Source organism: Ambystoma mexicanum, chromosome 6p, assembly GCF_040938575.1.
Source record: "Ambystoma mexicanum isolate Mex_15411 chromosome 6p, UKY_AmexF1_1, whole genome shotgun sequence".
In the NCBI taxonomy this organism is placed as follows: Eukaryota; Metazoa; Chordata; class Amphibia; order Caudata; family Ambystomatidae; genus Ambystoma; species Ambystoma mexicanum.
In genome coordinates, this window is record NC_090935.1 from 518,118,367 (window position 1) to 518,262,545 (window position 144,179).

Consider the following 144,179-nt stretch of genomic DNA (forward strand, 5'->3'; position numbering starts at 1 on the left):
ATTTAAGCTTCTTATATTCAACATTGCCCTTTCAATTTAGGTTCATGATGTTCCTTGATCATGGCATTTCGTCTCTTTATGTCATTCTCTGGTCGTCATTTCTTCTATACGTGAGTCAGTCCAGGTTCATGTGATATCACCATTCGTCTTCCATTAAGACCTTTTTGGTTTCTTCAGAGACTGTACTTAGACGATCTTCATTTTGTTTTATTTGTTGATATTGTTTTCACAATGGGTACCTTACTGTCCATGGTTTCCTTGGAATTGGTACTTCAATAGGCATTGTTCTTCTGATGGGTACTGGACAGAGCCCTACTGCGGCTCTCTGCTGGTTTATTTGCTCATCATACATTACATATTTTGGCGTGAATGTTCCTGGTACTTCAAAATGGATGGTTGGAGAGCAGGCTGTACTTGGGACCTCCTCTACACTCCCCCCTCTGGGGGCGATTTATTCACCACTTTCACCTCTTCCTATGGATCCATCTTCTTTGGTTCTTCTGTATTCACCTTCACTTCATCGCCTTGGTCCATTCTTTCTTCATCTTCTGGGTCTATACATGATGGTCTGAAGAAATATCCTTTTGGGGGCCATATCTTTATGACTCCTTTTAAACTTCCTGCTGTTCTCACGTGCTCGTCCTTGTTCCACGTCATCAGTTGACACTGTCCATTTGGGCTGCAGTAGACCCATCTTCCCACATCATTTCTATGCTTCCTTGGATATAGAAATGTTGTTGCTTCTGGTGAATGAATGCTGGCCTTTACAAAGTCTCTTATTTCCTCATCAGTCAGGTCTTTGGGTTTCCATCCTGGTTTGACATCAATTATGATCTTCATCCCTATGGCTTTTTTTTTGTAGTTTTCTGGCACTGAGAGATTATTATCTTGATAACACAGAATCATAGCAATACCATCACTAACAGGGTTCCCAGGAACTTGAATGCATCTGTCATCCATTGTGGAACCCATGAGAATAGTGATCCAAACCAACTGTCATCTTCAACTTCGTCAGTTTCATCAATCATCTGATTCTGTAGTTTCGTCAGCATACCTATCGCCTCCGTTAGAGTTCAGTTTTCTTCATTGTGAGATGGTGTAAATGTGCAACATGATTCTCCAATTTTTGCACAAACACCTCCATCCATAGCTGTGATCATGTCTAGTACATATCTGTTCTGGAGAGTCATCAGTCGGATTGCCCTTAACTCCTCCTTGGTTGCGTTGAATCCCTTTATGGTTGTGTCGATGGTCTGCAGTAACTCCCATCTGGTTATCTGCAACCATTTAGTATTTGCTCCAACTTGAAATCTTGGCATGAAGATTGTCGTGAACACTGATGAGGTGAGGCTGAGTCTGTGTTCATATGGGATTGTGTGAAAAGGTTCTTTTGATTTGGCATTCAATTCGGAAGTTCTACAGATCTCTTCTTCCTCAGGAGAGCATCTGCTTTCGGGAAACTGTCAATGTTCAGGTCACTCTTCGGGATCACCAACGCTGGAACGTGGACATTCACTATTGTGACACAGTTCTGATTCTCTCCCATCTTCCTTGTGCCATTATTCCTAAAGCACAATTTCGAGCTTTCCAGTGGTACTATCTGCAAGGACCCTCCTCTGTCTTTGACCCATTTCAGCAGCTTTGCAAGCCTTTGCCACAATGGCTGGCATATCCTTTGTGCTTTCTCAATTGCTTCTTTGCAGGCTCCAAGGACCATCCATGCCATGCAAATCACTACTCCTTTCTCCCATTCGTCTGGTGAAAGCACTGTTCCCCAAATCTGCATTTGGTCTCTGTTTTTCCAATTTCAAGCATCTTATGGAGTTTGTCCTTGGACATTTAGCTTCTGGTTTGCTTCTCTTCTGATTTCTGCTCCTTTAACTCCAGGTTTCTAAAATCTGATCACAATGTGTTTAATTTTTCAATTGTTTCTTGCCTTTATGTCCTGGACATAATCGTCTTCATTTGGATCGGTTGCTTCAGTTGCCCATTTCAGTGAGGCATCATTACCTATGAACTGGCCTCTGGTCTTGCACATTACTACATGTGAAAGACAGTGTGCTGTCTGGACATCAATTTCTACAGCTACAAAATTCTTTGATTTCCCCATGCTGTTAGGTAGGAGTGCACAAACAAAGCATTCCCCTTCTGAATTTCGTCTTCCAACTTCTTTCATGTGCTGTTACCAGATGTTGTTTCCCAAATGTGCTGTGATGTCCAAGTAATCATTTAATTCGCTGTTATACCCATGTATGCTTATCTTGATTCTTTAGGTTTTCATGTAATTTGCTATAACTACATCCCTGAATGCATCTGTATGGCTTCTTCTTGCTGGAGGATTCTCAGGTACCCTGATCCATGATGTAGGATATCTTCATCTGTGCCAGTTTAGTGGAGGAAAGTCTGGCAATTCTTTCTATTTCCTCTTGCCTCTGGCTAATGGTGGCCATATGGATTTGTCTTCATCTCCATCAGTGTCGTCTAAGGGGTGTTTATTAATGTCACTTCTGTAAGTTTCTTTTCCAACTCCTCTTGCGTTCTTTTTCTCTTGGTCAAAAATGTCCATATCCACTCTGTCATTGGTCCAATGTATGGCTGTATTGTAGAACTCGTACTTGTCCCCTTCATTGGGTCATGTGTGCTCATTAATGCTATCTCAATTATTTAATTCTTTAACTCCTTTTGTCTTGTTGCAGGTTAATTTTTTCCCACTTGTCTTGTCACTGCATTTGTAGGGTCTCATTGCTAGCTGTCCAACAGTCTTTTCTTCTTTGGTCTGTGGTTCTGTAGTTATTGACACTAGGCCTGGCGTGTGTGCATTCAATGTTTGCATGCGTGTGGTTGTCAGTAACCTTTTTGCAGTCATACTCTGCCGACCCTGTCTCCAGATTTTCAATTTGCTTGTTACCATAAGTGTGTGTGTGTCATTGCTAACCACATACATCTCGAGTTCATTCATTCCACCATCGGATCTCTTAGGGACTGGAATTACTATATAAGGTCTGGGTGCCTTTGTGGGCTTCATGTGTGCATCATTAGGTGGGTGCAATGGAATTGGAACGCTTTGTGCACCAATAGAAAATGCAATTCTGATCGTCAGTGACAGTAAAACAATGATGAATATAATGCATAAATACATAATACCCCCGTATGTCAGTCTACAGCATTTACTTCCAGAAAAGTACGGATGTCTCTCCTCCTGAGGGAGGACAAGATTGCTGCTCTGGATCCCCAGCTCGATCATCCGTTGAAAGATGCTAACTTTTAATACACTTTTAAACAATATTATTTCTGGATTCTGCTGGTTCTGGTTGTGAGTTGTAGGTACTAAAACAATTGTCCCCCTTTGTCTGAACAATGGATTGTCTATTATCTCTGGATACAGTCCCCTTACTAGGCTATGGGAAGTGTCAAAATCTATTAATAATTCAGCAAGTCTCTTCACTGTGCATGCTCATAATATACTAGTTCCCAGTCTGTGCCTCTGATTTGCTTCATTCCCCAAGACATGCTGTGCTCTTGTCAGTGCAACAAGGATCAAATCTCTTGCACGACTCTCTCGCTCTGTCCCTCAGCGGAAAGTTTAAAATCTCCTCAGATAGTTCTGCTGATGGTTAGAAAGCTCGATTTGCATCACAATACCATGCAAGAGCATGCTCATCTGCATAGAGTTAGCTGGGCCTCTGATGAATGTGAGGACGTCAACACCAACAGGTCTCCCCACAAGTTCTGGGAAATCCTTGATTAGGTGAAAGAAAACATTGCTTGCCAACCTGCTGTCTTCTGGTGACAGGGACATTTGTCCTGCCTTTGTTGAAATTTGGGACTGTTTGGCCCTCACTCACTGTGAACAGTTTCTGCAATTTCGGTGTGCGTGAAGAGCAACTTGAATAACAATACCATTTAGGATTATGCTTAAACGTTCTGTATTTGCTGGGTCTCGAAGGAATGTTAATACGTTTGTAGTTCTTCCAACAAGAACTGGTCAGTCTTCAATTAGGCTAAAGAACAGTACATCAATAAGCGTATTTGCTTCTTCCTCCGCTTGGGACATTTGGTTTTTCCTCACTGTATTCCGGAAGCAGGAGGAACTGCTCGGCAATTACAGTAAGCAGTCTCCTTATTGTTTTTTCGTTTTCTGGATCTTGAAGAAAGTCAGTGATACTGCTGAGCCTTCCTACCAGTGATGGGTACGATCTGAACACTAGACCAAAATATGTCAATACATCTTTGGTGATGTCGCTACTGTGGGACACCATAAGTGATTCCGAACAAAGTCTCTGTGTGGAAAGAGTCTGGGTACTGTATTTTCTTCCAATGTATGTGTCCTCAATCAAAATTTTGAATATTTTTTTCTAATCAAGGCTTCAGCGTTCGTCAGTCCAAAGTTCAAAGTCACCAGACTATGTTGTGGCTTACACGTGTAATTTTCTTCTTCACCCTGCAACTAGGATGCACAGAGTGTCCATTTTGTATGTCCCTATCCCCATTTTTGCTCAGAGGAATGTCCAAAATGAAACCACAACTTTTACACAAAAGTTGTTTGTCTTTTCTTTGCTGTTGATCATGCGTCCTCCTTCCTCATCATAGATCTCATCTGCACGTGCTGTGTTTCTTCCTCGTCGTCTGTAGTCTCTTTGTGGTGGGGTGCAGGCAGGGGGCCTTCTCTGATGTATGGTTTGATGTCACCCAAAAAGATCCAATCTCTTCTTCCTTGTAGCTTAACTACAGAGGGAATGCAGTCTTCCACTGTAAAGGGACCGTTAAACTTTGGCTCATCCCACTTCTCTCTCTCATGTGGTTCTTTACCAGGATGGTGTCTCCAGGGAAGATTTATGGTACACGTAATCTTTGAACTTGGTCTGCAGTAACAGCTCCTTCTGTGTTCCGTGCTGCCCTGCACCCTTTTCATTGTCGCTGCAGCTGGCCTGAAATGTCAGTAAGACAAGATGTTATGCAGTTCAAGTAATTTTCATTTCAGACCCTAAGATTTCTCTTGTTGGCTGGGCATCACATCTAGCTCAGTCTAGAGGTGTCAGGGAGTGCGCATTCTTCTTCCTGTGGCTATTTTGTACGGTGTAAGATGATGGTCAGAACCGGGTTGGTTCCTGAGTGCATACAGTGCCAAAGGAAGGCAATGTAACCATCCCTTTCTTAGAGTAAGCTTCAACTAGGCTATCCTCTCCTTTAATAAGCTGTTGAGCTTCTCACATGTTCCGTTACCTTGCGGGTGATACGCCGATGAAAACCTGTGCTTTATACCAAGCAACAAGCTAATCTGTTCGAAAACTTCATTTACAAAGTGAGTGCCATTATCTGATCTCATGACTTCACATACTCCCCACCTGGGAAATACCTCTCTCACTAGAAATTTGGCCGCACAGGTAGAGTTTGATTGTGTACATGGACCTGCTTCTATCCATCTAGAGAATGGACACACCACAACAATTAAATACCTGTACCCATTACATACTTGAATCATGTCGACGTAATCGACATGCAAGTGCTGAAAAGGTCCATTGGGCCTTGGGATGGCTCCTCTAATTACTTTTAGTGTGTGCCCAGCCATGAACTGTTGGCAGATTATACAGTTCACCATAAAAAATGCAATATGCTCGGTTAAGTTCGGTATGAACCAGTCTTCAGCAAGTGTTGCTGCTAGATTCTCTTTTGTCATATGTGCTGGATAGTGCAGCTGCTCCAATGCTATCTTTAACAGGGCTATAGGCATTACTGGTTTACCAGTGCTGTCCTGTCACCACAAGCTTTCCGAGGGGTTTAAAGAACAACCTCGCCCCTTCCAAAGGTTCTTTCTTCTCCTCCTATGGTGCCTCCCCTTGGAGTTCCATTAACTGGCTATGTGCCATAATTTTTCATGTACATTTGTGACTTCCACATCCATGATCGTCTTGCTCTTGGATGCCATACGCTTGGCTTCTGTGTCTGCTGCTTGATTTCCATGTGAGATAAAATCTGTCCCCTTCGAGTGGGCGTGGCATTTCAAAACCGCTATTGCCCACTGGGGGCTATAGTGCCTTCATCACTCTGCCCAATAAGTCTGCGTGCTGTACTGGCATGCCATCCGCTCAGAGGTAGCCCCTCCTTTTCCAGCATGCTAAGCCTGAGTGCACTGTTGATGTCACATCAGCAGAGTCACTGTACACCATCACTTCCTGGTCTGCGTGATTCTCAATTGCGAGTATCAACGCTAATAATTCTGCAGCCTGTGCTGAATAATGAGATGGTAATCGTGCACTAAGAAGCATTCAAAACTCTCCATTTGCTGTGTGCTTCATCACAGTGGCGCCTGTATATCTTTGTCCATCATTTTGATTGATTCTCGAGGAACCGTCAACGAAGACAATTTCTCCTTCTGGCAATGCATTTTCTTTTACTCTGGGAATTTCATCATAGAACTCTTCATAATTGGCACAGTCATGTATTGGTTCTCCTTCAGTACAAACACAGCTGGGTTCACTATCTTGCATCTGACTATTTTAATCACTGGATTCGATATGATCACTTCATAAGCAGAAGCTCTCTGAGATGTCAATGTGCCCTTGGGTTTCTCTAGAATAGCAAATAGTGCGTGCTCGACTTACGTCATTGAGCATCCCATTACAATGGTTGTAGCCTTCTCGATGGCGAACTCTGCGGGGGCTAAACTTTGTTCCCAAGGGAAATGACCTCTCATCACTGGGTCCAAATTTCCACTATAATATGCCAGCGGCTTGTACCCCAATGTGGTTCTCTGTGTGAGCACTGCCGTCATAACGCTGCAATTCATGTGTGAAAACAGGTAAACTTCTGCTGCATAATTGTGAATCCCTAAAACTGGTGCCGTGCAAATGGCTCTCTTGAGTTCAGCAAATCCTTCCTCCATGGTCTCAGACCATTCAATCTTTTCTTTCGTCACCTGTGCCTTCTTTAGGGCCTGTAGCAAAGGCCTGGTATATGAGCTGTAGTCGAAGACCCATGCCCTGACATAATTGCAAAGGCCTAAAAAGCTCTGCATCTGTTTTATCGTGTGTGGTTTAGCCGTGTTCAGTATGGCTTCAGCCCTTTCTGGGGTAACCCTCATGTGAGATCAACTGACCTATGTATAGCACTTCTTGTTGACAATATTGTAACTTCTCCTTGTCAACCTTATATCCTTTTTCAGCCAATATGGTTAATAGCTGAACAGAATCGTGTCTGCATCTTTCCTCTGTAGTGCTGCAAATTAAGATGTCATCCACATATTGTAAGACAATACTGTCTGATAAAATATTGCTTAGGTCCATCTGCAGGACTCTGTTAAAAATAGAAGGAGACTCACAGTACCCCTGGGGTAGCCTCGTGCTTTTCAGACGCATTTGCCTGAATGTAAATGACATCAGATATTACGAGTCTCTGTGCAATGGGATTGAGAAAAAGGCATTTTTCAAGTCAATCACTGTGAACTATTTTGCCTCAACAGGTATGTTACATAGAATTGTAGCAGGGGTAGGGACTAAAGGGAACTCGGCCTCAACAATATCATTTATTGGCCGTAAATCCTGAATTAAATGCCACGACCCTCCCACTGATTTTTTGATAGGGTAAACTGCAGTATTACATGACGACTTTGACATCACTAAGATGCTGTGTTCCATCACGATATTGTCTTAAAAATTCCTTCATCTGCCTCCATGGACATGGGATATTGTTGTGCTTTTGGAAGAATTGCTCCTGGCATCAGTTTAATTTTCACTTCTCCGACTCCTTTCAATAAGCCTCCGTCATAGGAGCCTGTGGTCCATACTGAGACAGGCCCCTGGGCCATGTCGTCTTCAAAATATTCAGGACGGTTCTGTGCCAACCTCATTCTCTGAGGTACTTCTCTTTTGATCATTTTCACCCAAAAAGTGAGGTTTACCTCAACTGCTGTTTCTCCCTATCTCTTTGCACGTCAAACAGATTGTCATCAGTGACATCAGTCAATCTGTACCCTTCTTCAATGGCAATTACTGTGCACCATTGTCAGCCTTCATCATCACAACCATCAATCAAAGCCATTTTCCCTCGTATCGCAGCTGTGTGTATCACCAAGGGAAATACTTGTCCCCTTTCCTCGTGCATAGGTATTCTTGGCCTAGACAGAAATTCATCTGGGGTCCTCATTGTTTTCTCAGCAAGACCTGGCAGCCCTGCCATTAGCATACGCATTCCATATGTGAATATTTCGGGCTCTAATGGTACAGCCCTCATAGCTGTGTGTTCTGCGTATGCTCTAATCATTTTGTACACGTTCACATATTGCATTCCTGGAGTTGAGCACACTATGCCCTCTTTCGTGAACGAGATTGTCATATTTGACTTCGTCATTAGATCTCTACCTAAGATGTTTACTGGGGTTTGTCGCGAATATAGTAGTAGTACAGTCATATCACATTCTCGTATAGAAACTGGAAGTGCATCTGTAAATAGAACACGACTTGTAGAGTATTTATAGCATATCCGGACAAGGAAAACTTGCCTTCACGTATACACGAACGTGTTGCACCCGTGTCAACTAAGAAGGAATATTCTTTATCCCCTATAATGACATCCACCCTTGGTTCCTGGTGAGGGTCTGGTGTCACTGATAGGATAGAACACACCTGGGTTCCCAGTGAGCTGTCCTAGTCCATATATAAATTTGTCCCACCTTGTGCGAATGGACTTCCCCCATCACCAGTGTTACTCCTCATTCCAGGGTTTGCAGCCTGTCCTGCACTTACTGTCTGTGACAGTTGCATTGGCAACTGTTGAGACTGTCCATGTGAAAAACTCATCAAATTCTGAGGTTGCAAGCTTTGATGTGCTCCTGGTCGTTTGTTGTTGCACCGTGTGATTCTGTGCAACTCCATTTCCTCCCTGCTGTAAAGACACAGGTGGATTCACCATACCTGTTCATGTTCCTGGGTCACTTCCCATCATCCCTTGACTTATGCATGTGTGTGCTAGATGCCCTGACATCCCACACAGCCAAAATTGGCGGGGGTCTAATTATTTGTCCATTTGACATATCTTGATTTCCATTTTGCATGTTTTGAAAGCTTCCTTGATTATTCTGAAAACCTCCCTGATTACTCTGCCAGCCTCTTCCCCTCGGGTAAAACCCAATATTACCCTGATTATTCTGCTGTGGATTATTGGTCTGCTGCATGCTCGACCCATCTATGCTAGTTATCATTGCCCCTTTAAGGGCATATTTTGACATTTTCTTTTGCACTAATTTTGCCTCTTCGCCCTTTCGTGAAGCTTCTTTTTTGTGATTCTTTTCTTGCACTAACCTGCAATAGTGTGCTATGGTCAACTGTATCTCAGACCACGGTTTGGCCTCGATCCCTACCAATTTCTTGAGCTGCTTCTATACCGGATATGGCAGCCCTTGGCATAATATATGGTAGGGCACGGGTATAGATTTCCCCCAAGATTCTCGAGTATTTGTATTTGTATTTATTTATTTACAAAGTGCAGCCTTGCCCTGAGGCATCTGGGTGCGTGGTTACAAGAAAGTGGTTACAAGAAGGCATAGTAAGTTACAACATTGGCGTAGTCATAATAATACAAGAGGCATAAAGCATAGTTACAAAAAAACCACAGTACAGGATACAAGAAATGGAGCTGAAGCTGGAGTAGGAAAGAAATGAAAGGGTGTGCGATGCTGAGTTGGTTAGGGTTCAAGTAGTTGGGGTTCAGTGCCCAAGTAGAAGGTGTAGTGGGCTCATCAAGCTTGTGGAGCCAGAGTTTGGTCTTGTTTTTGAAGGAGACAAGCATAGCTTCTGCTCTGAGTGTGACGGGGGTAGTGTTCCAGAGTTTAGATGCAAGAACTGGAAAACATGCACACCCAGCAGACTGCAGCTTAAATCTGGGTATAGTGAGAGTGTTAACATAGGCTGATCTCAGCGGTCTGCTTGAGACATGCTGCGAGAAGTGGCAGTCATGTAAGCTGTCACCAAGTTGTTCTGAGCCTTGTAAGTTAAGGCTAAGGTTTTGAGGGAAATTTGCTTTCCGATTGGGAGCCAGTGGATGCTACGTCTGATGTCTGAGATGTGAGATCTTCTAGGGATGTTGAGGGCTGCCCTTATGGCGTTGTTTTGTGCAACTTGTAACTTGTCAATGTTTTTTTACTGGTCCCTAGGTAGAGAGCATTGCAGTAGTATATTGTAGCCAATATTAATGTTCTAGCTAGGATTAAGCAGTTTTCTGAATTCAAGAAGGGTCTGCAAGCTGTGATAAGTTTGCCGGTATATGCATATGCCGACACTACAGCGTTGGTTTGTCTAGTTAGGGAGAGAGTTGCATCCAAATAGATGCCTAAGGTTTTTGCTGTGTTCGACACGTTGATGATGTTACCATCTACGGTGAAAGCTTTGTAAGCAGGATTTCGTTTGGCCAATTTGGAGTGCCAACCGAGGATAAGTAACTCTGTTTTCTCATCATTAAGGCAGAGCCCATGATGAGCCATCCAAGCTTGGATGATAGAGTATACGTCATTAAGAGCCTTAGCATCAAGAGCAAAGTCACCAGAGATGGGGATGCGTATCTTGGTCTCGTCAGCGTAGTTGGTGTATGAGACACCCAGATAGTCAAGTATGTCGAAGAGAGGCTTGGTAAACACATTGTATAATATGGGAGATACGCAAGGTCCTTGAGGGGATCTGCAGAGGCTAGTGGAGAGAAGGCCCTCATGGTCCTATTTGCTAAAAATGAGCTGATCCAAGATGACGCAGAGTCAGAGAAGTGCGCAGCAGTTTTGAGATGGTGGCAGAGAATTTTATGATCCACCAGGTCGAATGCTGCTGAAAGATCGAGCAGAAGGAGGAGTGCCATCTTGCCCTTATCTTTTAGGTTCTCAATTTGGGTTTTTAAATCTATCAAGGCGGTTTCTGTGCCATGTTTAGGACGGAAGCCCGATTGATGGAGACGCAGTAATTGGTTTGATTCAAGATATGCCTGAACTTGCAGGTATGCTGCGCGGTCCAGGATTGTTAGAAGGTATGGTACCGTAGTACCCATGCGTCTTGGAAATTCTGGAATAAAGCAAAGGGTCTCCGATTTTTTTTTCTGAGTCATGATAGCTCCCATGTCGGAAGTATCTGGATACAGCAATCGTAAGGCTTTCCATACCGCGGCTCTGCAATTTTTAAATGGAGCTCCTTCATGCGTGGTATTAACTGTGGTCACACCAGGGTAACCTGCCCGTGTCCACACATCATCTGGTCTATCACCAAGTATGGCGATTAAGAGACCTTTGATATCCCCAATAGTTAACGTATTCCCTCCCGTGATTTTTTTCTAGCTCGTGTATCCATTTTCCGGCTCCCGATGTCAACATTGGAAGCTTATTTTTCAGGTTTTCCTGATCCATGGAATATACTGTGGTCTCGTTCCACCTTTCTTGAGCAACGGAAATTGGGGCGCATAGCTCTCTCTCTCTTCTCTCATTGTTCTTCTGTCTATTGCAGGAGTAATGTTCCCACATAGCTGCCTACCTGGCAATGTCCTTAGTCGGCTCACATAGGGTGGTGGAGACACCCCCCTCTGACTGTGAGATACTTCTTTGCGTCGGTCTGACTGTGGGCTGATTCTGATGCCCTCTGTGCAGACCCACTAGAATCTGACCATCTTACCCCTTTTCCTCCTGAGAATCGCTTTTCACGTCTTCTCTCTTCCTCTTTTTCCTCATGCTCCTCTCTTTCGGTGTCAGACATTGTCTGTGGCCAACTCATGCAACTTCTTGTATCCTCTTTGTTTCTACTTATTTCAAACTATCTAGGGACAGTTCTCTATTTCCACTACTTCAGGAGACATCCTCAGTCTCGTAAAGCTGAGTGCTTTCCAGGTGCTTGTTTTCCCCCTCCCCTTGGGGTGCTTGTTCTAGCCCCATTTCATCATATATTTCTATTGATCGTCTCTCCGATGCTTCTTATTCAAAGTCATCTTCAATATTTGCCCTCAACATGCCTGGTACTGAATCGTACTCAGGAAATAATTCTTCTATATCTTCCCAATCTACTACTGGCTCAGGTTTTTTAACCTCCCTTTCCAGATATTCAAGATCGCGGGCTCTTTGCCTTCGCTTAGGTTCTACATCGTCATCAAATTCTCTGCTCTTCCTCGCTTTTTCTCTGATCCTATCTTCTTCCTCTTTCTTTGCATCTCTACGCTCATTTGCCCTTCAAATTTCCTCATCCCTTCGCCTCTTTATTCTTTTCTGCCGTATCCTTTGTTCTTCCTCTATCCTTCGCTGCTCCTGTCTGTCCTGATCATTTGCTGCTCTCTGTTTATGATCACGTTGCCTTTCTTGCTCTTCGTGATATAACTGCTCTCGTCTCTGCCTATCTTTTTTCCTTATTCTTTCATCTCTTAATCCATTTTCTTTTTCCTTCTCTTTTCTCTGTAAGTCATCTAGCTTCTCCTCTTGCTTCACATCATCTATGCCTTTACCATTGAGTTTCAATAAAATCTGACCTCCCATACATTTGTTATGTGTGAATGCTATCTCATCAGTTATATCCTCACTTCCCTTAAATCTTTTACCCTCTCTCTCTGTGTCGAGAGATGTACTTGCTTGTGCCTGGTCTTTTGTCTCATTCTCGTGTCTCTCCTTGTCCCTCGGGACTTTGGAGGTGATATCTCTATCTTTATCCTTGTCTAGATTTTCATCACTACTTTGCTTAGGTGACTCATATGTCAGGTTGCTATACCCTGTAGCTGCTTTAAGTTCTCTTAGCGGGTATAACCCTTCGTCCTTACTGCCTTCAATTTTTGTTTCAGATGGGGTGGGTGGCGCTGTGAGTGTCTCACCCCCCTCTGTGCATACATTAAGTATCCAATCTACTGGCGGTTCCTCCTCCTTATCCTGTTGGTACATTGTCCACAACTCTAGACTAGCTAGACATTTGTATAACTTTTTGCCCATGTATGTGGCGTGCAAATATGTCGTCATGTGCTGTAGGACCGTTTTAGATAACGATCCACCCTGGGGCCATGGCATAAACATTTTGTTCACGGTTCCTTTCTGCACTGTACTTTTTCAGCTTAGTTGCATGTTTTGACAACTGTTTGCACAGGTGTTCTAATGGAGTCATGTCTTCCATGCTTAAATCTGTTCACTTTCTCCTTGTATAACACTTTAAACCGTATGAGCGAGCACCAATCGTCGCAAGCTCCAATACCATTTTTTTTCCCACTAAATTTTATATCTTCTATTTTAATCAATAAACATCAGGTTGTATTCTACAATATTTCAAGTATCCAATTGCGTAATTTTTATGCAAGTTCCTCGAAGGAAAAATGTCATCCTTTGACATCACAACAAATAACACGGAAGACAGACATTCACAGACTAGACAAACTCCAGCTGGTTACACAGACCTCTGTCTCTAATATTACCCCGACATGGAGTTTAAACTCATCCCTTTCACGGGCGTCTTTGACTGCTGTGGTGACCTATTTGTTCCTCTTTTATTCAGGACTATGGATGCAAGTTTCTTAGCCTCTATATTAAAGCGTAGGAATAAGGTGAATCCTCTCATTTCTCGGTTGTCCTCCCCTGTATCCTCTCTCTTCTTGGGAGTCCTCCCCGGTATCCTCTGCTCTACTTTAGTCACCCTTTGAGTCACTATTCCCTTGCCCATATATATATATTACATGGCCACGTTAGTGGCCATGTAGTTATGGTTAAGTTGCTGTTTCCATAGGAAGAGCACTTTTTGGGCGGCATATAACTTTGCTCTCCCTGGACAAATCCTCACCAAACTTTGCAAAAAAAGTATTTGGGTCACTCTGAATTTTTCTGCAAAGGTTGGTGAAGATTCGTCCAGGGGGGGCAAAGTTATAGGGGGGGTCCCAAAACTTTTTTTTTTTCCCATAGGCTGAATGGGAAAAATGTTTTGCTCGCGTCTACAGCCCAAACCACTGGACGGATTTTCACCAAATTTGGAGCAGGAGCAGCGGCTTGGTCCCGAAAGTGTGCTTTTGCAAATTTGGTGAAAATCCGTCCAGTAGTTTTTTTTTAAATGACCAGAAAGTAGGTAAAAAAACAAAAATTAGTGATATCTGTGTTCGCTTTGCGGACACACTTCCCTGTTCGCTCCGCGGACAGGACGGTGATTGGGCCAGCAGCTTGCGTGCTGTCAGCGGACATCTGACGTGCTCTCTCATTGGATGCGGTGAAAGCGTGCAGTGCGTCTGGCTTCAGAGACGACCGCCATCTTTCTTTGCCGCATGAGAGGCTTTGTCAGGTCAGCAGGAGCATGTCTGTCTCTTGTTCCTCCCACCCCCACTCATGCCCAAGTCTGCCCCACCCCCCGCTCATGCCCCGTGTGTCCTTTCTGACCCCCCCACCCCGCTCATGCCCCGTGTGTCCTTACTGTCCCCCCCACCCCCAGTTATGCACCGTGTGTCCCCTGTTCCTCCAGCCCCCCGCTCATGCCATTGCACACGGTGGCCAGCGGAGGGCCGAAGAGTGGGATCTGCCGCACGAACTCATGTCCGTGCGGCATGTCCGTGTTTTTGTTTGTCCCCCCACGCCCCGCTCATGCCCCGTGTGTCTCTCTCCCTCCCCCCACCCCCGCTCATGCCCCGTGTGTCTCTCTACCTCCCCCCCGCCCCCGCTCATGCCCCATGTCGGTGGCCAGTGGAGGGCCGAGGAGTGGGATCTGCCGCACGAACTCATGTCCGTGTGGCATGTCCGTGTTTTTGTTTGTCCCCCCACGCCCCGCTCATGCCCCGTGCGTCTCTATCCCTCCCGCCCACCCCCTGCTCATGCCCCGTGTGTCTCTCCCTCTGCCCCACCCCCGCTCATGCCCGTGTGTCTTCTCCCTCCCCCCACCCCCACTCATGCCCCGTGTGTCTCTCTCCCTCTCCCCCCACCCCCGCTCATGCCCCATGTCGGTGGACAGCGGAGGGCCGAGGAGCGGGATGTGCCGCACGAACTCATGTCCGTGCGGCATGTCTGTGTTTTTGTTTGTCCCTCCCCGCTCATGCCCCATGTGTCTCTCTCCCTCCCCCCCACCCCCGCTCATGGCCCGTGTGTCTGTATCCCTCCCGCCCACTCCCCGCTCATGCCCCGTGAGTCTCTCTCCCTCGCCCCCACCCCCGCTCATGCCCCGTGTGTCTCTATCCCTCCCGCCCACCCCCGCTCATGCCCCGTGTGTCTCTTTCCCTCCCGCCCACCCCCCGCCTCATGCCCCGTGTCTCTCTATCCCTCCCGCCCACCCCCGCTCATGCCCCGTGTGTGTCTATCCCTCCCGCCCACCCCCCGCTCATGCCCCGTGTGTCTCTATCCCTCCCGCTCACCCCCTGCTCATGCCCCGTGTGTCTCTATCCCTCCCCCCAACCCCTGCTCATGCCCCATGTGTCTCTCCACTCACCCCCTACTCATGCCCCATGTGTCTCTCTCCCTCCCCCCCACCCCTGCTCATGCCCCGTGTGTCTCTCTCCCTCCCCCCACCCCCGCTCATGCCCCGTGTGTCTCTAGCCCTCCCACCCACCCCCCGCTCATGCCCCGTGTGTCTCTAGCCCTCCCACCCACCCCCCGCTCATGCCCCGTGTGTCTCTAGCCCTCCCAACCCCGCTCATGCCCCGTGTGTCTCTAGCCCTCCCACCCCCCGCTCATGCCCCGTGTGTCTCTAGCCCTCCCACCCGCCCCCCGCTCATGCCCCGTGTGTCTCTCCCCCCACCCCCTGCTCATGCCCCGTGTGTCTCTCCCCTACCCCCTACTCATGCCCCGTGTGTCTCTAGACCCGCTCATGCCCCTAGCCCTCCCACCCATCCCCCGCTCATGCCCCGTGTGTCTTTATCCCTCCCGCCCGCTCATGCCCCGTGTGTCTCTATCCCTCCCACCCACCCCCCGCTCATGCCCCATGTGTCTCTATCCCTCCCACCCACCCCCCGCTCATGCCCCATGTGTCTCTATCCCTCCCACCCACCCCCTCTCATGCCCCGTGTGTCTCTATCCCTCCTACCCAGCCCCTCTCATGCCCCGTGTGTCTCTATCCCTCCCACCCACCCCCCGCTCATGCCCCGTGTCTCTCTCCCTCCCCCCCACCCCCGCTCATGCCCTGTGTGTCTCTATCCCTCCCGCTCACCCCCCGCTCATGCCCCGTGTGTCTTTATCCCACCCGCCCACCCCCCCGCCTCATGCCCTGTGTGTCTCTATCCCTCCCGCCCACCCCCGCTCATGCCCCGTGAGTCTCTATCCCTCCCACCCACCCCCCGCTCATGCCCCGTGTGTCTCTATCCCTCCCACCCACCCCCCGCTCATGCCCCGTGTGTCTCTCCCCTCACCCCCTACTCATGCCCCGTGTGTCTCCAGCCCTCCCACCCACCCGCCGCTCATGCCCCGTGTGTCTCTCCCCTCACCCCCTACTCATGCCCCGTGTGTCTCTAGCCCTCCCACCCACCCCCCGCTCATGCCCCTAGCCCTCCCACCCAGCCCCCGCTCATGCCCCGTTTGTCTCTCCCCTCCCACCCACCCCCCGCTCATGCCCTGTGTGTCTCTATCCCTCCCACCCACCCCCCGCTCATGCCCCGTGTGTCTCTATCCCTCCCACCCACCCCCCGCTCATGCCCCGTGTGTCTCTCTCCCTCCCCCCCACCCCCGCTCATGCCCTGTGTGTCTCTCTCCCTCCCGCCCACCCCCGCTCATGCCCCTTGTGTCTCTATCCCTCCCACCCACCCCCCGCTCATGCCCCGTGTGTCTCTATCCCTCCCACCCACCCCCCGCTCATGCCCCGTGTGTCTCTCCCCTCACCCCTACTCATGGCCCGTGTGTCTCTAGCCCTCCCACCCACCCACCCCCCGCTCATGCCCCTAGCCCTCCCACCCACCCCCCGCTCATGCCCCGTGTGTCTCTATCCCTCCCACTCACCCCCCACTCATGCCCTGTGTGTCTCTATCCCTCCCACCCACCCCCCGCTCATGACCCGTGTGTCTCTATCCCTCCCACCCACCCCCCGCTCATGCCCCGTGTGTCTCTCAACCCTCCCGCCCACCCCCGCTCATGCCCCGTATGTCTCTCTCCCTCCCCCCACCCCCGCTCATGCCCCGTGTGTCTCTCTCCCTCCCCCCCACCTCCGCTCATGCCCCGTGTGTCTATAGCCCTCCCACCCACCCACTGCTCATGCCCCGTGTGTCTCTAGCCCTCCCACCCCCCGCTCATGCCCCGTGTGTCTCTAGCCCTCCCACCCCCCGCTCATGACCCGTGTGTCTCTAGTCCTCCCACCCACCCCCCGCTCATGCCCCGTGTGTGTGTCTCCCTCCCCCCCACACCCTGCTCACGCCCCGTGTGTCTCTCCCCTCACCCCCTACTCATGCCCCGTGTGTCTCTATCCCTCCCACCCACCCCCCGCTCATGCCCTGTGTGTCTCTATCCCTCCCACCCACCCCCTGCTCATGCCCCGTGTGTCTCTATTCCTCCCACCCACCCCCTGCTCATGCCCCGTGTGTCTATCCCCTCCCGCCCACCCCCCGCTCATGCCCCTAGCCCTCCCACCCAACCCCCACTCATGCCCCGTTTGTCTCTCCCCTCCCACCCACCCCCAGCTCATGCCCCGTGTGTCTCTATCCATCCCACCCACCCCCCGCTCATTCCCCGTGTGTCTCTATCCCTCCCACCCACCCCCGCTCATGCCCCGTGTGTCTCTATCCCTCCCACCCACCCCCGCTCATGCTCCGTGTGTCTCTATCCCTCCCATCCACCCCCCGTTCATGCCCTATGTGTCTCTATCCCTCCCACCCACCTCCCGCTCATGCACCGTGTGTCTCTATCCCTCTCACCCACCCCCCGCTCATGCCCTGTGTGTCTCTATCCCTCCCACCCACCCCCCGCTCATGCCCCGTGTGTCTCTATCACTCCCGCCCGCTCATGCCCCGTGTGTCTCTCCCCTTCCTCCACCCCCTGCTCATGCCCCGTGTCTCTGCCCTCCCCCATCCCCTGCTCATGCCCCATGTCTCTCCCCTCCCCCCACCCCCTGCTCATGACCCGTGTGTCTCTCCCCTCCCACCCACCCCCCGCTCATGCCCCGTGTGTCTCTATCCCTCCCCCCACCCCCCGCTCATGCCCCGTGTGTCTCTATCCCTCCCCCCACCCCCGCTCATGCCCCATGTGTCTCTCTAACCCCCCCACCCCTGCTCATGGCCCGTGTGTGTCTATCCCTCCCCCACCCCCTGCTCATGCCCCGTGTGTCTCTCCCCTCCCCCCCACCCCCTGCTCATGCCCCGTGTGTCTCTATCCCTCCCACCCACCCCCGCTCATGCCCCATGTGTCTCTCTCCCTCCCCCCCACCCCCGCTCATGGCCCGTGTGTCTGTATCCCTCCCGCCCACTCCCCGCTCATGCCCCGTGAGTCTCTCTCCCTCGCCCCCACCCCCGCTCATGCCCCGTGTGTCTCTATCCCTCCCGCCCACCCCCGCTCATGCCCCGTGTGTCTCTTTCCCTCCCGCCCACCCCCCGCCTCATGCCCCGTGTCTCTCTATCCCTCCCGCCCACCCCCGCTCATGCCCCGTGTGTGTCTATCCCTCCCGCCCACCCCCCGCACATGGCCCGTGTGTCTCTATCCCTCCCGCTCACCCCCTGCTCATGCCCCGTGTGTCTCTATCCCTCCCCCCAACCCCTGCTCATGCCCCATGTGTCTCTCCCCTCACCCCATACTCATGCCCCGTGTGTCTCTCTCCCTCCCCCCACCCCTGCTCATGCCCCGTGTGTCTCTCTCCCTCCCCCCACCCCCGCTCATGCCCCGTGTGTCTCTAGCCCTCCCACCCACCCCCCGCTCATGCCCCGTGTGTCTCTAGCCCTCACACCCACCCCCCGCTCATGCCCCGTGTGTCTCTAGCCCTCCCACCCCCGCTCATGCCCCGTGTGTCTCTAGCCCTCCCACCCCCCGCTCATGCCCCGTGTGTCTCTAGCCCTCCCACCCACCCCCCGCTCATGCCCCGTGTGTCTCTCCCCCCAACCCCCTGCTCATGCCCCGTGTGTCTCTCCCCTACCCCCTACTCATGCCCCGTGTGTCTCTAGACCCGCTCATGCCCCTAGCCCTCCCACCCATCCCCCGCTCATGGCCCGTGTGTCTTTATCCCCCCCGCCCACTCATGCCCCGTGTGTCTCTATCCCTCCCACCCACCCCCCGCGCATGCCCCATGTGTCTCTATCCCTCCCACCGACACCCAGCTCATGCCCCATGTGTCTCTATCCATCCCACCCACCCCCTCTCATGCCCCGTGTGTCTCTATCCCTCCTACCCAGCCCCTCTCATGCCCCGTGTGTCTCTATCCCTCCCACCCAGCCCCGCTCATGCCCCGTGTGTCTCTCTCCCTCCCCCCCACCCCCGCTCATGCCCTGTGTGTCTCTATCCCTCCCGCTCACCCCCCGCTCATGCCCCGTGTGTCTTTATACCACCCGCCCACCCCCCCGCCTCATGCCCTGTGTGTCTCTATCCCTCCCGCCCACCCCCGCTGATGCCCCGTGTGTCTCTATCCCTCCCACCCACCCCCCGCTCATGCCCCGTGTGTCTCTATCCCTCCCACCCACCCCCCGCTCATGCCCCGTGTGTCTCTATCCCTCCCACCCACCCCCCGCCGCTCATGCCCCGTGTGTCTCTCCCCTCACCCCCTACTCATGCCCCGTGTGTCTCTAGCCCTCCCACCCACCCCCCGCTCATGCCCCTAGCCCTCCCACCCAGCCCCCGCTCATGCCCCGTTTGTCTCTCCCCTCCCACCCACCCCCCGCTCATGCCCTGTGTGTCTCTATCCCTCCCACCCACCCCCCGCTCATGCCCCGTGTGTCTCTATCCCTCCCACCCACCCCCCGCTCATGCCCCGTGTGTCTCTATCCCTCCCACCCACCCCCCGCTCATGCCCCGTGTGTCTCTCTCCCTCCCCCCCACCCCCGCTCATGCCCTGTGTCTCTCTCCCTCCCGCCCACCCCCGCTCATGCCCCGTGTGTCTCTATCCCTCCCACCCACCCCCCGCTCATGCCCCGTGTGTCTCTATCCCTCCCACCCACCCCCCGCTCATGACCCGTGTGTCTCTCCCCTCACCCCTTACTCATGGCCCGTGTGTCTCTAGAGGTCCCACCCACCCCCCGCTCATGCCCCTAGCCCTCCCACCCACCCCCGCTCATGCCCCGTGTGTCTCTATAACCCCCACCCACCCCCCACTCATGCCCCGTGTGTCTCTATCCCTCCCACCCACCCCGCTCATGACCCGTGTGTCTCTATCCCTCCCACCCACCCCCCGCTCATGCCCCGTGTGTCTCTCAACCCTCCCGCCCACCCCCGCTCATGCCCCGTGTGTCTCTCTCCCTCCCCCCACCCCCGCTCATGCCCCGTGTGTCTCTCTCCCTCCCCCCCACCTCCGCTCATGCCCCGTGTGTCTATAGACCTGCTCATGCCCCGTGTGTCTCTAGCCCTCCCACCCCCCGCTCATGCCCCGTGTGTCTCTAGCCCTCCCACCCCCCGCTCATGACCCGTGTGTCTCTAGTCCTCCCACCCACCCCCCGCTCATGCCCCGTGTGTGTGTCTCCCTCCCCCTCACCCCCTGCTCACGCCCCGTGTGTCTCTCCCCTCACCCCCTACTCATGCCCCGTGTGTCTCTATCCCTCCCACCCACCCCCCGCTCATGCCCTGTGTGTCTCTATCCCTCCCACCCACCCCCTGCTCATGCCCCGTGTGTCTCTATCCCTCCCACCCACCCCTGCTCATGCCCCGTGTGTCTATCCCCTCCCGCCCACCCCCCGCTCATGCCCCTAGCCCTCCCACCCAACCCCCACTCATGCCCCGTTTGTCTCTCCCCTCCCACCCACCCCCGCTCATGCCCCGTGTGTCTCTATCCATCCCACCCACCCCCTGCTCATGCCCCGTGTCTCTATCCCTCCCACCCACCCCCCCGCTCATGCCCCGTGTGTCTCTATCCCTCCCACCCACCCCCCGCTCATGCCCTATGTGTCTCTATCCCTCCCACCCACCTCCCACTCATGCACCGTGTGTCTCTATCCCTCTCACCCACCCCCCGCTCATGCCCTGTGTGTCTCTATCCCTCCCACCCACCCCCGCTCATGCCCCGTGTGTCTCTATCACTCCCGCCCGCTCATGCCCCGTGTGTCTCTCCCCTTCCTCCACCCCCTGCTCATGCCCCGTGTGTCTCTGCCCTCCCCCCATCCCCTGCTCATGCCCCATGTGTCTCTCCCCTCCCCCCACCCCCTGCTCATGACCCGTGTGTCTCTCCCCTCTCCCACCCACCCCCCGCTCATGCCCCGTGTGTCTCTATCCCTCCCACCCACCCCCTACTCATGCCCCGTGTGTCTCTATCCCTCCCACCTACCCCCCGCTCATGCCCCGTGCATCTCTATCCCTCCCACCCACCCCCGCTCATCCCCCGTGTGTCTCTATCCCTCCCACCCCACCCCACTCATGCCCCGTGTCTCTATCCCTCCCACCCCACCCCGCTCATGCCCCGTGTGTCTATCCCCTCCCGCCCACCCCCCGCTCATGCCCCGTGTGTCCATCCCCTCCCGCCCACCCCCGCTCACGGCCCGTGTGTCCATCCCCTCCTGCCCACCCCCGCTCACGCCCCGTGTGTCCATCCCCTCTTGACCACCCCCCGCTCATGCCCTGTGTGTCTCTCCCCCTTCCCCCCACCCCCCGCTCATGCCCCGTGTGTCTCTATCCCTCCCATCCCCCTCGCTCATGCCCTGTGTGTCTATCCCCTCCCGCCCACCCCCTGCTCATGCCCCGTGTGTCTATTCCCTCCCGCCCACCCCCCGCGCATGCCCCGTGTGTCTCTATACCTCCCACCCACCCCCCGCTCATGCCCCGTGTGTGTCTATCCCTTCCCTCCACCCCCTGCTCATGCCCCGTGTGTCTCTATCCCTCCCCCTCACCCCACCCTGTCATGCCCCGTGTGTCTCTATCCCTCCCACCCCCCGCTCATGCCCCGTGTGTCTCTATTACTCCCACCCACCCCCCACTCATGCCCCGTGTGTCTCTATCCCTCCCACCCCCCACTCATGCCCCGTGTGTCTATCCCCTCCCGCCCACCCCCCGCTCATGCTCTGTGTGTCTATCCCCTCCCGCCCACCCCCCGCTCATGCCCTGTGTGTCTATCCCCTCCCCGCCCACCTCCCGCTCATGCCCCGTGTGTCTCTCCCCCTCCCCCCAACCCCCGCTCATGCGCCGTGTGTCTCTATCCCCTCCCACCCATCCCCCGCTCATGCCCCGTGTGTGTCTATCCCTTCCCTCCACCCCCTGCTCATGCCCCGTGTGTCTCTATCCCTCCCCCTCACCCCACCCTGTCATGCCCCGTGTGTCTCTATCCCTCCCACCCCCCGCTCATGCCCCGTGTGTCTCTATTACTCCCACCCACCCCCCGCTCATGCCCCGTGTGTCTCTATCCCTCCCACCCCCCACTCATGCCCCGTGTGTCTATCCCCTCCCGCCCACCCCCCGCTCATGCTCTGTGTGTCTATCCCCTCCCGCCCACCCCCCGCTCATGCCCTGTGTGTCTATCCCCTCCCCGCCCACCTCCCGCTCATGCCCCGTGTGTCTCTCCCCCTCCCCCCAACCCCCGCTCATGCGCCGTGTGTCTCTATCCCCTCCCACCCATCCCCCGCTCATGCCCCGTGTGTCTCTCTGCTGTTGCCCCCCGCTCATGCCCAGTGCCTCCCTGCTGTTGCCCCCCACCCCCTGATCATGCCCCGTGTCTCTCTCTCCTGTTACCCCCACCCCCTCTCATGCCCCGTGTCTCTCTCCTGTTTCCCTCCCACCCCCCTCCCATGCCCAGTGTCTCTCTCTTGTTACCCCCACCGCCTCTCATGCCCCATGTCTCTTTCCTGTTGCCCCCACCCCCTGATCATGCCCCGTGTGTCTCTCTGCTGTTGCCCCCCACCCCCGCTCATGCCCAGTGCCTCCCTGCTGTTGCCCCCCACCCCCTGCTCATGCCCCGTGTCTCTCTCTCCTGTTACCCCCACCCCCCTCTCATGCCCCGTGTCTCTCTCCTGTTCCCCCCACCGCCCTCCCATGCCCAGTGTCTCTCTCCTGTTACCCCCACCGCCTCTCATGCCCCATGTCTCTTTCCTGTTGCCCCCACCCCCTGATCATGCCCCGTGTCTCCCTGCTGTTTCCCCCCACCCCCCTCTCATGCCTGTCTCTCTCCTGTTACCCCCACCCCCCTCTCATGCCCTGTGTCTCTCTACTGTTACCCCCCACCCCTCTCTCATGCCCCGTGTCTCTCTCCTGTTGCCCCCCACCCCCCGGTAATGCCCTGTGTCTCTCTGCTGTTGCCCCCACCCCCCTCTCATGCCCCATGTCTCCCTCGTGTTCCCCCCACCCCTCGCTCATGCCCCGCGTCTCCCTGCTGTTGCCCCCCGCTCATGCCCTGTGTCTCTCTCATGTTACACCCCACCCCCCGCTCATGCCCCGTGTCTGTTCCCCCCACCCACCTCTCATGCCCTGTGTCTCTCTCCTGTTGCCCCCCACCCCCCGCTCATACCCCGTGTCTCCCTGCTGTTGCCCCCCGCTCATGCCCCGTGTCTCCCTGCTGTTGCCCCCCACCCCCTCTCATGCCCCGTGTCTCTCTCCTGTTGCCCCCCACCCTCCGGTCATGCCCCGTGTCTCCGTGCTGTTGCCCCCCGCTCATGCCCCGTGTCTCTCTCCTGTTACCCCCACCCCCCGGTCATGACCTGTGTCTCCCTGGTGTTGCCCCGCACCCCCTGCTCATGCCCCGTGTCTCTCTCCTGTTACCCCCACCTCCTCTCATGCCCCGTGTCTCTCTCCTGTTACCCCCCACCCCTCTCATGCCCCGTGTCTCTCTCCTGTTGCCCCCCACCCCCTGATCATGCCCCGTGTCTCCCTGCTGTTGCCCCCCCACCCCCTGCTCATGCCCCGCGTCTCTCTCTCCTGTTACCCCCCACCCCCCTCTCATGCCCCGTGTCTCTCTCCTGTTACCCCCCACCCCCTCTCATGCCCCGTGTCTCTCTCCTGTTACCCCCACCCCCTCTCATGCCCCGTGTCTCTCTCCTGTTACCCCCACCCCCTCTCATGCCCCGTGTCTCTCTCCTGTTACCCCCACCCCCTCTCATGCCCCGTGTCTCTCTCCTGTTGCCCCCCACCCCCCGATCATGCCCTGTGTCTCCCTGCTGTTGTCCCCCACCCCCTGCTCATGCCCACGTCTTTCTCTCCTGTTACCCCCCTCTCATGCCCCGTGTCTCTCTCCTGTTACCCCCCACCCCGTTCATGCCCAGTGTCGCTCTTCTGTTGCCCCCCACCCCCGATCATGGCCCGTGTCTCCCTGCTGTTTCCCCAACCCCCGCTCATGCCCCGTGTCTCTCTCCTGTTACCCCCACCCCCCTCTCATGCCCAGTGTCTCTCTCCTGTTACCCCCCACACCCCCCTCTCATGCCCCGTGTCTCCCTCGTGTTCCCCCCACCCCCCGCTCATGCCCCGTGTCTCCCTGCTGTTGCCCCCCACTCCCCGCTCATGCCCGTGTCTCTCTCCTGTTCCCCCCACCGCCCGCTCATGCCCTGCTGTGTTCTCTTTTAACACCCCGCCTTCCCTTTCCATGGTGGCCATCTTGGTAAAAGATTTTCCTTCCTGCACCGGGACGCCACAGGCGTCCCGGTTTGGGAAGAAAAATCTTTTTTTACCACCTGGGGTTCCCACTTTGAGGACCTAAGATGCTAGTGGTCTTCATCTATTGAAAAGGATGTTATGGTGACGTTGCACTAATAAAAACCTCTGAAATGCAGTAAAAAAAAATTGTGTTACAGGGACGTTATGGTTAAGTTGCACTAATAAAAACCTATGAAATTCAATGAAAAAACTTTGTTAAAGGGACGTTATGGTTAAGTTGCACTAATAAAAACCTATGAAATTTATTGAAAAAACTTTGTTAAAGGGACGTTATAGTTAAGTTGTGCTACTAAAAACCTATGAAATTCAGTGAAAAAACTTTGTTAAAGGGACGTTATGGTTAAGTTGCGCTACTAAACACCTATGAAATTCAGTGAAAAAACTGTTAAAGGGACGTTATGGTTCCAAGTAAAACCGAAAAACCCTTGAAATTCGCCAGTTATGGTAAGCTAAGCAACCATAACTCGCGCCACCACCGTGCACTGCTAAGACTAACACCCATGACATCAAAGATGACATCACAAATGTCATTGATGACATCACGGATGACATCACATGTCTGGCTCACTCTTTTTTCTTTTGCTGACATATATAGGCCACATGGGTTTCTTCAGTAACAGTCAGAAACTAAAAAATGTATTTTATTTGTAGACGTATCCTTCAAGTAGGTTCTTACAGTAATTCCCTTAGAGTCCAGTCACATCATATGAAACATATACATAGGGGAAGAAACAAGCTTGAAAGACAGCAATCCTTTTTGTGCATAAAGATAATCAATAGACTTATCAGCACTTTCTGATAGTTCTGTTGTTTTTTTATGGCTGTACTTTCCCTGTATATGGTCATATTTGTATACATTGTACTCACACTACTTTCCTTAGGGTCCAATCACATCAAGTGATACATATACATAGGGTAAATAGCAGCTTTGAAACAGCAATCATTTATTTGCATGAAAATAATCAGTTAGGTTATGAATTGTTTCTGCTACTACTTGTGCTTTTTTTGCTAACTTCACTTTCCCTGTATATACCCATATTGGTATGTGTTCTTGTCTCTTTGTGTTTTGTCTATAGTAATGGAATTATGTAATACATGGGTTTTATTAGCTACTTATTACATATTTCACGGTACACAAAAATCTATTAAGAAAACAATTATCATTTCATTATTCAACATATTAACATTCCGAATATTATATCTTCATCTTGTACGCTGCACACAATGCTATGTTTCTGCTTGAGTAGCTTAGTATACTAGATAGAACCCCATAATAGAATGTTATTTATATCAATGCATCGTTCAATGCACTAATTAGGGTATGATATTTATTGCAATGATCCTTGACACTTTTTTCGCAACATTATAATAAGAATCCCTTGTACACATATTTCATGAAAAGTACATACACATGTGATGTGATCAGTGATGTCATCAATGACATTTGTGATGTCATCTTTGATGTCGTGGGTGTTAGTCTTAGCAGTGCACGGTGGTGGCGCGAGTTATGGTTGCTTAGCTTACGATAACAGGCGAATTTCAAGGGTTTTTCGGTTTTACTTGGAACCATACGTCCCTTTAACAAAGTTTTTTCACTGAATTTCATAGGTTTTTAGTAGCGCAACCTAACCATAACGTCCCTTTAACAAAGTTTTTTCACTGAATATATATATACTACTCTATTTCTGACTATATTTTGTTTTCCTGCCTCCCTCCGTAACCTTTCCCTTACTTGTTCTAAGGCATGCACCTTTTGCCAAAGCGCTTAGTCTTTTTCACTCACCGTTTGCACGTTTCCTCTCTGGATGCTCAGGACCACCGCCTTTGTCACCGCCTCTCCTGCTGTTCGAATGGGAAGACGTATTGTGGGGAAACACGGGTCCCTTCAGACCTCTGTCTGCAGATTCTATTTTTTACTCTAACCACTATCTACGAGGAGCTTCATGGTCTACTGAGCCGGATGGCAAAGGACTCATGATATTGTTGAGGACCTAGAGTTAGTTTATGTCGATGGTCAATGGGTGACTTATCTAATCAATAGCCGATAAACCATCCGATCTTTGCTACCAAGTGTACTCCGGGACCCCCAACCAGCCCATAGAGTCGAGGATTGCCCAGAGGCACTTTAAGACAAGATAGCATCACCCTTGAGATGGATGGGGGTGCAGATTAATACTCCAACACCAAATCAATAATGATAACGCAACGGTTTGGCAAAGGGAGTCCGTTTAAGGACAAGTACAAAAAACGAGGAGTCCCATGAATATCAGCGGATGCATGATCTTCTCTCTCGCTTCAAAACTCCAACGAACTTGATAAAACAACATAATTTATACTAAAACCTTGTCATCACTGACATTTAACGCTCAAAAGTTGGCATGCAATTCTATTGGTTTAGAAAAGGTAACTTTAATATAGGTACTATATCTGTATATGGTAATGGAGTAAAGGGATTGGATAAACACTGTCAGGTGGGACATCTATGCCCTACCTCCAAAATGGCTACTGTAGACGTCACTAAAAGTACAACGTCCCATTGGTTCTACTAACAATAGGACCCTAGATTACTTGATCCACTGTGATTGGGTTGGCACCAAACCCACACATACTTTTCCACTTTGCCTAGCAGCACACAGAATGGTCGGCCAGGTGCAGGGTGCCCCTTAGCTCCCTGGCCTTCCTCCAATTATTGTTACAATCAATCATCACTTTAGTGGCCATGTGTCAATTATTTCACTTTGGTTGGCCTTGAGACTGCATCTTCTGTCTGGAAAGGTTCTGCTATCTTCGCCTGGCCTGCTGCCATGTGTAGGTGTGAAGGTCTCACTTCTCCTTGCTCAGCTGGTCACATGATTCAGACACTGTGAATTTGTCTCTTCTTTATGTAATTTGTGTATTTGATTTTCATTTCACCCACCACCTGCCTTCAGTTTCTTATCTTAACCTTTCTGAAGCAGGATATTCTGTTCTTAGTTTCAATTAATTGTGGCTCCTGTGCGTCTATTCTAGTGATACGACCTTGGCTTTCTTGGCACGGTTTGCCTCTGCTGAGTTTCGTTTCTGCCATCTATTCTCGATTTTGCTAACTATGAGCTCTCCTCGTGTGGCCCTTAGTAACCTTTAGTTAATTCTGCTTCTTGTGCAAAGTGGAAGTATACTTTAATTAGATGCTTCTTTTGAGGTCGATTATATATAGTGACGCTTGCTGCACTATCTTTCTACTAAGCATAGCAAGCCACACGATTTTCTTAGCTTTCTTGCGGTTCCAAGCATATGAACATGCGTGAACTGGTCGAATATCTTCACCATGCTTACAACTTAAGCTTCTTATATTCGACATCATCCTCATCTTTTCACCTTAGGTTCACGATGTTCCTTGTTCATGTGGTTTCGTCTCTTTATGTCATTCTCTGGTCGTCATTTCTTCTATATGTTAGTCAGTCCAGGTTCCTGTGACATCACCATTCGTCTTCCAATAAGACCTTTTTGGCTTCTTCAGAGACTGAACATAGACGATCTTCATTTTGTTTTATTTGTTGATATGGTTTTCTCAATCAGTACCTTACTGTCCATGGTTTCCTTGGTATTGGTACTTCAATAGGCATTGTTCTTCGGTTGGGTACTGGACAGAGCCCTATTGTGGCTATCTGCTGGTTTATTTGCTCATAATACATCACATATTTCGGCGTGAACGTTCCTTGTACTTCAAAATGGATGGTTGGAGTGTGGGCTGTACTTGGGACCTCCTCTACACACATATACAGCAAGCCAAATACTGTTTCAAAGCACCCACAGGGCAAAGGGAGTGAGCAAGGGAGTGAAACACATTGAAACACAATATTAAAAGCAGAGGAGGGAAAAACGAAAAAAGGACAAACCTTCTATGCCCTGTAAGTATTCTGAATGTGCAAGTGGAACAAAGAAGAGGGTAGAGGGGTAAGTGCTGGCATGTCTGGGCTAATGGGTGAGGCACAGATGAAGTGCGTAGTATGGTGAGGGCTACATGGCCATAGCCATGTTAGGTGTAAGTACGAGCCTCCCGGGCAGAGGGTGTGCCAAGGCAAGTGCCCAGGGTAGACAGGAGCTGGGACGACTGGGTGTGGGAGCTCAGGGGCCTGAGGATGCATAAGGGCCCTGGATACCAACCACAGCAACTGTGAGATTAGACAACAAGAGAAGAAGGGAAGGAGGAGGTAAAGAGTAAAGTCTTGAGGAACCTCCGGAATTTAAGAAAGTCCTGCCCAAGGCATAGAGGGAAGGGAGGCTTTTACCTAGGAGGGAGCAAGCTGAGGAAAGTGATCAACTACCTAGCCTCTGTTTGGAAAAAGGCTTTGCACACAAAGAGTTGGTGCCAGAGGAACATAGTGGTCTAGAGGGAGAGTATTTAGAGAGATAAAATTGAAGATAGTGTGGTCCATGTGCCCAGATAGCCTTGTGGATGATGCAGAGGGATTTGAATGTAATCCATGCAGCAACCAGGAGCCAGTGAAGACTTTTTAGGGCCGGAGAGATGCATTCCTGGGCCTAAAGCCAAGCATAAGTCTCAGTACCCTATTCTGGATAAGCTGGAGAGGTTGCAGAGTGGAAGAAGGTAGATTCAGGAGGAGGCTATTGCAGTAGTCAAGCCTAGAGAGGGCTTGGGTAACATTGAGCCTCTGGGGGAAGGTGAGAAAAGGGAGAATCCCTTTGAGAAGAAAGTGCTGAAAGTTGGACTTCTTGGTAATGTCCTAAATGTGAGGGAGGAAGGAGTGAGAGGAGTCAAAGATGACTCCAAGGTTTCTTGCTTCAGATGAAGGAGCCAGCGGAGAGCCCAAGGAGACAGGCCAGAATGAAGGGAAGAAGGATGGAGCAGGGGTCCCAATGGGAAGGATCTCGGTTTTACAGGCGTTGAGGCAGAAATCGTTGGAAGGGGGTCAGCAGGAAGTTTGAAAAATAGTGGTGTGTCATCTGCATAACACTGGATGTTGGAGGAGAAGGAGGAGATGAGGCATGCAAGCTGAGCATGATAGATGTTAAAAAGCAGAGGGGAGAGGATAGAACCCTGGGGGGTACCACAAGTGGAGAAGGAAGTAGGAGATGAAAAGGTGCCCAGCATGACTTGGCAAGAGTTGTCAGAAAGGAAGAATGTCAGCCAGCCCAGTGCGCGTTCTGAGATACCAAGGGTATTGTGGAGCCTTTGTATGAGGATTGAATGGTTGACCATGTAAAAGGCAGAGGAGAGGTCGAGCAGTTCTTCACGGGTGTTCGGAAGAGCAGTTTCCGTGCCTCTGGATGCTTGGAGTCCAGATGGATGGTTGTGGAGACCACCAAGAAGTCTGGGATGCCTGTTCCCTGTTTCCCTCCCACCCTCTGGCTGCCCACCTTTGGTCACCTCCCTTCACCTTCCTGTGACAATAAAAAACGTGGTGTCATCTTTGACTCTTCTCTCTCCTTCTCCCCTCACATCATGGCCCCTGCCAAGAAGGCCATCTTTCAGCTCTACCTCCTCAGAGGCATCCTCCCTTTCCTCACCTTTCCCCAGAAGCTCAATGTCTCCAGAGATCTGGCCCTCTCTAGGCTAGAATACTACAATAGCCTTTTTCTCAATCTGCATCATTCCTTTCTTCTTCCCCGCCAACTTATCCACATTGTGGCTGCAAGACTTATCCTTGGCCATAGCCCAGGGACCACATCTCTCCAGCCCTAATATCTCTACACTGGATCCCAGTGGCTGCAAGGATCAAATGCAAGACCCTCTGCATCATCCACAAGGCTTTCTGGGTGCTGGGACCCTGCTACATCTAACTCCCTCTCCCTAAATACCACTAAGCTAGAGCAGCACTGTCCTTCGAGCTCAAACTCTCTGCAAAGCCGTAAGCAGAGAGTGGGGGTAGATCTCTATCTCCGGCAGGAGCTTCCTTCTGGAATGGCATCCCTACCTCTCTCATACTTGAGCCAGATCTCCTTAAGTTCCAGAAGTGGCCTAAGTCCCTGCTCTTCTCTTCCTCCTTCCTTCTCGCTCACCTGTGCTGATCCCACTGTCTGTCTACTGTTATTGACGGCCTGGTCCCTTATGAGTCTTGCAAGGTACCAGGCCTCCCTCACCCAGTCTGCCTCGGTACCTGCCCAAAATAGCACTGCTCTTCCATGCCCCCTCCCTGACCAGCTGGAGGATTGGCACCCCCCTTGAGTCTGGTCCACCCCCTTCTGTGCATTAAATGATATCCCCCATGACCCCCTGGCACTTAGCATCCAGGGCTGCCCATATCACTTGCCTGATCCTAGGCCCTCTGCCCCCTCAAACTCCCCAGCACTTCTTGCTGTTGCACTTGCACAATCCGAATGTCACAAGGCCTAGTAGGACCATTATTGTCTTTAATCTCCTTGCCCCCCCCTTTTTTTGTCGTGTGGAACCTGGAGACATAGGGCCTCATTACGAGTTTGGAGGTAAGTAACTGTCCTTACCGGCATGGAGCAAATAATGTGTCCGTGCTGTAAAGAACCCGCTAATAGAGGGACATTACGAGTACGCGTGCACAAGCTTTGCGTATTCGCAAACAGCCTCAATAGGGAGGCAGTGATCATGAAAAAGGAAATCTGGGAACTTGTCGCCCAAAGAGTCAGCGCGGTAGGATGTTCGGAAGAGATGGGATAACCTGCACCTGCGAGTCAGGAACATCCTTTTCGCAAACAGGAGCCAGGCCATGGCTACTGATGGAGGAGCAAGCTCACCAATAAAGCTGAGCCGGTGGGAGGAGATCTGTGCCAGCACGATTGGCATAGAGGCCAGCGAAGTCGTGGGTGAAATGGAGCATGGCACCACCTCATCGGCGGAAGAAGGTGAGTGTCTTAAAATACTGTAATGCAAAGTCTGATGATAGTCCACCAATTTGTCTGTCTAAAGAGGCAAGGCATGGCCCAATACATACACATTCCCAGCATAGTTGTCGTCAGCAGCACAGACACATGCACATGCCTGCAGCATGGCAATGCCATACCTGACACACAGCACACAAATATGAAAATGGCATAAGTCACACTGCACACAGGCTACAACAGAAATGCATGTCACACAGCATATGCCCGCTTCAACATGAGTGGCGCCGATGGATGCCTGCATGATCCACCCATATAGCAAGCAACGTGATCATCAAAACCCCGCTGCCTATTCCCCCCTAATGTGTAGATGATCAATAATACAAATATATGCATGATGCTTGTCAAACCATCACCCATGCTGTCCCTCTCTTCGTCCCCCACAGGCTCAGATCCTGATAGAGAGGCCCGGGACTCACCGCCACAGGCGAATACACCCCGGAAGAGGGACAGGGATGAAGGCAACAGGCCTTCAACTTCCAAAGCACCACACAAGCCACAAGCCACAACAGGCACCGAAGACCAAACCAGCCCAGGATGCCACGGCACTGTTGCCACCAAGGCCCATCACCACAGTACCCACAACACATGTGACACATGCACAGGAGACAGTCGAAGGGCCACAATCTGCAGAGAACAGCTCTGTTGGCGAGACGGCAGCTACAGCACCCCTCACAGATGACGATGTGCAGGGACAGGTGTGTGTGCCTTTCGAGGATGACCCCTCTGACCTACATGCTACACCAAGTCCGGTCCCATCCCCCAGCTCACAACTGTCGACTCATAGCACGACACCACCCCAGAGCAGTCTGGGGGAAGTCCATCCAAGGGAGCATGAATCCCATAGAGGACCCAAATGCATCTGGCCATGTCACACATGCACCCTCCACCTCCACTGGTTTACCGGTGGGGGTGCAGCAGGCAGGACACGCTGTGCAGCGGCAGGAGGAACTCTCTGCCCTGGTGAGACAGTTCATCACAGACAGTGCCCAAGCAAGGCAGGAGGGGCACGACAACACTGCCTCCCGGAGGCAGATCATCGTGGAAAGCACAAATAGATTGTGTGAGGAGGTGTCTGCCCTGAGGCAGGTCCTCACCCTCATTGCAGATTCAATGGAGGCTGAGCGTCCAGCCCCCAGAATGGAGCAGGCAGCCACCCCATCTTCCTCAAACTCCACGCAAACCAGCCCCTTATGCAGGTTGGCGCGCACCCTGCGCCGCTCAGACATGCCGGCACCAGGTGCAGGGAGTGGCAGGATGTAGACGGGGCAGCCTGATGAAGACAATAGACAATTGCTTGGACACCATGTGTGGGGGAGTTGTGGGGGCAGGGGGAGAGGGTGTGTGGGGGAGTTGTGGGGGAGAAGGAGGGGGAGAGGGTGTGTGGGGGAGTTGTGGGGGGAGGGGAGAGACTGTGTGCGAGGCGGAGGGTTTGAGCACTTTAATCTTTTTTGGATAGTTAAATACACCCGTTGTGTGAAAAGAAAATCTTGAGTGGACATTCCTTATTGCATATGTGTCATTTATTGATATACAGTGCATAGTGTACATGTATTCCCACACCCAGTGCCCTCTGTCCAACTTTCATGTCAGCCTCTGCACCCATGTGTGTTAGAAATATTGTGCAATCACTGACTGACGCACAGCACGTCCCTCCTGTGCATCGGCACCGCGATGATGTGCACCCACATCTTCTTCATCCCCTTCATCATCACCAGGTGGTTGCAGTTCAATGTCAGGGGGCAGGGGCACATTCCGTCGGATACACATGTTGTGCAGCATGACACATGCCATGATGATCTTGGCCACCTTCTCATGCCTGTAGAGGAGTGCCCCACCCGACCGGCTAAGGCAGCAAAACTGTGCCCTCAACAGGCCAAAGGTCTGCTCGAGGACCACACGGGTACGGGTATGGGAACGATTGTAGTCCTCCTCGTGCCTGTTCTGTGGGTTTCGGACAGGAGTGAGGAGCCACGGCTTTAAGGGATAGCAAATATCACCTTCATGAGAGGCAATAAAAGTTATATGTTAGTCGATTCATGATGGACAGCTGTACTAGTCACACATGCCTGCAGATTATCGTTGGTCACATGCACATGTCCCTGGTTGTATGCACACAATTTTAATGCCCTCAATGTGTTCTGTGCCATGGACCTATGGTGTGGGTTGCATCTCCAAGATGATACACGGTGTACACTGCCTTGATGTTGCTCATGCATTGTGGACACATAATGCTGTGTTTGTGTCAAATTTGTGATGTGTTGTGTTCTGTATGATTTTCTAATTGGCAGCATTGGCAGTAGGCTCTGCAATATTAGGCATTCAGTGCTGATTATTACGATGGTGACATGCTGCACTACTGTGGTGGTGGCGGCCCTGTGACAAGCAGTGGATTCCCTTGGTGATTTTTTTCAGTGCACTCCCATGGATGCTTGTCCTGTGTAGTTATTTGCTGCAGACATTTACATAGTGAATATTCACAGCATGTTGCTGGATTGTGTTACAGAGGGTGAGTTACGATGATGGCTGGTGGATGTGTTGTGGGATGTGGGGTGTTTTTAAGTTTGGCATGTTGTGATAGGTGTGCAGCCTACTTCATTGCTATGGGATTTGGTTGTCATGTTCAGTTTGGGATGCTTTGGGCCATAGTGTTTTGTGATGTGCACATCGTGCTGCCACATCAACAATGACGGATTGGTGGTGTGTGCATCTATCCCCCCATTTCACTGCCATGTGCCTGTCATGCAACTTACCAAGCTACTAGGCACGTCGTCCTGCATGTCGCTCCATGTAGCGTGGTAGCGTAAAGTTCTGCAGGACCATTGAGTCATGTGTTGATCCAGGATATCGGGCACAACAATGTGTGATGATCTTGCTGGCGTCACATACCATCTGCACATTGATGGAGTGGTATTGCTTGCGGTTGCGGTACCCCACCTCCATGAGATGCAGGACCACCAACTCCACGTGGGTGCAGTCGAGGGCACCTATACAATTTGGCATGCCTGCCAGTACATGGAAGCCAACTTTTGTGTCAAAAATCTCCTGGGGAGTCCGTGGTAGGGATATGTAGTCCCTTGTGTGCTTCAGGAGGGCATCCAGCACTTGGTTCAGCATGCGAGAAAATAAGGGTTGTGATATGCCATGCATGTGCCCCACTGTGTGTTGGTAGGTGCCTGTGGCAAGGAAGTGGAGCACCGACACTACCTTCAGTAGGGGGGGATGGCGGTGCGTATTTCAATGAGGCTGACAATGTCGTCGTGTAGCATGTTCACGATGGTGGTGATGGTGTCCCGGTACAGACGGTACAGGGAGTGGATCTGCTTAGGGGTTAGGTTGAATGGACTGGCTCTGATGCAAGGGTTTGGGGGCTGCCGGCGTGGTACCACTGGCTGCACTGGTGGGGCATGCTGGGTCTGTCTCACCCTCCTTCTCCTCCTGCGTCTCCTCTGTGGTGCCTGCTGCTGTTGTTGTTGCTGGTGTAGCAATGTAAGCATGTCCGCCATCCCCAGTATTGCTACTACTAGTGGAATCATTTTGGTGTGGGAATGGGTGTGGTGTGTCAGTGTGCCCCTTTTGTGCTGGCCCAGACTCCATTGCCTCCACCTGTGCTGATTGTGTGCACCTGTGGCAGTTGGGAACACTGCACATAGCAGTTTACGGGTGCTTCGCGATGCCGGTATTGCCAGCATGCCGGTATCCCCTATTAGCGCCTTCATGATACCGGTATTTGCATGTCCGCCTGACTTGTATTGTCCTCCTGTTAGCGGCATCAGGTATTGCCTGCCTGAAGACCCACGTGCCTGTGCCCTTGCCGCTATTAGAGGTACCGTTATTAGCGGTACCTCTAATACCGGGTTCTTAGGTCGGAATAGCCCGGAGCGGTATGCGATGCCGGTAATCCTTTACCGGCATTGTTTTTCCTTTACCTCCAACCTCGTAATGACCCCCATAGTCACCTTTTAAATATGCAATACAAAAAAAAAAGATCAAGCCAAAGAGCAGTGAAGAGGGTAAGAGTGGCGGTGATCAGTGAGGGGAATAAAAGGAATGAGGGGAAATGAGAAGCTTGCTTATATTTTCTTCTGAGATTTGTGTGTAACTTGCAGGCTACAGACTCAATTCATATATTAAGGGGTTGGTCACTGGTTGCCATGTTGACCCTGTATGCCAGTGCCTTTAACCCCATTATCACAGCTGGGTGGGTTCATGCAAATTCACAACATATCTTTGAGTACAGATATGTATTTTCATAAACAATCATACCTTTGGTGTCATGCTGAAATTAAATTAAAATAATGTCCAAATACCCAGAAGTCACACACAACCCCTCGACATTCACTCATTGAAATACCTCCAATGCTTACCAGGCCTGCAGTTTGGAAAGGCATTGTTGCAGTCGATGGCATCAACTGCCAGCCTGCTTCCATCCTGATCAAATGGTGTCGCGCAAAAACAAATTGAAATCACCTTCATACCATCATACATCAGAGGGTTAATGGAAATTCTGCAGAGTACTAGGTGTACATGGATTTTTGTTTAGGCCCTATCACAACTTTGATGCAATGTTCAAAATGAAGTCATGACTCGCACAATGTGATAACAGTTTAGGTGTATGTTACAACTGGATCCATCTGAAAGTAGTAAACTGTAATTTATACCAGTGCACTGTGCCCTTCTGTGAAAATATACGATAACAGAGGCCGAGTGTAGCAATGCTGGTATGTAGCAAGCTGCTGCTTCTCTACTTCTGCTAAATGCAGTTATGGCATTTAGATGTTGAGACATTGGACAACATGTAACTGTATACCTGTTAACTGATATAACTATACATCTTCTCTCTCTCTCTCTAGATATATTTTTTCTGTAAAAAAAAACCTTTTTAAAGGGACATTATAGTTAAGCTGGTCTAAAAAAACATGTAAAATTCACTAAGAATTATTGTCAAAGAAATATAATTATACACATATGGCCCCAAGAATCCACAACCACCACAGTAGTAATGTGTATTGTAGAGGAGCATATGTATACATCCGCAAGAGATCCCGCCCCCTACCTCCTTTGTATTGGAAAAATGAGACCATTCCTTGTCTGACACCAGCTATCGTACCAATACTGCAGCTAGTATTTGGAAGGAGGCAGCCATTGAGACAACTGTATCAAATGTACCCACAAGGTAATGATGGCCTGGAGGTAATTTGGCTGTTTTCAGCTGAAGGCGTATTATCGCTTTTAATGGGTGTACTGTTTGGATTATAATGCTGTCATACAAGTTAAGTTGTTGGAGAACCTTTGCAGGGGGGAATATTTCTTAGTTATTAGTGATAGCACGTGATGCCATTTGGTTATTGTCAAACTTTGTGTTGCAGTACATTCAAAGTAGTAAGGGGTCAGTTATGTTGTATTTATTTTCTGCTGTTAGATATAAAGCTAATTGGAACCATTGGGATTCTTCATTGTCCTCTATTTTAACGTCCATAACTACTGTTTTTTGTGCTCTTTTTTATAAAAAGTTCTCCGACAACAGACACATACTTCCTCTGGTATTCCAGCAGATGTGTTTTGAAACTTAACTCTTTCTTTTTTGTATGTGTTTGTTAGGAGGTTTGTGTGTGTGAGATTTTCGGTAATGTTTTCTGAAGTTACAGAATTGTCTGAGTCCACTTCAGTACCAAAGTACTTACTTTGGATGTGCTCTATTTTTTGAAGGAGTTCTTTGGCCGTTCCATGTAGGATAATGTTATTTAAATGTTGTAGTTGTAGAGCAGGACTTTTTTCATAGTATAGTATATGCACAAGATTCTGTATAGCGGAATGGTGTGTTGCTAACATTTTGATGTGGTGGAAGGTACTTTTGCGAGCACTTCCCAAAATGCAGGCTACTGAATGTCCTCGCAGACCAGTGTGGATGCGCACTGGACAGGAGTCTCTGGTTTGTAAAGTTTTAATTCTACTTTTGTCTTTTAGTTTGACATAGTGATTGAGGAATTGTCATAAACATTTGAAGGAATGCTGCTTTACATTACAAATTAATTGAGCAGCATGTCCATTTGTACACTGGACGGTTTGTTTGGGCGAAAGTAACATTTGGTTGAAAGTTTGTTGGCAATGTTTTTTCTATAAGGGTTTCTTTTGCCATGATGGTGTCCCCTACCATTTCATACGCTCAGCCATCACTGTCTATGGCAATAGTTTTTTTTTGTTCTTGTATATAAACCTCTTCATTGAAATATGGTTCTGTGCTGCTTGTTTGTATCCATTCACCTTCACAGAAGTTTGAAAAGGTATCGATATTGACATTGCACACGTTTAGAAGTACTTTTTGTAATTTATTAATTAATTTAGTTAGTGGTTTCATTCTGTTTGAAATCAGTATAAACATTTTTCTCTTTAGTAGAAATGCGCTGTCAAATAGAGCTTAAAGGATCAGTCTCATGCAGTAGTTTTTAAAGGTTATATCATGAATATTCTTTCTCGGGTGACTCACGGTTCATCCCGGATCCCCCACAGTCGGGCTCAGATACCCCTTTTTAAAATGTTCAGAGGTTATTCTTTCTCAGGTGACTAACGGTTCACCCTGGATCACCCTGAGCCAGGCTCAGATCCCCCTCTTTATAATTATTCTCCCTCAGCCAGGCTCGGACCAATTTCAATTCACATTATCAAAGTATCAAAGACTTTCAAATGTGCACAGAGTTTAGCTTGACCCGTTCCAGGACCACTTTGATCTCAACATTCCCTTCTCATAGTTTCCAACCAGTTGGATATCTAGCAGAGACCTTCGAATGAGCACCCAAGTGGCGCCGGACCACTCTGTCGACGGTATCTTTCTTGGCCTCTAAAGATCAGTCACTCCTCAATTATATTCACATGACTCATAACATACGTTTCACACACCGTTCTCTTTAGATTTCTTCATACAATGTTGCCAATTGCATCCTTGGTTCCAACCCAGGCTGGTTTGGTATCAGTCTCTCCGGCTCACCAGCTGTGCAGTCTTTACCTGCTCCGCTTTGTTGTAGGATTCAAGGACAGTACCACAGCGGCAAACGCTCCTCCCTGCCTTGGTTATCGATGCGTGAAAGCCACGGGTACTTCCGGCACACAATGCAGGTTTGTTCAGCTTTAGTCCCCGGTTTTAGGTTCTTATTTTACAAGGCTCACGAAAGTAACGGTCTGAAAGGGTCAAGTGCACTTCCCTCCTTGCAACCCTCTCTTCTCAACGTCTTTCTCCTTGTATTAAACTGCCATCTTGGAACTGCTGCTTCCTAGTGCGCTTTGCCTTGCTCAGTGTGCTTTTGTGCTCCACCTTTTATCCGTGTGGGGAAGTGTGATGGAAGTCAGGTTTGTGTAATGATCAATAATTGCCTGACCTTGCCTGACCATTGTATTGGGACATGCCAGGTACAGGCCTCTGGTGTTAGTCCCTTTTTGCTCATGGTGTACTGTCCGTGAGAAGGTGTTTGTGTCAGGGAAGGGGCTAAGGAGTTGAGTTCCTAGGTATCCTACCTGGTAGGATGAGGAAAAGGTGTTACAGGGAAGGTAAAACTGTGTTTTCCCATCCAGTGTCCCACTCCCACTCCCCGAAGACCACCCACCCAGGTGATCCTCCCACACTGCTCCACCCACAGGAACTTGATCCAAAAGCAATGGCCATGTCCTGGCCACCTGGATGACAGATCCCGGGGGACTAGCAGGAGAGACACCTTCAGGTTTCTTACAGACAGTACCACAGTGTGGGGAAAGTGGGCATGTCCAGGATGGTCCCGGCACATGCACTAACAGTGTTATCAAGGACTTGAGTCCATCACTGCACTGTGGCCAGAGTGGGCATATGTGATGGGCACATGCTCACGCGTGCTAGCGCAGAAGCAATATGATTTTGTTCTAGCACCACACCATGGCAAAAATGCAGATATATGGTGACTTTTTCTTTAGGTGAATCAGCAAGAGGGACGTGGCAAAAGTGAAAGAGTAACTGAAGCATGACTCATGCACATTCAATGTTTCTCCCACGTCACTCCTTTGTTCCTCACAGCTAGCAGATTTCTTGGGGCGGACAGCTGCCAGGGGCATAGATAATCCTTGAGAGCCCAGGATCAGCTGTTCCAAGGCTGGGAAAGCTCTGTTCCTGATCATCTGCATAATCTGGTTGAAATTTCAGTGAAAGACACCAATTGCTCATTCAAAATGAGCAATTGGTGTTAGCTGGTTAGTGGGATCTCTCGTAAGAAATGGGAGTAGTAGCTCCAAACCTTATGAAACAATGACTGCAAGCCAGTGATATTATCATGCATTGTGTTTCATTGTATTTCTCCAAGTCTCTTCATGAGGAAGAGAATGTCACATCACGACATGTTATGTTACAGAATTTTTATTCTGCACCAAATCACTGCTGTGGTAGTCTCAGGCTGTATAGGCTTGCCTGAAAAGTGGCGTGTTTTACCCCAGTCAGGTGCTGTCAGACTGTAGTTTGTAAGGAAAGAGAAAAGCGGAGGGAGTGAAGGGAGATAAAAATGGTAAGGAATAAAGGACGAACAGGGAGAACATAAAATAGTATTAAAATGTAAAGGGGTAACATTTGTGAATGTTTGAGTGTATGCTGTTTCAGGTAGCCTGGAATTTTAATGAATTGTACAGAAAGTAAATTCAATGGTCTCTGGAGATAAGGGAACATTTTGTTGAGGACATGTTCCATATGAAATATTATAGATTAGCAACCGGTGTTGGTGCTGCTGCCAGTCATTGCTCAGATCCCTTGCTGAATCCCACGATCCAAGCCTGCATTCCGAGCAAGTTCCCTTCTCCCACTTTGTCTCCCTCTCCGGTCTCCAATCCTTACCTTATTCCTCTGGCAGCAGTGCCCTCGCCTCCGCATTCTGGGCCATCCTGGAAATGGAAGAGAGGCTCTGCATAGAGTATAGCTTTCCATTTCCATGGCAGCCATCATAGTTGAGTATTTGTTTGAATGAACGGGAAGCTGCAAGTATGTCCATTTCAGTCAAACAAAGAGATTGATGCCAGCATCCAGACAACCGGATCAGGTGTTATTGCTTAATAATAGTTGACGGATACATCATGGGTTTGAGATGTCCTTAAATACCCTCTTAAAGCATGTCAGTTTTCTTTGCCTCTGTGTATGCTTAATTTCCCCCTGAAATAAACTCAAGGACAGTAATTATGGGATGGCTAAAACTAGTGGCTGAGCCAAGAAGAGTCTGTATTAAAGGAAAATATGGTAAGCAAGAAATAGGTTAGTGTAAGGCAAATGCAGTTGATATAAAAGGGAAGCGGAAAAAGGAGTGTACACCATTACCCAGAATACCGTCCCTGCATGGCCAAATGCTGGGTTGCAGTTGTGATAGGATGGAATGGTGCAGTTTGCTATTTTACTGTGAGAGTATTAAATTAGAGGTGTGGTAGTAAAATAATTCATGGTAGGCTCGCTAAGTCAAAAGTGATATCCACATCAAGGACAATATATACTAATAGTGCAACTATCCATTATGAGGCCTTTAGGCAGAGACTTTCAGGTCTTCCTGCACTGTCTGGGTGTGTTCATCCAATGCACAAAGGAACAAGCAAGCACATTCTCTTTTACTTCCTCCCGGAGCCACAAATGGCCAGTTTCTATGGACAGAAAAGCCGGGAGGAACTATGGGCACTCTTAAATGAGGATGGTATTGATCAGGGAGCAAGGCTTTCATCTTGGCTATCTGAAAGCTCTTGAGGCCTGCCAGGAGCTTTATGTATGCTAATGTTAAAGGACATTTGTACTGCGCACTATCACCACCAGAATGGTCCCCTGGCGCTCTGGCGGCTCTGAAAGAGGAAGGGAGGGTTGATTAGTGGGAAGAAGCTGGAAAAGTGCAAGAGAGCAGTGATGTGCTTTTGGCGGCCTCAGCCCGGTGGGTCAGTTGGCTGGGCCTGGGGTGTTTTGCGGCCGGTAGTCGTTGTGTACTGTTGTGCGGGTCTATGTGTGTTTTTTGTTTTGTTGTTGCAATGTAGTGAAGTTTTTGCGGTTTGTTGTGCTGTAGGTTTGTGGTTGTGTTTGGTTTGGAGTTTGAGAGATGAATGCAGAGGGGGAAATTGTTAGTGCAATTGGTTAGTTGGCGTCAATTATCCTGAATTGAGGCGCTGGGCTTCTGTAATCTCCCCAGGTGGGGTTCGGGAGCACCCCTGTGCCTCTGTCCTGATCTGGGTCTGTCTGGCCTTCGAGATACCTTTCACATCTGGCCCCCTCATACCCCAGTCTTCCCTTCCGACTCATACGGCTAGCGCACCTGCCCATGTCCACAGCTCAGATATTGCGGTTATCAGTTTCAGTCTGTGGTGTTGAAGAGCCAGGTTTTAGTAATTTCCTAAATTTTAGGTGATTTTTGGTGTTTCTTATATCTTTTGAGATGTTGTTCCAGGTTTTTGGTCCTAAGTGGTAGAAGGAGGTGCCTCCCAGTGTCTTCTTGAGGTATGGTTTAGGTTCCAGGCAGATTTTGTTGCTTGACCTGAGGGGTCTTGTTGGCTTGTAGATTATTTTCTTTTGTAGGAATTCTGCTCCCTGTCCACTGATTGCCCTGTGCGTTATGCACATTGTTTTGAAGGTGATGCAATGTTTTACTGGGAGCCAGTGTACTGTTTTTAGGACAGGAGTGATGAGTTCTCTTCTTGACAGTTTGAGGAGTAGTCTGGCTGCTGCATTTTGGATCTGTTGTAATTTGTTCAGGAGGTATTCTGGAATTCTGAGGTAGAGGCTGTTTGCATAGTCGATACTTGACATGATGAGGGTGACGATAGTGAGTGTTTTGAGCGTGAAGGAGACGAATGGTAGGATTCTTCTTGCCATGTGGAGGAGGAAAAAAAAATCTTGAATGTTGCATTTACTTGTGGTTCTAAGGTTAGGGTGTTGTTCATCAGGTGGTTTCTTTCTCTTGGTCTTTGGATATGATCATGATTTCAGTCTTTCCTGGATTGATTTTCAGGTTGTTGGCAGTCATCCAGTTGAAGACTTCTTTTAGACACTTGATTAGGGTTGAATGGTCAGCTTGGGTGTCATTGATTTTGTAGATAATTTGGGTATCATCTGCCATGTTGTAGCATGTAATGTACTTTTTGAAGATTCGGATAACTGGAGTCTGGTAGACGTTGAAGTACAGTGGTGATAGTAAGGATCCTTGTGGCACTCCACAGTCGTTAACTCCTGGAGTGGATTTGAAGGGTTTAATCCATACGGTTTCTGTTCTGTCTGCTAGGAATGATTTAGTCCAGAGTAGTGCTGTGTCTGTTATGCCTATGTGTTCTAGTCTTTTGTTTAGGGTGTCATGACTAACTGTGTCGACGGCTGCAGAGAGGTCGAGTAGAATGAGAGCTGAGGTTGTGTTTGAGTCTGCATTGGTTTTTAGGTTGTCCCAGATGGATAGTAGTGCTGTTTCCGTTCCTCTTGTGGGTCTGAAACTGACTTGAGCTGGGCCTAGCAGGTGGTGTTTTTCTACGTATTCTTGGGTTAGTTTATATACGTAGGTTTCCAGGAGTTTTTCCGGGTAGGGGATGTTTGAAATCGGCCTGTAGTTGGAGAGGTCTTTTGCGTCGCCACTTGTGTTTTTCAGAATTGGTTTGATATATACTGATTTGCAGGTCTTTGGTACAGTTGCTGTTGCTAGAGAAAGGTTCATAAGGTTTCTGTAGTATTCTGCTGCCGTTCCTTGTGCGAGGATTGATTTGTAGATGTCTGGGGGACAGGGATCCATGGGTGATCCAGCTTTTTTGCTGTGTTTTACCAGCAATGCGAATGCTTCTGCTGATATTTCAGCAAAGTTTTTGAGTTTGTGCTGAGGATCTGTGATGGGTTGGCTTTGTAGTATGTTGTGGTCGGTTGGTATGTATTGTATGGATTGTCGTATGTCGTTGATTTTTTTCTTGAAGCGGTCTGCCAGGTCATTGCATAGATTCTCTGAGGGGGTTGGGGTGTTGTCGCAGCATGGTGGGTTTCTCATCTCTTTAATGATGTTAAACATTTCTTTTTGTGTGTTGGCGGCATTGGTGATTCTTTCATCATAATGCTTTCTCTTTGCCTTTTGAATTTCCTTCTTGTATGCCCTGATTTGTCTATGGAACGGTATTCTTTTGTCCGGGTTGTATTCTTTTCTCCATTCCAGTTCCATTTTTTGGTTTCCTTTTTCAAGGTGCTTAATAGTGGGGTGAACCATTTTGTCATTGCTCTTTTTTTTGATGGGGTGAATGTTTTTTCTGGGGCGATCTTGTCGATTGCGTATGCAATACATTTGTGTAGTAGCTCTGCTTTCCCGTCTAGGTCAGTTAGCTCTAGTTCTGCAGTTGAGGGTTTGCTTAACTCCAGTTGTTCGAATAGGTTGCTTTCTTTGACGTGTTTCCAGTTTCTTTTTGAGGTGGTTGTGAGTTTAAGGGGTTGGATGCAGACTTGAGTAGGCAGAGTGATCATGAAAGGGATGATGAGATGGTCGCTCCACAGAATTTGTAACGGCGGTGCCGTGATGATGAGTTTTTCCTCTGCGAAAAATGCATCAAGGGTTTGTCCTGCCGAGTGTGTTGCCCCATTGACTAGTTGTCATAGTTTCCTGGTAGTGAGTTGTTCAGTCAGTGAGGTTTGGGAGTTGGCGTGACTGTCTTCAAACCAGATGTTGAAATCCCCCAGGATGATTAGGTGTTCGTGATTGATGGCTATGTTGGTGATGGCTTCTATGAAGTTGTCGACTAAGGTTGCATCATATGTCGGTGGTCTGTACACCATGATGAATGTGACATTTGTTTTTGGGTTTGCTGTTAGGTGTATTACCATGGTTTCACAGTTGAGGATGTTGAGCGGTTCGTCTCTTTTTATTTTCAGGTGTCCTTTGAATGCTATTGCAATGCCTCCTCCTTTTTTGATTTTCCTGTTTATTTGAAGGCATTTGAAGTTGGTTGGAAGGCAACTTTGGAGCATGATTTTATAGTTGTCGTCCAGCCATGGTTCTGTGATGAACAGGATGTCAATGCCGTTGTCATCGAGTAGGTCGAGGATCTCTGTTGAGTGTTTTGACATGGATCTTGCGTTTATAAGATTGCAGTGGAATTTGGAGCTTTTGTATGGCTTGGACCTTCTTGTCGATTTCGTCTTCTGAACGGTGTTGGGGTTTCCTTCCTGGTCGATCTTTTGCTGAGATGTGGGTTTTGGGGTGTCAGCGTCTTTGAAAAGTTCTTCTAAGTTCTGTCTTGGGTTTTTGTTTTCATCAGGTTCGTCTTCCATGAGTTGTGGTTGTTGATTGGAAGTGTTTCTTGCTTTGGTGATGAAAGGTGTTATCGCATCGGAAGGTATGTTTGTTGGTTCTTGTGTTGTTCATCCTTCTTCTGTGTGATTGTGTGGGGTAGTTTGATGATGTGGCTTCTAGCGCTGGGTTGGTTTGCTCTAGTGACTCGTTGTCGGCGAGGTACGGAGTTAAGTAGAGGGATTTGTCTCTTCTCTCGGTGTTTGTTAGATTCTTGTTCCTGAGTTCGGGGGTCCGTTCTGTAGTTGTGGTTCTTAGTTGCTGTTCCGGAGTGTTTGTTGCTTCTTCTATTTTTCTTTCCCTCGACATGGCATTGCTGTCAAATTACATAACAAAACATAACCAAAGACGTTGGGCCTCATTACAAGTCAGCCGGTCCGGAAATAGCGGTGGCGGTAAACCTGCCGCCACTGTTGTTTCCGGACTGGCAGATCTCGAGTTCTGCAGGCGGGAGGTGTCACTCCCGGCAGGTCTAACACCACCCGCCTGCAGGCGGACGTGGAAACACCGGCACCATTACAGCATGGTGCTGGTGTTTCCACTTCCCCATTCTTATGGGGCTCCATGGGAATGGGGATTTACCGAATTCCGCCTCCATAATTACCAGGTCACCGGAGTTGTAATGGGCCGGTGATTCCGGGAATCACGGAGGTGGAATGGTAATACCAGTCCGGCGGTAACCTGCCGGTTTTTCCGGCTCGGTTACCGCCGGCCTCGTAATGAGGCCCAATGTGATAGTATAACAAAACCCCCATTATTCCCCAAACAAGGTGGTCAGGGATGATAAATAAATATACAAATAAAATAAATGAGAAAGGAGCAAAGCTCCCCTGAAAACAAAACATTGTATTTGTTAACAACATTGAAATTCGGACGCATGTATTCAAATAAAACACAAGAATGAAAAGGACTGAAAGTCCAACTGGAATGTGTGTGGGGGGTGCGGTGGATTACTCCATCAATTCAGACAGAACGTATACATTAAAAAGCAGAATTTATTTTAACATTTCAGACCAACCAAGATGCATTCGGGAATAGGACACAGAGCTTTAGAGCCCAACATTGCGAAACATGAAACAACACACACACAAAAAGAGGACGGTGAGATAAGTGAATAACCACATCAATAAAACAAAAATCGCCCAAATACCCTTGAATGAAAAATACATGTATAGCCATACTTTTTTGCTCCACATGTTTGTATAACGATTTATATATTTTCATATTGTTCTTTATGTGCTTTGGTAATTTCCAATATATTTTTGTGAAGTAGAATATCCTTTTAGCCCTCGAAAGAAAAATATGACTACATAGCTTAACTAATTACCAGTGAGACGATATCAGGTCAGGTGTTTACATTTACACTGGAATCAAATCCTGGCTTCACCCCTTAAACACAGTGATCGCTAAGCTGTCAAAATGGAGGGTCCCTAGAATTGATTCAGCTCGTTCTTTCTCCTAGTAAATAGTCTGTTTTCATCGTATCCCACACTATCGTGTAGCATTGACAAAGCAAACAGTGTGGCTTGTGAATAGTGCAAATATTTCCTTTCTTGCAATGTCTTCAGCATACAAAGCATATGTCCTCTACAAATGTATGGGTTGCCGACGCACTCATCCCCTAAAATAGGTATGCACTGTTTGGGGCAGTCGTCCCTTCCCATCGCAGATAGCTCCGTTTTGGGCTACACTCGCAAAATGTCTCATCCCACCTACAGAAACCGAGGCTAGTCTAGCTCTTTCCTGTTTAGAGCTTGGCTGTCCAAATAGATGGTCCATAGGGATGAAGCGAACTGCGCAGCTAGAGCAGGCTGCAGAGGTGGGGTCACAGCCAACATCTGTGTAAAAGATGGGCGCATCCACTGGCTTCCGGAGCTTGGAGCAAAGATGTCTGTCATCTGCAAACTGCAGACACCTGGGTCTATGCGATTACTTGGATTTATACAGAATACCACCTTAATTTGCCAAGTCTCTGGGTGCTCCATTGGCTCAACTGAGGTCAAAGAGGGCTTATAGGTTGAGGGGAGGGTGGATGGAAGGGCAAAGAGAGAACATCTGTTGCCTTATTGTGAGTCTGGATTAACAAATGTGATGAAAAGTGCTGTAAAAGCCTTCACGCAACTCCAACTAATAATACGTGGGAGCTGCTGGTTGGCTGCACCTAGTTCTAGAAGTTGCTGTAAGACAGGGGTTGTATCACTCATCCATGACAGTTACTCTGCATGCCAGCTTCCCAGGAACATTCTTTTGCAACAGGCCTCCTAGGGATAGTGCTTTTTTGCATGTTTGTCTCTCATAACGAAACGGTGGGTAGACTCTGATGTGATGTGAGGTAAAGCTTTGCCATCTGAATTCTGACTCTGCATATTGGTGCAACCTGAGAGTTCTTCTCCCCGAGTGTCGAATTGAAAATGTGTGTAAACCCAGCAACAGCTTCTTTACTGGGGCCCTCAGCTGGCAATTATGTGTAGCCCTAAAGGAAGCACTTCTTTCTGAGTCCCACCACTATTTCTGAACCTGTGGTAATGCATGGCTAGGAGAATGTAACTTTCACACACGCCTACTGTACAGGATAGCTCTGCTGTCTGAACCTCTATCTATGCTGTTCCGCACAAGCCTGTCAGTGGTAGCTTGTCACTCAACAGTTGACTCACAGGACTTCATTATCGTTATGTAGCTCTGAGGAATTGGTCCAGGGTTGGTTGCCTCATGTCAGGCTGCTGGCAGTGTTTTGTATTGCAGTAGTGATTTATATAGCACCTCTTCCCATTTTTATGACCTCAAAGTGCTTTGTAGTAGGAACGCCCTCAGGGACTGAAGTCCAGGTATGGGAACGTTCTAAGAGGAGGCTTAGGATGCGTGTGTGCATTTGGCCAAGATTAGGATTTAGGGGGACTGGCTATGCTCCAATAAGCAACCCAATAGGCTAGGCATGTGGACGGGTGCTGAGGGAGGTCACGACAGGACGCTAGTGCAGGAGACTCAATATATACCCAGCTAGACCGAAAATTTGTTGTAGGTTGTTGCGGTATTGTAATGACAGAGGTTCCTGAGGGAAGTCTGGTGTTTCAGTGTGAAGCAGTTGCACTGAATTTTTCATAGTCGTAGCTGCATTCTAAAGTGTGTGGATGGATATCCGTGCCTATGCCCGATGGCCACCGAAGTAGTGTGTTTATACATACCTTAAACTCAGATGGAGGTTATCCTTGATGTTGCTGTGTCATCTGATTTTCACATAATGCACATAAAACGTTGCTTGCATGCCAATATAAACTACATGGATTGACATTATTATATAGATGGCAATATGATCCAGTGCACCTCTTAAAAATCTTCCCAGGCGGTGGGCCCTGGCTGTTGGTGTGGGTGCAGTGAGTGCCACATACTGGCATATGTAGTGGATGTGCTTAAAGGTACAATGTTTCTGGAAGGAAGTGCTGGGCTGGATAAAGCAACTAGATGGGGTTGACCAGTGTTTAGAGCCGCGGCTGATATTATTTGAAATCGAGGTGGTTGAGGGTGAGTGGAGGCACTTACCGCACATGGTTCACTTCTCCCTATTTGCAGCAATGGCATGCATTGTGATATGATGGAAAAGAGACTCACACCCTGCCATAAATTAATGTTTCCTTTTCATGTTCTAAAATAGAAGTCCCTGCGCATTTAATTTCACCACTTGCTGAATTGTGTATGTAAACAAACATTTCATGCCAAAAAAATGACCTGTTCAGGCAGTACCTGGACATTTGACTAGCCCCATAACTGGTAGTTAGTGATAGTACATGGCATATTGCAGATATACCAGTGAAAATAGTGCCTGACCCATTTCTAAAACTGGAGTGCCTGCACATTTAAAACCACTGCCTGGCACACTGGGTTGCAATATCGGTTTGCCAAATTTTGAAAGAATGTAGGACATTGAAGAACATTATCTTGCCATTTGATAGCAGTATGTGTATGTTATCTCAATACCTGACCTGTAATGGGAGCAGCAGAACACACAAATCCACGTTCTGCCATTTTGTTTGAGTAAATGGAAATATAGGGCCATATTACAGAAACTTTGCACCTCTGCAATTCCTTGCACTTAATTTCTGTACCATTGCAATGCTTGCCCTAGTGCTAATATAACATATTAGCACTGCGGCAAACTTTGCTCTAGTGCTTTTACTCTAATAAATGGCACTTTCACCAGGACTACGTTTCTGTAGTATAGCTTTACACCTGTCATGCTGTGCGAGTACCTGGGTATCTGATGGCAGTACGTGGTCATATGATGGTGCAGGCAGGATTTTGCTCATGCACATGGGGATGAGGCTGCCTAGGCCAATATGCGCTGCTGTTGGACAGGCTCATAGATTCACTCCCACTCCCATTGGCCATTTCTGTGGTGAAGTGAACAGGGCCCACCAGAGGTGTACATTTTATTCCTCCCGGCTGCTGATCTTGAAGCAAAAAGACCAGCATATTTTGCCAAAATTTATGAATTTGCAACTGCACTGTATAAATACACATGTGCACGCAACATGGTCATGAGAGGCTTTTAATACATTACCCATAGCCAAATTATAGAACTACAGGGAAGAGCACAATCAGAAGAGCAAGAGTTATGGAAACAGTGGTGCTCATTGTCATTGTCCCCCACAGATGCAATGTGGTGGCAGGACAGCACCAGAAAACCAGTCATGTCTTTAGGGCTGCTTAAAGTAGCATTAGACCAATCAAATTATCCAGCACATACATCAAGAGAATGTCGTGCAGTAATGAACTCCGAGTGTTGGTTTGTTCCAAAACAGGACATGCTGCATAATTTATTTTAAATTGTCTGGCTTGCCAACAGTTTACTGCTGGACATACTGAAAAAAGCTCCATTGCTTTCTTTTAACCTTATTTGCATTATTCAATCAGCCCGGCTGTGACCATCACTTGATTCCCCATGAGCTGGTGACGGGACGCCGAATGCACACATCCCTTAATCCTCCCACTTGAGTTCAGACTCATGCAGAAAATGTAGCTAATGTGTTAGGAAGTGAAATGCATGATTATTTGATCGCAATGACGGAGAGTGTCTCGACAGCTTCGAATGCTGCAATGGGAGTCGAAGAAGACATATGAAGCAGAGGAACAAATTGATCCTGCAGTCTTGCTCAAACCATCAGTTTTGTTCCCTGGTGATTTAGTGCTTTGCAAATACTTCACTAGTAGGTGGCACAACTCCCGTTCTAATGGACCTTTCATAGTAAAAGCAGGTACACTAACAGCAGTGAAGCTTCAAGGAAGGCGTGCCTGGACACACCATGGTGACGTCAAAATCTATAAAGGATCGACACCCCTGCCTGCCAACCCAGAGCCCGAAAGTGAAGAGGAAACGAGATGAGTCCAGATGAGGTCCATGATGAGAAGCAAGAAGAGTAGAGATATTGGTTTCCTTATAGGTACCCAAACAACGTACCTAGAACCACTTTAAAAATTTGCAGACCACTACCTAAAGGGTTACGTGGTCAAGATGAAATTATATTTAAAAGATACTAAAGATGTGATAAAAAAAATATGAAAACTCATTGTATGATCCCGAGAACTCCTACCTAATAGGACTTAACATAGTTTCACTTTACACAAATATCCCGCAACAAGCCACACTAGAAACCGTAAGTGAAATCCTACTCAAAAGATTAGATATGGACCCGGTACCAAGTTCATTCATACTCTGGTGCATAGAATTAGCACTTACACGTAACTATTTTGAATTCCAGGGCACCTTCTTTCAGCAGATCGAAGGCACGGCAATGAGAGCCACTATGGCTCCTAGCCTAGCAAATTTATTTGTGGAATTTTTTGAAAAACAATTTATCTACAAGCCAAATCCTTTTGAAAAACACATTCAATCGTGGGCAAGATATATTGATGACGTGTTTATGGTATGGACAGGCACAGCAGAAAAAGCAGAACAGTTTCTAAACTGGCTCAATAACTGCAATCGACATCTTCAGTTTACCATTAACATCCAAAAACACTCAATTAATTTTTTAGACCTGACCATATTCCATGAAGAAGGCCGTCTACTTGTTAAACCTTTTCATAAATCCACAGAAAAAAACTCCCTTTTACACTACGAGAGTCATCACGTGAAACATCTAAGGGATAACTTACCATACGGCCAATTTCTGCACCTTAAAAGGAACAGCAGTCAAAAACCAGAATTTGAAGCAGAAGCTAAAAATCTTACGACCAAATTGAGACAGAGAGGATACCCAAGAAAGCTGGTGAAAAAATCCGCTAAGAGAGTGTTCAATAATAACCGTGACGCCCTCCTAGAAGATAAGAACAAACAATCTGCTAGTGATCGTCTGGTATGTGTCAACACATTCACTAATCTAAGCCTCAAGTTCAACCAAATAGTGAAGAAACAGTGGAACATTTTTGAAAGGGGAAATTCTGAAATACCTACCCCCATGTTTGCATATAAAAAATCAGCGATGATAGGAAATAGAGTAAGCAGCAGTAAACTAAAGGTCAGCACAACAAAAGTGACAAGTTTGACTCAAACTTGGGGTCCCAACCCAATTGTAGGACATTATCCATGCGGAAGCTGCATGATGTGCAAATTAACACAAAAGACTAAAGAAGTAAATATTGGACTACCAAATTTGTGGCAGCAAAAACAGTTGACAAACTGTAACTCGGAGTATGTCATATGCATGATTACCTGTCCCTGTAATAAACAATATATAGGAAAAACAAACAGAAAAGTAAAAGTTAGAATACAGGAACACAAACGTTGCCTAAAGAATAAAACACCTAATGCACCTCTAGTGAAACACTTTACTGAAGCTAAACATGGTTTTGAGGATTTTAAATGGGCCATACTTCTGATCGTACGAGGCCACGATCACTACACTAGAAGTAGAATTTTACTCGAAAAAGAACAAAGACTCATTTTTTTAACACAGAGCGATAAGAAAGGGCCCAATGAATCCATTGAATGGCTGAAGGTCTAAATTATGTACAAATGTTACATAAATCCGAGAAACCAATGAAAAGACACAGTCCCTGCATTAACCTCCAAAATAACCCTCTATACATAGAAGGAGCAGAAAAATGCTATCAACACAAAAGAAAGACAATTAAGTCAAAGAACAAATTCGGATTACACCGAAATGACACACCAAAGATGGCGGCCGCAACAGGCATTTTTCCGGTGTTTTCCGGTGATGGTCTCTATAAACACGGATGTACACTCCAGCGGCAGCTGCCAGAATATGAGTAAGGATTTATTCCTCATGTGCAGAACAAGGATCGATAGCACTACGAAAGAATGCACATGCGGACATTCATACGTGAGCCCCGCATCAACTCAAAGGTAAAACAGCGTTCACTTGAATAACAACCTAGCCTCAATATCTATCGGCTTACTAATTTTTAATTTCTGGGTTCCCTCCCCTAGTTGCGACGCTGATCCTGCACCCACACTAAGACTGAAGACCAGAGGCCTTGTGCACTCATTACACCCCACCACGAGGAATAATCGTCCGGTTGGGACCTGGATCTAGTTTTTTACGATCCCTGTCTAAAGGTAGGCGACATTTTCCCTTACTACGTTAAAATAACCGGACGAGAATATAATGGGGCAGAGTTATACCGTATGGATAATCAACACAGAATCCATTTAAATAACAAGGTTACCTCCCCTTTGACACGCCATTATCTGTATATCGAGATGGTCCGTTACTATGAGCTCTGACCAATAGAGGAAAGAATAATCTAACAACTCTGTAATTTGATGATTTAAACCACAGGAACCAAAGGAAGAACACTAACTTCCGAAAAAAAGAAAAAATGCCCAATTAATGTGGACTTTTTCGACTTACCAAGGGAGCGCTTACACTAGGATGGACAGGTAATTAATTTATTCTGATTTTTCCTTTAACACTATAAATAGTGTTGCTAGAACAATAACGGAAATACTGATTCTGTTTTTTTTTGGTTTTGTTAGCAGCTACTTCAACAACAAAAACCCTTTTTAAATTAAAGATTCTTCATCCAGAGAAGATGCCAGACCATTGGCTTGATTACTCTATTTATTGTTTATGACTACTCCTGAAGAAAGTCCCATCACTTGTCACAGAGGACTGAAATATGTTGAGTTGGCAATCTAATAGTAAAATCAGATTGCATTAAAACCTTTAGAGATCCATGAAGATCAAAAACCTAAAACAGTGAAGGATTCATAGCAAAGGTTAAAAATTGAAAATTTAAATGGTTGTATTTACACATGTTTCTATTTTTTAGAATAATTGGGCCTCATTAGGACCCAGGCGGTAAGGGGTTTACGGCGGCGTAAACAGTGCCGACCCTTACCGCCTGATTCCGAGGTCCCTTAGCGCCATGGAGGTTTTAACACCTGCTTTTAGCAGGTGTTAAAATCCATGGCGCTAAGGGACCTTGTTGTTAATTACGCCACTGTAATTTACGGTGGCGTAATTAACAGCTTCCCCACTCCCATTATGCCCTATGGAGCAAAAATGGGGAAGGGTAAATGGGTTAATGAGGACTTACCGCCCCACTCACCTCGGAATGGGGCGGTAAGTCCGCCAACCACCATGGCGTAAACATAGTTTACGCCATGGTGGTAAAGGTACGACCCAGGCGGTAACTTACCGCCTGGGTCGTAATGAGGCCCATTGTGTCTGTAATATTTGTTTCATCCTTATATTTGTGTATATTTTAGAGTGTCTGAAGATGAATTTTATATGTAGTATGTCTCTCTCACTAATGAGAGTTTTTTTTAATCAAATAACCTATAATAAAGTTTATATTTTTGAGTGAAATTTTGAGAAAGTGAGTAGCTGTTGACATTTCATTCTCCTACCTTCTTTATACTTTAAAAGTTCATTTTTTTTATCACATCTTTAGTATCTTTTAAATATAATTTCATCTTGACCACGTAACCCTTTAGGTAGTGGTCTGCAAATTTTGAAAGTGGTTCTAGAATTGAGTTAATCCCTGATACTATAGGCCTTAATCCCTGATACTATAGGCCTACCCGGGGGGTTCACTAGGGATTTGTGAATTTTTGGTAGGCAATAAAATAATCTAACGACTCCCTAATTTGATGATTTAAACCACAGGAACCAAAGGAAGAACACTAACTTCCGAAAAAAAGAAAAAAGAAAAAATGCCCAATTAATGTGGACTTTTTCGACTTACCAAGGGAGCGCTTACACTAGGATGGACAGGTAATTTATTCTGATTTTTCCTTTAACACTATAAATAGTGTTGCTAGAACAATAACGGAAATACTGATTCTGTTTTTTTTTGGTTTTGTTAGCAGCTACTTCAACAACAAAAACCCTTTTTAAATTAAAGATTCTTCATCCAGAGAAGATGCCAGACCATTGGCTTGATTACTCTATTTATTGTTTATGACTACTCCTGAAGAAAGTCCCATCACTTGTCACAGAGGACTGAAATATGTTGAGTTGGCAATCTAATAGTAAAATCAGATTGTATTAAAACCTTTAGAGATCCATGAAGATCAAAAACCTAAAACAGTGAAGGATTCATAGCAAAGGTTAAAAATTGAAAATTTAAATGGTTGTATTTACACACGTTTCTATTTTTTAGAATAATTGGGCCTCATTAGGACCCAGGCGGTAAGGGGTTTACGGCTGCTTAAACAGTGCAGACCCTTACCGCCTGATTCCGAGGTCCCTTAGCGCCACCTGCTTTTAGCAGGTGTTAAAATCCATGGCGCTAAGGGACCTTGTTGTTAATTACGCCACCGTAATTTACGGTGGCGTAATTAACGCCTTCCCCACTCCCATTATGCCCTATGGGGCAAAAATGGGAATGGGGAAGGGTAAATGGGTTAATGGGGACTTACCGCCCCACTCACCTCGGAATGGGGCGGTAAGTCCGCCAACCACCATGGCGTAAACGTAGTTTACGCCATGGTGGTAAAGGTACGACCCAGGCGGTAACTTACCGCCTGGGTCGTAATGAGGCCCATTGTGTCTGTAATATTTGTTTCATCATTATATTTGTGTATATTTTAGAGTGTCTGAAGATGAATTTTATATGTAGTATGTCTCTCTCACTAATGAGAGTTTTTTTTAATCAAATAACCTATAATAAAGTTTATATTTTTGAGTGAAATTTTGAGAAAGTGAGTAGCTGTTGACATTTCATTCTCCTACCTTCTTTATACTTTAAAAGTTCTGTTTTTCCAAAATTTAAGGTAGGAGTCCACTCGAGAGTGGATTTTTGGGATCTCCCCATAGTTTTTTTGCATGAAGCAAAGTGTGACACTAAGTACGAAGAAGAGTTACAAATACTCCTATAACAATTATATTTTTCATTGTTTTATTTTATCTGAACATTTACACCTTTTTAGGAATCTGGAATATTAGCCTCACTGTGTTATTGATCAACATAAAAGCCTATTTTGTTTTTGAAAGATGTTTTCTTGCGATATTAAAACACATTTTTCTGTGAATATATATTCCTCCAACAGACTGAAAAGAACTTTCCTTTGGGGAAAAAATGGATTATTCACTACTGTTAGATGTTCACTTCTAGCACTTAGGGGAAATAGCATGTCTAATTATTTGCAATTAGTAGACACACTAGCAATTATGGTTATAGCAATATTTCTTACATTTTGTATGCTTTTATTTATTATTCTTAAGGCAGTGAGAGAGTTGGTTCTTTATTATGTAATCCAACCAGTATACAGGCTTGTAACAATGACAGATGAAATGGTAAAACAACTATTTCCTGTAGTATCTACACAAATTAAGAGAATGAAAAGAAGTACGTTAGGGACTTTTGGGGTGTGGACAAATAAATTATTGGTGCTGCTCATGTCACTAATAATTTGTGGTACCAGCGCATGAGCAGAGTAGGAAGGGAGATGTCTGAATGGAGCTGTTACATGTGTTCCCTTATCCCCCTATGACATGAGCACTTCCAGAGTGTTTACAGAGACATAAGTACCCGCAGACACAGCACCCAGCCGGGCACATCTTGCAACATGTATGAAAACAGGACAATTTCAGAGTAGAAGGGCCTACATGCAATGGATAACAAAAAAAGATTATATCGAGGGTGAATAATTTTATGAAAGAGGTATCAATGATGAGAAATGTTAAAACACAACACAAGGTAACACGTTATATATTTTTCAGGACCGAGAAGAGGAAAAATGATAAAAGAAGACCACACATTTTTAAATTGGGTTGCTAAATGAGGAAAAGAAATAGCTGGGTGTTGGGAAATGGGCCAGTTACAAATAGAAGGGCAGATATTTACCCCAGAAGGCTGGACCGATGGATTGATTGGTTGTAAGGCAGAGCAACTACGAGTGGTTTTCCAACAGGTAAATAAAGAATGCCTCAAATATGGACTAAATACACAAGAATGTTAATGTGGGTGCAGAATGAAACAGGCCCACTGCAGATACCCCCCTATATGACATAAGAAATACATGTGCAATTAAAGTAGGAGAAAATACAGGGTAGGCATGGCAATATTAATGAACATTATTGGGTCTGTGCTTCAAGAGCCAATATGAAAGCTCCCCCCGCATTGGGAAGGATTGTGCACCAAAGTGGTAATAAGTACACCTGTTCTAGTAGTACCCCAGAGTGAAGTACAAATTGGTGACTTCCCCAAAATGAATACACACCTTAGAAACAAAAGGTCCCTCATCCTCAAATGCAGTAAAAGACACAACAATTTTTCGGTTAAATTAGCAGTGGCCTTTGATGACATACCAGATCAATACAAATTGTTCATTAGGGTATTGGCATTTTTTAAGTTTTTTTCTTTACTCCCAGATTGCAGGAGAACATGAATGCCAAATGGTTGCAAATAACCAGATGGTAGTTGTTGCAAACAATAAATGCAACTGTGAAGGGCTTTAATGCCATAAAAGAAGAGCCAGGAGTGTTACGGCTCATGAGTCTACAATATAGGTATTTCCTCAATTTATTAACGGCCATGGAGTAAAAAAAATTGGGCCATCTTGCTGCATGTATATACCCTCTCACAATGGGGTAAATTGAACCCTCACAGAAGTCTTAGCCACCTTAACAGAATTAGAAACAAAGATGGTGGAGGAGGTAGATGAGCCTGAAAATGATGACTGGTTCAGATATCTGTTCTCATGAATACCTACCTAACTGGCTAATGCATTGAACATATGAATAGAATTAGTAGTATTGATACTACTGGCTGTCTGCGTTATACGAATAGCAATAAACTGTTGCAAAAAGGCTGCCAAAGGAGCAGTTTGAATGGAAATAGTAATAAACCTAAATGCTCAAATACATGAGTATACTCAAATGGATGACTTGTCTGGTTCCAGGCAATGGGAAGCACTGTCGCCCCTCCAAGATCAATGTTTACTTGTCCTAGAGACCCTTACAATTACACCGAGCACTGGGTATATTGTGATTCAAATGTGGAAATGCTGCTATATGACTTTGAGTGTGGATGAATGCATACTTTTCAATGTCTCTACCTATATTGTCTATGGTATAGGAACACTCATGTACTTTGTATACAATTCATCTGATTACTCTGAACAGTTGTACCATTAGTCATAAGTATAGGAACCAGCACAAACAAATTAGTGCTATCACTACAATTCCATATAAAAAACATATACACATTTTATGTAACTATTCCTCTTCATTTAAAATCTCTAAAGTGGCACGTGCACCATGTAAAGTGACTTTGTGCAGCAATCACAATTTCTAATTCTATTTTTCAAAATATCAATTAGTATTTTTATACTGTTGGCCTACTGGTCATATCTCTCAGGCCACAAACAAATTCATATACTGTATTTATTCCTGGGAGCAATTCAAATATTAACTCCATTCAACAACCCAATATGTTTTATTCTTTCATCGTAGTAAACAATTTGTAGGAACTTCTTCGGAGGATTTATATCACTTATATCTTACATCAAGAATATTCTATCTTGGTTAACATCTTTTAAACACTTGTGGAAAATTATATTGTAGAAAAGTAAATTCCTTGGACACATCTGTCAGGTTCCACAGGAAAGCTTCTTTCCAGTTACAACAAGATGGTAAACATGAACCACTGGGTCTCATTCTGGGCCCCCTCCAACTGACATCTCTGGAACCTTCACGACAGACATTCCTGCACTCACAACCAAACATTCTCCCAGGCACACCACATTCTCTCATGCACGCCCAAGCACCTGCATTCACACCAAGCACAATACAACATACATACCACAATAGATTGTAAAAATACCATAGCAATTACCAAAACAAATATTTAAAACTTATTTCAAGTCTTTCTCACTATTCTATTTCATGATGTTGGTTTCATTAATTAATTTCACGCAAATGGTGTGCACCTTCATATGTATTTCACTCCTACCTACAACCAGCCCAGAAAAAGGCCCTGTTTGCCCCTGTTTGTACCAGTGCGCACAGGGCTCATTGCGCTTCCAGATCTCCTCCCTTAGAACGCCTCGTAAGGAAGGCAAGGACTACCTTATCCTACGAACTATGACCATGCTAAGTGAGTACACACATGCCATTGTAACCAAATGCAACCTGCAAATCCAATTGTAAGAACATTATTCTCTATACTTCAAACCACCTTGTGATAAACACTAGTCTCTGCGCACCACGCGCACATCATGCAAATTAACTCATGCCATTGACACTACGAGCGTTAAAACGCTATTTGACCTCAGGCACTAAGGCCATCTGTCTTAGCGAACTAAGGCCGTGCCTTACCAGATGGTAATGAAAAGTATCATCATACCGTGCTAACGCTTTAATGAGAGAAATATCAGCACATCCTTTGCGAAGCTGTGAAATTGCACTACAAAGCACTCATGTAATGCCTTACTTTGATTCATTCAACTGCTTTCTGCAATACTAACAACTGGCTCTCAGTAAATACTCACTATATGTAAGAGAATATGCTATGCCTCCATATCTGGTTATACACCATATACTCCTACATTGAATTAGACCTCCAGCCTCTATTGGTGTATACTTATACATGCTGCCTAAATGTTGCTACCAACTGCTCCATGAACATCACACTAATGTAATGTTATCACTTTATTGTCTGACCTGCCCTTCTGCCACACTGCATGATTCGCTCTAATACATTATGTACCTCACTTTGACGACTCAAGCCTATTTGGGCATACTAATCAGCTATATAGCATTATCTATTATGTCCCGGCCTACTAATATAGTAAACACTGCCGACTCTCATATTACCATGTCCTCCAAACTGTCCTTAGACAATGTAGGTACACCTATGAGGCTACCAATCCTAAAGACCCCCTGCAACACAGCACATAGAAACCTTAGACTCTGTGCACGGTTGCCTAAAATATTTGAACCTCTCATCAGATATGAGACCAATCTAGACCACATTCGTTCTAAATTACATCATCCACCCCCAATGAAGACTATTTCTCCACCTAACTCTAAGACCTATTCTAAAAGATGTAAAACCATTACTAACTCACATGCCCCCTCAACACACTCCAACCACCCCAGTCAGGACCGGACCTTAAAGGTGCCCTAATAAATGCTAGATCCCTAGCAGCCCATGCAACCGAAATAGCAGAAGTTATCTTAGCAGATGACTAAGACTTTATTGCCATTACAGAATCCTGGCTACATGAAGCAGTAGGCCCTGCGTTGACCCTAGCAGTACCTGATAACTATTCTATCCTCAGAGCGGACAGACTTGAATCGCGCGGCGGAGGTCTAGCGATCATTGCCAAAACTAACCTCTCTATGAGAATAACCTCAATGCCTAATCTCAAATCTTGTGAGTCACTGTCTATCAAACTACCCATTGCCAATTCCCAAACCTTAAACATTCATCTCATATACAGACCACCAGGCCCTATCAATACCTTTAATGAAGACATCTCCACTATTATTTTGGAGAATCTAAAAAACACGTCACAAACCCTACTGTTAGGAGACCTTAATTTAGGATTTGACGATGTCAATGACGACCACGCTACTTCTGTAGCTAACATCCTGATTGAACTTGGTTTCACACAGAAAGTGAACGCACCTACGCATATTAAAAGGAGAACCCTCGATTGGGTGGCTGATCACAATTGTAACGTCTCCATCTCCTCTATCTCTCCACCAATCCGGACTGACCACCAACTTATATCTTTTACACTGGATACTAAAAGACCTACTTTACTACTACTACCACCACCCGCCCCCCTACACTAACTAGAAACAAGAAAAACATTACAGCAGACAACCTCCTGCCCCAAATCTTTCCTAATCTTAATTCTCTACCGGACAATTTAGATCCCAGACTACTAGAAGAAGAATATAACAAAGCTATGACTACTGCTCTTGATAGTATCGCCCCTCTAAAACTCAGGAATAGTAAACCAAAAATTAATCTCAACTCCTGGTTCACACCCCACCTAAAAATCCCAAAATTAGAGAAAAGAAGATGTGAAACGGCTAGGAAACTACATCCCACAGTAAAAAATAAAATAAACCTAATCAATATCTCAACTCAATATAAGAAGGATATCCTCGTGGACAAACAAGAAACCTACAATGATAGAATCACACAAGCCAACTCTAGCATGAAGGAGCTCTTTACCGTCCTAAAAGAATTAGAAGCCCCTATCATAGCACAAGATGATTCTGTCAAAGATAAAACATGGGGCTCTGACATCCACCATGCATTAGTTAATAAAGTCACCAACCTTCAGAATAAAATATCTCAAAATAAAGCCAACTGCTCAGACACCCCCCAATAAAATACTTCCACCCAAGACTAAAGACTAACCAATTTAACTTCTCTAAAGTCTCTATTATTGAGGTTGAGAAAGTTATTCTTTCTCTCAAACCATCAAACTGCAAAGGTGACCAATGCCCAGCTCAACTAATCAAGGACACTGCCAGAGATCTAGCTCCTTTCATCACTAAACTCATCAATGCCTCCTTCACTTCTGGCACCATCCCCTGCAATTCGAAAGAATCATGGGTACTCCCACTTCTGAAAAAACAAACCTTAGACCCCAATATATCTACCAATCATAGGCCTATCACCACAGTGCCATACCTATTAAAATGATTAGATAAGGTAGCATACCAAATCCAAAACTTCCTAGAGCTTAACCTTCTTCTAGGTTCGCGCCAATCTGGTTTCTGGCCACAACATGGCACAGAAACAGCACTTATTGATCTAAAGCCCCGAATAGACACACTAAGAGATAAGGGAACATTAGCACTTCTCCTCCTACTTGACCTCTCAGCTGCATTTGACTTGGTGGACCAGCTGGACTCAGCAGCCAACTTATCTAAAGAAGCTAAAGTATGGATACAGTCATTCCTCAGTGATAGGACCATGAGGGTCTTCTCAACATCCACCTTGACTCAGCAGCCAACTTATCTAAAGGAGCTAAAGTATGGATACAGTCATTCCTCAGTGATAGGACCATGAGGGTCTTCTCAACATCGACAGCAGCAGACCCTATACCTATTACTTACGGGGTGCCCCAGGGATCATGTGTCTCTCCAACTATGTATAATATTTTCACCAAGCCCCTCTTTGATGATCTTGACCATCTGGGTATCACCTACAAAAATTATGCAGATAATACCCAGATCCTCTTACCACTCACTGGGGATTATGAAAGGCATCTGGCTATGGTGAACAGAGTCTACAGCATCGTTCAGGCATGGATGGCCAATCACAGCCTCTGCTTGAACGATGACAAAACAGAGCTCGTCATCCTGGGTACCGCATCTCACATTACCAAACTTAGCCCTGACTACTCGTCTTTCATCATCGATGGGAACATTATTTAAAGTCACCAAAGAAGTAAAAACCCTAGGTTTTTACTTAGACTCAACCCTATCATTTACCAAACAGGAAAACTCCATGGCCTCTTCTACAGCATACACATGCAAATTAATAAGAGCTGGAAAACAATTCCTATTGTCTGACAGCTGCCTGATCCTATCTAGAGCCCTTATTTTATCAAAACTTAATTATTGTAATGCCTTATGCATCGGGGTGAATAAAAACATTATCAATAAAATAGATACTCTAAAGTAATGCTCTTAGAGTGGCCTTGAGCATTCCAAAAAAAGAACACATATCTGAAATAAGAAGGAAACATAAATGGCTATTTACTCAGGAAAAAATCTGCCTAAAAACTGCCTCCCTCATCCACAAATGCCTAAATAATAAAGCTCCTTGCTACTTAACAGAAAGAGTTGCTAGAAAGGCCTCAATCAGACCCTTGAGATTAGCCAATTCAAACTGTCTTCAAGTGCCACGCTTCAGACTATCCACTAATGGACGTTCTAGCTTCCCAGTCAGGTTGGCACAACTGTGGAATTCCCTACCACACACACTAAGATCAGACCAAACTTTCACCAAATTCAGGCATAATTTGATCAAATGGCTCTTAGAGAAGGATAAGTAACTACCTACATGCCTCACCAAGCCATCTTCCACATGTATGAATACATTTTTTGTACGCATGTGTCTTTGTATCATATATTCCATGCTAGACAACAGTCACAATATTTACCTAGTATGTATGCTATCTATGATTTGTTGTCGTCATTTGTATGTCCACTTTACCTGCTCCGATCCTCGACTACAGTAACTATGAGGTAAATTTGTTTAACTATGTTCCTCAACCTCTGTAACTAAGCTGTATGCATTCTTATCGCCTGCGCCCTGATACACTTGGGTCTGGCGCGCACAATAAATAAATAAACAAACAAACAAACCACAGACAAACAAACAGCACTTAGTTAAACATCACTAAGTTAAAAGCTATCCATTCATTTTATACTAACACTTCTGGGTTTAATAGGAAGAGTAATATTTCTGCTTATCAACTTTCGTCATGGTTGTGTAGCAGCAGCCTCCATGAAGAAAACATGAACCTCACGTATTCCTTCCTACAGACAAATGTAGCTATTTGTTACAGTTTATCACCAATTTACTCCAATTAGTCAAAACAATTATCTAGAACCCTAGGTTACTTCAAAGTCTTTACTTACTCTTGCTCAATAGTTTTTGAATGATCTGCGTGTAAATGAAACAATAATTTCCTTTCATGCAGTTCTCTCTTTTATTATATGACTGTGTTTATATAGTTCTGTTATGTGGCCTGTAAATAAAGCATTCTATCACTTACTTGTTCCTACTAGCGTCGAGGATCTCTACCATAGTGTATTCATCCGCCAATCAAATTCCGCTTATGGAGACCTACCCAAAATATTTAAATTGCATTGTATCTTTATGAATTTAAGTCCAGCATTTGAAGCCGTAGTGCATATCTTCTTAATAACTACAGACAGACGATGCACACATTTACTACATTGTTTAGCCCCATCTTGACATTGAAGAGCAAATGCAATAATGTTTAATCGCCCCTTCTATTCATGCTTACTTGATTTGATCACTCGTTGGCAGGTCTGTGTGTCTCGGCATCTACTGACTAACCATTGAGTCCATCTTCCTTTTAGTTTTTCTGACCGTATCATTTGAAGTCCTTATCACATGCACTACGTGTTAAACCTGCGTGCCGTTTTTAACCACGGTTAAACTCAGAGGCCATCTTGGCATGGGATAGTTAGATTATTAGTTGTTATACGATCATATGTCGTGTGATAGAGTGTACTTTAAATATTTGTTCAGTGTCCATTATGCTTCATGTACATCCTCTGACAAACTGGCCTGCCGCCTGCTCCAAAGGCAATACCGTCTCTCCGTTCTCACCAAGAACAGAGCCCTTATCCAAGCCCGCATCTCTGCTGCATCTAACAACTCGGCCGAACTCTTTAAAATCTGCAAGGAGCTTGCCAACCCTGCTGCAGTCTCTCCTGTCCCCTCCCAGGCCCTCTGCACTGCACTGGCCTCTCACTTCATCTCTAAAACTCAGGACATCCTGTCCACACTCTCCTCCTATCACCTCCCTCCATCTCTTCCTGGCTCTTCCTCTGGCCCTTCTGCAGCCACACCTCCTCCCTCCTTCTCTGCCTTTCCCCTTTTTTCTGCTGACGAGGTTTCCAGACAAGTCCGATCTATGAAAGTCTTGTCTAAACAGGTTCACCCCTGCTCCTCCAAAACTATCAAGGACCACATCGACTCCCTGGCTCCTGCCCTGGCTGACTTTTGTAACCACTCCTTCGCCTCTGGAGTCTTCCCATCCCCCCTTAAGCACTCCCTTGTGCACCCTCTTCTTAAGAAACCCTCTTCCGACCCCGCCTGCCCGGCTAACTATCGCCCAATCTCCATCACTCCCTTCCTGGGCAAGCTCCTGGAGAAACTGGCCATCTCCCAGCTCAACCTCCATGCTGAATCTGTTGGTAGTCTTCAAGACCATCAATCTGGCTTCAGAGCTGCCAGAAGCACGGAAACTGCTCTTCTGAACATTCGTGAGGACCTGCTCTCGAACCTCGACTCCAACACTCTGTGTGTTCTCATTCTGCTCGATCTCTCTTCTGCCTTTGACACTGTCAACCATGCCATCCTGCTCAACCGTCTCCGTGATAACCTGGGTATCACTGGTCAGGCTCTGGCTTGGCTGACCTCTTTCCTTTCCAATCGACCCTCCCAGGTCCAACTGGGGTCCTTCCTCTCTGATATCGTCTTCTCTACCTGTGGTGTCCCCCAGGGATCTAATCTCTCTCCCTGGCTGTTCAACCAGTATCTGGCACTCCTTTCCCACCGCATCGCCACTCTCTGCCCCAACTTTCAGTGCTATGCGAACGATACCCAGCTCTTTTTCAGGCTACCCTCGGCCTCCTCCTCTCCTTCACTCATTTCCGACTGTCTGTCTGCTATCCAGGAATGGTGTGCCGCCAATGACCTCTGCCTTAATGCCAGTAAGACTGAAATTCTACTCATCGGCACACCCACTCCCTCCTTCCATGCAGCGCTCTGGCCAGCCTCTCTTGGCCCGCTTCCTGCTCCTACTTGCAAGGCAAAAAACCTCGGGGTCATCTTCGACTCCACACTCTCCTTCTCTCCTCATATATATGATGTCTCTAAGAGGTCACACTACCAGCTGCACCTCCTCAGAGGTATTCTTCCCTTCCTCTCCTTCCCCCAGAAGCTCACGGTCTCCAGAGCCCTGGTTCTCTCGAAGCTGGACTACTGTAACAGCCTCTATCTTAATCTGCCTGCCTCCACACTCCGCCCTCTGCAACTCATCCAGAACAGGACTGTGAGACTTGTCCTTGGCCTCAAGCCCAGGGACCGTATCTCTCCAGGACTGAAATCTCTACACTGGCTCTCTGTGGCTGCGAGGATCAAGTTCAAAACCCTCTGCATTGTCCACAAGGCCTTCTGGGGCCTAAATACCTCCAGCTCTCTCTTCCTAAATATCTTCCTTCCTGAGCCCTTCGCTCATCTGTCTCCAACTCCCTCAGGGTCAGCCGCTTCTCGAAACAACGAGCTAGGGGTAGATCTCTCTCTGCGGCAGGGGCCTCCCTCTGGAACAGCCTTCCTGCCTCCCTGAAACTTGAGGAGAACCATCTTCGGTTCCGGAAGCACCTCAAAACCTTCCTCTTTGCTTCTGCTTTCTCTCTCCCTCTCCCCTGCTCAATTCTTCAATGAAACTGCACTGAACCTGCACCTGGGCCACTCTCACCGACCTCGGTCCTTAGCCCAGCCACTCTCCACTTGCACTGCCTCCCTGGCAACCCCTGCACTGCGGGACTGTCTCTGCATCCCTCCCAGCACTTGTCTGCACTTACCTTGCACTTGTCACCAGCTGGCCCTATTTATTTATTTATTTTTTATTCTACTTACCCTGTTCAGCACTTCCCCCTCTCCCCTTCCCCTTGCACTTTTTCCTTTCCCTCTACCCCTGCACTTGCACGATCTGAATGACACCTGGCCTAGTAGGATCGTTGTCTGTCTTCCGCCTGCTCCCCCCTCCCTGCCTCATCGCGCCTTGAAACACTTGTGTATAGGCACGTTACAAAGGCCATATCATATAATTTTATCATTATACCCACAATATGTTGAATTCACCAATTTTCAACTTTATTTTGTAAGTCACGCTATATTTTGGATTAATCAATATCATTTTTGGTGCAATGTTTCTTAGCATAGATACATGGCTCTCATTCACTTCATTTGGATCTCACCACAGGGTGAAGTGACTGTCATAAATTATACCAATCTCTGCATTCATTCAACCCTGAAATGTGGCTTTTAATCAAAAAGATAGGACGTTGTTCCTGTCTCAATAACATCTGTTGGGCATTACCCTTATTGTTGCTAGGACTTATTTTCATTAGCATCGTCCATCTTAAATCCTCACATTTATGATCTGCTATAACAAAGTGCCCTACAAGGGGGTTGTAAGAATGTTATATCTGATGCAGATTTTATGTTCACAAATACATGTTTTCATTTTGCGCTCAGTTTTACCTATATATAGTCTTCTGCATGGGCACCTAATAGCATATACGAACATTGTTGTGCTACAACTCGTAAATTATGTATTCAGCCATGGTCTAGTTAACCCTAGATCTACTTCATGTGTTCTTTGCATGCAAAAACTGCATTGCCCACATAGAATATGGCCTATGGATTTCATCATTCCCCATCGTTCAGTAAGTGTTGGTTGGTGCCCGGAATACTCATAGAAATCATTCCTGGTTGTGATTTCGTTTAAGTTCTTACCTCTGCGGTATGCGCATCTTGGTTGATTAATCGCGTATAGCCCTTTTTTTAGTACATACTAGTTTTTCCTTATGATCTTATTGATCTGATTAGATAAAGGATTTAAACGAACCCACAAACATAATGTCATCAGTTTGAGCAGTTCTGTGTTTATATTCAAGCAAAGCATCACAATTATTATTTGACGCTCTCTTGTATGACTTTTTTTTACATATTTCTGGGGGGTAACCACAATTTATACGGTTCATACTTAATCATTTGGCTTCATTATCAAAATCAGTTCTTGACCTACCATTCCTCTTTAGGTGCAAAAATTGCCCAAAGGGTATATTTTCTCTTGTGTGCCTTGGATGAAAACGTGAGTATGACAATAACGAATTTCTATCTGTTTTCTTATAAAATGGCTTGATTTTTAACATTTTATTTGTACTGTCAGAAAAAACTGTAATGTCCAGAAAATGAATCACCAAATTGCTTTGTTTCAATGTGAATTTTAAGAACAGATTCTGACAATCTAACCTTTTCAAGACTCGGAATATCTCTGTCCGAAATCATCAGGACATCATCGATAAACCATCTTCACAGTTTAATTTGGTCTTTCACTTCTGAAAAAATGTTGCTTTTTTCTAACCCACTGAAACAGATGTCTTGCCTGTTGCCCAGCAATGGGAAGCACTGTTGCCCCTGAAGTATCAATGTTTACTTGTCCTCAGGACCCTTATAATTACACTGAGCACTGGGTATATTGTGATTCCAATGTGGAATGCTGCTATATGACTTGGAGTGTGGATGAACATGCCAGAAATACAGGCAGTGGTGACCAAAGTATGGGTACTCAAAGAGCAATTTACGAGGGAGGGCATGAAAGAGAATGTGGTTGAGCACTCAACCAGAGGGGGGGAAATTAAGGGACAGATGAATACATCATGCATAGCTACATCCCTGCCCCGGACCAATATCGCACAGATGAGTGGCGTTACTCACTAAGGCAGATGAATCACCCATATCTCAGACAGGTACAGCAGAATATGGACACAATCTAAACTAAGTATGGTGAAAATAAGCAACTCACAATGAAACAATACATGTGCATTAGACACAAAACAAATGTGCATACAACATGAAGGATGGATACAGTAGGTCAAATATGCATTTATACACAAAGAATATTAACATTGCATCCATAAGGCATGCAGAATGCTAACATAAGCAATATATAACCTGAATTCAACATGCACATCATGCGTACATAGGTCACTAACATAGAAAAACGTCAGTAATAGGCAGCCATCTTTTACAAAATGGAACGCACAGTATGCGTCTAAGTAAATGAAAGGCCTCGAGGCATCACCAGAACTTGAAATGCTGAAATGATAGAAAAACAGATTCACAGAGATTTCAGACATAGCTCAGCGGCAACATGCTTGCCTTGGAAGCAAGACGACACGAAGCAACACAGGTTCGATCCCCGGGTCCGTGCTAAAAACCTCTGGGTATTTAAGCATGTTTTAAATACGCAACTAAGATATAAAAAAAACAATTACGCAACTAAAAAACAAACAATTCCTGTAACAGCACCTCGATGCCCGCAGGCTGGGTGAGCGCTTAAAAAAAAAAAGTAAAATAAATAAAATTTTACTGAGAAATTAGGGCACATCCGTACGCTGTAGAAAAGGCATGAGATAATAGTTCCTAGAACACAAGAAGAATGCTTCCGGTCTAATTAAAGGTTTAGGAGAAGAACAACTGGCCATTGTTAAGCATGTGCAGAATAATTATAAACCCAAAGACTCCATAGAGAATGGATCAAGGGAGTCCCCATTGGTAGAGAAAACAATAGCACTCACACTAGTATTAGTTACAATCCCAATAAATGCAGGCTGAAATAATTCCACACGGGGTCTCATCACACATGATCCATGATCCATAATTGAGGAACACTGTATATTCATTAAAAATGGGCACAGATAGGACACCTGCCTCACTCCTCATACATATTCCCAGACCATACAAGACCTACTACACAGGAATCATCCTGTATCATGGCCTAGGAATAAGGGATAGTATATTTTTTAATTGAAAGGAAAACAGTTACAGATCTTATTCCCTCTACTCCTGCCTGGCTCATATCTTGACAACCTGTCAATTTTCCAAGGTTGGTCAGTAGAATGCCAACCAATCAAAACCTCTGATGCTATAAGGCCCATTACATATTCTGCCAACCAATAGGGTTGTAGGGTTGTGCAGAGATGATGTGTATTCACTGTTATCAATTTAGAGGTGGTCTCAGAAGGAGCCATCCAATTATGATTATCCAATTGGAGGTTTAACCCATATACAATGTAAATGTAGTCAATCCCCTTAACCAATCCTTTTACCCATATGTTTTGGTAACTAAGATTGTAATGTGATGTCATTATTTTGTGCTCTTGATCCTCTGCAAAATGTGGGGTTTTCCAGGCCAGCATTACACTTTCATGTGCTCCTTCTAATAGTGCTTCCCTCATGTACTACTGCCCATGCTCCCCTCTTCTTGTACTGTTCTCCCATGCTACTTTCCTCAGACCAGCAGATGTGATGGCATTACATGGCACTTTGGATAAGTAAATGGACATAGGTGCTAGGTTGTGGCATTACCTAGCCATTTCCTGGCAATACCTGTTTTACCAATAGAGCATGTTGATGTAATGGGACTACCTGGCACAGTATGTAAGTAGCTACACATATGGTGCCAGTAATGTGCAACCTCCTGCGGGGACAAAATAAGAAATATCAAGAAAAGTAAAAAAGGATCCCCGGAGCGAGTATGCTTTCAGTGAAAATGGGGCCAACCGTAGAATCATATACTCTGGTAAAAGAAACAAAACGGCTGCTGATCATTGTGAAATCAGACGTTGTAAACACATTTCTCAACCCTTACTATAGAGGGTGAGAATAGTGCTCCGCTATCAGTGCCTGTCACCACCACTGCCTGGACTATCCTGGAGCTGCTGCCCTGACGGGGGTGGGGGGCACCAAATTCACTGATGTCTCCCCGGTGCCCCAGCCTGAGATGCTTAATTAGAACTGTTTCTCCAACGGGAGCACCCAACGTCACAGCCGCCTCCCAGGCTGTGTACATAACAAAAAGGGTCCATCCCTGTAGGTAGTCCCACTGCCCACTGCTGGTAGACACGGCCTGGGTTTAGTGAGATTTTGGGGACCCAAACTGCTGAAATCAATGCTGGGCTGTACCTGGTACACACAGCCCGGCCATCACAATTAAAGGGAGTCCTCCACACTGCCATTGATTGCTGGCCGGCACCTGTCACACGCAGCCCAACTAAAACAGGACTTTAGCCACCCAGACACATGTTGCTGTTGCAGATCTGCCTGCCGAGTCTACATTGAAGAAAGAGCATAAAGAACTGCAGCAGCAGGGAGTTTGAGATATCCCTTGGCAGTCTCCCAAGTAACGCTTTATAAATAGTTGTACAGTTCACTGTAGAGATGTATTTGTATATATTTTTTAAAACTTTTTGTGTCTGCCAATAGTTATTATAACCCAGTGTTTTCTTCCTTAGGGATTTTGTGGAATGCCATCCTAACCTTTGCCTTTCCGTCCCACGTCAACTTCCCAGAGAGGTCCACCAAGGTGATCTTGAGCTTAGGTAAGCAGGGCTTGGAGACATTTAAGAGACTGGTCAAGTGCTACAGTTGAGTCTCATAAACAGTACTGGCTTGCCTGCCTACACCTGTGTCCCAAAAAGTGTTTAGTCGCCATGCCTCCACTACAAACAATGATGCTGTGAAATTACCTGGTAATTTGATTTTACAGCAGTTTGCGTCAAATTGAATAAGATGGAATCTTTACCCACAAGATTAGCTCTAGTGATGCATATAAGCAGTGGTGTGTTCTTGCCCTAAATTTATTAAATCTGTACATGCTGGACATTGTGGACACACTAAAGACGGTGCACAACTCTCCTCCAAGGTTTGGAGCTATACTTTTTCATTGGCTAGCAAATCCAAATGACCTAGTGATTTTCAAGAGCCTTCCCATGAAGCTTCAACACTTTCTAAATTCCTTCGCGTGCAGATCAATCCCTTAGTTATAAACATTAAAAAATCTAATGTGATAAGATTTGTTAAACTTGGCCAAGGGAAAAATGAAGCTTCAACACTTTCTAAATTCCTTCGCGTGCAGATCAATCCCTTAGTTAAAAACATTAAAAAATCTAATGTGATAAGATTTGTTAAACTTGGCCAAGGGAATAACGTATGCTCCTAATCTGTGAGATTAACAGTTATAGCTGATCGTTTTAGGCTTTTGCAGTGCCTACTCATCACTGATCTGAAGAAGGAAGAGGAAGACAGAATAAAGCAGAAGATCAGGCCTTTCAATGAGAACATTTCAAGAAATTCCAACTTACTACTGGAGGATAAGCACTGCACCCATTCATTATCGTTCATGGAAAAAAAGATAATTCCAATTATCTCTATGGTATTCAAACACCCTTGCAAATAGGCCAGGAATGCTAAGGTCATTTAGAAAACGAGATTTCAAATTGATTAGGTTTGCCTTCCTCTCTATCAGGTCAGGGCATGAGAGCGGGACTAAGCCTGACTTCATTATACAACATGCCCATGATTAGAAGTGTATTTCATTTTAAGACCATACACGCAAGAAAGAAACTGCAGCACCATCTTCTTCCACCCTCCCTTCCCATACATTGCCCTTTCCTGTGCCCTCTCAGCCCACACTTACCTGCTTATTGTGGCAGTGGCGCCAGCTGCCTCTGCTTTGCTCTGTTTCCCTGTTGAGACACCATGGAAATGGAAGAGGGGCTGCGCTTGGAGGCCCATCTTCTAGCTCCATGGTGGCCAAGTTGTGTAAGTATTTTCTTTCAATGAACGAGATGAACGGGTTGCTGCGAGCGACCCGTTCACTGAGAGAAAATACATTGGTCTTGACACCCTGGGTTACCCCATTGGCAACCAGAGGTGCTAATAGAAATAATCACCCATTCCACGGGCTGCAACGGGTGATAACTGCACTGCGGACCCTCGTTAAAGACCCTCACTACTCTCAGGCCTTTAACTCTAGCCCCGGCCGTTATCATCCATTCCAGTCCATGAAAGGGGTGATTATTGCTTAAATACATGCTGATGTACTCTCACTTCATGGTGTGGACATTAGTTCATGATTTGCGTATGATCGCAGGAAAGGAGGATACGTCATGCCCTACACATGTACCTATGGCCTACTAGGTGAAACCATTGCATTTGTAATAAATGGGCTAGCCATATCCATTACAAAATAAAAAACGTGAACAGCATTTAAAATATTATACAAACACAAATGTAATTTTTAGTTTTGGCTATTAGGTGGCGCTGAAAGCACTACCTTTAAACCAAAACAATTGTAATTAAATACGAGCTTTAACATAGCTCTTTTCCTATGTACTGCTCTGCATCCCTTCCCCCTGCACTTTTCTCCTTCCCCCCACCCCTGCACTTGCGCAATCTCAATGTCAGTGGCCTAGTACGATCGTTGTCTCTGTCCTCCCTCTGTTTCCCCTCCCTTGCCTCATCACATCTTGAAACACTTGCATATAGGCGCATTATAAATGCCATATCATATCATATCATATATCATATCATATCATAAGAGCTTCAAATAGGGTCTTTGAATGAGAGTCTATAATGCTTTTAATTGGAAATGACACATGAGGATGGATTTGTGTTGTTTGGCTATGCATCCTACCCATTTAAAGCCATCTCTAAGTCAAATCTATATGATTTTACTCCCATTCCCACCCATCTCCAACCAAAAACACACCCCTTTTTGCACTATTTACCTGCATTTGTATTGTGTGCTATATTTGTCAGCCATTTTTACTTCCAAAATGGCGGATACCATATGTTAATGTTAATAAAAAAAAGGTATTTTGACTTGTTTTTTTTATTTAAACAAATATATATTAGTGCTTTTAAATTATGTAATATATTTGGATTTATTTTGTATTAAAAATAAACAACTTACTGTTATAGAAACGTTTGGTTGCAAAATGACTCCAAAAATGTCCATGTTCATACTAGTTGGTGTGTGTCTAGTGCTCGGTGATACACCTGATTGTGTGTGCAGGTTTGTGATGTTAGTGTGATGTGATAGGGTGTACAATATATGCTTTTCCCCCAAAATTTAGCCATTTAGTTTCACCGAATCATACAGAGCCTTTTACCTCTTAAACCCTCTTCATTGTAATTGCTACTGATCTATTTGCTTATGTAATGAAAAAGTTGGAACCTGGACATTCACAAAGTCAGTGATGGTCAGTCACTTCCTACTCTGCTTCCAGGTGTGAGGTAGCATTATATATGGCTGCACTTCAATAAACTGTATTCCTCTGTCGTTTGCAAAAATGGGCTCTACTTTGTGGACTTCAGCGTATGAGCAGAGCACCTGCAAGGGAAGCGATCAAAGCCTGACAGCCCTAAGTGCTTGCTGTCAGCCCTAGCAGAGAGTACCACCTACCCCATGTCAAACGGTCTGTGCTGCATTGTTGGATACTCTATGGGACCGTGTCCACGTTACTATCAGTAGTTTAACTGGCCTGTCTGGGCTGTGTGCCTATGACACAGCAGAGTCCTTACCGGGTTTTGTCAATACTGTTAACGTGAAAGGCATGTGCCTGTAAAACAGCCACTAGATGATGTGGGAGGGTGCAGTGAGCAATCGAATACCGTGTGGAGACTGAGCCAATTATGGGTAAAAATGTCCAACCACCTTGTTGCTGTAGCTGTGGACTCTTTGGATTAAGCCTGTGATTGGATTTCTACAAATGTGGTAGAATATGAAGTGATTTGGTGGGACTTCGAGCCACTATAAAACCGTGTCTCTCCCTTCCCAGGCCCCACCTTCTCAAGATTGTCCTGTTAGTGAGTGATTCAGTAATCTTTGTCGCTGGCAGTATCACTTCTTTAATGGTGATTAGTAGCCAGTGAAAAAAAAGAAAAAGACTTACCTCTCATTGGCTGCATTCCATGCCTTAATGCATGGTAATCCAGAGCATGCAATGGCATGCATCTCACTCCAGTCCTGACTACACCAAGTCCATTCACTCTTTCCATGGGGCCATTTTGTTTGTTTTCTTTTCTTTTCAATTTACTTTAATGACCACCATGGAAAGGGAGAAGGGACTACACGTAGTGCCTTCTCCCTTCCATGGTGGCCATTTTCTTTGTTTACTACGGCCACCATAGAAAGAGAAAACAGACTATATGTTCTGTTTGTGGCAGACATTTTATTTTCACTTTTTAAATTTTATTTTTCAGCTGCAAAACGCAACGCGTCTCGCAGCCCGGGGAAAAAAAAAACATTAGTATCCCAGTTTAATGGCCCTGGGTACTAATGGCAATATGCCCCGAGATTGCGGCCATTACCGCATAAGGTAATGCCCCAGGGCCTTCGTGTAACTGTGGGCTAAGGGGGCATTACCTTATGTGGTAATGGCCCACAGTCTCAGGGCATATTGCCTATGATTTCTTTCATAGGTTGCTTTCTTTACAAATGGGAAAACAGACAATGTATTACAGTCCGAAAGAATTTAAGAGTTAATTTCACTGTAGAACCCCAACATACATTTTGGTATTATACTTTCCATTACACATATTACAAAACTTTTACAATTTCAGTTTTGTGTGCTCATTTACTTTATATCAACATACTGCTGTCCTTTTATTTATTTCATTCACATGCTAGGAGACAGTGATCTCCTAAATACATGTAGGTGCTGCACCTACAATTTACAAGTACAAAAGCAGAGTGCAAGTGCTATGTGGGGTGCATTTAATGGCTTCAAACAGAAGTCCCTTTCACATGAATAGCAGACATTTAAACATTGCAACAAAAACGGCCTGGCTTTTGCTTTTTGTTGTGACATGAATGGCAGGCATATAAACACTACAACAAAAATGGCCTAGCTTTTGCTTTTGTTGTTCATGTAAAGTTAAAGAGCCACTTGAAAAGGGAAAAGCAGCAGTTTAATTTGCAAATGAAGGAGGAATCAAAGAATCCTGTGACATGGAAAACAGGATTTTTAAACAGTGAAAGCAAAAACGGCCTGCACATGTCTTTGCAAATACAAACAGCTTTAAAAAGCCACAATGGGAACAAAATCACTGCTCACTGAAAAATGTAAGGAAAGCAAAACATGATGTGTGGGTTGACCAAAGCAATGTATATTATGTTTCACCCACAAAACTCCAGAGACATTTGAAGAGACACTCAGTCTTCAGGAAAAATCTGTTCTGGGTGAGAGCAAAACTTCACTAAGTAAAGCCCCACTTCGGCTTGGTTGTCACATCTCACATCTAATAACCCTGCAATAACATGTGGTGCTGCTAAAGTCATCATAATTCAGCATCCTCCAGACCTGCAGACTAGGAAAGCAGGAACTTCAAAAGAAAGCTGTCCTTGGTTGGCGTATGACTAAAAGGTGTGAATCCTTGTTGCACCCACTTGAAATTGCACACACTAACTTCAAAGAGACTCATAAAAACCTCTGGTCACAGGCTGGCCCAGGGGGGACGGATGGCGGTACTAGATGAAGCAGCCCTTCCATTTGCTGAATGGGAACACTCGCAATTAACTTAAGACTATTTTCATTTTAGGCATTTTGCGCAGCAACCATATTGTGGATAGATTTAATTTTTATTCAATTTTTCGTGTAGTTTCTATGGGTTTTTGTGGATATAAAATGCATCTACCTGTGACTCTGGGAACTGTAATGGCCAGTTAGACTAGTTTTCCGGCTGATCTGCACATGTTACAAATGTGGGATTTGGTGAATGGATGGAAAATGAAATTAGGGATATGCTTGTTAACTTACATATTCATAACTGTTGTACATTTTATGAAAACAACAAAAATGTGACAGATGGCCATGCAACATCGTACGGATTTGGCGGTCAGTTTATCAAATTCCCTATGATCAGCTAAAATAAAAAATATGTTTAGTATGGCAGTTAATAGTTTAATTATGAAGTTGTGATGCATAACTAGTGTTTGCAAAAAGTTGAAAGGAGAACAAAGGATGATGACAAATGGGAAAAGACAGATGTTGCTCAAGATCCTTAAACCAATCCTCATTGGGGGTGGAGAGAGAGAGGGAGTAACTGTCCAATCCTAGTGGCAGGTATTATTGCAGGGTACTTCCCCTAGATTGTACAATTGGTGATGTCATTTCTGCTTTATAAGGGGGACTGCACTAGTACAGGGGAGACACACAAAAAACTGGGGAGACAGAAAAAGGAGGACAGAGAGTGTCCTGAGATGCAGCTGGCTTTCCTGAACCTTAACCAAAGGCTTGCTATGTAAGTAGCAATAACCCCAGCCCTAAATTGCATAAGCCCTTCATTATTGTAGCATTGCATCCCATATTTACCCCATTGAAACTTTCCCCATTGAAAACCCCAATTTCCAATGCATTTTAGTCATCTCCCCATAGAAGAATCTCTTGTTTGCCAGTGTACGTTAGCATATCCCCATTGAAAACCCCCTAATCTTTCTGTGTAAATGCTTGGTACTTTTGCAAGTAAATCAATTAATCCCCCCATTGAATTTCACGGGATCAGGATTGGTGGAATTCGAAACCAGCAATCTTTTTCCCAGTGTTTCTGTTAATTTTTGTAGTTATAAAGTGTTGCCCAAAATAACTAATCCCATTGTGATCTGCGAAACAAATTTGTCCCTGTGTTTAAATTGTGCACTGCTAAACGAATTTGTCACTGTATCCTCCCTTTGCATTTGCTTTCCTAATTCAGGACGATTTCCCTATTGTGAGCTAACCCCTTTCCCAGAGCCTACCTGTCATTTGCAGCCTCAGTAAATAAAACAAATTCCTGCTTCTGTTTCTCTTTCCCTATTGTGTGGTCAAAACGATTTTTCATTTGCATTCCCTTTCCATTGCCCATGTGTTGTATATTCTAAAAATCGATTTTCTCCTTGTGTGCTGATTAGTATTCTCTAAAAGCTCTTACTGTCTTTCTAACATAGGCAAGCAAATTCACTGTTTCCCATCTCTTTCCCATAGAAGTTGTGAGAAATAATTTAAAAAAAACATTCTTCCATTTTGCTCCAAGAACGGATTTTCCCCTTCATTGCTGGCTCCCCATATTGTTTCTGTGGGCACCACACCAAAACCGATTCCCCCCTCTATGTTTACTCCCTGCAGCTGCCTTCCAGTCAACGGAATCAAGTCCAACTGTGTTTGGGGGTTGAGTGTCGCAGGGTGAGTGCTTAACGCTAGTACTATCATTATGGTAAATTGTTATTTTTCTGTTCTGCCGTACGTAAGTAACTGTGACAGTACCTCTTAACCTGGTTGTTGTGCAGGGACTTTTGCATTTTGTGATGCCACAACATTGGTGGCTTTTGTAATTGGTTGATTTTCCTTTGACCTCAAACAATAAATTAATAAATATCTTATTGATACACACCAGTCTGGTTCCTAGTCCACTGTGACACGGTGCGTTTGTGGAGGTTGGGTGCAAGACGGGTTGGAGGCCTACTCAAAAATAATCTGTAGTATACTAAAAAAGAAAAAGCATTTTATCGTGTGCCACATTCATTGCAGGGGAAGGAGTTCCCTCTCTTGCGTGTGCCGTGAAATAAACTGTGACAGCTACAGAGGGTCTCAAGAACTGGCCATACATGGCACAGAGAACATCAGGAGTGCAGTTTCAATCATCCCAAGCCCAGGCTCATATCAAGTAATTCAATCCAGTGTCAATCAGTTAATGCTTCATAATGCAGAGTGAAGTTATCCAGGAAATCCAAGGTAAAACTGGTGGTGTGCTCTCTTTCAATATCCTTCATTTCACCAGTGGAAAGCTTGTGGATTTCTGAATTTGCCACTCTCCAAATAAGGCCCTTCGTATTGTTAAACAGTTGCTTACTATTTCAGTATACAAAAGTTCAACAGTGAAACAATCAGTGATGTCACAGTGACCTGGAGGGGTTGCGCATGAAGTACCTGGATTGTCACTGTAACATATTAATTTTAGAATATCCACTCCTTTTTCTGGACGATCTGGTTGGAGATGCTGTGAATGACCCAAATTGAGAAAGTGTAGTTATTTATGGTTGACCAATAACCCTACACTTCTTTGAGTCAGCAAAACATTGAAACGATGAAACGTTAGAAAGACACTATTTCTAAAATTAGAAAATACACTATTATGTATAAAAGCACCCTTTTTGTGGATTGTGGAGCTAAAAAGCATCACTAGGCAAACTCTTACACATTGCTAAGTGCTTCCCAGCTAATTAAGAGTTCAATTAAAATTAATAGTTCCAAAGAGCATATCAAGTAAAATGAAGAGGTTTGCTTTACATGGAAGCTGTGAAAATGGCTGTAAAACGTAGTGGAACTATTGACAGTAAAACTTAGTAGAACTATGCTCCCGATGGTTCCCTCTTATTTCGACCTCTGAATCCTACATAGAGACTGAGGTAGTAACAGCAAAAATAAGTATATATATTAAGTGGCAAGAGTTGCTATCTGTCTGGGCTTGAACATTGTTGGAAAAGGGATGAGCCAATTGAGAGTAACACAATGTGGTGATAACACAAAACAGACTGATTACTTTATGTACCAAAGATGTGCATGAGAGACAGACACAATCTCTGCATGTGAGGGGATGCAGAAATAAGTGATACAATCTCTTGGAACAGGACACTGAGGCTGATGCAGTGACAAGGCAATTGAGTCACATCGGCAGCAGGGTTTGGGGTGAAGGAGCATGCACAGGAACAGGGAGAGGGTGACCAAGGAATATAGAGACGTGGACCATTGCATGGTGAAGGATGCACCAACACTGGAGAAAGAGGGGCACATTGAATGCCACAGACATTTGGCCATTCACTGGGTAAGAGTTTTCATTTGTATCTGGCTGGCAATCTCTTAGTTCAACCAGAATGAGCAGAGTGGAGGCAAAAGGGATAGAATGTAGCAGGAAATACTTGGTCTGAAAATGATGGAGACAAGTGGGGATGAATAGTGGGTGTTCATTTGGGATGAGTAGGGGGTGAAATACTGCAGTTGAAAAGAGGGGCGTTAGCTGCGCATGGAGTCAGTCCAGATTTTGAGTGCTTCCCATATGATCATGGTAAAAGCCTCTACATTTTGCAAAAAGAGTGGTGGGGTAACTGGATATATAGGATATTTAGGGGTAGTTCAAATTTGTGTTGATATGGGTCAATGTAAATAAACTCCTAGTAGAAGTGGGCAGTGATAATGCTGATTCATACCCCTGCTTACCTGTTTGAATAGCCACAAACATTCTCGGCCATGTTATAATGACATTTTAACATGATGCATGAAATCGTGTGATTTTACTTGGTCTTCCCCTTTGTTGGCATGCACACAAAAGGGGCTACCCGTGCAGATAGTTTATCCAGATTGATATGGCTAGCTCTACCTTATTTGTCCCATATTAGTCCACATATGGCACATATAGCAACATAATTAATTGTGTTAAGTGTTTGGGTGCACTGCTCCTTTTTCTTTGTTTAATAATAGTTATTTGAATAATAACAAAAAAGAAAAATTGTAATGCAAAGCAGAAATCTGATCTGACAAATATAATTTGGGCCTGGAGTCAGGCCAATTGACATCAGATAATGGTAACGCTAAGAATATAATGGTAACAATGAGTGATGTTCAAGATACAAAAAAAAATAAGTAAAACAGGCAAATTAGTCAAAGACATTAGCGAGAATTTTAGCAAAGATTTTACATTCTACAATGATAAGGGATATGGGACGATAGTTATTTGGGCATATAGGGTCTTTATCTGGCTTGCGAAATAATATGAGCAGGGCTTCAGAAAAAGAGCCAGAGGAGGATTTATGTGAGACAAAATAAGAATATAAAGATTTAAGTTTAGGTGCAAGAGAATGAGCTAGAGTGTTGAAAAATTCAGCAGAGAAGCCATCCGGGCCAGGAGTTTTTTTCCTACATAGCCCCTTAATGGCTTGTATGATGTCAGAACGTGTAAAATCATTATCTAGATGGGAGAGATCAACCTGCGGATAGGACGTTCTATTGATATTGCTGAGGAAAAATTGAATATTCTCAGTAGGGGTAGGGGTATCGGGAGTATATAAATTCTTATAGAATTTTTTTAAGCAGTTCAGGATTTCCTTGGGGTGATTGTGTACCATACCAGAGGTATATTTTATGTGAGAAACATAATGCCTTTCTTTCCTAGTCTTCAAATATGAGGCAAGTGACTTCCCAGCTTTATTAGAAGTTTGGTCAATTTTAGTTTTGTATTTAAGTATGATGCCGGCGGCTCGATTGGTGAGTTCATTGTTAATTTGGCAGTGTAATGCCATAACAAGATGAAGATTTGTGGTGTTGGGGTTTTGATATTATTGCTGCTCTGTAGATGTCAGTTGGTAATATAAATTCTCAAGAGGATTTTTACGCATTTTTTTGTCCTACCTATTTATGCCATCATGTGACATCTGAGTGCAGCCTTAAATGCATCCCAATTGTTTTACCACCGATGTATCATCATCATGATTATCCTCATAGAACTGTTGCAAGAAGGATTGGACAGATAAAATGAATTGCTGATCCTGTAATAAGTGATTAAGTGATTATTGAATTTCCACCGTGACGAGGGCCTACTATTATCATCAGAAATAAAGGAGGTACTAACAGGGGCGTGATCAGAAATAATAATATTAGAAATGTTTGAGTCGATAATAGTCCCAGTGAGAGTTTTAGAAGTGAAGAAGTCATCTAAGTGAGATAGTGTGTTATGCGGAAGTGAGTGGAATGTATAGTCGAACTTTGTGGGATGTGATAGCCTCCAAGAATCAATAAGACCTGTTTCAGAAAGACATCCCAGAAAAGACTTGTGAGTTTTAGACATTTTGAATAGACAGCTAGATTTTCTGTCCAAGAACGGATCCAGGACCTGTTTGACATCACCACACATAATTAGATTGGTAAAGTTATTTTTGAGAATCATTTTTTTGACAGATATCCAAAAATGGGGATCAGGTTGGGTAGGTCCATAGATGTTCAGAATAGAAATGTGTACAGAGTCAATCAGGAGCTTCACCCATACCCTGCGTCCTTCAGTATCTGCATCCTTATGCAGGATTTTAAAAGACAGTTTTTCATTAAGTAGTATAGCAACACCATTCTTCTTGGTTACAGCAGGGCTGGCAACAACCTCCTTAACTTAAAGGGATTTAAGTTTCATAGCCTCTTGATAGGATAAATGCGTTTCCTTTAAGCATGCTACAGATGGTTTAAGTTTATTCAAATGAGATGCAATCTTACACATTTTAATGGGGTTGTTGCAGCCCTTAATGTTCCAGGTAACGCTTTTAAAGTTAATTTATGTGGTTGGGTAATCTTAGAACATTAATAGGGCACCATAATAAAAGGAAAGCAGATATGTACCGAGAAAGGACACATTTCATGGAAGCAACACTTTTCACATAAAACAAGATATACTTAAATGTCCAAGAATCAAGGGAAAGACACAAGAGGGAACCACATGAGGAACCTAGGGAAGGGATACCTGATATTAAACATTGCATACTGAGGTGTGCAGGTAGGGAAAAACTTCTGGATCAGGTACAGCCGGAACCTCAGCATATGAGTAACAAGATGAAACAGACCGGGAAATAGACAAACAAAAGGAAGTAAAATGTGACAGGAGCAGGTGACACCTACTTAGCTGTCTAAAGAAAAAAGACAGCGTTTAGCGGAAGAGGGGCACCACACCAACTACAGTCTCACTGATGCTAAGAAAAGAAGATAAAAACGGCAGATTCAATAAACAAGCAAAACAGTAATAGAGAGAAAAACATAAAAGAGAAAAGTCATGTTCCAGTAGAAGTCGAAGGATTCACTGGAGAGGACGCATCCATATTTTCAATTTTGATGGAACGATTGAAAGCCTTTAACTCAGCCGGGTCATTAAACATGGTGGAGCGACCATTGTGTGTAACCTTGAAGAGCAAGGGTGATACAAACCATACAGAATGTTGAGTTGCTTGAGGGCTGGGCGAAGAGACAAGAACTCCTTCCTACGTAAAGCAGTACTTTTAGCCACATCTTGTGCAATGTATAATTTACTGCCATGCCACATTAGAGATTTATTTTCCTTGACTGATGACATAATGAGTTGGAGTTGAGTATATTTGAGTAAATAGAAAATGAGAGTTCTAGGAGGAGGATGAGAAGAACCAGAGACTCTTAATTCACCAACACCATGAGTATGTGTATGTTAAAAGGCATCTGTGGAGGTAAGTGAAGAATGGCGGGTAGTAGTTTTTGTAAGAAAACAATTGCATCTGATCCCTCACAACCCTCCGGTAGGCCAGATATACGAAGGTTGTTGCGTCTGCTCCTGTTTTCTAGGTCCTCATTGTGTTTTTGGATGTTTTTGATAGATTTTTCCAGCATAACCTCCTTGGGAGACAAGTCTTCCGCAATGCCAACCCGTCGCTCAACCTCCTCCATTCGCTCTTTGAAGCCTTTCCATCTGTCATCCAATTGTTGTAGCTTTTGATTTGTGGTCTCAATGAAGGGCTGCAATGCTCTAATTTCAGATAAGATTGCCTCCAAAGCAGATCAGACATGTTGAGCGAAGGCGGCAAGTCACTTTTGTACCTTTTCAGATTTGTGGGATCTTTCGCTGCAGGCGTGGTTTTTTGGTTGTTTTGGTTGGCAGCCATTTTATCTGTAGAATGAGGTAAATATAGCTGCTCTGCTGCAGGTGATCCATAGGTTTGCAGCAGATGGACTATTTAAGGAAAAGCACATATACTAACAGTGTGTTATTTACTAGTAGAAGTAGCACCCAGAGTCTTCTTTAATGGTAATTAATGCCAAGGATGTCTAGTGCTGAAGGAACACACCAGTAATTGCAGCTGAAGGCCAATACCCTTTTGCTTAATTTCCTTTGCTGTTGAAGATGAACAATAGTATATGTTTTGATCTGGTAGCTATTAAGTCAATATGGAGACCCCAACTTATTATAACAGAGCAAAACAAAATATGCTCTATGCAGCAGTAAGGCAAGATGAAACGTTGTATTATGCAGTAGTTATGCAAAGAGGAGGAGGTTAGCTCTTATGTCCTTTAATTATATTATTATGAGAAGTAGCATTAAATATAGCTGGAAGTCGAGTAACTGTGACCAAAGCCAAGGAAAAATATTATAGCCAATTGCTGAGGTAATTATATACTAAGAGAGAGCTAAAGCCAGGTATTATAGCGCTTTTCTTCTTTTGCACTCACACCGGTGAAGTTATAAATAAATACTTTCACAGCGTTCCATGAGAAAAAGAAAGATCACTGTTTAAAGTACAGAGAAAAAAATACCTGACGCAGGCGGTGTATGCTAAACAATAAATTTGTAATCCTCACGCTCATAAAGAGACAGCAGATGTTTGCGTAGTTCTGAGGGGCCGAGTAGGCCAAAGACGGGACGTCACAGCAGCAGGGACTCCGGGAGTTACCCCATGCGAGGTGGATGTAATTAGAAGCTGCAGGCATTCATATGGCGTCGCTCCCCACCGCAGGTCTGAGGAAGGAGAAACAAAGTCGGGACTTCAGTGGCCAGCCCCAGAGTGTTCCATGGAGCTCTGACAGTAAAAGTTAGCTGTGGAAGTACAGAAAGATAAAGAGAATGGCTTATTTAATAATAGAGGGAGACAGAGCTGAAGCCATCTTCATTGGCGCCAGACCACGCCCCCTGCACTGGCAGTTCTTCTACTGGCGCACCTCTTCTGATGGGACCTCGCCAATGACTTGTACATGAGGGAGGTTTCTAAGGTCTTGGACAAGCTCTCAATGACGGGAATAACAGGGTTATCTGCTTCGATGGCCAGAGCATGATACCTACAGCTACCTGCACCCAGGGACGAGAACTGCTGTGCAGTATTCCAGGAAGACACAAGTAAAGACCGATAGCAATACCTCAGGAAGAGAGCCCTTGCAATCTGCAAATGACTGCACTGGCAGTCATCAATCATCTAGTAGATGCCAATGCAAACATAAATGGGCTTACAAATATGGGCAAACAAGTTGAAAATGTTCAGTGCGATTTGGATGTGAAACCATTTAGTGATAAATAACTTGCAGCAACTAAGCTGTCCATTTTAGCAGACGTCCCATAGTGCTAGCTGATTGACAAGTGCAATATGAAATACATGTGAGATGTACATATCACCAATATGCATCCTCTCACAAAGGTGAAATTCCACCCAGCAAATCTTGAAGGATGAGCCAAGTTTTGTGTTTGAGCTGCAACGGCTTCACATGATCTTATGTAATCCACCAGCAGCCCAACATCATTCCCAATTTGTGCAAGAGATTTAGCATGTGTGCATGACTTCGGCAGGCCTATCAGAAATGGCTTACTTCCCTGTGATATTCAGTGGGCCAATCACAGCCCTCAAATGCCTGGGTTAGGTCCGGTGGACTGATAAAAGGCCCAGCTCACTTGTTGGTTCTCTTTGAACTGTGCTTGCCCGAGGAAAAGAGCTTTTCCACATTAGGAGGGCTGTAATGAAGGCATGGTATCAAAAAATACAGACACAAGTGACCACAGTTCAAGGGTGTTTAGTGAACTTCAATTGGGTTTGAAAAGTGCTTATCTAATCCTAAATCTGGAGATGGGAGCAAGCTACGAACATCAAATAATAATAACGCAGTCCTAGTGGTGTCTTGTCAAAATAAAAGGGCATATGCTAATAAACCTATTGCCAATCCTTACTTCTAAATACAAATGGTGTGGGAAACAATGTTATACAAAAGAAAAGTGTTCAAGAAATGATATGTCAGGATAATTGAGCTGTTAGCTTCCCTTCCCCACGTTTTTAGCATGGGACAAGGTGGCACACTCTAGCTTAGCACATACTCTGGCTTTTCTCGCACGAGGGCGCAGTTCAAAATCTCAGTATCAGGACCTTCTGTGCCAAAACTCTCTTTGCCATTCAAAGTCTCTTATTTCAGAGGGCCTGACAAAGTTCCTTTCTTCTGAACTTCTCTGGTGATTCACTGTTCTCCCCGAGTCCCCCTCTGCCGGGCTCAGGACCACTTTAACACAAAACTTTCAATTGGTCTCCCTTCGCCAGGCTCGGACCAAATTTATTTCATTTTCCAAACTTTCTTTACTGTATCAAAATCGAAGACTTTTGACTGTGCGCATGATTTTGCTTGACCCGGCGCCAGAACCACTTCGATTCACAATTCTTTATTCCCTTCTTAATACAACCCTTTAACTTTCCCTTATGTCACTTGTCAGCTGGATACCTTACAGAGACCTTCAATTGAGCACCCATGCGGTGCCTGACCACTCTGTCAAAGGTACCGTATCTTGCTTTTCAAAGTTCAAACACTCATCAGCAGTTCAACTTTTCTTGCGTGTTTTATCACACACATTTTAACAATCTTCATTCCAGTGCTTGCCATACAATGTTGCTGCTTGCAACCTTGGCTTCAGCACACACCTGTCTTGTATCGGTCTCGCCAACTCACCGGCTGTATTGATTTCACTGATGCTGCTTTTTTCCTGGAGCCAAGGATGGTATCACAGTGGCTGCTGCTTCTCCCTGCCTTGATTAGTGACGCAGGAGGGCCTCAGGTATCTCTCACACACAATACAGGATTCTTTAGCCTGGCTTCCTGGTCTTATGCTTTCTAATCTCAGGGGAATTGAAAATAATGGTTTCTTGTCGGAAAGGTCAACGGAGCTTCCCACCTTGCAAACCCCTCCTGTTTGGACGTCTTTCTTCTCTCGTTCAGCTACCATCTCAAAACTGTTGTTTCCTCGTGTGCTTTGCCTCACTCAGAGTGTGCTTTCGTGCTCTGCCTTTTAGCCGTGTGGGGAAGCTTAATGGAAGTCAGGTGTGAGTGATGGTCAGTAATTGCCTGACCTCACCAGACCATTGTTTTGGGACACGTCAGAGTGGGCTGTCTATGTTAAAGTTTTTGTTCAGGAAAAGGGGCTTGTAGAGTTCCTACGTATCCTATCTGATAGGATGGGGTAAAGGTTTTACAGGAAAGAGCGGAATGCTGCATCTCACCATCGGTCTCCTACTCCCCGAGGACCCACAGGGTCTGGATCCAAAGGCGATGGCGGTGCCCTGGCCACCTGAGAGAGAGATCCACGGAGATTAGCGGGTGAGACACCTTATGGTTTCTCAAAGAGAGTAGTGGAGCTTGTGCTATAGCGACTGAGAACATTTGTCTTGTGTATTGGCCCATTTCATTCTCTGTTAGTGACTATCTATTTTGTATTGTGCTCGTTCAGGGAAGCTCCTTAAAGAAAGTCCAATTGTTACATTGAGAAACCCTTTGTGATTGTTTGTTTTTGCAATCTTCTATTACTTTACTTTATAAATATATAATGCACAGACCATGGACCTGTAGGCTTAAGGGCGCAATGACAAAAAATAGTAACCACAGAAAAAATCACCTATTACCTGTACACATTCCAGCCCAAAAAGAGAGAAAGAAATACAAAATTAAACGCTTTTGAAAATCCATTGTGATTGTTTTGTTTGCCAAATTCCCTGTTCCTTACCTTTCCTCCTTCCAACCCCCACCTAAACCGGCAGTAAAACCCTTTGCAAAACTGTCATGAAACCCTTTACCTTAGTTCACCCCCCAATGGCTATCTTTGGGGGCATGAGTAAACAAACCGTTGTCCACAGTCTGTGGAACACTTGCATCCCCTGCACACCAAATATTATTGTATGACAAACAATAATCTTAATTGTTAATATCAAATTTTCCAACATATTTGTACATTGCAGAAAATAAAGGATAACAAATTCGAAATTCAAATATTTTTCCACAGCAAAATAAGAAGTGAAAGTTATAAAAGATATCTGCTCTGCGTGTTGCGGGACCTCCGTCCATTCTTCAGGAGCAAAAATTCACACTGCGTTAAATTCCTAAACCTTCACGGACATCTATAAACTCAGATAGAGAAAAGCCTATTTTAGTTTAGGATATTCACATATTTGTACATGCTAATCTCATTACAAAGTGAATCTATCCTGGCCCATCCCTTGTTCATTCACCTGGTTTAAATGACGATCGGGTAAACAAAGTGGGTACTGGTCTCCACCCTGTTAAGTAAATGGGAAATCACTATGACATATATGCCTAAGGTCAGTTCTACATAAATCCTTATGGTATGTAGCTAGAAGGAAGAACCTTCTTACCTCCATGTATGACTGTATGCTGTCAAAATCTACTCTTCTGCGCCAATCTTGCGCACTCTCGGGCTCTTCATAATAATATTTTCTTTATGTGGGTCTAACCAACAGCTAACTAGCTGCATTTACTCATGAGCGCTCAGAGTCAAAAGGAATCCATATAAAAAAAACGAAAATAAAAAAAAAGAATGGTAGATTTGACCGATTTCGGCTGAACGAAAATTTCCAACAGCCACAAATGTCGATCAAATCTACCAATCGATGCGATTATAGTGAACAAGGGTTGCGGGGGTGTGCCTGCACCCTCTTTAACTAGAATCGTATCGGGGGTCATGGGGGTATCCCTGCAACCTAAATGATAAAACAGGTCCCTGTGGCGCTGGTTCCCATGCACATAAGTGAAGGGAACCCGCATTGCAGAGGGATGGCGGAGTCGGCAGCATGCCGCCGGAAGGTAAGTAAGGGGGTTGGGGGGAGTGGGTACCCAAAAATGTCCAAGGGTGACAAAACCGAAAGCTATTTTTGGCAAAATAACGTTCTTTTTTTTTTCTCCCTCTGACATTTCATATTCGAACTAATCATGGACATCTGAGTCAAAATGGGTAAGATGTTGTAACTCATCATTATACCTTGATTTATTGAGATTACAGTTTGCCCAAAATATGTAGAAGGCAGCAGATGCCTCTCATAGCCTATGAAGATTAAATAAGACAAACTAAGTCCATATTTAGCTAACAATTGTTCCTATTGTCAAAAGAATATAGTACTCCTTGAACGATGTGTTTGTTCTAGTGAGGCTTACCTCTAGAGGATATCTCTACTGGTGCTCTTAAGCAGCACTGTATGGCTGTATGCATAATCCGAGATTCATAGCTCCTACAAAACTTTTTTTGCAATGAAAATTATAAGGGGCTGCCAGTAAGATAGCTCAGTGGGTTGAGCGCTCACTGCTGCAATCTAAGCGTGATCTACAGCTATCTGATAGCTCCTGGGCTAGCCTTACTTTCTTCTACTCTCACGTCAATCACTCTTTTGAATGTACAATCTATTTGAAATATGGCCAATTCTATTCTTGATCTGTTTCTTCAACTTCATTTGCATTTTATCTGCTTAACTGTACCTTGGCTGCCCACTTCTCAATCTGCAGTTACTGCCATGCTCACTTCTCCTAGTATTTGCTTCTTTCACTCCCCTCGCCTTTGTACAAAGGACAGTGGTATTGGTATGCTCTACCAGCTGTCATGGTTCCTTTACCCCTCTCCACCAAACCTCCCATAATTTGTTTAATTTCAATATCATTACTCTGCTGTCTGTCAAACCCACTCTTTGGTGTTTCTTATAATGTATTGCCTGTTAATGCCTTTTAAAAGATCTTGACTCCTTAGTATTATTTATTATTCTTGTTGTATTCCCGCTCATTCTTCTTGGTGATTTCAACCTTGACCTCTCTATTCCTCCATACCGTTGCTCACAATACTAGATTCCTACTAACGTACCCATATCACAACACCCCCTTCTCATGTTTCTTATTCTTTTCTTGATCTGATTTTCTCTACTGTTCCTCTTTCCCTACCCCTCTCTTCTTCTTCTGTCTCATACCCGGCATTACTTACTTTTTTCCACTGTACACTTTACTCATTTGACTCTTCCTCTTTTATTTCAACCCTCACTCGCTATCTCCCTTCTCTTGAACACTTTCCGACCCCTAGCTGAACTTGCCATTTTGTCACTGTACTCCTGCTTACACCTACTCTTGATCTCCTCTATCCACTCTCATGTTATCCTTCAGGGAGACTGTCTCAAACGTGGAGCACCCCCTTCCTCCATTCAGTCCCCTCAGGATCTCAACACTCTGTTCTCTCTCCGCGCTGCTCATGACTCTTCACTTTTAGCTGCTAAATGGCAGTTACATGCTAATCTTCTTCTGATTCTCTTCATCTTTGTTGTCTTCTTTAAGGTCACGGTCACAAATCTTGACAACTAGTATTGTCTTTCATGTGTCACAACAGGCTGGTATTCACATTACAACCAATGCCTGCATATGCTTACTTCCTAAGAATTCTAAGAACTTTTCTTCACGTCTAAAAATAATCTTGTTGTAATAAGTCTTTTTGCTCATTTGTAAGAAAGATGGCACACCCAGTACAACAGCTGAATGTACTTATCTGCTCCAAACAATTCTAAGTATTTTTCTTTGCACTACTTTTTGATCTTGCCATAGAATATGGAATATTCAGTTACACCTAGTGAATGTACCCTCATACTACTCTCCTACCAAGTGTAAGCATTATTCTATACATGCAAAATTTTGTTTTTTCGCCACAAATCTTGGCAACTAGTATGTTCTCTCTTCCATCAGTATAATTTCAAATGCCCAGTGCAAACCCTGAATATACTCACTTGCCCCCAAACAATTCTCAATTATTTTCTTTGCAACCATTAGTTCTTGTCATCACAAATCTTGGATGCTAGTATTTTCTCTAGTCTTCCACAACAAATTGGCATACTCAGTACCACTACTAAATATATGTGCTTGCCTCTAAACAATTGTTCTTTGCAACTACGATTTTGTCTTTCAACAAATAGATATCACACTCAATACAGAGAAGGAATGTACTGACTCGCCTGCTTGCAAACAATTTGAAGGATTTATCTTTGCAACTACTAATATGCTTCGTTGTCACAAATCTTAGCACTTAGTATTTTCTTTCTTCATTTACAGCAAGTTGGCATAACAAGTACAACCGATTTAAGTACTCTGATGCTTTTAAGTATTATTTTTTCACAAACACATTTTTTCTTTTCTCATATGTCAAAATAAGGTGGTGCATCAAATGCAACCCTTGGATCTATGTGTCTGCCTCGAAACAATTTTAAGAATTTTTAGTTGCAATTGCTATTTTGTGACTCACAAAAAAATGGATCACTCTGTTATTGCCCCTGAATATTAAGGGTCTCATTGTCCATATCTTGTAGTGGTAGGCACAAGCATTAAACCAAGGCATAAAGTGGCTCATGGTTTGCTTTATGACGCTGGAGCATTTTCTTTCCCTTTGAAGACAGGGTTGGGGAATGAAGTAGAATGATCAATTCTGTCATGGTTTCCCCCTCTGTCTATGGAGTGCACTTTGTTTTATGTCTGTGTACGATTTTCACACAGGCATTAAACAAATGAATTCCAGTGGTATCCACCTCCATTTACCACTTTCTGAAAGGGGACAGATTCCATTGTAATGTATTGTAAATGCTATCTGCCAAGCAAAATTCTGATTAGTCTGATGGAAATTGTGATTGTATTAATGGCAATCAGGTGAATATTATGTACTTTTCTTTCCTCTTATTAACAGCTACAAAAAACAATATTGTTTGCAAGAAAACACTGCTGCTCTCATCACCCCATAGTGTAAGTGATTTCAATCCAGCACTCCAACTAAGTCAACGCCTAGTATGGGATGCCCAATGGAAACCCTTATTTATATATTTTTATGTCAAAGTTATTTTAATTCTGGATGATGTACCGTTATATAACGCCCCTCTCTTTGAATTCCCCCGGTCTCACTGAACCAAGACATAGGTTTGTTTTGCAAATTAAAAGAACTGTAAGAATCGTTTCTAGGACGTATGGTTCAAATGTTACAGAGGTTTTTGTGAAGGTAGATTTTTCATAAACAGAGTCAAGATTTCAAAAATGAAAGATTGCGCTTTAAAGATTCGGAACCAATATGGACCTATACTAAGGGGCTATGAAACTACAAGATACCCAACGGGACAACCACCAGAACAGGGCACCTTCCACTCTGGTTGTTGTACGCCAAGACACTTGACTTTCTTCAAAATATCAGCGCATAGATGATTATCGCTACAGTTATCACAGACAATATAATGAGAAGAATTCAGGATGGACAAGATTCATGCAGTTCTGGATAGGTTGAAATGGATTGAATAGGATTACTTTAAACTAAGAGATGACTACAGACAGTTCTAGACTAAATACTCACTCCTATGGCTTTGGAATGGAATGGACCCGTCAAAGATCTGGTCAAGGGTTTGGACTTCACTCACCACCGGACAGGATTCAGGGCACCTGGACTCTGCTCTCAGCAAGGCACTCTGGTCTGCGCGGCATCTTGGACTGGATCTGATGGGTTCTGGATTACAGCTCTGCTATACTGATCTGAATCTTGGTTCTAGCACGGGGTTCTTGGCCAGAAGCAAAACAGCTCAGCCAGGGTGTTGAATGGTTTAGTTAGGCCCCGTGGAAGTTTAGGGGTTAGAATCAGGTTGCAAAAGATTCTGAGGCCTGCTGAAAAAGGGTTCAGCTTCTTGGGTTAGGCCTCTCTGCTTCAAAGTTCTAGAGTTTGGTTCTAGAGTCTGGTCCCTGGATCTATGTCTGGAGCCTGGATCTTTCTGTAGGATGCTTCACCAAGAAATCAGTTGAGGACTGGAAAGTGTGTGTCTGCCTGTCCTCAGCAGTCCCTATTTATGTATTTCCAAAGTGGGTGGGGAGGCTGATTATCTATGCACAACCCTCTAAGGATCTGATAGGTCAGAGAATTTCCCCTCTCCTGATTTGAGAAAGGATCAGTGTGTCATATGTGTCAGAGTGACACAGTGTTTCTGGCCCAAAGGAAATCCTCCCCTTTACTTTTACATAGAAACTCTATTTTTGCCAAAAAAACATATTTCCAAGATACACAAGTTGTTCATAATACATAATTACATGGCAGATTGCCTAAGGTACATGTCTGTCCAACTCTCATTTTCCTACGAGCTATGGTTCATAAATGACAACTTTTTCACGCTTTTGGTGGATTTCTCAATGTTAGTTCTGCACCAATTTTTATACATGCATGCACATCCCATCCGGGCACATTCCTGTAATCTTTCATGTTCCTAACATAAACACCATGGCTACAATATGAATAATTTCCGGGGTTCAGTCTCAGAACATCGCACAGATTCCATCTTAGTCTTAAACTGTGAGCGAATTTTTCATTTTAACAATCTCTAAGTTTCATATTTTTGTCAGTTCAGTACACTTTGCTATAAGCATTTTTTGAAAACATACATTTACACAAACTTCAATCAATTTCAGTCTGGCCCGCCTCCAGAGCTGGGATGAGTCAGAGGTTCACATGGCTTGCCTTCCTGCCAGAGCAGTTGTTTGACAGTTACACCCGAATTAGCATTTTCTATTCAGGAACCCATTGTTTCTTTCTCCAGGCAGCAGAGCAAATCTCCTCTCCTCCTGATTAACATGCCAATGCGAAATGCTCTCCTTTTGGTAGGAAGGAACCTGGTGTGAGTTTCTCAGGGGAAGAAGACCTCTTGAAAGTTTTAACTGAATAAGGTTACCTTCTGGTCAATTGTAACATAGTTTCTTGTGAAAAAAATGCATTTATAAATTTAAAATAAGCAAACTCATCTTTACTTTCAGTCATTTTTCAACATGAAAATCAATGTGTGGCACTCTCATATGGCATTTTGATGGAAATCTCTTCTTTGGCATAGTTTGAGTTCAATGTTCAACTTTACACAAGATAGGTTTCAAATCGCCGGCTTCTGACAAAGGTGAGTAACGGTACTACACCCATTTTTGACAGATTTCTTTCAGCAAGCAATCTTCAATGTGAATGTTCCTCTGATAAGTGTACTTCTGTGGACATTGTATTTATGTGGATTCTTGGAGTAGAATCATGTTCAACACCCAACAAGGAGGTTGGATCATTCTTGGGTGGTTTGTGAGCCATGATTTTTGCAATTTTGACAACCAATAAAAACGGATTTTTAAAACAGCTTGGTGTTTCTCTTGCAATGATTTTGCTCTGTGGGTAGCCAAGTGAGGGGTTTTGGCAGTGGTCTCATGTGTTACCACTGACATAGGCAAAAGTGGATGGCGGCCCATTTTTCAGATTTTTACTGCGCAATGTCTGGTGATTTTTAGCGAGCAGCATGCTTTCCGGCGGCCATTATGATGTTTCTGCTGCAAGCAATGCACAGTAATGTTGCAGGGCTTGGGCTAGTGGGTTGAGACATCCCACAAGCCCCCCTCTTGCGATTGGTGTTGATCATCCATCAATGGAAACTCGCAAGACTGGGATGACAGCCTCATCTCTTCGCATTCCACCAATGGCAAAGTTCAGCATCTTTTCCTCCATCAGGGGTGGATCATTCAGTTCTCCTCGCCAGTCTTGATGGGAGTATTGAGCGATACTCGGGGCGCCTCGGATCTTTGCTCCCGGTCCAAGGTAATCCTCTTTGGTTTCTCCATGGTTTATCTCTCTCCTATGATGACAAAGCAAAAACACATTTGTAGACATTTCCCCACCACTATTAATGTAGTGGGGCGGACATATACATTTTGAGAAATCAGGACACATTTTTATTATTGTATTTTATAGACTATATGTGGAATATTTTAGAGTTGGAATTTGATGGATCTGGAGTGGCCACCTCTGGGGTTCCAGAAGACTCCTCCAGTTGCTGCAGAGTGTGCCTAGGATGGCAACACATTAGTTGATTAATATGGACCCACTTATCTTCCCCCTCTGCCAAACTGCCTTTGGGGATGCGGATCTTGTAGGCGACTGGTGAGATTGTGTCTACAATTTCAAAAGGTCCCCTCCAGGTAGGCAGACATTTTCGCTATTTGGCTTAGTTCCTTTGGAAATTGTATAAGTAGACCCGGTCTCCTACATTGTATTCTTTTCTGGTAAACTTTAAGTCATAGTGGGTCTTCATGCTGTCGGCAGATCTTTCTAGATTTCGCTGAGCATAGGCAAAAGCATGTTGAAGGTGTTTTCTCAGATTTTCAACATACTCATGAGTTGTGGAGGCATTGATCAATGTCTGCTTTTGGGTCCTGTAGAGCAAATGCTTGGGAAGCACCAGCCTGCGCCCAGTCATCAGCTCAAATGGTGACATTTTTGCTGCAGATGAAGGGGTAGATCTGATGGCCATTAGGACAAGAGGTAATCGAATATCCCAACTTGGCCCAGAATCTGCCACAAACTTTTTTAACATGCTCACAATGGTTTTGTTGTATCTTTCTACTGCACCACTAGAGGCTGGCCGGTAAGCGATATGAAGCTTCCTTTTGACCTCAAGTATCTCCCACATCTTTGTCATTACTTTGCTGTTGAAATGGCTACCTCTGTCTGTCTCGATCCTTTGGGGAAGTCCGAAATGTGAAAAGATGTGGTTGATCATCAGGGAAGCTGCTGTTTGTGCCTTGCAGTTTGGGGCCGGGAGACATTCCACCCATTTAGTAAACAAGCATGTCACGGTCAACATGTACTTGTTCCCCCTAGAGGAGCGAATCACAGGCCCAATGAAATCTACTTGCAAATCTGACATGGCAGTGTCATCCCCCTCTTTTGGAGAGGCGCACGGTGTGTGAGAGATGTTGGCTGAAATTGTGCACACACAAGACACCCCTTCAAGTATTGGTCAAGGTCCTGCCCCATATGTGGCCAGTATGCAACCTCTCTTAAGATTTCAAGTGTGGTATGAAACCCCCTATGACCGGCTGTGGCCGCATCATGGGCGTGACTTAACATCAGGCTTCAAAATGAGGTAGGAACCACCCACTGATCATGGCCAGCTAGGGATTTCCTAACCAACAAACCGTCTTGGATTCAGAACATTTTTAGACATTTTATCAACACTCTGAGGTCCTCTTTCCCTATGTAATCGGTATCCGTCAAAGGAAAGTTCTTGGGGTCCTCAATGTGTTGATAAAACTTACCAATTATTGGATCCCCTTTTTGAGCCGTAATCAAATCAGCATCTGGGGTCTCCTTACTCCATTGTGCAGTTGAGAGGTCATTGTGAGCATTTGTCTGGGACCTAGTGATAGCAGTGACCTGGATTTCCCCCAACAGGGACTCTATCTCTATTAGATCCCCTTGGATGGCCCCGGTTTTGGCCAGCTGATCAGCTAAGCCATTTCCAGTTTTGTCTGGTCCCTCTACTTTGGTTGACTCTTGATCTTTTTCCAGTAGATGGTCATCCCATTCGAGGTGTCCAGATCAATATTTTGGATTAACTTCCCATGTTTTAAGTGTTTGTTGTTAGCACATAACATGCCTCTGGTTTTCCAGTTGACCAGGTGCTCCACGAACCCATTCCGTACATAATCCGAATCTGTGATTATGACCAGTTCGTGGAGTTGATGTTGGACAGCAGTGAGGATGGCTTGATGCACAGCCATCAACTCTGCCACTTGACTATTTCGGGGACCAATCTTGTACCCAGCGGAGGGTTCTGGGGACTCATTAACCCATGCATTCCCTACGCCGGCCACAAGTTCTTTTTCCCCATTGTTGTCAACATGGTAAGAGCATCCATCCACATAGACAGTGGGCATTCCCTCACATTTGTCTTCTTCAAAGACTTTGTGTGGAGAATTAAGGTATGCCTCCATGTTGTCCTTGATTTTTAGACTTTCGTCCTCGAGACAGTTTTCTCTGGCACAATCATGCAAGTCAGCCAGACCTTGCACGAGGGGACTCTTCTTGTTTTGGGCATATCTGACCTTCACAGGAAAGCCTTGCATTGACAGAATCCAGGAAGTAATTCAGGAATTACTCACATTTCCGGCCTGGATTCTGTCACTTTGGAGATATTGCAGAGGCTGGTGTGGAGTCTCCACTATGATGTGTTCCCCCTGGATAAACGGGCGGAAATTCTTCAATGCCCACACCGTTGCCAGGAGTGCCTTCTCACAATCGTTGAATTTTTCCTCCACAGAGGATAAAGTTTTACTCGCATAGGAGATTACTTTATTGACCTTGTCATGCTTTTGGTATAATACTGCAGTCAAACATGTATTAGAGAACCCTGTCTCCAAGAAGAACTCCTTGTTTCTTACAGGGTAAGCTAGGCAAGGCGCTTGTGAGAGGCTTTTTTTGAGTTGTCTTACTGCCTCGGCTTGTTCTGGACCCCATTCCCACTTGACCCCCCCCCCTTCAAAAGATGAATCAGGGGTCTGGTGATCTCTGCGTAGCCCTCAATGAACTTTCTGCTGTAATTAGTCAGTCCAAGAAGGCTCCTTAGTTCCCGCAGAGTTGTGGGGTCTTCAGTTTCTAGAGGGAGTGCTTCCACTTTCTTTTCCTGGGGACAGAGACCCTGAGGAGTAATCTCATGCCCCAAGAAATGTACACAGGTTCTACACCACTGTGCCTTTTGAAAGGAAAGTTTTGCTCCGGCGGCCCTCAACTATGTCAGAACATAACGGATCTCTGCTATGTGTTCCTCCACAGTTGAGCTTTTGATGAGAACATCCTCTACATAGGCCAGTTTACCCCTCCCACCCAGGTCGGGCATGGCCTTATGTAGAAAAATGTTGAACTCATTGCTGGAGTTGATGTATCCGAAGAGAGTCAGGGTCCATGTGTACTGCTGGCCCCAAAGGTAAAAGCCAGCTTGTATTGGTCCTCCCTACTGACAGGTACAGTCCAGTAACCATTGGTCAGGTCTATTGCAGTGAATACCTGTGACCCCTGGATCTGGGCCAGCCCTTGGTCAATGTAGGGAAGAGGCCATCGTGAAGTATGGACCCGTTTGTTAAGCTCCCTAAGGTCGGCGCTGAGTCTCCACTGGCCGTTTGGCTTCAATATCCCCAGCACCAGATTATTGAAGGTGCTGTGGACTGGACGGATTATCCCACGGGACTCAAGGTTCTTAATTATTTCCGTAAGGGACTCCATTGATGCAAGAGGCAAGCGATATTGCTTCACAAACACTAGAGTCATGCTAGGGTCCGTGGGAATGGTTGTTGTATGGATGTCGGTGCGACCACAGTCATATGAGTCCACCGCAAAGAGATCTTGAAAATCCAAGAAAACTTGTTTCAACTTTTGCTTCTGCTCCAGAGTCTCACAGGCATCAGCTAGGTTGACTCTCTCTTCAACCATCTGCCTGAAGCCTGGAAAGACTTCTGGTTTCGCTATCTCAGCGGCTTCCTCCAGCTCGGTTGAGAAGTCCCTGGTCAAAGTGCTGATTTGGACTGGTGGCTTCAGGTGGGAAAGGCAGCCCTCATGGACCTGGAAAATCACCTCATCCCTCCTGAAGTCACAAGTCACATCTTCCTTACCATAAGGGCAGGAAGTGTACACCAGGAAGTTCCCCCCACTTCGGGTAAAGATCCTGTCTGGTGTTGTGTTGTCATCACTGTCACTGTCAAAACAGTCCTTGGGGATTGGTCCTAACAGTTAATTTCCTAAATCAATGGAAAAATGTCGGTCATCAAACACCATTCCAATAATGGTGCCTGCGGCTAGAGTGATACTCTTTAAGTTGCTGTTATCCACCTCTATTGGAATGGTGTCATGTTCTATGTTGACTAATGGTGTTGGGTTTACCCCAACCCTTGCTGTTGGAGAGAAGCATTTAGATGAATATAGGCATCAGGGTCTTTCCATTTCTGTCCTCTTTTAACTTTCACTTCCAGGGTGACTTGTCGGGTCCTTTCTGGGATGGTGACTTCCTTTTCAATCTGAATTTCAACTGCATAAGGCAGCAATTGAGCTGACCTAAATGCTTTCTCTGGGTCATCAAAGCCCATGGGATTATCTGCTAATCGGGACCAAGCTTTGAATTTTATTAGGTCCAAACTAATTGCAAAGCGATTCAGAATATCACTGCCTAAGTAAAAGGCGGCAGTGACGCCTCGCACGACCCAACAACTATGGACTATGCTCTTGTTGCCTATGGAGATTTTGAGCATACAACTGCTTGGCAGGTGATGTTTGGAGTTGGGTGTTTCCAGATCCATTTCCCATTTGTCTATCAGTCTAAATGTGGGAATGGCTGGATCTTTTGGGAGTTGGCGGAACATGGCTTCGCTGATGAAGCTCTTACCGTTGTTCACACACACTCGGGCGAGCACAGAGTCCTTCCCTTTATTTAACTGAACAGGGATGAACAACTGCTCTCCAATTTGTTGAATATCAGCCAGGCTCTGAGCTGATTTCACATCTTTCTGGACTATAGGAGTGGGAATGTCTGATTGTGGATTGGTAACGAATTTCAGAGTGTTTCCTTCCAGTGTGGAATGCCACCTTAGACTGGAAGGAAGGTTGATTTTCAGAAATAGAGAGGAACCCCCATCACCAGTCTGTTGTCCTACTGCTATTACTGTCAAGTCTGGAATTTTGTTGTTCTGGAAGTGAAATTCTACTTGGTCAGATTTTTGTTCAACCATGTGGCATGTGCAGTTTAAACTAACATGGTTGACGCTCTGTTTCAATTTCATTGGTCGGCTAGTCTGGGTCCAGAGGACCTTGTTTACACAGTCTATTAGGGGTGACAACCTTCTCAGGAGGTCATTCCCTAGTAAACAAGGGGTGCCCTCTGGAGTCACAACTATGACTGGGTGCCTCACCTTGTGTCGCCCAATTTTAATGTCCAAATCAGCAGTTCCCTCAATGGGAATTTCCTTCCCGTCAAAGTTCTGAAGTTGTCCAGGAAGAGAGTTGAGAGGAATTTGATAATTCTCCCCCTTCCTGAATTCAGTTCCTCAAAGGCCTTTTTGGCAGAAGGGTAGGTTGGGATCCAGTGTCCACCAGTGCTAAAATTGTACCCTGCCCCTGTATTTGTACCGGGGCATAGTATCTTCACTCCTTCTCCACAAGGGGGCACAGATAATGTACATTATTGGATAACTGGTGGGCTAGTTTTTTTGTTTTGGACATTGAGAGAGAAGAGATTTGGGCAGGATTCTGTGGAAAGTCTAGGGAATCTGAAAGAAAAAGGTGGCAACTAGAGATGGGAGAAGTTTTGAGCTCCCCTGTATCTGGTTCTGGGCCGCCCCCCCCCTCCCCTTTTTGGAGGCAGTCACCAGGATGGGTTTGAACCAGGGGATTTTCATGCTGTTGGTTCTGGGATTGGATGATGGGCGGCGCTAGCTCAGTCCCCAAATATACCCAGTCTGGATTTGAATCCTTTGGGACCCATTTTTCCATGGGAGGAGTTCCCCCATCTCTGAAGGAGAAGATCCTTTTCCCAGAATCCTCTGAGGACCCCTCTCCTTCAAATTGGAAGATCTGTACCTCCTCCACAAAATGGGTCTGTTTGGATTCTTTGTTTCTCCTACCCCCTCTCTGCTCCTTGGGTGGCAGGCTTTCAGGGGCAGGATATTTTGTTTCCGGTTCCTGGGTTTCCAGGGGCTTTTTACAAGTGGGGAAGGAAGCTTCCTCCAAGGCTTCACACCTCCCTTCCCCTTGTGCCTCCTCCCTGGGAACCGGTGGGTTGTCGGGTTGCTGCCCCCGTCATTGTTCTGGAGCACCAGGTCCAGAGTTGGAGGCATTCTGTGCCGGCATGCTCATCTGAGGGTTCTGCTGAGCCCTCAGCATGCGACCCAGATCCTGTGCCATGTTTTGGACCTGGCGCTCTAACTGTGAAACCCGCTCAGGCTGATACGAAGTTCTGTTTTCTCCCCCGGGCTGATCCCGGGAAGGGTAGCTATCCCTTCTCTGGTAATACCCCGGGTTGGGAAGATTTGGGTACCCCTCCACCCTTGGCCTCCCCTCTCCCTGATTAGGTTGTCTGGGCTCAGGAAAGTGGGGAAAGAAGGATGGTTTATTCTGGGGTTGGAAATTTTGTGGATACCTGGGGAAAAAGTTCTGCCCAGGATATGGGGAATTTCTGCCTTCCTAGGGGAAGTTAGGAGGGAAGTTCCCTGGGTTGGGTGCTTGGTTGGATCCGCCCCTTGGGCAGGAGGAGTCCACACATAACCCAGGATGGGTATGTTCCCCTTGTAGCGGGGACTTACATAGTCAGGGGAGTGAGGGACCCCATTTGTGGGACTACCTCCTTGGCTCCCTGTCTGTGACTGGCCTGAGGGCCTTCTGGGCTTGGAATTATTCTGTTGTGCAGGCAAGTTTTTAGGCCCCCCCATCTCCAAATCCAAAATGGGGGCAACCTTTATCTCTGCCACCTTAGCAGCAGTAGGTGGGTTGGTTGTTTTGGGGCTATTTTGAGTATTTCTGTTGTCTATGGGCTTTTGCACCTCATAGACCCGGGTGGCCTGTTCAATGAACCAGTTTAGTGATCTTTTCTCATGAAAATCTCTCACTAGCTGGGTCATGATGTATTTTGGTAAAGCATGGAAAAAGTATTAACAAATTCTTTACTGTCCGTGCGCACCCTTCTGGTAGTCTGCGCAAAGGCACCCTTCTGGTAGTCTGCGCAAAGGCACGCTTTAACTCCTGCACAAATTCTTGTGGGGCCTGATCCTCCCCACATTGCAAGTTGTAGGCTGCCTTGCGAGCCTCTTGGGGATTTCTGTGAATAGAAAAATGCTTCAAGATGGCCGCCATATATGTGGACCATCTTGAATGATTTTGGTCCTCCAGCCCCACAAAGATACTGGAGTATTCTGGGGAGAATGTCCATTTCCCATACTGCATGCAGCTACTGCTGTCTTTCAAATGGAAAGACGCCATCATTTGCTCAAAGAGCTCTAAGTGTTCCCAAACAGAATACCTAGTGTTCTTATGATAAGGCGTAATGACGCTCCTTATTGCCTTGATCTGTTTTAAAGGGTCCTTAAAAAAGGGCCTTTTTGCCTTATTGGCCTTCTTGGTTCCATTCATCCTCTGACTCAGAGTCACTGCTCCCGAGGTGCCTGTCTGGTCTTCTAGGTTCTCCCGGATTCTGCGAGCCTGGGAATGGCTGGCAGAATGTGGGGACCTAGTCTCCTGTGTCCTGGGGCGCTCAGAGGAGTCTTCTGATTCCTCCTTGCTCCCAGGATTTGATGGGTACCCCCCCCCACTATCCTAACTGGGCAGAGGTCTTTAGGATGCCCTTAGTGGGCCTACTATCCTGGAGTTCCCCACTAAACTTCACAGTAATTGGTTGCCCATACCCAGATGCCCGCCCATCCATACCTGGAAGGTGCTGGTCCATGAGCCCCATACTTCTAACTGGATAGTAATTTGCCATCCCCGTGGCCCTGGGCTCATGTGCGCCAGGGGACATGGGGGTGGCAGAGTCCAGGGACTGGGAGAAATGAAGGCCTCTGGTACTAGGGTTCCTGAGGTTATGCTCAGGTGTTTCCCTTTCCCACCGAACCTCCTCTCTATCAGCCCCTGCGCCCTCTTGCCGTGCAAGAACCTGAGCTTTCTGTTCCTCAATAAAGGCCTTACTAGTCTCTATCAGTCTCTCTTGCATGGCTACCTGCCTGTGGAGGTTATTCTCACAGAGAGCCTCATTTTCTCTCTGTGCTTCCTGGGTTGCTTTTGAGTAATTGGCCAGTCTTTTCTGCAGGAGGGTTACCTCCTGAGTCCTGTCCATACTGGCCTGTTCCTTCCTTGCCAGAGCATCTTCCACCCTCCTGGTGTGCTCTAACATTCTATCATGCTCTTTCTGGAGGTCACCCAGTCCCTTGAGGGCCAGGTGATTTTCTTCCAGCTTCCCTTTTAAGTGACCGACTTCCTGGCCTAAGGTGTCCCTTTCCTAAACAAGAGCATGCTTCTGTGCCGCCAGGTCATCCCTCTGTCTTTGAAGGGCACCAGCTTTCTGGCGCTCTTCCTCAAACTCTGCCTGGGTGTCCAGGTCTTTCAGAATTAATTTGTTGCTCTCTGCCTTCTTTCTATCTAGGTGGGTTTGCAGGGTGACTACCTGCTCTGTGCATACCGTGTTGAAGTCCAGTTGTTGCTCCAGCTTTTTCTGGCTCTGCAGTAGGGAGTCCAAACCTTCTTGGTACTCCTTCTGCAAGGCCAGAATTATGGTATCCTGGTCTGCCTTTTCCTGCTGCAGGATACCCATATCCTCTTTGATTTTAACTAGATACTGCCAGGTTTCATTTTCTGACTCCTGGCTCCTCTGCAGCCTCTGCTCAGAAGAGTCCAGATCAGATTGGGCCTTTTCTAATGCCATCAGTTGCCTACTTGCCAGATCTTGTCCCTCCGCATATTTACCCTGTATTGCTCCCATAGATAAATATAGATATGCCGCTATCTTGGCAATCTTATTTTGCTTATCCGTGGCCTTAGGGGCCATATATAGTTCACTCAGGGCCACTTTTAAGGGACCCTGGTCTCTCCATGTGTCTAACCCAGTTGCAGTGATCTTTTGTGTGATTGCCCGTAACCACACATTCTGGTCCTGCTCAGTCCACTCACCTCTCACAAATAACTTATGTAAAAGGTGTTCTCTAGTTATCTTGATGTCTACCAATGTCGCCATTTTGGAACTATTAATTTTCTTCCTGAATTACAAACGTTTTTTATTTTATGTTTGGAAAACAGACTGTTTCCTTAGAGCGTTCCCTTTTGAGGGGTGCTTTTACAGCGTAACACAGCGTGGTAGCCCAATAGGATTTATGTATCCTATTAGTTAGAACACTGTATTTAGCTGCACAAGTGGTAGCTCTAATCCAGAAATCCCGGACGAGCCCCCAATCTGTAAATTATTTCAATTCAGCACTCCAACTAAGTCAACGCCTAGTATGGGATGCCCAATGGAAACCCTTATTTATATATTTTTATGTCAAAGTTCTTTTAATTCTGGATGATGTACCCTTATATAACGCCCCTCTCTTTGAATTCCCCCGGTCTCACTGAACCAAGTAATAGGTTTGTTTTGCAAATTAAAAGATTTATTTGAAGAATTGAACAATATATAGAGTATACTTTTATGAATATGAATAATATCTGAATATCAAACTTATGAATATGAACAATGATCATTAATGGGTAATATTACAATATCAACAATCTCTCACTCCCCCAAATATGCAATATGAATAGATGGAATGAGGGCACACAGGCATCAGGAATAACAATCCACAATTGCATTTTCAATCCCACTTCTCCCAGCAAGCTTAGAGAGAACAGGAATGCTTTAGAAACAGGTCAAAATGCTTTTGAATGTGATTTGCAATGAATGGGAAAATGCTAAAAATGATTTTAATTCACTAAATGAGATTCAGAACTAGTGAGAGTTGCTTTGGATTGGGTCAGGTCAACACTAGCAATGATTGCTGAATGATTAGCAGATGGAAAACGAAATTCAGAAGTTGAAAGCAAGAAATAGCTATTTTACATAGAATGAAATTGAGCCAAATTGCAAATTGCAGCAACTTTTCCGCGTGCGGGAAGCGCGATTAGAGCAAAACTGGATGAGGAATGTCGTTTTGGGTTCGTTAGAAAGCTGAGGATGTTAGCTTTAAAATGACATTTAAATTTTGTTTCTAGGACATACGGGTCAAAGATTACAGAGGTTTTTGTGAGGGTAGATTTTTCAGAAACAGAGTCAAGATTTCAAAAATGAAAGATTGCGCTTTAAAGATTCGGAACCAATATGGACTTATACTAAGGGGGTATGAAAGTACAATATACCCAACGGGACAACCACCAGAACAGGGCGCCTTCCACTCTGGTTGATGTGCGCCCAGACACTTGACTTTCTTCAAAATATCAGCGCATAGATGATTATCGCTAAAGTTATCACAGACAATATAATGAGAATTCAGGATGGACACAAGATTCTATAATGCAGTTCTGGATAGGTTGAAATGGATTGAATAGGATTACTTTAAACTAAGAGATGACTATAGACAGTTCTAGACTAAATACTCACTCATGGCTTTGGAATGGAATGGACCCGTCAAAGATCTGGTCAAGGGTTTGGACTTCACTCGCCACCGAACAGGATTCAGGGCACCTGGACTCTGCTCTCAGCAAGGCACTCTGGTCTGCGTGGCCTCTTGGACTGGATCTGACGGGTTCTGGATTACAGCTCTGCTGGATGGATCTGAATCTTGGTTCTAGCACGGGGTTCTTGGCCAGAAGCAAAACAGCTCGGCCAGGCTGTTGAATGGTTTAGTTAGGCCCTATGGAAGTTTAGGGGTTAGAATCAGGTCGCAAAAGATTCTGAGGCCTGCTGAAAAAGGGTTCAGCTTCTTGGGTTAGGCCTCTCTGCTTCAAAGTTCTACAGTTTGGTTCTAGAGTCTGGTCTCTGGATCTATGTCTGGAGCCTGGATCTTCCTGCAGGGTGCTTTGCCAAGAAATCAGTTGAGGAGTGGAAAGTGTGTGTCTGCCTGTCCTCAGCAGTCCCTATTTATGTATTTCCAAAGTGGGTGGGGAGGCCGATTATCTATGCCCAACCCTCTAAGGATCTGATAGGTCAGAGAATTTTCCCTCTCCTGATTTGAGAAAGGAGCAGTGTGTCATATGTGTCAGAGAGACACGGTGTTTATGGCCCAAAGGAAATCCCTCCCCTTTACTTTTACATAGAAACTCTATTTTTCCCCAAAAACTTATTTCCAAGATACACAAGTTGTTCATAATACATACTTACATGACAGATTGCCTAAGGTACATTTCTGTCCAACTCTCATTTTCCTACGAGCTATAGTTCATAAATGACAACTTTTTCACGCTTTTGGTGGATTTCTCAATGTTAGTTCTGCACCAATTTTTATACATGCATGCACATCCCACCCGGGCACATTCCTGTAATCTTTCATGTTCCTAACATAAACACCATGGCTACAATATGAATAATTTCTGGGTTCAGTCTCAGAACATCGCACAGATTCCATCTTAGTCTTAAACTGTGAGCAAATTTTTCATTTTAACAATCTCTAAGTTTCATATTTTTGTCAGTTCAGTACACTTTGCTATAAGCATTTTTCTAAAACATACATTTACACCAACTTCAATCAACACTATCAGTCTGGCCCGCTCCCAGAGCTGGGATGAGTCAGAGGGTCACATGGCTTGCCTTTCTGCCAGAGCAGTTGTCTGTCAGTTACACCCGAATTAGCATTTTCTATTCAGCCCAAGGAACCCATTGTTTCTTTCTCCAGGCAGCAGAGGAAATCTCCTCCCCTCCTGATTAACATGCCAGTGCGAAATGCTCTCCTTTTGGTGGGAAGGAACCTGGTGTGAGTTTCTCTGGGGAAGAAGACCTCTTGGAAGTTTTAACTGAATCAGGTTACCTTCTGGTCAATTGTAACATAGTTCCTTGTGAAAAAAATACATCTATAAATTTAAAATAAGCAAACCCATCTTTACTTCCAGTCCTTTTTCAACATGAAAATCAATGTGTGGCACTCTCATATGGCATTTTGATGGAAATCTCTTCTTTGGCATAGTTTGAGTTCAATGTTCAACTTTACACATGATAGATTTTAAATCGCCGGCTTCTGACAGAGGTGAATAGCGGTACTACACCCATTTTTGACAGATTTCTTTCAGCAAGCAATCTTCAATGTGAATTTTCCTCTGATAAGTGTACTTCTGTGGACATTGTATTTATGTGGATTCTTCGAGTAGAAGATGTTCAACACCCAACAAGGAGGTTGGATCTTTTTGGGTGGTTTGTGAGCCATGATTTTTGCAATTTTGACAACCAATAAAAACTGATTTTTAAAACAGCTTGGTGTTTCTCTTGCAATGCTTATGCTCTGTGGGTAGCCAAGTGAGGGGTTTTGGCAGTGGTCTCCTGTGTTACCACTGACATAGGCAAAAGTGGATGGTGGCCTATTTTTCAGATATTTACTGCACATTAACTGGTGGTTTTCAGCGAGCAGCATGCTTTCCGGCGGCCATTATGATGTTTCTGCTGCAAGCAATGCACAGTAATGTTGCAGGTCTTGGACTAGTGGGTTAAGACATCCCACAATATTCTTTGCTCCCCTCTCAATCCTCTAATCCTCCTCCAGGGCTTCCTAGAAAGTCCTTCTGCGGTCACTAATCTTCCTTTTTCCTTGCCACTCTCTCCCTGATGCTAATCTCACTATTGAATTACCTTGATATTTTATTATCTGTTGATTATGCTTATGCATTTTTTATGTAAATGGGATATTGAGATGATGGTGATCCAAAAAGTGTTTCTCATAGGTGTTTTTCAGGCATGAGTCAATTTGTCCAATTATTTCAAATGGTGTGGTACTTTTGCGATATTAAGTCACTATGCGGAAAGCCACATCATCTTCTGCTGCACTTTGCAGATGTGAACCGAAGTCCAGGGGTTTTGTTTCCTTTGCATGTCGCTACACGTCAAATTCAAGGAATGGACCTTACGATTTTTATGTTTCCTCATAAAAAAAGAAAGTGGATTAGCTTTTGTGTTTTTCTCCCCATTACAGTGGCTGTACTTTCACGCTAGCTTTGGAATCCTCCCTCTGCTTTTTCCGAATTCTGTTGGTAACTACTCCCTTTTATAGAAATATTATTATGTCTGCTACCAAGAAGGAGAAAGGGGTAAAGTTGTTGTTAGAAGTCCCTAAAGTGGTATTAGGAGTAGTAGAGTGGGAAAGTAATTTGGCAATCTTTGTCCATGACACAGTGTTGCAGGCATGTGAGTACACTGTTGACAGCAACGTGTTAGTCCAAAAATTTGAGGGTAGTGCAAAGAAATGAAGACACACCAGTCACGAGGAACCAATATATAAACAATGGTGTATTTGCACTTGGGTGGTCTCAACTTTGGAAATGCATGTATACAGACATAGAAAAAGTGAGTTAAGACATGGGGGAGTATATGCATTTTATACACATGGGAATACCATGATGAATTTGGGCTAACTCATCATGTGACGATGGTTGGTGATCTATAGACCTACAGACATGGGCATTTTATCATGGCTAGAAGACTCAACGTCACTTTGTATACAATTTACTGTCTGGGAAGCAGAGCAGTGCGGAGAGGAGTGTCTGAGTATATTGTGTTCCCAAGAACAAGTTAACATTCCTCACGCTACTTTATCTGTGTTATTGCTAGACTAAAAGGTCAGTCTGTATTTCTACTCAGTAGCTCGATCCTTCAGAACAACATATGCTTAGCTTTAATTGTCTGGATTCACATTCACAATTAGCTGTGGAAAACAAGACAATCAAGGAAGACAGGATGGCACCTAATTTACAGATTAGTTACGTTCATGTCAGTGCCTCAAGGCTCTCCATTAGAGAGAAACAATGTGCTCAATGGTTTCAACATTCCTGTGCAGGGGCATGTTTTAGAGAAGCTTCCGAAGCGGTGACTTTATGAGTTCTCACTGCGTTCAGAATGAAAACTCGGAAAGGAGAGCAAAGCAGCCAAGATGGGGTTTTCAGAAACTGTGATAGCTCGGTTCAATGTGTATGTGCTTAGGTCCATATTACAACGCAAAATACATATGATTTTACAAACGTGGAGACTACCATAAGGATACCATGGTTTCTATGGCTGTAAGCTTTGGGGAGTTGGTGCTTGTTGCTGTTGCAACCAAATGTGGCACAGTAATGGCACCATGCGGAGGCCAGTCAGCAGTCTCACTGTATATTGCATATGCATGTAAGTATGTCCTATGGATGTCATATGTATGTAAATAAGTCCTATGTAAAGAGCTAAATTAAAGCACTATATAAAACAAATTATTATTATTATTATTATTTTTATATTGGCTGATCAGTCCAGTAACTGTAGGGCCTCAGCATTTTGGGCAGCACATTTGGCAGAGGGGATAGATTAGTAGCCCCATAAGAGAGCAACGTTAACTGTTCCTAGATTTGTCAAATGGGGAACAGTGTAACCCTTCAAGGGCAGTTATTATTATTATTATTATTATTGTTATTATTATTATTCTTAATAATGCGCAAGCGTACCCAAAGGTATCAGGGTGAAGCTTTTACAAAAATGTTTGAAGCTTAGTTGCAGTCATCATAGAATATACATAAGGACAATGAGGTAAACCAATGTTATATACAAAGCAGCAATGAGGCAGACAGGCATTATATGCATGTAAACAAGCAAGCACACGTGGTTACAGTGTGTGCGGGTAGCGCGGCATTTAGTTGTCCTACTGGGCCTCAGTTTGCAGCCATGAGACTACCTTGGAACGGTAGTTCTGGTAGGGCAGGTCCATTCTGAGATTTGGAGGCAAGGAGTTCCACAGTTTGGCTGCGTTCACCGGGAAGCTGTTTCCCCCTATGGTGGCACGTTTGTAGTTGGGGACGATAGGCAGTCTTTATATGCAGTTCTAACGTGTCTTAAAGAGGACTGTCTGTGGAATCTATTGATCAGGTATGTTGGGGCAGCATTGTTAAGAGATTTGTGGGTGAGTGATGCCGTTTTTAACAGAATTTTGTCTTTAGTGGAGAGCCAGTTGTTCTGTTGGCTGATTCCTGTAATATGTTTTCTTCTAGAGATGCCCAAAGCTGCTCTGAGAGCGTTGTTCTGGAGAGTTTGTATCTTGCTGGTGGTGGCCTTGGGCGATCCCAGGTAGAGGGCGTTACAGTAGTCGAGGCGGGACAATATGAGGGCTCTAGCGAGTGTAAGGCAGCTAGGGAGCTCACTTGTCTTTTGAAGGAAAAATTGGAGTCCAAGTAGAATCCCAATGTTTTGACCTCCTGTCCGACTGTGATGTTATTCCCGTCAATCATAAAGGAATTGTAGGACGGGCCCAGTTTCCTTAGGCTGGACGTGGTACCTAGGATGATAAGCTCTGTTTTATCATGATTCAGGCATAGTCCATGAGTGGCCATCCATGCCTGGTTGATGATGTATACCCTATTTAGCAAGGCCAAATCCTTTCCATAATCTCCAGAAAGCAGAAGGAGGATCTGGGTATCATCTGCATAGTTAGTGTAGGTGATACCGAGATGATCCAAATTATCGAAAAGCGGCTTGGTAAATATGTTATACAATGTGTGGGAGACACAGGAGCCCTGTGGTACACCACAGGTGATGGGTACAGGGTCTGCTGCAGTAGTGGGAGAGAAGACCCTCATGGTTCTGCCATTAAGGAATGATGTGATCCAGGTGATGGCCTCAGTAGAGAAGTGCGCTGAAGAGTGGAGGTGTGAACATAGGACAGAATGTTCGACCAAATCGAAAGCTGCAGATAGGTCGAGGAGGAGGAGTAGGGTAGCTTTTCCATTGTCTCTGAGTGTGTCGATCTGAGCTTTTAAGTCAATGAGTGCGGTTTCAGTCCTGTGTTGAGGACGGAACCATGATTGTCTGGAAACTAAGAGGTGGTGATGTTCCAAGTGCTTCTTTATTTGTACATAGGCGACCTGGTCCAGGATTTTTAGGAGGAAAGGAACGGACGTTACGGGTCGGTAATTTGTGGGTGTGGCAGGGTCAAGTGCAGGTTTTTTCAGTAGTGGACGTACCCAAGATTGTTTTAAACTGGTGGGGAGGGAGCCAGTGGCGAAGGAGGCGTTGATCAGTTTCGTAATGAAAGGGGAGAGGTCGCAGGCAGCGTCTTTGATAAGCTGTGCTCGGCACAGATCTCCCTGGCAATTGGATGGTTTCAAGGACAGGATGATTTTTTCAACTTCAAGTGTATTGACTTTGGAGAACTTGAAGCGGGTGATATCTGTGGGCGTGAGCTTGTCTTGGATTTTTGGAGGGAGAGTGACATTAAGGGAAGCTTTTTTGCTGGAGATTTTACTTTGGAGGGTTGCGATCTTATTCACTAAGGCACTTTGAATTTCTGAGCACCAGTTTCTATCTTTGGTACAGGTGTCAGGGGGTGCTATGGGGGTTTCTACTTCTTTGAGGATAGAGAAGAGTTGTTTCATGTTGGATTTTGCTTGGGATATGCGAGAGTGAAAGGAGGTTTGTTTAGCCATATACATTTCTTTTGTGTAGAGTGTGGCTAGTCTGGAAAGTTTGAGTTTGTTCGCGACTGAAGGGGATTTTTTCCAAGTGGCCTCGCAATTTCTTTTCTGCTGCCTAAGGTTTTTGAGGAATGGTGTGTACCATTTGTTGAGGTGTGTTTTTGGTTTGATTGGTCTGAGTTTGAGGGGGCGATAAGGTCCAGCGAGGTGCCCATAATCTTGTTGTATTCTTCGACCAAGAGGTCAGGGTCAAGGTTGTCAGGGAGTATGTTGAGTGTGGAGAGTAGGTTCAGGATGAGTCTTTCTACTGTCATATTCTTCTCGTTTCTTGTGAGAGTAGGTGGGGCCCAAATGGTAGGCGGAGGTGGAGGTCTGTCAGTAGAATGCATAAACGATACCAGATGGTGGTCAGTCCAGGCTAGGGGTGAGATATTTTTGATATTCGCTTGGCAGTTGTAATCGGCTACCCAGTCAAGTATTCTAGCTTTTGAATGAGTGGGTGCCGTGCATCTTTGCGCAAAGCCTGGTTCAGTGAGGGTGTTAACTATAGTACTGTGTTAGGGAGAATTCTCTGTTTAGGCTGAATTTCCTAACCTAGTGAGTCCCTCAGCAGCTTTACTGGATTTCTGGAGTTTGTTTTTTTCCATCCTGCCAAGACTGAGACTCTTTTCTCCCACTCTTGGACATGTATGTGTGTGTAATTCCTTTGAAATGTCAATGCGTTCGATGGGTCTTTTACTCCGTAGGGTCTCATATGTTTTTCTATGTGTGTTACACCGCACCCTACGTGCCGTAACACTGAGGTGTCCTAGCGGACCCCCACCATAGACTCCATACCCGGGGACTGACTACTGTCTCCCCGGGCATGTAAAGTCACCATTGGCTTTACTAGACCTAAATTTACTAACAGGACTAGTACAAACCATCTTATTGTGGACGTACTAGTAGGGGTAATTCGATTACTCCTAGGCCTGTTACTCGAGGGGGCACTGTCCCGTCCCCCCTCATCGAGTTTTGGCTGGTGGCAGTGGAAACTAATTGTTGTGTTCGACCCCAGCACAACCCTATGGGATTCATCCCATTGTTGGAGATTGGCTCTTTTTTTCGTTAATCTCTAACGTACCACCGATCTACTTATCTTAAATAAGTTTATCGAGTGGTATTTTCTGCCAGAACTCGGTTTGTAAAATGGCGTCTGTGTTCGTCTCTGTGACTCCTAAACCAAAGGTTGAGCCCTTTGTTCCACTTTTGGCGGGCCTCTGTACAGAGACCCTCCGAGGTGGTGCCATTCTGTCTGGGTTACCTCAGGGGCGTGGGAGGGGGTTTAGGCACCCTGGACCGAGTTGCCTTGCCAACTCAGGTCGCACTCTGGAGTGATTGGCCCAAGTGGTGAGCGTTCCCGCGCACCACTTAGCATGTGTTGATTGACAGCTAGGCTGAATGAATGGGGGTTTTCTGCATAAAAGCAGGGCTTTTGGGACTGGATCTTCAGAAGTCGCCACAGGACCTAAGAATCCGACGAGGGTAACGCTGAGCCGACCTGCACGACGACACCTCCGGTGGAGCCCTGCGGAACCGACTCACCACTTCCCGACGACAGAGGAGATCTCCCTGCCGGAGAGTCTCTTCCCCTGACTGGTGGGAACAACCAGTCCCCTTTGCTTTTTATTTGCCTCAGGACGCAGTGGTCGAATTGCCCGTGCAGAAGCACCTCCGCAACCGGATAGCCACTACCCCTGAACCGCGACCAAAGGGTGGTGCCTTGTGACGGAGAACTCCGCGGCTGGTCTCTTCCCTGGTGGTGCACTGGACTTCATTTCCTTCGACGACGAGATCATCTCTACTCTTGGCAAAGACCCGACGTGCATCCACCACCAGGAACAACTGCCCCCGCCGGAGCTGCCCTCCACAACAAGGTACCGTGTCTGCCTGGCTACCCTTTCGATCGGTTCGAGTGAGGTGTCTTAATCCTCTCCGTTCCGTTGGGTCGCCTCCAAGCTTTTCTCATTCGTTGTTCTGAACTAGTTCAATCCACCGATAACAATTTGCAATACAGACTTGAATGCATCTCCACTAGAGACTTTTTGGGACATCGCGCCTTGCCTCTCTCCGAGTGGGCCTGGCCTCTGAACTGTACGACCTTCCTGCCTTGCATTTTATCCGATAGGAGCGAACTGTGTTGATTTCGTAACCTGCCTATCTTTTTCTCTCCCTTCCTAACTAATATTCGAGTGTCATCTAGGTTGAGGTATACACCTCTGTCTGAAAATAAGTGGTACCAGTATAACCTAGAGTTGTCGATATTGCTAGGGGGTTTGATTATCTATTCCGTAGAGTAATTGTGTTTGATTGTTTGCCGTGATTTGCCATAGTGTTTTTCATAGACATTTTGTTATAAATAAATACCTTAAATATCTTTACACTAAGCCTCGTTGCGTGTTTGCTTGTCTTGCTGTGAAGAATTGTCCTATTTTGTATACTCCACATACTGCTCAACTTTTCTTGAGAGAAGTCTGACTGCTGAGCCACAGCTACCACGTGAATCTGTGTGGTGCAGACTGCTACCAAGTGGGTTCACCGCCAACGCCTGTAGTCCTAAATCTTTTGCAGTGGTCCCAGAGGGAACTGCACAGGTTTCCGCCTAACACTGGTGTACAGCGGTGGGATTTGTATCGAGTATACAGTTTAGAGTGCTTTTCGACACTGTAGGATAACTAACCACAAAACTTTGCACAAAAAGCAACTTTCAAAAACATGTCTACGATGGAAACTTACAGTCAAGAGTCTTGGTCAAGTGAAAATACTGAGAGTCTGCGAGCTCTCTGTAGGCAAGAGAATCTTCCTGTAAGAGGCAAGAAGTTAGAACTAATCGAGAGATTGCTGGCGAACCAAAGTCTGGGTACTGGTTCAGAGGATCCAATCTCTCCAGCAACTGTAGAAAACAGTAATGGTGTTGATCTGAATCGTGATTCTGATGATAGCTATGAAGAGGCTGACGAGGACGGAGAGGCTAACGAAACTGTCTCACCTGCTCCTCTACCTGCCTTACCAGCTGTACCTACGGGGCCCATACCAGGTCCCACAATTAACCCTGCTTATTTTGAACTAGAAAAAATGAAGCTCGAACAAGAATATAAACGGTTCTTGGCTCAATCTGAACTAAACCAAGAGCTCGAGTTCAGACGGATGAATGCCCAGGCTGAGCAGAAGCAAGCTGAGTTAAGACTCAGAGAAATAGAACTTAATCACGAATTAGAGATGAAAAAGTTGTCTATGGAAAATGCTTCTCTCTCCTCTGGTTCCTCTAGGAGCTCCAGTCCCAAAAGACTCTGGATGCCAAAGGAATTAGTGGTTATGTATGAACCGTGATTGGATGTGTTGGATTGGTTGAAACTGTTTGAATACAATCATGGGCTCCAGGACATCACAGGGAATGCGTTGCTCCCCTGGTTGTTCTCTAGGCTCCCTCCTGTTGCGACTGATGTGGTAATGGAGTTGGGGGAGGCGGATAAGACGGATTACGAAAGTGTGAAACTAGCTTTGATAGCTAGATTCGGGAAGACCTCTTCCCAGTATCTTAATAGGTTTAGAACCCTCAAAAAGCATGATGGTACCCCTTGGGCTACCTGGGTGAGTGAAGGGTTGAAAAACTTAGAGGGATGGATTAAGGGTTACAAAGTGAACACTTATGAGGGTATGAGAAATCTTTTTATGTTGGAGTCTATTTATGATGCCTGTTCCCCTGAGCTCAGACAGCACTTGGCTGATTCGAAGGAATTGGATTCCAGGGAGCTAGCTAAGGCTGCTGATTTGTGGGTTGCCAACAGGGCTACTCATAAGGATTCTGGGGTAACTCAGAAAAAGGATGAGGGAAAACAGCCTAAAAAAGACTCAAAAGAGAATTCGAATAACTCACATTCCAAAGAAGGCCCCAAACAAAACCAGAAGGGTAAGCCACCGGGAAAACCACAGCAGAATAGTGTGTCTTCTGGTGCCAAACCGGAAGGAGGTCAGAACAAGCCATCATTCCAGAAAGCATTCGGTAAATGCTTTGTTTGTGGCTCGACTGATCACGTGAAAGGAGATCCCAGATGTAAGGGTAAACCTTCAGGGGTCCAGCTTGTCTCCTTAGCCTTCGCTCCAGAGGAGGAAGTCCAAATGGCAAGTGGAAACTTTCTACTGCTAGCTGACGAACCCATTGGAGTCTCAGCTAGTGTTTCTTTAGTATCTCTGGGGTTGTGGGAGCAACAGAATTTAGATGTCTATAATTCTATCCCCGATAATACTAAAGAGTATTATAAGGACAGTGTCCAGGTGAATGGTCAGGAGACTCCTGCCATTAGGGACACTGTGGCCAGCATAACTGTGGTGGATAAATCGTTTTTTCAGGCCGAGGATGTTGCTAAGGCACCCAAACGCCTCACCAAGTTAGCTGGAGGGCCTGTGCAGATGCTTCCCCAATTACCAGTTCTCATCCAGTGTAACGACATGACTGTGAAGATACCTGTCACCATACAGAGTGAGGTACCAGGACGCGTACTGTTGGGTAACGATTTGAAAACTCTCAGAGTTGTATCGCATACTCCCAGACCTCCTAGTAAACGGTTACAGGAGCTAACCAGACCCGCAAGAGAGAGGACCATGCGCGGAACTCTCCAGGAGATGATGAAGAAAAATATCACTCCTGCTCCACTGGAATTGTCGGCCGCTGTCTCCAAGAAATCAGAAGCGAAAGGGAAACCTAAGGCTTCTATCCCGAAACCAGCAGCCAGCATTCCAGTGCAGACGACACAGACTTCCCCGCGGTTGTCCAACGTCACACCCGTAACTCCACCTCCAGCCGAGGCTGAGAGGGAGGTACAACCCTGTGTGGTAGAATTAGACTCTGAGGAAGAGCTAATGGAAGGCCAGGAACTCATTGGAGATCTGGATCCTGTTGACCATCCTGAGCTGCAGTCTTTACTGGCAGAAGGTGGACCCAGCAGGGCAGACTTCAGTAAGGGACAGAGAGAATGTCCAACTCTGGAAGGTCTTCGCCGCCAGGCAGAAGCTCAGGCTGAAGTGCAAGAGCCTGGGAAATACAGGTTGCACTGGGAAGATGGCCTCTTCTACAGTGAACCGACCGAGTCTGCACCTGGAGACTACAAACGACTTGTAGTACCCCAAGAGAACAGACCACAGTTCTTGCAGTTAGCCCACGAGATTCCTTTGGCTGGTCACTTGAGTTTCAAGAAGACTAAGGAAAGGCTCTCACTCTACTTCTATTGGCCAAAGATGGGGGCCGAAGTAGAAAAACACTGCAGGAGCTGCCACACCTGCCAGATTTCTGGTAAGGTTGGATCCAAGAATGTGCCACCATTAGTGCCCCTCCCAGTTGTGGGGGTCCCATTTGAGAGAGTAGGGATTGACATCGTTGGTCCCCTTGATCCTCCAACCTCCTCAGGCAACAGGTTTATACTTGTTGTAGTAGACCATGCTACTAGGTATCCTGAGGCAATTCCTATGAGGACTGTTACAGCTCCGGCTGTGGCTAAGGCCCTCCTTGGTATTTTTACTAGGGTCGGGTTTCCTAAGGAAGTAATCTCTGACAGGGGGTCAAACTTTATGTCCCACTACATGAAAGCCATGTGGAAAACCTGTGGAGTTACTTACAAGTTCTCAACAGCTTACCACCCACAAACCAATGGGTTGGTAGAACGGTTCAACCGAACCATGAAGAGCATGATAGGTGCTTTAGAAGAGCCCCTTAAGCGTAAGTGGGACCTTCTACTGCCATGCCTTCTCTTTGCTTATAGAGAAGTCCCTCAGGAGGGAATAGGTTACTCTCCCTTCGAACTACTCTATGGTCATCCCGTCAGAGGTCCATTGGCCCTGATTAAGGAGGGGTTGGAGAGTGCTCCTTCCCCCAAGCCAGTCAGAGTGACTGACTATGTGATAGGTCTCCGGAGGAGAATGTCGCACATGATGACGGAAGCAAGCGATAACTTGAAAGCTGGACAAGCATTGGTCAAGCACTGGCACGATCAAAAGGCTAACATGGTTGAGTTCGCTCAAGACCAGCTCTTTCTTGTTATGATCCCAACAAGGCAGAGGGCCTTGCAAGATAAGTGGATGGGACCCTTCCGAGTAGTGGGTAAACTCGGAGAGGTTAACTATCTGGTGGACTTGGGCAATCCCAAGGAGGCTCCGACAGTCTTTCACACCAACCGACTTAAAACGTATGTCTCGCGACCTGATGTAGGAGCGTTGCTTCTAGCGTCATCCGAGGAAGAAGACGAGAGTGAAGCTCTTCCGGATCTCCTCAGAGGCTTACCTTTAGATGAAAAAATTGAAGGAGTGAATCTCTCCTCCAATCTGACACCCGAGCAACAAGAAGAGTGCAAATCTATGTTGAATCAGTTTGCCTCCCTGTTCTCGCTTTCACCAGGCTTGACCCCTTGGGGCCAGCACGACATACTCACTGGTGACTGTCTGCCAGTCAAAAGCAGAGGATACCGCATGTCAGAACACGTACGAACCCACATCAAAGGTGAGGTCAGCAAGATGCTTGATCTCGGGGTAATAGAGCCCTCTACTAATCCATGGTCTAGCCCAGTTGTGTTAGTACCAAAGGCCGGATCTAAAGAGCTTAGATTCTGCGTGGACTATAGAGCTCTTAATGCAGTCACCAAGACTGATGCCCACCCTTTGCCAAGAACAGATGAGTTGGTGGATAAACTTGGCGCCGCCAAGTTCCTCAGCACATTTGACTTGACGTCAGGCTATTGGCAAATAGCCCTGACAGACCATGCCAAGGAGAAAACTGCATTTTCTACCCCCTTTGGCTTATATCAGTTTAAGGTAATGCCTTTCGGACTGAAGAATGCACCTGCTACGTTTCAACGGATGGTAAACCAGGTTCTAAATGGGATGGAGGACTTCTGCATGGCATACTTGGATGACATCGCAGTGTTCAGCAATTCCTGGGAAGAACATGTAACCCACCTGAGAGATGTTTTGCAGGCTCTTGGACGAGCCAATCTGACCATAAAGGCGAGTAAATGCCAAATTGGACAGAGTAAGGTAGTCTATCTTGGGCATGAGGTAGGCGGTGGAGAAATAAGGCCTTTGCTCAGTAAGATTGAAGCTGTGCAAAATTGGACAACACCGACTACTCAACCCAGGTGAGAGCCTTCCTAGGCCTCACTGGGTATTACAGGAATTTCATAGAGAACTATGGGACCATAGCTTCTCCACTGAATGTCATCTCCTCGCCCAAATTTCCTAAAAAGGTTAAATGGAACGAGGAGTGCAATCAGGCTTTTGAAAACCTGAAAGAGGCTCTTTGCCAAGCCCCAGTACTCAGAGCTCCTGATTACCGCCAACACTTCATTGTGCAGACAGATGCTTCAAAAGTAGGAATAGGTGCCGTACTCAGTCAACTGATGGGAAAGGTAGGGAGCACCCCGTTTGCTTCATCAGCCGCAAGCTGAAGGATCCTGAAACAAGGTGGGCAACAATCGGAAGAGAGTGCTTTGCTATCGTGTGGGCTCTGAAGAAGTTTAGTCCGTACTTGTATGGTTCTACTTTTGTCATTCAGACTGACCACCAACCCTTGAGATGGTTAATGCAAATGAAAGGGGAAAACCCAAAACTACTGAGATGGTCGATCTGCCTGCAAGGGTTTGATTTCACCATTGAGCACAGGTCAGGGTGTCACCACCAAAATGCTGATGGTCTCTCTAGGATGTACGTCATCGACTAGAGGTATGAGATTCATCCAGGAGTGGATTAAATCCTCCTGTCCCTTAGTCTGGGGGGGGCGAGTGTTAGGGAGAATTCTCTGTTTAGGCTGAATTTCCTAACCTAGTGAGTCCCCCAGCAGCTTTGCTGGATTTCTGGAGTTTGTTTTTTTCCATCCTGCCAAGAGTGAGACTCTTTTCTCCCACTCTTGGACATGTATGTGTGTGTAATTCCTTTGAAATGTCAATGTGTTCGATGGGCTATGGAGTCTTTTACTCCGTAGGGTCTCATATGTTTTTCTATGTGTGTTACACCGCACCCTACGTGCCGTAACATTGGGGCGTCCTAGCGGACCCCCACGATAGACTCCATACCCGGGGACTGACTACTGTCTCCCCGGGCATGTAAAGTCAACATTGGCTTTACTAGACCTAAATTTACTAACAGGTCTAGTACAAACCATCTTATTGTGGACATACTAGTAGGGGTTATTCGATTACTCCTAGACCTGTTACTCGAGGGGGCACTGTCCCGTCCCCCCTCGTCGAGTTTTGGCTGGTGGCAGTGGAAACTACTTGTTGTGTTCGACCCCGAGCACAACCCTATGGGATTCATCCAATTGTTGGAGATTGGCTCTTTTTTTCGTTAATCTCTAACGTACCACCGATCTACTTATCTTAAATAAGTTTATCGAGTGGTATTTTCTGCCAGAACTCGGTTTGTAAAATGGCATCTGTGTTCGTCTCTGTGACTCCTAAACCAAAGGTTGAGCCCTTTGTTCCACTTTTGGCGGGCCTCTGTACAGAGACCCTCCGAGGTGGTGCTATTCTGTCTGGGTTACCTCAGGGGTGTGGGAGGGGGTTTAGGCACCCTGGACCGAGTTGCCTTGCCAACTCAGGTCGCACTCTGGAGTGATTGGCCCAAGTGGTGAGCGTTCCCGCGCACCACTTAGCATGTGTTGATTGACAGCTAGGCTGAATGAATGGGGGTTTTCTGCATAAAAGCAGGGCTTTTGGGACTGGATCTTCAGAAGTCGCCACAGGACCTAAGAATCCGATGAGGGTAACGCTGAGCCGACCTGCACGACGACACCTCCGGTGGAGCCCTGCGGAACCGACTCACCACTTCCCGACGACAGAGGAGATCTCCCTGCCGGAGAGTCTCTTCCCCTGACTGGTGGGAACAACCAGTCCCCTTTGCTTTTTATTCGCCTCAGGACGCAGTGGTCGAATTGCCCGTGCAGAAGCACCTCGGCAACCGGATAGCCACTACCCCTGAACCGCGACCAAAAGGTGGTGCCTTGTGACGGAGCACTCCGCGGCTGGTCTCTTCCCTGGTGGTGCACTGGACTTCATTTCCTTCGACGACGAGATCATCTGTACTCTTGGCAAAGACCCGACGTGCATCCACCACCAGGAACAACTGCCCCCGCCGGAGCTGCCCTCCACAACAAGGTACCGTGTCCGCCTGGCTTCCCTTTCGATCGGTTCGAGTGAGGTGTCTTAATCCTCTCCGTTCCGTTGGGTCGCCTCCAAGCTTTTCTCATTCGTTGTTCTAAACTAGTTCAATCCACCGATAACAATTTGCAATACAGACTTGAATGCATCTCCACTAGAGACTTTTTGGGACATCTCGCCTTGCCTCTCTCCGAGTGGGCCTGGCCTCTGAACTGTACGATCTATTGTGATTCTTGCCTTCCTGCCTTGCATTTTATCCGATAGGAGCGAACTGTGTTGATTTCGTAACCTGCCTATCTTTTTCTCTCCCTTCCTAACTAATATTCGAGTGTCATCTAGGTTGAGGTATACACCTCTGTCTGAAAATAAGTGGTAACAGTAGAACCTAGAGTTGTCGATATTGCTAGGGGGATTGATTATCTATTCCGTAGAGTAATTGTGTTTGATTGTTTGCCGTGATTTGCCATAGTGTTTTTCATAGACATTTTGTTATAAATAAATACCTTAAATATCTTTACACTAAGCCTCGTTGCGTGTTTGCTTGTCTTGCTGTGAAGAATTGCCCTATTTTGTATACTCCACATACTGCTCAACTTTTCTTGAGAGAAGTCTGACTGCTCAGCCACAGCTACCACGTGAATCTGTGTGGTGCAGACTGCTACCAAGTGGGTTCACCGCCAACGCCTGTAGTCCTAAATCTTTTGCAGTGGTCCCAGAGGGAACTGCACAGGTTTCCGCCTAACATACTGGCGATATGGTCTTCCGGGTCATTATAGCCCAGATTAAAGTCTCCCAGGGTGAGAGCTTCAGTAGAGCTTTTAAGATTGCTGGATAGAATAGAGTTGAGGTCTTCATCAAAGGTGCCAATGGGGCCTGGCGGGGGGTAGATCAGATAGATATTGAGAGTTTGGGTATTGGTAAGTGGAACTTTGACTGATAGTGTTTCGCATGAGAGGACATTTGAAGAAGTTGCTAGTCTCATGGTAAGACTGCACTTATGGATAATGGTGACACCCCTCCTCTGGAATTGGGGCGATCTTGGCTCAGGATAGAGTAGTTATCTGGGACTGCCAGCATGAGCATGGGTCCTGCTGCTGGGTGTAGCCAGGTCTCAGTAATAGCGAGGAAGTCAAGGTCTTCTTTAAGGATTAAGTCTGCTATTTCTGTACCATGAGCTACTAGCGATCTGGCGTTGATCAAGGCTCCCTTAATTTTGGGGCTATCTGAGTTTTTAGGTGTAGTAGTATGACGCTTGTCCTGTGTTGAATGAGGAGTGCCGTAAATGAGGGGGTTGTGAGGTGGTCTGGGGTTGAAGTTTTGGGGTGAATTAGAGGTTTTTTGTAGAGGAATTGGGTCTAGGCGGCGGCGCTCTGGAGTTCTGTATGGTGGGCAGTGATCGGGCAAGGGGCTCCTACATTTTGGCTAGTCTGGCTCTGAGTCCTAGGTTCCTATCTATGGTGACACGAGGGAGACTGGTGGGTGGCAGTGGCTGAAGGATGTTTATATCTAAGTGTGGTGCCTGGTTGTTAAGTCCAGTTAGGGATGGCGTGTTGGGTAAGTGTGGAGCCATCTTAAGCTGTATTGCAGTGTTTGAAAGGATCAGGAAGCATGCAAGCAGGTTGGTAGTGAATGGACACATACTAAGTAGTGATGGCAGGAGTGTTGGGAGGCCGGGGTATAGGCTTGGTTAACACCAGTTAGACCAGTGTACATTGGTATAATGAACCTGGGTTGGAAGTATCGTAGTTAGGCTGAGATACGCTAAGGTTATGGCTAGGTTAGGACTGGATGATTTGGCAAAAGCACTGAGCGACACCTGCATTAGAGCTATCACCATGTGGGAGCAATAGGTAATGCCAGTATTTAAGTAGCACCAGGTGGTTAAGGTACACTACGTGGCACCTGGATTTGGAGTAGGGTGATATGGCTTAGATGCCTAGAGTGGCACCTAATATTTGAAATACGGGCAATGTAGCTACAAATGCAATGAGTGACACCTAGGTTAGAGGTAAAGCAGTGTGGCTAGGAGGAAATGCATAACACCTAGTTTTGAAGTAAGGCAAAATGGCTAAGGTACATATAGCAGCTGCTAGATTCAGGTGTAGCAATTTGGCTAATATGCATTGAGTAACAACTAAATTACACCTATACAACTAAATTTGAGGTATGCAAAATGGCTAAAGTAAATATAGCAGCAGCTAGATTCAGGTATAGCAATTTGACTAACATGCATTAAGTAACAACTAAATTACACCTATACATCTAAATTCGAGGTAGGCAAAATGGCTAAGGTACATATAGCAGCAGCTAGATTCAGGTATAGCAATTTGACTAATATGCATTGAGTAACAACTAAATTACACCTAAACATCTAAATTCGAGGTAGGACAGTATGGTTAAAGGGGCAGTGCGTAGCACCTAGGTTTGAGGTAAGGCAAGATGGCTACAGTACATAGAGTGGCAACTAGATTCGAGATAAGGCAGTTTGGCTAGAGTGCTTAGAGTAGCACCTGGAGTAAATTGACAAAATGGCTAGTGCATTGGGTACCACCTAGATTCGAAATCTGGCAATGTGGCTAAAATGCATTTATAAGTAGCATGAGGCAGGCAGGCAGATGAGCAAAGGAGACATGCTAAGTGGTTGTGGCATGTGTATTCATAGAGGATAGGTAACCTTTATACATGGGTGGCACATGGAGATAGTCCACGAACATGTGGCAGCATATGGCTAACTAACATGGTCTAGTAACATATGGCAACAGATAGCTGACCAGCATAGTCTAGGAATATATGGCAACAGATAGCTAACAGGCAATAGTGAACCTCTGGGATGGAGTGGGCATAGATGAGCAACCCAGAATCAGGGGAACAATAGGCCAACGATCATGTAACCCAAGGTGAGGAGAACAATAGGGCAGCGGGTTGTGCACAATAACTAGTATCTGGGCTGAGTTGGGATAGGATAACGGCAGCTAGAGTCGGGTGGGCACAAAAGGGGGGGAAGTAATGCGGGTCACAGGTAAGGTGTGCAATAGCACGAGCAATTAATAATGCAAACAGTTGAAAATATGGGACAGCTCATACAGGCACTAAACAGACACAGGCAATGCTAGGAGAGTGGCGGTCTTAGATCAATAGGAGAGGAACTGAGGAGGCATACAATAGTGGCAGATAGAATGGAAAGTAAACATGTGATAGCATACATTTACAGTTACACGTGCCTTTATAATCATTGCCATGGTAGGCGAGGTTAAAGTTAGAGGCTTAGAGCTGTACGGGCATGCATGTGAAAGGGCGCAAAGTACATTAGTTGGCTGCAAGTGATGGTATAGTTCATGTGCCGTGTGCGCACTGTAGTAGGTAGGGATAGTGAATCAGTGACAGGGTGGGCGGAAGGCCATGTTGAAGTGTGTTGGCCACTGAAATTACAGCAGTAGGTAGGATCGCGGGCGACGTTTCGGGGGACAAAGTTCAGGAATCTCACCGTAGTGTGCTGATGCAGGACAGCAGGCGCACTCGAGCACGACCAAGCTTGGTCAGGCTCAGTCAGGGGAATAGCCTTTGTCTGTTGCCTTCGTCAGGGGCCGGCTTCGCCTGCCGGTGCACCCCAATTGGTCAAAAAGGGAACAGGGAGACCGCCAGGGGCGCGGAGCATGCTGGACGTGCGAGACCAGCGCTCCTCCACCACCGCAGGGCCTATCATTCTGAGCCAATCCCCGGCCGGGAGTTTTGAGTAACCCCGATGGGAACGTGCGCCCCCATGGCAGCGGCCCAACGAATCGAGCGCTCCTCCAAAAGTGGATACAGCCTGGCCCCGATCTGAGGCCCTGCTCGCCGAGCAACAGAGAGGACACCTTTTCGGACGCCGTGCAGCGGAGCCACTGGGGGCATCACATCTCGCGGTGCCCCAGGCCTCGGCTGGACCCGCCGCAGAACCCAGAGCCCGGCCCACACCCATAACACAGAGAGGACGCCGGAGCACGCCCCCTACCGTGCGCGGACGCCGAGCGGGCCCCGGAGCTCTGCCCTGGTGGCGTTTGGACATCGCATGGGGCCAGGGACGAGTGGGGCGTCCTGGTGGGAGCCCCCCACCACCAAGAACTGCTCCAGTGCGGACCACCAGCAGCAAATTATGACTCCGGGAGCCTCCCGATCCATCCCCCGTGCACGGAGGCCTACTCAAAGTGGAGCCCCCAGTGAAGGGGTCGGAGCCCACAATGTATGTGTGGCGGCCCTCGACGGCCCGAAAAAGGTGATGAGCGCAGGGGGGAGAACTGATACTTGAGACTCGGCGGACTGTGTTTGGCCCCCCCAGCGCCCTCTGGGCACGGACCAACGCAACTCACCCCATAAAAACTGGCACGGCCTTCCCCCCTGGACTACAGTGGTCCCCCCGGAACATTTCAGCCGTGACGCATCCGGGGAAACAGGCCCCAATCACAATTTTAGCCCCCCTCGTGAGGACCGGAGCCATCACCGGGGTACCCCCCCACATGCAAGCTTGCCTCTGCGGAAGCGGGGAGGGCCCAAGACGAACAGAGGAAACCTCAAGGCATTAAGGCAGGGTGAGAGGCGCCCCCACCCCCACCCAAACTCCAAAGGGCACCCAGAGACCGGAGCCCTGGAACCGACCCAGCCCACGTGCACAATCCGCTCCCTCCAACGCTTCCGACGGTCCAACGCACCCCTCGGTGAACCACACAGAGTCACCATGCCTTCAAGTGCCGACCCCCCCCACAGTGCTAACGAAGGACGATCCCAAGGACATCCTCCAGGAGATAAAAGCGATTCGAACTGACATACAAGCCTCTATAGTTGATCTCAGGGGGAGAGTCGAGACGCTCGAGGAAAAATGAAGGGAATGGAAAACAACCACCTCCAAATGGACCTGTTAGACATGAAATACGAAGCGAGGCTAACAGACCTAGAAATCAGAAAGGAGGACATAACCCTGAAAATGGACGACCTAGAGAACAGAGAACGCTGAAACAACCTGCGCATTATGGGTGTGACTCAACAGAGAGGCGAGACTGCCGCAGACGTGGGGAGAAAGGCTCAGGGCCTCATCAACCAACTCTTCACACTCGAGGGGGGCAAGGAAGTCCAGCTGGAAAGAGCCCACCGAGGGGGAGATGGAGCGAGGGGCGGCCCAAGGTCCATAGTTGTGCGCTTCTTCCGCTACAGAGAAAAAATGGAGGTCCTCCAGAAAGCGAGAAGGCTGGAGAGTTTCTTGTTCAAAGGAGACACAGTGAGGATTTTCCAGGACCTCTCGGCTTTCACTCTTACCGGCAGAAGAGAGTGCCGGCCACTCACCCAGTGGCTCACCAGCCAAGACATAAGATACAGGTGGTCCTTCCCATTCGCCTTGTCTTTCGAACGCTCAGGAGTGGACTATAGAGTGACTAGCGGCAAGGAGGCATCCCAAGTGCTGCAGGTACTCAAAGGGGATACCCCAGAGGAAGGAAACGAGATGGAGGTGCAAGAGCCTCGGAGCGCCAGGAGGGAGCCGGAGGGCCCCTGGTCCACAAAGAAGAAGATAAAGGGCCAAAGGAAATTCAAGAAACTAAACACCCCCACAACGGAAGCTGAAGGGGACTAAGTGGTCAGAGGCTCGCTATTAGAGAAACTGAGAGATTGAATCAAACAGCCCCGGCCGGGGACGCTGAGCTTAACAAGGGGACTGCGGTGGATGGACTTGCATTCCCCCTGTGGCTTGCCTGTTGGCAGGCGTCATGATAAAGAGGGGGAGAGGGGAGGAGGGAACGGAGGGAGTTGGGGTTGGGGATTTTGGGGACCCACACAGTCTCAAAACCACATTGGAAGGCGACAGCAAGCACAGATCCGGGAAGACGGTACACACAAGACAAGGACCCAATGGCAGACAATGAGAATAGGGGCCGGGCTGAGTCACTGAGAATTGGTTCACTCAATGTAAAGGGTCTGAACTCCCCAGCAAAGCGCTCCCTCTTGGGGAGGGAAATGAAGAATGCTAAAATAGATATCCTCTTCGTATAGGAAACTAGAACGGTCACGGGAGAGGAGAGGGCCATCCCGGGAGAACACGTGGGCCAGACCTTCTGGGCATCCGCTCCCACGAAACGGAGTGGAGTCGGGATCATCCTGCAGAGAAACCAGAGACTCACAGAGGTAACCAGGTGGGGGAGGGAGGACGGTAGAGCCATGATTATATCAGGTGACTTGCACAACTCCAGGGTCTCCCTAGCAGCTATCTATTGTCCTAATGTGGGCCAGGTTGAATTTCTCAAAGAGGCGATGGGAGAGATAATGGCCAGGGCAGAGGGGCTCCTTATACTGGGTGGAGACTTTAACATGTGGGCAAATCGGGAATTAGATCATAGTGGAGGGGCCATCCTGCTAGGCAGCCGAGGGGGTAGACCCCAGGGGAAATTCCGGGAGCTGATGTGGGGCTATGGGCTCGTGGACACATGGAGGGAATTGCATCCGGAGGGAAAGGGATACACCTTCTATTCAGCAGTCCATGGCACCAGAGCGAGAATAGATTACCTTTTCATGGGGCACCAGAACATGAGCCGAGTGGAGTCCTGCATCATCCGCCCGGTTAGCTGGTCGGACCACGATATGGTCTGGGCAGATATTAGTGTATTGGGTCTGAAACCCAGAGAATCCCTGTGGAAATGCAATGACTTCCTGCTAAGGGATGTGGTTTTTAAGGAGAAGATGGAGAAGGCAATCAATGAATATTTTGAACTGAATAACACGGGTGAAGTCAACATAGAGACAGTTTGGGAGGCAGCAAAGGCGACCTGGAGGGGTGTTCTGATTAGCGAGGGGGCTTCCAAAAGAAGGACCAGGACTCTCCTGGCTCATAGGTTACGGGCGGAGATAATAGCATTGGAGGGATCTGAAGGGAAGAGTGTTGAGGAGAGGGAAAGGGACTTGGGGGATGCAAGAGAGAAAAGGCAAGAGCTGAGAGCATTGGAGATGGGGAAAATTGTAGCGGGCCTCCAACACCTGCGTCAAAGGTATTATGAAAAAGGGGATAAGGCTGACGCCATGCTGGCGGCCAAACTCCGGGGCCAACGGAGAGATAGATGGGTGTCAAGGATCTCATGCAGGGATGAGGAGACAAAAACGGATCCTGAGGGAATAGTGGAGGAATTTGCGAGGTTTTATGAGACTCTCTACGGGAGGGAAGGTGAAGTGGAGGCGGAGGCACTGGGAGCATACCTCGGAGGAGTAACATTACCTGTGATGGACCCTCCAGAGGCATCAGCCTTAGACGCCCCAATAACGAGCGAGGAGGTACTCAAGGCAATATCGGGTCTTAAGCTGGGCAAGGCCCCCGGGAGGACGGATTCACTGCAGGCTTCTATAAGGCATTTGGAGGCCTACTAGCGGGGTTTTTGGCAGGCCTATTCACAAATATCATGAGGACCGGGTGTGCGCCTCCGTCTTTTGGCAAAGCACTGATAACAGTGATCCCGAAGGAGGGCACAGATCCAACAGACTGCCGGTCATATAGACCAATTTCCCTCCTGAATGTGGACGCTAAACTGTTCACCAGAATCATAGCCACGAGATTAGACAGCCATATGCTGCTACTCATCCACTCCGACAAGGTGGGCTTCATACAGGGGAGACAGGAGGCGGACATGCTCCGAAAAACCCTGCACCTGATGAGGGAAGCGGCCCCGATGGGAGACAACCCTGTCCTAGTGGCCATCGATGCCAAAAAGGCGTTTGACAGGGTGGACTGGGAGTTTCTACACTGAGTCCTTGTCAAACTGGGCTTTGGTGAGGGAATCAGGCGAGACATTAAGCTTTTATACACAGACCCCTCTGCTAGAGTCACGGTAAATGGTCGCCTTTCACGAACATTCAGCCTTCAAAGGGGGACGAGGCAAGGCTGCCCCCTCTCCCCAATCCTGTTCGCCATGACCATGGAAATACTCGCGGAGTACATCAGATGTGCCCCGATGGTCTGCGGTATTGACATTGGAGGTCGGACCTTCAAGCTCGGCCTCTATGCAGATGACATACTGTTCCACCTGAGGGAACCTACTAGCTCGGTCCCGGCTGCCGTTCGGGTTATTGAACGGTTTGGCCAATTCTCAGGCTTCAGGATGAACATAGGGAAGTCAATGATCTTCCCCTTTGCCCCAGATGCAGACAGGGACCTCACGGAACTGTCCCCCCTGGGGTTTCAAATTTGTACCGAAGGGATTAAATACCTGGGCATCAACATCGTCCGGCCCCACGAAGATCTAAGCCAGGCAAATTACCCCCCGCTGTTTGACAACTTATTCAAAGATATGGAGACATGGGGTAAGGGGCAAATCTCGTGGATTGGAAGGATAAACGTAAAGATGAACTTCCTCACCAGGGTCCTGTACATTTTCCAGATGCTCCCTTTAGAAGCCCCAGAAGCATTCCTTAAAGAAGCCAAAAAACGCATAACGAAATTCATATGGCAAGGCCAGAGACCCAGAATAGGTTATGAAACACTCACCCTCCCCAAGGATAGAGGGGGGGTAGGCCTCCCAGACTTACAAACTTACCACAGGGAAGCCCAGCTCAGAACCCTGGCCCCCCACCTCAGAGAGGACCCCGACAAACAATGGGTCTTTCTTGAAAACTCCCTCCTGAGCCCTGTCACAGTGGGTGAGTGGTTATGGGTCCCGATGAAAAAGCTCCCAAGGAGAATCAGCGATCACCCAATACTAGTAACAATGTGAAGGCGCTGGAGGGTAAGGGACACGGTGAGAAGGTGACCACTTGGCCCTCCCCCATGAGTCACATCTGGTCCACACCAGTTTTAGAGGAAATCCCAGGCCATGAACACTATCAGCCCTGGTTTGACGCGGGCCTATGCAGAGTTGGTCAGTTGGTCAGGGAGGAGTCCTTTATAAGTATCCAGGAGCTTGAAGAATCCTTGGGAATAGGTAGGCTCTCCCCACTCCTCTACCTGAGACTTAAGGGAATCCTAATGAAACCAAAACTAAAGCCCAAATTACAAAGAAAACTCACCCCAGTTGAGAAAATCTTAGATACCCATGTAGAAATGAAAGGCCTCATCTCACTCCTTTACTCGGCCCTTTTAACCCCCCGGAGGGAACCACCAAAAGCCTCAGGGGGAAATGGGAAAGAGACTTGGGTTGTAGGATCGGAGACGGTCTCTGGGGGCGACTCTGTAGTAGATCATTTAAGACCTCGATCTCCTGCCAATACAAAACCCATGCTGTCAAACTCCTGCACAGATGGCAGTATGACCCGATCACACTTTCTAGGATGTTCCCAGACGTAATCCCCCTTTGCTGGCACGGGTGTGGGGAAAGGGCAAACTATTGGCACATGGTGTGGACATGCGGGAAGGTCCAAACTTATTGGGCCGAAGTCCTCAGCTGGCTGAAAGAGGCGGGAGAAGGTGTGCTCCCACTGGACCCGATGTTGATACTGTTTGGCCTGCAGCATAAGGATGACCACTGGGAAAAATTACCGGACCTCTCACACTCCCTACTGTTGGCTGCCAGAGCGGCTTGCGCTACAACGTGGAAGAGGCCCGCCCTCCCCACGAAGAAAGAATTGGTGATGATTGCCAAAGACATATTCCTTATGGAAAGACTTACAGCGGCTTTACATGGTTCAAGCACCCAAATAGAGACAGACTGGCTGCAATTTCAAGAGGTGTTTGGCAATACATAGGCCACGTCCTGAGACCCTCAAGCATCCTTGGCCCGGCCCAAAAACAAGCCCCGACATGGAACGAATGTCCCTGGAACTTGGAAAGCCGGTTGACCACTGGCGGAGAAAACTCGGATTGACGCTGCCCTATGCCGCATCATTTCTATAGGCAGACTGCAGCGCTCGAGATACTGTGTGGGGTGGGTGGTAGGGGGTCGGGGGAGAACAAACGCAGGGAATAATGGCCTATAGTTTGATTTGTTGAGGGCGATTGCCCAAATCTTGTAATTTGTGTACCTATGCTGTTGTTTTCAAAAATCAATAAAAATTGAATTTAAAAAAAAAAAAGGGAACAGGCAACCAATCACGGGCAACAGGCTTCTAGGGCTTGGAAACAAGACAGGGTGAGTGAGAGAAAGCAGCGGTGGCCATCTTTAAAAGGCAAAAACCTTGTGTTTTTGCATTTCGGAATCTAGATGCGGTGCACTTCGTTTTGTCATCCAGTAAGCACAGAGTGCTTATATCGATAGTCAGGCTGCACGAACAAAGAGCCTTAATTCAAGAAATAAATTAGGCAGTTTTTGCGGTGATGAGATGGAGATGCCAAATTGCACATAGAGTAGCCTCCAGGCTTACCTATAATTTGGCAGAGCTTCTGGCTGCATGGAACTGCTACAGCAGCTGGTGGAAGAGGGAGCTCCTGCTCGCACCTCATGGAGACCAAATACATCCAGGCTCAGTCAGGGGAATAGCCTTTGTCTGTTGCCTTTGTCGGGGCCGGCTTTGCCTGCCGGTGCTCCCCAATTAGTCAAAAAGGGAACAGGCAACCAATCACAGGCAACAGGCTTCTAGGGCTTGGAAAGAAGGCAGGGTGAGTGAGAGAAAGCGGCGGTGGCCATCTTTACAAGGCAAAAACCTCATGTTTTTGCATTTTGGAATCTTACAGATTCCTCAGCATCATCCCCATAACAAGGTTGGTTGAATCACTCACCTGCCAGTTCCCTTCATCTGACAAGGCACCCATCACCTTTCACCTCATCTACAGACCACCTCGTTGCCAGCATCTCCAATGTACTCTAATATGCCAAAATAGAACACACAAATAATGTCTTTCTCAGAGATTCTAACGCCCCCGAGTCTCACACCGGCAACCACGCTTGAAGCACACATTTTGCATTGTAATTGTAAATGGTTATTTCTAATATGCTTAATACCTAGAGTTTTCTAGGCACGGACCCAGGGATCGAACCTGTGTTGCGCCACGTCGTCTGGCTTTCAAGGCGAGCGTGTTGCCCGTAAACTATCCTCCAGAGACATTGATCAGATCCATGGACTTTACGAAAATGGTGTTCTCAGTCAAACACAACAGTCTTTAAATCATCCCCCCTCATCACCTGCACAGACTCTTTCCAACTCAACTGGTCTGACCATGCAGCAATCTCACTGTTAATCATTCACATGACCACGGCCCACAAAAATCAGGCAAAACGCCCCTCACTCAATGTTGCTCCTTCAAAGCCTTCCTGGTCAATAAGCTAGAAGCAAACTTTGCAGACTTTCCCACTGGAGGGAATTTCTTGGGCCTCTAGAGTTATTCAACAACTCTGCAATGAAACTGGTGGACACTCATTCCCCCTTAAAAACCAGCCACTCTGAGAACAAACCATCCACCTCTGGGTACACACCAAGCTCATCACCAACAAACGCTCAATAGAACCCTAGAGAAACAGTGGCACAAAAAACTGTAACTGTGTAGAGCTCACAGACCTCAAATATCTCTGAGCAAACCGTAGGATTCTGATTACCAAGGCCAAACTGCTTACTACACCACTACCATTGTGACGCCTCTAACATGAGCCAAGTCCTCTTTGAAGAAGAAAAGCATTGTAACAAGCCCTCACCCATCCCCAAGGTTCCAGCAACTGAGGAAAAGTGATGTAATCATTAACTATTGTATTGAAATAACAGACAAAATCCGGCAAATCATCAAATCAACCTCCCAAGGCATTCGCCCCCCTCCCTTGAGCCCCTGCATGCCCACTGCCCCCTGGAACAAATATCATCCTGGCCTCAACCATTAAATAATTGATGGGCTTGGCGCTCAATGCGCTCCTCAGCATCATTATTACCTCTCACAGAAGGATCATTCTCAGATACCCTGAAGACTGGTCTCATACAACCTCTTTTGGAGAAAAAGAACTACCCTAAACCCAGACGGCCTGGTCAAGTTCTGGTCCATTACGAAACCTCCCATTTATTGGCAAAATCTTGGAAAAATTGTCGCTACACAACTACTGGCAAGAGTTGAACAACATGGTCAGGGTGACTCATGCCTCTTCATCCTCCTTGACCTCTTGGCTGCTTTCCACACCATCAAGCACTGCATCCTCCTCTTCCTCTTCACTGACACGCTGGAATTCCTGGCACTAAAATTGGTTTACCTCCGACCTCTCGGGCAGACACCAGACAAACACCTTGCATTCTAACCAACCTCAAGTTCGCTATAGAGTCCCCCAGGGCTCCACCCTCTCACCAATCCTGTTTAACCTTTACATGGAGTCTCTGGACATACTCCTCAAAGATCCTGATATAGCCATCTACCAAAATCCAAACGATACTCAGTGTAAAAATCACAGAGGACATCCTGTCCTGGATGTTTACTGCCTACCTTAAACTTAACCCATCCAATACTGAATTTGTCCCGCTGCTGAACAACAAGTTGTCCAATAATTGCTCAATCATATGCGCCTAGAAGGATTTGATCCACAGCTCTCGGATTAATATATAATATTTTTATATGTATATAGTTGGTTATTTATAATGCGCTGAATACCCAGAGGTATCTATGCGTTGACCCAGGGATCGAACCTGTGTTGCTCTGCGTTGTCTTACTTCCAAGGCGAGCGCGTTGCCCCTGAGCTATCCTCCCCAGACAATTCAACAAGATCATTAGGCTTCAACATTGATAGCAGCTGGTCTTTCCAGAAACACTGGCTACCCACATCCTGCACAGCACATGGCTGCTCTCGAGCTCGATACACACTGTAAACAATCATACACATTTAGAAAAATAAAATGTAGTGTTCCGATCCAAATCCCAGGGATGATGTATAGATATTACGGAAGATAACACTTCAACCTCAGGGGCTGTTCTACCATATGGGTGAGCCCACATTGAATACTTTTGGGTTCATGCACAAACATTAATTTGAGTGTGTGTTTACTCATGGGGATAGGTTTGCCAAATATGGCCTTACAGAAGTTGGATAGCAGCTCCAGAAGAAAAATGAAGGTGGAGTGCCCAAGACATAGAATGGTGGGCAAGCAATATTTGGTGCCAAATATTGATCCCAAACTGTCAATATATTTCTCCAGATATAGAAAAGATACTTTAAAAGTAAGGCCTGCACAACATAGCAGGGCAGGCTTTTTAATTCCGTGGCACCTACCTTAAAACCTTACAGCTGTCAGAAGAGGCTATGGTAATGCTGGAACCTCTAGAACCATAGGTGATTTCAGGCTGGGCCCAGAGGATGGTCTGTGCCAAGGGGGATGACAGTGCCTCCAGCACCCAGGAACAAAGAAGGGGATCTTGATGAAGATCAATCATACATTTACTGGTTTAGTGGATGCCCAAGCCCCAGGGGAGTCTTTTTTGGAGATGGATCAGTAATAAATATCAGAAGATGTGTGACCATTACTGCAGGGAGCAGTCATCCCTGAAGTAAATTCTTCAGCCGTGTTGTGGCTCGTGCCAGCTAACCTAGGTTTGGTTCAGCTAACTGCAGTCAGGGACCAAACGTGTTGTCGAATCAGGTACCCAACATCAGGGAGTTAGAACTTCATCCAATAGCCCTCCAGATGTATGCTCATCTTCTTCCCGCAAAGAGGCGGTGCTGCCAGGAGGCGAGATAGAGGTTCATTGTATAGACATAAGCATGTATCCCAGTAGGGAACCGGATTCAAAACTGTATTAAGCGTTAGTTGAGATCCTTGGATCTTACAAACAATCAGAGGGTGTTACATAGAATGTGCCTTGTCTCTTTTTCATAATTTCAAGATTGAGACAATTGCATTGTTGGGGGATAAAATTGAGGCCAAGTGACTGGTTGTTTCGTCCAGACCTCAAGGATACCTCTTTGACCCTTTCAATCGCCATGTAACATAGGTGCTTTCTGTGGAACCATCATGTCTTTCAGTTTTTTCTCCTTCTCGCGGGTTGTCAATTGCTGCGTGGTGTTTTGATTCACATAGGCTAGTGAACTCAGTCACATCCACTGAATGTAATTTGCCGACTGTGTTTAAGCAATTGCATGATTTTCTCCTTACTCCCTAGTAACTGACAACGTCTTCCACATGTGTATACATCATGCAAGGTGCTCACTGATATTCGCCCCTCGCCGACTAGTAGTCAGTAGTAGCCACTAAAAAGATGACTACTTCAGTGTTGTACCTTATCCCAAACAAAATCCTATTTTTAATTTCAGACTCTCCTTCGACTAAATCCTAATTTCATTTTCTCCCTCTCCCTCAGCTGTAGCCTAGTTGACCTTTCCAGCTCTCTTGCAAAGCACTCTTATCAATGTTCGATGTCTACTTCAACTATCCACTCCACTGTTCGAGTAACCTTCGACCCCTGCCCACAAGACTGATCCAGAAATCGAACCATGCAGGTCCTTTATACTATATGGTTGACCAGGCTTACTGGATATGCAAGTAAAAAAGCTTTTTGGAATTAACACAGATAGGCGGTCATTTTGAAAAGAAAATGCACATAGAACGCAGGGGAGCGGCAACGTTTTGACTTGTATGCTACTGTGTTCCCTGAATGCAAATTCGATCACTTACAAAGCTGAGTGGAATCGTGAGGAGTAAAGCAAAGTGATCTCGCCTTCACTTGAGTTTTACACTCCGCTTTGTGATAAATAAAACGCGGCCTGAAAATGACCCTTTGCAGGCAGTGCTCTGTATTGGATTCCTCTGGAATCCACCTGCAATATATACACCAGGAGTAAATGCGAGGGGTCTCCCATAGGAATGCTTTGGTTTAACATCTCCTTGGAAATTCCATGCAGGCACATTTGTATTTGTAAGTATTGTATTTATATAGCGCTTTACTCCAAATAATTGGGTGCTCTTCCAGAACAGAGGAGAAAAGCAAAACCGTCATGTAAACTCTACTTTTCTTCCCTTCAACACTTGGGAAAGACGCAGACCATTTTATACCATCATTTTGATGCACTGAAAATGACCCCTTTAATTGTTAAGCCATTACCCACTCTTGCTTATGAGTAGTGTCTTAATATAACATGCTCATGTACAGATTTCAGTCAATACCCCGCTACACGGTTTGTGATCTAGAAATGCCACATATCTGCTGCATGTTGATGGCAATGCCCACAGCTGCAGTGCTATCCCCTAACTTCCTGACTGGTGGGGTACCGCCCCCAGCCCCCCCAGGACCCATTGTTTGTTGTTGTGACTCTTTCTTCTCCATGGCACGCTGTGCCTGTTACACTGTACTTGCGTACATGGAAATCTACTCGGGACTGGCTCTGAGTCTGCCAAATATAAATGCAGTGAGGCCCCCCCTAGAGCCAGAGAAAAGGACTCCCGGGGTCTCCATGTAGCTAAAGTTGGAGGAGCAGCTGACGGCAGGAGCGCCTCGGAGCTGTCAACGTTAGGGACTCCTCTCTGCAGCGCGTCAATTAGTGAGAGCCCCGGAGTCGCCAGGCGGCTGCAGACAGATCTCTCAGGCTAGATGCAGATGGAGCGATAGATGGAGCTGTGTACGGCAGAAGATGCGACCCTTCAGACATGCTGGCACATACGGGAACTCCCCGAAGGCATGCAGCGTGTGGGAGGATGCTAACATGTCTCTGATTCAAATGAAAGAGCATCCCCAGGTGGAGTCATGTATTCCAGCTTTCGCAGGATCTGAACAGGGCCATCACTTATTCCTCATCGCGACGTGGAGGCGGGACATTCCGACACGCAGGATACAGTATTCAGCAGCTGTGACTGCATTACTTTGATTGTGGCTATTAGGCTTCACATTGTAGGGACATTCTCTGCAGTAGGTGGACATTGCTTTATTTAAAGACTGCATTTCCCTGCTATAATACAATATTTTATAATGTTTACTCCATTTAAAGCAATGTAAAGAGACTTTTCGGAGATTCTGCAAGTAGCTGATTATCTATCGATCTACCTATCTAGCTTTCCATGTTTTGTAAGTTCACAAGAATCAGCCATCATACTTACTCAGTCAAGCATACAAAATACGCGTGGAACTCTTTGGGTGCTATTTTGGCCTTTGTGTGGAGACAACATTTACTTTCGTTAGAGAGGGTTATCGGGCGCCTCCTGAGGACTGATGGTGGTTCTGGCTGACTGTCATGCTGTTGCAGCTCTCATAAAAAAAGACGATGTTATTGGCTTAGTTACAGAAATGCACCTCATGAGTGGGCATCTCCTCTTTTCTCGCCCTTCCTTACTCCCCCGCTCTGTCTCCACTGTTTTGCTCTATGCGCTCTGAAGTGGGCCCGAGAGTACAGCATTGAAATTCCCCAGGGCCTTAAATAGTACACACATATACACAAACTCTTCTCTTCTTCCCAAAGGTGAAAAGATGTATTGGTCTGGTTTGAAGGACTCTTTCAGTCTAATAGTGGAGAGAGCATCCCTCTCTCTCTTTCTCTCTCGCACTCTTTCTCTCTATCCCTCCATGTTAGCCAGTAACAAGTGGCCAGTTTGCCAGATGTTTTCATGAGGAGAACCAGACAGAGACCAATGGAGAAACTCTTGCATGCATGGTGTATTAGCTCACAAGCCACAGTGGACATCACCAGGACTTCCTTGCTCTTAACATGCAGTGGTGGTAATCCACCACTCCAAAGCCCTACCTCTATGTTGGTTGATGGCAGATGCCTGGCTCCAGTGCCATCCACCAGTCAGCTTGGAGACTCTGGAAGGCGTGTACGATGAGGTAATATGACCTTCTCTAGGCTAACTTCAGCAAGGATGGGAAACACATGGCTCGTGAAAGTGTTGGGCCATGCGATGAATGCTCACCGCCTGCTTCCTGGCCATTCTGAAATGGAGTCCACGGGACATAGGGCCTCATTCCGAGTATGGCGCTAACCAATGGCGCTATTAACGCCTTGGTTGATGCCGTACCCGGACCGGCAGCGCCTTGGTGGATGGCGGAATTACCGCCCCATTCCAAGGTTGGCTGGGCGGTAATTCCCCATTCACCAAGGCTCTTCCCCATTCCCAAATGAGCCCCCATAGGGCTCAATGGGAATGGGGAAGATGCAAATAACGGTGACCGTTCATTACAGTCACCGTTATTGGCTTGGAGGCCCCTTTGCGCCCTCGACTTTAACACCTGCTCAAAGCAGGCGTTAAAGGCGAGGGCGCAGAGGGAACTCGGAGTATGGCGGTAAGGGATCACTGCCACCGGTCTCGTTACCGGTGGCCGCTATCCCTTACCGCCATACTCGGAATGAGGCCCATAGTGCTTAAGTGATCAATAGGAATCACCATTGGCAATGCTCTCTCCACGAGGTCTTGCGCGAGCCTGTGGGACTGGTAGAAAGCTTTATTATTCATGACTTCATTCTACACTCAGCAGCACTCTGAATGAATAATCTTTGAGGACTGAATGGGCGCAGAGTGACGGATGAATCCAAAACACAGGGGAACACATTTTGTTGAGCTTTCTTTATAGAGCAGTAATGCACCATGGAAGCATTAGTGAATATTCTTTACTCCACGTTTTAGGGTGGTTGAGGAAATAGACATTCACATGCGAGTAGTCATTCCAGTGGTTTGTTCATTCCCATGGAAATGGCACAATCATGGCCCTCCTGCAGTTTGGGAAACATGCAGTGTTATAAGCCCTCCTTTGACAGTGAGGGTTTCGGAAATAACAGCCTTCTTCTCATTTGACTTCTGTACATTTCCCCTTGCCATCTATAGCCTTGGGGAATAGTATGTGTCTGCTGTTTTGGTGAGCATCCAAGATAATATGCATTCGTGCCTCCTTTTAGACTATCAACTAATATCTCAAGCAAGCTAGGCGCTCCGTTCACATGTCATGTAAGCTATGCTCTTCCTAAGGCAGGATTCACAAAGGGGAGATGAGTGAGCTTTGCTGAACACCGTCGTGCCACACAGATCCAAGCTCCTCCAATGGGCAGCTCATTCTTGATACCATACTTGGTGGGTAATGTCTACACTATGTAGTAGTAATAATGTTTATTCAGATATACAATACATTAAAACACGTTGACATATGAAATTACACCAATTAAAAAAGAATAAAAAAATGACACCCTAAAGTCCTTTAAAAATCAAAGAGAAACATTCTTACAAATTCATCATACCTAAGACCTAATCCGGATGCCCGCTTCCAAACCCACCTTAACAAAATGGGCTAGGTGATATGAACATTTCACATCATCACAGTACATTACAAAAACCATCCTTTCCCGCCGTGTTCGGATGTTACTCTCAGTTGGGTGTGGCCTTTTCCACTGCTTGCTCAAGTTATTTGAGAATCTACAATCCAACAAAAAGTGCACTAGGTCTTCTCCATGCCCCAGGCCACAGGGGCAGACCACAGCCACGCCTAGCCACGGTGCCCCTTGTTCTAAGTGGCAACACGTTTATCTGGGCTCGTAAGATGCTCGCTCGGCATTCAGCAGTCCTAATTTTGGTGACAGACGCTAGATAGCCCGCTCGAGTTGACCTGGGATTATAGTGTTTTAAGGAGGATAAATTCCCACTTCTCGCACAAAGGGCCTCTAATTCAAGCTCTACAGATCTTTCTTTTAGAAGATTACTGTGCTGTCTAGATTTTAAATCACTCAGCACTACTGCTTCTTGCAACACCCACCTTTTCAGAAGACACACTCCACTATTGTACCAGAGCCTTGGGTTCTTGATAGTAGGTCTCTATCAAGGCAATCCCACTGTTTGGGTTCACAGAGGAACCCGATTTTACATTCAGATACAATTCTAAACACCTCAGCTGGACTTGCAGTGATATGCTAACAATCCCCAACTCATGTCTGACTACGCGCCTGGGTCTCTACTGGGGAGGCCTGTCATTCTTCGTAGGCCTGAGTTCAACAACATGTCCAAATAACTACATTGTGATGCCCCCAATCTCTGCAGCATTTAAGATGGCAGTGTTTATCTTGGACCAAAGAACCTGGACGCACTTATCTAAGCATTTTCCTCCGAAGTTTTATTTTGCCAAAGACTACACCCTTGGTTTTTATAGTATATAGTTTTAAGCCGTGTTCCTTAAAATATTTATTATAATACTCCAAACTCCTCTGAAGCCCCCTTTCCGTTGAGTCCATGAGCACTGCATCATCTACGTATAATATGGCACTATATTTTATGCTGTTCATAAGCGAAGAGATCAGACCTTGAGACTCCTGATGGGGATCGAAGTCACTAAGGATATCTAGAACAAAAATGGAGCCAAAGGGCCCCCCTGCTTTACCCCTGCGTTTGTCACAAAGCATTCTGAGTATTTATGACTTGCTACACACCTCGCCCTGGCTGAGGTATTCTCATAAAGCAGGGGTATTAATTGCATTGAGTGTTAACGGGGCCCGCATTCTCCTTAATTTTACCCATACCATATTACGGTTAACAGAGTCAAAGGCCTTCGTAAGGTTTCGGGAGAACAAAAAGGTTCATTTTTCTCCTTCCATTGTACTTCTCCACAATAGGGTTCAGTATAAAACATTGATCTTTTGTGCAGCCAATGCCTTCATGAACATGCAGAAGTCTGCCACTATCCTGCTTTCTGTCAATTTCATTGCCATGAGGCAGCATCGACTGGTGAATTTATTTTGCAATTAGAAGAGCGTGAGTATTTCCCATGAATGTGTGCCGGTGAACGAGCATAGCGAGGGCGCCCAAAACCACTCAGCAGTTTCAGTCATCATAAATTGCATAATATTCCTATAATATGAACAGCTGTAAACTCCATGCCTGGCCAAATTAGTCTGCAGCCACATATGAAACATTCCTGTTAACTTTGACCAAGATACATTTCTTAAATATGCATTCCACTTATTTGGTTTGCCAGTCTTCTCTCGTCAAACACTATTGAAAATATATAGAATGCATTATGTGGTTAATGTCTTCACTGGATCCCAAAAAAGCTTGATGAATTTGTTTCTTTGTATGTAGAAAGCAGATGATGAGGGATTCCCTAAACAATACTTCTATTTGCTAGCCTTGTCCAATATGCTATATAGTTTTTCGAAACATATGTGATATCGTTGCTTTGCTTCAATGAATGTGTGGTCACTTTATCAGTATTGTTATAGCATTGTTGTAATAACTTGCTAGCGCTATTATTAAAACAGCAGCAGAAGAGCACACAATTAAGAAACGTAGGCAATATTTTCAATAATAGGATAAAGCACCAACGTCTTTTTATCATTTGGCTAAGGCCCCTCCTGCTCGAACACGTCAGTTCTTACGTAAGTGACAGATAAAGACAAGATAGGCTTCAAGTAAAATTTAAACAAAAAAGATATTCTTTTCCAACTGATAACACGAATAATATAATTATCTGTTAGCATGTCATTGGCTAACAGGAAAAAAGGGGTGGGACTTAGCATTTAGAAAGCAGCTATTTTGGCAGGCTAGCAGAGTTTCCTGAGAATTCACTGCCATTGTGATCAATGAAAGGGGCGTACCAGGACAACTGCTGTGCCACAAGATTTTGACCGCACAAGGTAAGAAAAGCAAGCAGATTAACTAAGTAGGCAAAGGTTGTAATTCTTGTTTTTGGGCCTAAAACTGTCACTTTGCCGATTTAAAAAAATCGGATTTTTCATGCTTGCTTTAATGGTTTGGAGGCAAAAATAATTTGCATAGCTGAACTGCAATAGAAACAAGCAGCAAACAGTTGCCTTTACCCTGAGAGAGTAAACTGCTTGTGGAGCTACACAACAGCAATTGGTCAACTTTTCTAAATTCAATTTGTTTACTGTTTCAATATTCTGGAGGCTGAAATAAGCAATTTCTATTAATTTTATCAACATATATTTTTAATCCATGGCTGTAGATTGCTTTTAGGCTGTTCTTTGTTAACTGCCTATCGAATCCCATGCCTATTTATATTGGGCATCAGTGGTAAAGCAAACATGATAAGAGACATCACATGGATGGATATGCCTACTTTGGTGCAACTAGTCTGGATATATTGCATTTTTACTGGGAATCCATGGTAAAGCAAACTTAAGTGTTATTATGTGGCTGCAAAAAAGTGAGGAATCTATTTTTTGGTACTAATGTCGAAGAACTCTGCGCCCTTTTTATCTTTTGTGTTCATACAGTTAAGGTCGCATGTGTAATTAGGGTAACCGTGGAGTCCTATGATTCCTCTACTCCACTAGGAAAAGACCATAACACAAAGTGTTACCCTTATGTGTTGCTCATGCGCCCAAGTTGTTTTTACTCCATACAGATGGAGAAGGAAATAAGGTACCACACAAGATTTGTGTTTTGATTCACCAATATTTATATAGAAAACTGTTGCCCTTTAGTGATGACACGTGTTTCAACGTAACCAACGTCTTTCTCAAATCAGGGCTGGTATCAACAAATGACAAATAATATCAAAAACAGTGCATAATAAATTGATTTAAGTAAACACCAATGTGGTCCACAAGAACGTTTGCACATGCATAAATTAAGAAATAATTAACAAAATCATAATAACATGGCCATGTTTGGGGGGGGGGGAAAGGAAGGTGGTTTGTGGGAAAGCGAGAAGAGAAAAAAATATAAAAACACATGATTGTTAAACAATATACAATGGTGTTAATCCTATTTTTTTAATGAGTACATTGGTATATTTAGAATAATTTATTGTATGCTTATGTTCATTGTATTTCTTACCCAATGTAACCGTCCTCTTAAATGTTCTCAAAAGCTTGAATCAGTCATGGGTTAAATCCCGTGTCCCTGTAGGGGAAGCATTTACATATGCTCGTTTAACTGCCTTGTATTATGGGCACAGATTGTGTCTCTATATAAAGTCTATCCAATGCTGTGTTCATGCTTTAAATACGTGCACACAGAAAATACAAGGATATGCTGTTCTCACCACGTTACATTGCATTCAAAAACTCTAGGGGAGGGTGTTTGTCCTTTCCTATTTTTCCTTTTCCTTTTGTTTGTTATATCTACAGTCGTAAAACACGCAGGCCCACATGTCCGTGAACCTTATTCCTTTCCCACCTGGTGGGCTTTCCTGCTTACCTCTATTTCCTCAAAGTCGTCCCTTTCAGTCCTTGTATGATTGTGTCTCCCAATCTCGTCTTTTGTTTGATCACGTTACTAGGTTACCTATGTCCTACTTCTGTTTCTATGTTGTCTGCCATATTTTGGGGCTGAAAACCTATGTCCTACTTCTGTTTCTACATTGTCCGCCATATTTTGGGCTAAAACTCTATATCGGTATTGTGTTTTGTGTTTGTTTAGACGTACGTTCACGTGATCGAAAATAGTTGCGCTCTTTTAAAGACAAAATGTTCTAATACTTTTTTAGTCTTAATGAAGCGGTGTGTAACACCAAACAAAGTTCATCACAAATGTTATTCTAAATGTTATTACAAGGACACTCCCTAAATCGTTGAAGACTCCTCCCCTTTTCTCCTTTTTTGACGCAAGTCATGTCAATGGGACACAAGTTACTGTATCTCCAAAAAATGTATTGGCATCTGATTAATTCTTGCGTAATGTGACAAAATGTGTCTTAATCAGTCTTGTGATATTATAAGACACAGTGTATCATGCCTCCGAATATCATTATGTTAATCTTTTTGATCAATGTTGATGCCTCTGCCTAAGTACATTTCGGTGTGTATGTTATGGGACATGTGTACCTTTTTGTGTGTTGATGTTTCTGAGGTGATAATTCTTTCATGAAACCCACAAAACAGGATACTACATTTATAATATTTTCAGAGAAAAGAATACATCTCATTGTCAGAGTTTAAACCTTTTTCAACAGTTCTAAATTTGCAAATCATTCTGGCTTCTTCTTGTCGTAATTTCAGCTCCAAATTTCCTCCTCTTGGTCCTAAGGTTATTCTTTTTAGACCCAAAAATTTTAAAAGTCTTTTTTCATCGCACTGATGCTCTTTTTGCCAATGCTGTGCTAATGGTGAGTTAGAATTAGGATTCCCTATTCCTGAAAGGTGTTCTCTTATTCTAATCCTTAATTCTCTTATCGTACTTCCTATGTACATTTTGTGACATAAACATATAATGACATATATAACATATTTACTTCTGCAATTGATGTGTTCCAAAATTTGCTGCTTAATGCCATATGTATCCTGAAAACTTGCAGTATTGTCTATGGTGTATTTGCACATTGTGCAAGTCCCACATCTTCTGAAACCTTGTGTTTGTTTAGGTAACCAAGTATTCGAACTCCCAATTTCTAGTATAGGGAGCAGAGATGGACTCAATACATTTTTTATGGTTTTGGCTCGTTTGAAGATTATAGTCGGGTTGTCCTTAATGTAGTTCCTGACGTGTGGGTCCAATTGTAGCAAATGCCAATTCCTTTTTAGGATCTTCTTTAAAATTCCATTATTCTTACAGTAAGTCGTAATGAAAGTCACTTCCTCTGTTTGGTTGTTGATTCTGGTTTTCGTAGTTAGGGTGTCTGCTCTGTTAAGAGCTTTGGCTTTCCTTTGTGCTTTGGCAATAATCTTAGTTCCATATCCTCTGGCCTTAAATCTTCTTGAAAGCAGTTGACATTCTTGCTCAAAAGTTTTTTGTTCCGAACAGTTTCGCCGAGCTCTAATGTATTCTCCACTAGGGATGTTCCTTACAACCGAAGAATGATGACAGCTGGTTGCAAATAAAGTTGAATTAGCCTCTGTAGGCTTCCTGAAGGTCCTAGTCAACAGTTGATTATTTTTCACATAGATATTTAGATCCAGAAAATCTATTTGTTCTTTGCTGGTAATCCCAGTAAATTCAATCCCCATAAGGTTATTATTGGCTCTAGTCTTGAATTGTTCTAACTCCTCTTGTTCACCTTTCCAGATAAGTAACACATCGTCGATATAGCGGGTCCAAAGAATCACATGATCCTGATATATTTCATCTCCATAGATGTGTTTATCCTCATACATTGCCATTGTGAGGTTGGCGAGTGCACAAAGGATCATGTGATTCTTTGGACCCGCTATATCGACGATGTGTTACTTATCTGGAAAGGTGAACAAGAGGAGTTAGAACAATTCAAGACTAGAGCCAATAATAACCTTATGGGGATTGAATTTACTGGGATTACCAGCAAAGAACAAATAGATTTTCTGGATCTAAATATCTATGTGAAAAATAATCAACTGTTGACTAGGACCTTCAGGAAGCCTACAGAGGCTAATTCAACTTTATTTGCAACCAGCTGTCATCATTCTTCGGTTGTAAGGAACATCCCTAGTGGAGAATACATTAGAGCTCGGCGAAACTGTTCGGAACAAAAAACTTTTGAGCAAGAATGTCAACTGCTTTCAAGAAGATTTAAGGCCAGAGGATATGGAACTAAGATTATTGCCAAAGCACAAAGGAAAGCCAAAGCTCTTAACAGAGCAGACACCCTAACTACGAAAACCAGAATCAACAACCAAACAGAGGAAGTGACTTTCATTACGACTTACTGTAAGAATAATGGAATTTTAAAGAAGATCCTAAAAAGGAATTGGCATTTGCTACAATTGGACCCACACGTCAGGAACTACATTAAGGACAACCCGACTATAATCTTCAAACGAGCCAAAACCATAAAAAATGTATTGAGTCCATCTCTGCTCCCTATACTAGAAATTGGGAGTTCGAATACTTGGTTACCTAAACAAACACAAGGTTTCAGAAGATGTGGGACTTGCACAATGTGCAAATACACCATAGACAATACTGCAAGTTTTCAGGATACATATGGCATTAAGCAGCAAATTTTGGAACACATCAATTGCAGAAGTAAATATGTTATATATGTCATTATATGTTTATGTCACAAAATGTACATAGGAAGTACGATAAGAGAATTAAGGATTAGAATAAGAGAACACCTTTCAGGAATAGGGAATCCTAATTCTAACTCACCATTAGCACAGCATTGGCAAAAAGAGCATCAGTGCGATGAAAAAAGACTTTTAAAATTTTTGGGTCTAAAAAGAATAACCTTAGGACCAAGAGGAGGAAATTTGGAGCTGAAATTACGACAAGAAGAAGCCAGAATGATTTGCAAATTTAGAACTGTTGAAAAAGGTTTAAACTCTGACAATGAGATGTATTCTTTTCTCTGAAAATATTATAAATGTAGTATCCTGTTTTGTGGGTTTCATGAAAGAATTATCACCTCAGAAACATCAACACACAAAAAGGTACACATGTCCCATAACATACACACCGAAATGTACTTAGGCAGAGGCATCAACATTGATCAAAAAGATTAACATAATGATATTCGGAGGCATGATACACTGTGTCTTATAATATCACAAGACTGATTAAGACACATTTTGTCACATTACGCAAGAATTAATCAGATGCCAATACATTTTTTGGAGATACAGTAACTTGTGTCCCATTGACATGACTTGCGTCAAAAAAGGAGAAAAGGGGAGGAGTCTTCAACGATTTAGGGAGTGTCCTTGTAATAACATTTAGAATAACATTTGTGATGAACTTTGTTTGGTGTTACACACCGCTTCATTAAGACTAAAAAAGTATTAGAACATTTTGTCTTTAAAAGAGCGCAACTATTTTCGATCACGTGAACGTACGTCTAAACAAACACAAAACACAATACCGATATAGAGTTTTAGCCCAAAATATGGCGGACAATGTAGAAACAGAAGTAGGACATAGGTTTTCAGCCCCAAAATATGGCAGACAACATAGAAACAGAAGTAGGACATAGGTAACCTAGTAACGTGATCAAACAAAAGACGAGATTGGGAGACACAATCATAC